The sequence below is a fragment of the Rhinolophus ferrumequinum genome, chromosome 27 (genome assembly GCF_004115265.2).
Source record: "Rhinolophus ferrumequinum isolate MPI-CBG mRhiFer1 chromosome 27, mRhiFer1_v1.p, whole genome shotgun sequence".
NCBI classification, from domain to species: domain Eukaryota; kingdom Metazoa; phylum Chordata; class Mammalia; order Chiroptera; family Rhinolophidae; genus Rhinolophus; species Rhinolophus ferrumequinum.
The window spans coordinates 26,741,598-26,863,493 of NC_046310.1; the positions used below are offsets into that span (position 1 = coordinate 26,741,598).

The 121,896-nt window shown below is 46.0% G+C and overlaps 2 protein-coding genes across 8 annotated transcripts; one reads left to right on the forward strand and one right to left on the reverse strand.

The window, feature by feature from the left end:
• Window positions 1-61,558: 61,558 nt before the first annotated feature.
• On the reverse strand, window positions 61,559-84,104 carry URB2 (URB2 ribosome biogenesis homolog). Of its 4 annotated transcripts, XM_033099680.1 has the most exons (11): window positions 83,969-84,078; window positions 83,601-83,633; window positions 82,078-82,216; window positions 80,516-80,692; window positions 74,940-78,237; window positions 72,243-72,403; window positions 70,513-70,623; window positions 68,763-69,005; window positions 66,273-66,360; window positions 63,583-63,722; window positions 61,559-61,787 (listed from the first exon to the last, which is right to left on the reverse strand). In XM_033099680.1, exons 3-11 carry the CDS (start codon window positions 82,201-82,203, stop codon window positions 61,590-61,592), a joined length of 4,542 nt encoding a protein of 1,513 aa, XP_032955571.1. In that variant the 5' UTR covers window positions 82,204-82,216; window positions 83,601-83,633; window positions 83,969-84,078; the 3' UTR covers window positions 61,559-61,589. The 4 variants fall into 4 exon arrangements, with proteins under 4 accessions (XP_032955571.1, XP_032955569.1, XP_032955572.1 ...); XM_033099678.1 differs by lacking the exon at window positions 83,601-83,633 and having other exon boundaries at window positions 83,969-84,104; XM_033099681.1 differs by lacking the exon at window positions 83,601-83,633 and having other exon boundaries at window positions 83,913-84,076.
• A 90-nt stretch (window positions 84,105-84,194) lies between these two features.
• Window positions 84,195-114,073, forward strand: TAF5L (TATA-box binding protein associated factor 5 like). 4 transcript variants are annotated; one of them, XM_033099613.1, is made up of 6 exons: window positions 84,195-84,396; window positions 85,069-85,175; window positions 93,647-93,791; window positions 96,188-96,292; window positions 103,637-104,361; window positions 110,442-114,073. In XM_033099613.1, exons 3-6 carry the CDS (start codon window positions 93,650-93,652, stop codon window positions 111,237-111,239), a joined length of 1,770 nt encoding a protein of 589 aa, XP_032955504.1. In that variant the 5' UTR covers window positions 84,195-84,396; window positions 85,069-85,175; window positions 93,647-93,649; the 3' UTR covers window positions 111,240-114,073. The 4 variants fall into 4 exon arrangements, with proteins under 4 accessions (XP_032955504.1, XP_032955502.1, XP_032955503.1 ...); XM_033099611.1 differs by lacking the exon at window positions 85,069-85,175; XM_033099612.1 differs by lacking the exon at window positions 84,195-84,396 and having other exon boundaries at window positions 84,631-85,175.
• The last annotated feature ends 7,823 nt before the right edge of the window (window positions 114,074-121,896 follow it).

Here is a 121,896-nt window from a genome sequence, read left to right on the forward strand (position 1 = left end):
TCAGTAGGGAAATATGAGTCATAACCATGATGAGATTATCACTTCACACCCATTAGGATGACTACTATAAAAAATAAAAATAAAAATTTAAAAAACCCAGAAAACAACAAGTGTTGGTAAAGATGTGGAGAAATTAGAACACTTATACCCTGTTGATAAGAATGTAAAATAGGAGAGACATCATCAAAATGGCAGCGTGAGGTGAGCCTCTGTAAAGCTCCCCTGGAATTTACAACTAATCAAACAACAATAACTCCACAAAAGACTCCCTGCACAGCAGACAGGCAAGACGAAGAGGCCCACTACTGAATTCACCTAAAAGTGGGCGAATCGCACGAGCAGGGGAGGATGGAAGGGAGAAGCGCGGAGATGGAGCCGCGCGCGGGAGCAGGACGCAGACCTGGCTCAGTGCTCCGAGCTCGCTGCATCCCGGAACTACCGCAGCTGCGGGAGAGGGAAGGACTCGGACTGCGAGGGCTCCGCTTATGGCCCACAGGGCTCAGGGGGCAGCATATAACACGGCTGAACCCAACGCTCACGGCAGAGACCTCAGAGCAAAGACTGAGGGAAGAAGGCTGAAAACGGTGGTTTAAGCCCTCACTGCTGAGCAGAGAACAGAAGCCTTAGGCACTGAGACTAGCAGCCCCTCCCTACCCTCCCAGAGCTCGCCCTGCCCCCACTTACCCAGTGCTAGAAGAGGAACAGTAGCAGTGTCAGATCAAAAGAACAGAATATTTGCTGTTCTGAGAACTGTGGACCGCAGACACAGATTCGCAACCCACCTAATTCCAGCAAAGGGGAGGGAGCTGTGGAAGCAGGACCGGCTGTGCTGTTGGTCACCGCCATTGCTCTGGGCCACCTCTCACAACTCATCCCGCCCTGGCCCCACCTATCTGGGAAGATCCCTGCAGGAGTAAACAGAACTGCTGAAACACACGGGCTCTGAATCTGGTGCAGGAAGAGCTTTGGAATGTCAAAAGCTCTCCGCATACCCGCACGGACACTACGCCCTGTGATCCAGGTGAACTATAAACAGAGGAGAAGCCCGTCTCCCAGGGAATTCCCCCATTGTGTGAGAAGCTGGAATAGTGCAGAGAAAATATAGCACTACCGTGTGAGAGAGAAAAAAAAGGGTGCAGTCGGAGAGAAAATAAAACATTCTACCAACAAGTACTGGAAAACAAAAGAAAGACCTCTTCCTATCAACCTGTTGCAGAAGCCACTCCTATAGATGTCTAGGAAGAGAAATAATAAATCAGTAATTGCCATGAATAACCAAGGCAACAAGACAGCTCAGAAAGAAAGTGAAAAGTCTCCAGAAAAGGAACTTAAGATATGGAAATATGTGACTTAAATGACAGAGAATTCAAGATTGCAGTTCTGAAAAAACTCAACGAGATGCAAGAAAACACAGAAAGGCAGTTTAATGAACTCAGAAACACAATCAAAGAACAACATGAGCATTTTACGAAAGAGATTGAAATTTTAAAAAAGAACCAAATAGAATTCCTGGAGATTAAGAACTCAATAGAAGAAATCAAGAATGAAATAACCAGCTTAGGTAGTAGAGTTGACCAGATGGAGGAAAGAATCAGTGACATCGAAGGTAGAAACCTGGAAATGACACAGATGGAAGAAGAAAGAGACTTGAGACTTAAAAGAAATGAAAGAACTCTACAAGAACTTTCTGACTCCATCAGAAAGAGCAATACAAGTATAATGGGCATACCAGAAGGAGAAGAAAGAGAGAAGGGAACAGAGAATATATTCAAACAAATTGTTGATGAGAACTTCCCAAACTTGTGGACAGAACTGGATCCTCAAATCCAAGAAGCAAAAAGAACACCTAATTACCTCAATCCCAACAGGCCTTCTCCAAGGCACATTGTATTGAAGCTATCTAAAATCAATGACAAACAAAGAATCCTCAAGGCGCCAGGGAAAAGAAGACGATAACCTACAAAGGAAAGCCCATTAGATTATCGTCAGATTTTTCAGCAGAAACTCTACAAGCCTGGAGGGTGGAACCAAATATTCGAACTATTGAAAGAGAGAAATTATGAGCCAAGAATAATGTATCCAGCAAAGATATCCTTTAGATATGAAGGAGGAATAAAGACCTTTCCAGACATACAGAAGCTGAGAGAATTTTCTAATACACGACCTGCACTACGAGAAATACTAAAGGAAGCTATTCGACTACCATCAACAGGGACAATTTGTGGCAACCAAAACATAAAAAGGGGGAGAGTAAAGGCCTGAACCGGAATATGGGAATGGAGAAAGTAAGTGTGCTGAAGAAAATGGAATACTCTAAATATCAAACTTTCTTTACATAAACATAAGGGTAACCACTCAAAAAAAATCCAGAACTGAAATATATACTGTAATAAAAGAAGAAACAGAGGGAAACATCATAGACTACCACCACACAGAAATAACAGACAACAAAAAAAAGGCAAAGAAACAATGAAGACACAGCCTTACCAGAAAACTAAAGATAGAATGACAGGAAATCCTCACATATCAATAATCACCCTAAATGTAAATGGACTGAACTCACCAATAAAAGGCACAGAGTAGCAGATTGGATCAAAAAACTAAACCCAACCATATGCTGTCTCCAAGAGACACGTCTCAGCTACAAGGACAAGCATAGACTCAAAGTGAAAGGGTGGAAATTGACACGCCAAGCAAATGGTACCCAGAGAAAATCAGGTGTATCCATACTGATATCAGATGAAACAGACTTCAGAGTGAAAAAGATAACAAGAGACAAAGATGGACATTTCATAATGGTAAAGGGTACTATACAACAAGAAGACATAAGAGTCATCAATATTTATGCCCCCAATCAGGGAGCACTGAAATATACCAAGCAACTACTAACAGAACTAAAGAGAGAAATTGACCAAAACACAATTATACTAGGGGACTTAACTACATCATTGACAGCTATGGATAGATCATCCAAGCAGAAAATAAATAACGAAATAGCAGCCCTATATGACACATTAGATGAAATGGACATAACTGACATATATAGAGCACTTCATCCTAAAACATCAGACTATACATTCTTTTCTAGTGTACATGGAACATTCTCAAGGATAGACCATATATTGGGACATAAAATCAGCCTCAGCAAATTTAAGAAGATTGAAATCATACCAAGCATATTCTCTGATCACAAGGCTTTGAAATTGGATGTTAACTGCAAAACAAAAGCAGGAAAAAACACAAATACATGGAGATTAAACAACAGACTTTTAAAGAACGACCGGGTCAAAGAAGAAATTAGAGGAGAGATCAAAAGATACATAGAAACAAATGACAATGAAAATACATCCTACCAAAATTTTTGGGATGCAGCAAAAGCAGTTTTAAGAGGGAAATTTATATCATTACAGACCTATCTCAAGAAACAAGAAAAATCCCAAATGAATAACCTCATGTTACACCTTAAAGAACTAGAAAAAGAAGAACAAGTGAAACCCAAGGTTGGCAGAAAAAAGGAAATAACAAAAATCAGAGCAGAACTAAATGAAATAGAGAACAAAAAGACAATAGAAAAAAATTAAAGTGACAAAGAGCTGGTTCTTTGAAAAGATTAACAAAATTGACAAGCCTCCCTAAGATAAAAAGAGAGAAGAAACTAATTAACAAAATCAGAAATGAAAAAGGGGAAGTTATCACGGGTGCCACAGAAATACAAAGGATCATGCAAGAATACTATGAAGGACTATATGCCACCAAATTCAATAACCTAGAAGATATGCACAAGTTCTTAGAAACATATAGCCTTCCTAGGCTGAACCATGAAGAACTGGAAAATCTAAACAGACCGATCACCAGTAACGAAATTCAATCAGTCATCCAAAACCTTCCCAAAAGCAAAAGTCCGGGACCAGATGGCTTCACTAGTGAATTCTACCAAACCTTCAAAGAGGATCTAATACCAACCCTGCTCAAACTCTTCCAAAAAATTGAAGGAGACAGTACTCCCTAACTCATTTTATGAGGCCAACATTACCCTGATACCAAAACCTGGTAAGGACAACCCAAGAAAAGAAAACTACTGACCAATATCTCTGCTGAATACAGATGCAAAAATCCTAAACAAAATTCTAGCAAATCGAATACAACAAAGCATTAAAAAGATTATTCCTCACGACCAAGTGGGGTTCATCCCCGGGGCCCAAGGATGATTCAAGATCCGCAAATCCATCAATGTAATACATCATATAAACAAAATAAAGGACAAAAATCATATGATTATATCAATTGATGCAGAAAAAGCCTTTGACAAGATACAACATCCATTTATGATTAAAACACTTAATAAAATAGGTATAGAAGGAAAATACGTTCACATAATAAAGGCCATATATGACAAACCCTCAGCTAATCTCATAATTGATGATGAAACACTGAAGCTCTACGTTCAGGAACATGACAGGGCTGTCCCCTATCACCTCTGCTTTTCAACATAGTGTTGGAAGTCCTTGCCAGAGCAATCAGGCAAGAAAAAGAAATAAAAGGCATCCAAATTGGAAATGAAGAAGTTAAATTATCACTCTTTGCAGATGACATGATGCTATATCTAGAAAACCATAAAGACTCCACCAAAAAGCTATTAGAAACAATCAATGAATACAGTAAAGTTGCTGGCTACAAAATCAACGTACAAAAGTCCATTGCATTCCTATATACTAACAATGAAATCTCAGAAAAAGAAATACAAAAAGCAATTCCTTTTGCAATTGCAGCAAAAAGAATAGAATACCTAGGAATAAACTTAACCAAGGATGTGAAGGACCTATACGCTGAAAACTATAAGACATTTTTTAAAGAAATTGAAGAAGACACAAAGAAATTGAAAGACATTCCGTGCTCATGGGTTGGAAGAATCAACATAGTTAAAATGGCCATATTACCCAAAGACATATACAGATTTAATGCAATCCCCATCAAAATCCCAATGGCATTTTTTAAAGAAATAGAACAAAAAATCATCAGATTTGTTTGGAACCACAAAAGACCCCGAATAGCCAAAGCAATCCTAAGAAAAAAGAACAATACTGGAGGTATCACACTCCCTGACTTTAGCAGTACTACAGGGCTACAATAATCAAAACAGCATGGTATTAGCAGAAAAACAGACACATAGACCAATGGAATAGAATTGAGAACCCAGAAATAAAACCACATAAATATGGACAGGTAATTTTTGACAAAGAAGCTAAAAACATACAATGGAGGAAAGACAGCCTCTTCAATAAATGGTGCTGGGAGAATTGGATAGCCACCTGCAAAAGAATGAAACTGGACTGCTATCTGTCACCATGTACCAAAATTAATTCAAAATGGATCAAAGACTTAAGCATAAGACCTGACACAATAAACTGCACAGAAGAAAATATAGGTACTAAACTTATGGACCTTGGGTTCAAAGAGCATTTTATGAATTTGACTCCAAAGGCAATGGAAGTAAAAGCTAAAATAAACGAATGGGACTATATGAAACTTAAAAACTTCTGCACAGCAAAAGAAACCATCAACAAAATAAAGAAGCAACCAATTGAATGGGAGAAGATTTTTGCAAACAGTGCCTCCAATAAGGGGCTAATATCCAAAATATACAAGGAACTCATGAAACTCAACAACATAAAAACAAACAACCCAATTGAAAAATGGGCAGAGGACCTGAAGAGACATTTCTCCAAAGAGGACATACAAATGGCAAATAGACATATGAAAAAATGCTCAACATCACAAATCACCAGAGAAATGCAAATAAAAACCACAATGAGATATCACCTCACTCCAGTCAGAATGGCTATCATCAACAAGACAAATAGTAACAAGTGTTGGAGAGGCTGTGGAGAAAAAGGAACCCTCATACACTGTTGGTGGGAATGCAGACTGGTGCAGCCGTTATGGAAGGCAGTGTGGAGGTTCCTCAAAAAATTATGAATAGAATTACCATATGACCCAGCAATCCCTCTCCTGGGTATTTACCCCAAAAAACTGAAAACATTTATACATAAAGACATGTGTGCTCCAATGTTCATTGCAGCTTTGTTTACGGTGGCCAAGACATGGAAACAACCAAAATGTTCTTTGATAGATGAATGAATAAAGAAGTTGTGGTATATATACACAATGGAATACTATTCGGCGGTAAGAAAAGATGATATAGGAACATTTGTGACAACATGGATGGATCTTGAGAGTATGATGCTAAGCGAAATAAGTCAGACAGAAAAAGCAGAGAACCATATGATTTCACTGATATGAGGTATATAAACCAAAAACAACAAAAGAACAAGACAAACAAATGAGAAACAAGAACTCATAGACACAGACAATAGTTTAGTGGTTACCAGAGGGTAAGGGGGGTGGGGGGTGGGAGATGAGGGTAAAGGGGATCAAATATATGGTGATGGAAGGAGAACTGACTCTGGGTGATGAACACACAATGGGATTTATAGATGATGTAATGCAGAATTGTACACCTGAAATCTATGTAATTTTACTAACAATTGTCATCCCAATAAATTTAAAAAAATAAAAAATATATAACCATAAAAAAAAAAAAGAATGTAAAATGGTGCAGCCATTGCAGAAAACAGTTTGGTGGCTCCTCAAAAAGTTAAATAGAATTAACATATGATCCAGCAATTCCACATTTGGGTATATAACCAAAAAAAATGAAAGCAAGACCTCGAACAGATATTTGTACACACATATTCACAGCAGCATTATTCACAACAGCCAAAATGTGGAAGCAAACCTAGTATCCATCAGTGGATGAATGGATACACAAAATGCTGTATGTGCACACAACGGAATATTACTCAGTCTTAAAAAAAAAGGAAACTCTGTCACACGCTGCAAAATGGATAAACCTTTACATTATGCTGAGTAAAATAAGCCAGTCATAAAAGGACAAGCACTGTATGATTCCACTTACATGAGGTATTTAGAATTGTCACATTCATGGAGAGAGAAAATAGAATGGTGGTTGGGGGATGGGGAAATGGGGAGCTATTGTCTAATGGTTACAGAGTTTCAGTTTGAGATGATAACGTTCTCAAAATAGATAGTAGTAATAGTTACACAGCATTGTGAGTACACTTAATGCCAATGAATTATACACTTAAAAATGGTAAATTTTATGTTACATGTATTTTACCCCAATTTTTAAAAAATTAATGAACATTTAGGTGTGAATCTAACAAAACATGTATGTTGTATGCTGAAAACTACACAACGCTGATGAAAGAAATTTTTTAAAAAGATCTAAATAAATGGAGATAAATACTGTACGTATGGATTGGAAGAATCAACATAGTAAAATTGTCAGTTCTCCCCACATTGATATACATATTTATCGTAATTCCTATAAAAATCCCAGCAGATTTTTTGAAGGTATAGACAAAGTTGTTCTAAACTTTATATGGAAATGCAAACAAACTTGAATAACTAACACAGGTTTGAAAAGGAAAAATAAAGCTGCAGGAATGAGTCTGCCCAATTTCAAGAATTATAATACACAGCTACAGTAATGGAGACTTGGTGTTTTCAGAAAGACAGACTTCCAGGTCAATGGAAGAGAACAGAGTCCAGAAATAGACCCACACAAATATGCCGAACTGTTTGACAAAGGAGCAAAAGCAATTCAATGAGGAAGGATAGGCTTTCAACAAAGGGTGCTGGGGCATGTGGACAAATAAGCATTTGGGCTGTAAGCAAAACAATGAACCTTACACAGAAATGAACTCAAAATGGATCACAGACTGAAATGTAAAACTACAAAACTTTTAGAAAAGAATAGAAGAAAATCTTCAGAATCTAGGGCTAGGCAAAGAGTTCTTGATTCTAAAAGTATGACTCAGAAAAGGAAAAAAAATTGATAAATTTTTCATCAAAATTAAAAACTTGCTCTGTGCAAGACCCCGTTAAGAGGATGAAACGACAAGCTACAGCACGGGTAAAAATATTTACAAACCACTCATCTGACAAACAACTAGTATCTAGAATATATAAAGAATTCTCAAATTCAACAGTAAAAAATAAACAAATCAATTTAAAAATGGCCAAAAAATATGAAGACATATTTCATCGAAGAGGATATATATAGTAGATGGCAAATAAGCACATCAAAAGATATTCAACACTGTTAGCAATTAGGGAGGTGCAAACTAAAACTACAGTGTGATGTCACTCCATGTCTAAAAAACTAATGGTGACAGCAAGGAGAAGCTGAGTCACTCACGCGCGGCTGGTGGGAATGTAACATGGCCTTGCTGTCTGGAAGACAGCCTGGACACCTCCCAGCATCCCAGCGAGAGAACTTAAGTCCTAACTAGATATTCTGCTAGTGGATTGGCGAGGTTATGCTACAGTAACAAACCACACAAAAATGTCAGTGGCTTAAGCAACAAAATATCTTTCCTTCATGGGAGCAATTTAGGGACGGAGGCTGACAGAGGTTCTGTGACACCATGTGCTTTCTCAGTCACCAAGGCAGGACAAAGAGCACTCTGCAAACTATATCAGCTCCTGAAGTGTCTGCCCCAAGGTGGGCACGTGGCTCCTGCTGACATTTCACTGGCCAGGCAGGCAAGGTACACATTATGGGGAGGGGCACAGAGAGTCTGGGATCAGAATTCAGGTTCCCACTGTGGTGTCAGGCACAGTTGTTGCAGCTCTGAAGGAGGGGAGCCGGTCCAGAAGTGCCCATTGCTTCATGTCCTCAGCTAAAACCTAGACCACCTTCTCATTGAAACCCATCTGACCACAGGGAGGGTCTCCACCATTCAGGTGCTTGAGTCAGAAGAAAGAACACAAAAAAGGAGAAGGAGAAGGAGAAGGAAGAACACTGCCCGCAAAGGGCTGAAGAAACTGATGGCCTAATATCTGGTTATTACTCAAACTTATCTTGAGTAGGAATTAAAAGGGAGCTGGGAGAATTTTTTCACTTAGTGCTCCTCCTATACTCTGAGCTTTTGGCTCCTGCTTTATAAGCAACCAATAAACCAATTAGGGCCCAGCAAAGGGAAGGCATCTTTTCCCTGTTCTCAGGACAGTCTGCACTCACACAAAGGCCTTCGCTCTCGTGGCTCCACGTGCAATCAGATGCTTAAAAAGCACTTTCAGATGAAGCCAATGGTCAGGAAATTGTGCCTGAGGGTCTGACTGTTTGACTGCACACAAAAGGACTAGCTAGTTCCCAAACAATGGAATTGGGACAACAGAATGCTAGTTTCAGCACAGCCAGATGCTGCAAATAGCAGCCATGGGGACTGCTCATGCCCTCGCAGGGCACCAGCCCTGCCTGTAACCACAGCTAAAGGAGCACCCCTCAGGAGCCCCGCTTCCCCCTGTGGCCCTGTCACCCTGTTAGCCATTGCTGGGAGGTCCAATGGGCACCCACCAAATGACAGCCATTCTTTAGGCTGGCCTTTGACCCATGGCCTAATTAAAAGATAAGCTGGCTCCATCCAACCACACTTGTCCAGAGTCTGAATGAAGAAATGCTTTTAGGAAAAGAAGCAATTAGCAGGAGAAAGCCAAAATGTCACGATAACAACAGAGGCCGGGCAGACACAGTGGGCCACAAGCTAGCTGAGTTGGTCGGAGAATACAACTCAGGCTGAGCAGAGGGAGAAAGAGGGAGAGGAAGAGAGAGGCAGAGGTGTCGAGAGAGGCACTGGGGTCCCCAAAGGAAACCCAGAGCAGCCTAGGAGAGCCTGATCCAAACCCACAGACTCGGGCCCTCTCCCGCCTCTAGCGGCTGCTCATCGGTCTTCACGGCTCTTCACGGAGTCACATCACATGTTCCTGAACCGTCTTGTTTCGCTCATCTCAGATCTTTGCCCCCTGGGACCCTCATTAACTTCAACACCACACACCCCAGCAAGGACCAGACAAGCCTGCGCCAGCTCTGTCCAGGTCACACCAGCCCTGGACCTTGGGGTTCTCATGTGCACAACAGGGTTGGGCCAGAATGGCTGATCCAAACAAGATAACAGGGAGCCCAGTAACTCTGGGGAGGGAGGGAGCAGGACTGGGCTGCCGGCCCTCCACCCCCGAGGAGCCCCGTCTTTCACAGAAGCCGCTCCACTTTGACCCCTTCCTCAGACTGGGCTTCGTGTTCAGAATGCAAATAAAGGAAATGCTCCCATTGCTGAAAATGCCTGAAAACCGTTGGCCGAGCTGTTCGCTACACCCCTTCAGCAGCTTCTCTTTGTCCACAGCCAAGCACTTGTCATTCTAGGAGCAGCTGTTCCTGCGACGCTCCGCGGGGCCCCTATGACTTCAAGCCGAAATTTACATCCAGGGGGTCTGATCCTGGGTGTGGGGGGGAAATGATTGCACACTGTGGCAATGCACATCCAGTCACTGCAGCCTGGGCCCCGGGGGTCCTTCTGCTAAAAGCTGGCCGCGCCTGTAACGGGGAGGGCGTAGGCTGGCTGGGGGCTGGCCTTCTGCCCTAGACTGAGACGGAGTTGCTTCTCAATATTTATTCTCTTCTTCTCCAATAATAGAATCCTATTATGTAGCTCTGCTACAGGCCTACTAAGCAGACTATTATGTAGCTCAGCACACGCCACCCAGAACAAAAAACATTTCCCAGCCCCCTTGCAGCCACATGTGGCCGAGTGACTAAATTCCAGACAATGAGACGTCCGCAGAAGTGTTGTCTGGGACTTCTGGGGAAGGCGTTTCAACAAGGAGACAGGGTCTGGTGCTCAGTAGCCTCTTACACCAGGAAGACCCAGGCTAGTGTGAGAACAAGAGACGGGAGCCTGGGTCTCTCGTGACCCTGGAACCATCCTATCAGCCTGGACTGCATGTCTAGATTCTCTGTGTGAAAGAAACAAACTTTACTCTTGTTTAAACCACTGTCCTTCTCAGTTTGAGGTTCCGTTCAGTTTGACCCAACCTGGAAAATAATTAATACCCTGAAGTGGCACAAGGAACAGAGCCTAAAATGTAACAATTATTGGAGGAGCTCAGATGGCAGGTGAGAAGGACACTGAATATAAGCTGAAAAGTGGACGAGCCTTCTTATGCAGTGGCAAACATTTGGTAAAACTGTCACCTATTGTCCCTTGGACAAGCGACTGCAGACTGAGAGCTGGGCATAAAAGGACTGGTGGGGAGAATTCGGAATGTACGCAGGTGGTGACTGAGAGGGCTTTGTGATGGGCCAAGCAGCCCAGGCCCCACTGCGTTTTTCCAGAATGCCCTTCCCTGCAGGTTTCTACTCCAGTGGCCAGCAGGGAAGTTCCCGGGGGACTGGGAGGGAGGCAGGGGCAGCGTGTTGTGGCTTACACGTCACCAGGTCCTCAGTGTGACACAGCGGGGTCCGGAACTGCCACAGGTCCCCTCGGCCCTCCTTCGAATGTGAGTGTGTAGCTTCACAGGCAGCCGTCCACACAGGACCGCACCCAGGAGCCCGCTCCTGATGAACGCTCTGCTGCCACCACCTGGATATGTTTCATTTCCAACAAGGAGCTCTGCCTTTGCCCGACCTGCTTGGAGACAGAGAGGGCAGAGGGCGGGGCGGGGCTCAGCATAGAGTGATCCAGCCAGGGGCACAGAAGGAACCAGGACAGCAAAGCTGAGGGAGGTGCCATCTGCCTGCAGCCCCAAGAGAAGCATGACACGTGGCAGCCAGAAAACTGCCATTCAGAGGACATGAGACGGTGCTGTCCACATAAAAGGACGAGCCCGCTGCCAGGGACGTTGACCTGCACGCCAAGGCCCACTGTTCCAACGGCCTCAAACCTGAGGCAGTAAGGCGGAGGGCAAAACAAAACGGAAAAGAGTCTTCAGGCTTAGAAACTTATTCAACAGCTATCTGTAAATGACCCACTAGGTGCCAGGCCCTGGGCAGGTCTCTGGGGCACAATGCGGAAGAAGATGGAAGGGTTCCCCTCCCAGAACTTGCATTCGAGTGGGAGCACTAGAAAGGCCACCACTGCTGTCGTGGCAGGTCAGTGACATTCCTGGACAATGTGTCACAGTCCTGCCGTTAAGAAAGTCAGGACCTCTGGGTTACATAAAGTTTATCCCATCCCCATGGCCCTGGGTGCCCATCAGACGCTGACCAGTAACGGCCACCTGGCTCCTATGGCCATCTTTAATGTCACCTTCTTTGCCTGAATGGAAATATGGACGCCTCCTCCAAGGTGCTCCCGTGGCCTGGTGTGAGGGAGCTGGCCTGTCACAGTCCCGTGTGCTTCTCCTTCCCCTCGATGCCTGCTCAGTGAGAAATGCCTCTTCTTCTGAAAAGGAGAAATCGACATGGTCTGAGACCTGTCTGCACCCTGTCGGATGCACCACTGTTTCCTTTTCCTCATTCTCCTCCTTTCCAACAGGCACACTCCTGCGGTGTCCACACACCCGAGGTTGTGTCCATTGCAGGCCACATAAGCCACTGGACTGGAGGAAACCATGAGGAAGCAGGCCTACTAGGCAGAAAAGGGCTTTTGAACTGTCAGAGCCAAGCAAAGCTGGAACCGGTGGGTGACAACTGCAATGGGTGACATGGTGGTCTGAGTGACCAAAACCATACTGACAATTTAGCCGAGAAGTGACGATGAGGAGGCCAGTGTCAGAATGGAAGTCAACATGGATGGACTTTACGGCCCCTTAACCCTGAGATTCTGACCTGCGGACTTCGGATAGCAGGTGTGGGGAGGGGCAGATCCCCACAGAGCCAATCTGGAAAGTACAAGTGGTAGAAGCTAAAGGCTCAATGATGCTTTGCTTTGGGAAACTACATACTGTGCTGATCCCTCCCCCCATAGATCACCAGTTAACTGCCCACCCTCAAGGGTGACCTGTGTTTCTTAGCCCACGGCAGTCATCGTGCAGGACAGCCCACATCACCCATCCAAGTCCCGGAACTCTTGGCATCTCCCCTTTCCAGCTGTACCGTCAGTGCTACTAAGTACCCTCTGCTGTGATAACTGAGCATGTGTGTAACATGGACAAACTGACCCTGAGTCATTAAATGATTCAGAATCTTTAAGGAGCTGTCTCCTTCCGTTCTGAATTCCCACACTGAGCAGAGTGCTTCCACCATGTTGCTACTGCATAAACGTTGAGCCCCAGGGTGGCGGCCTATTGTGCCAAACGCCACATCTACGCCTCTCTCTTGCCGGTGGGGGTGGGGTGGCCGGGTTCTGGCGGCTTGCAGGGCCTGCCCACCGCGGGGAGGGTCAGGCTGCCTGGACGAGGCCTGAGGACCCTCCTGTCCCCGCCAGAGCTTATCAGCGGCAGCCAGGCCGTCTGGGGCTGCTTCCCAGGCAGGAGAACTGCAGCTGGGAGGCAGTCACACTTCCTGTCATTCAGACATCACAGTTGTGCCTGCATTTAAATTACTGCATTATAAGCAACTTGCATCATCTTGCGAGGACTTAAAACCTCCAAACTTCAACTAATTAAAAAAGCAGTCCCGTGAGCTGAGGGACAAAGTGTTGTCACATGGCTCACATTTGTGTAGTGACCCCAAATTGAGGATTTCTCGGTGAAGCTTGTGAGTCTGTGCTGTCCCAGAGTCCAGAGGAGCAGTTAGGAACCATCTCGGGTCACTGATGGGTAGTTCATGTGAGGAAGACGAAGGGCTTTTCCTTAATCACCGAGCAACCCCTCGCCTTGTCTGTCGTGACCAAGCATAGCTTACTGAGATGTGGGCCTTTCTCTGAAGGGACTTCTAGACAAACTGAAGACAAAGCAAACACAGGTACAGTTAATACGGGGTAGGGGCACGGGATGATTTCTGCTGAAGCAGGAGCTGAGGGGTTGGATTCCGAGCCTGCTGCCTAGGAGCTCAAACACAGCGCCCAGGCAGATGCTGATCAGTGACAACAGAGCCATCTCTCAGGAGACCAGAGATTCCACTGGGACCGCCCTGTAGTGAAGGCCAGGGAAAGAAAGCACAGGACGTGCTTTGCAAGAGTTAAAAGCCAACCTGCCCCTATTGTTCTTGCATCTTACTGAAGTTAGAGATAAACTTACCATTGTTCTATCCTCCTTGCCCCCACACCAATGAATTTTCCATGGAAGCAGAAGACACATATGAACCCCAGACAGGGAAGGAGGAGATCTGTCTTCCACTGGCGATAAGAGACGGCCACTCTGCCTGTGGGGTGGACTTCGTTTCCTTATTTACTCTCTGCTAAATGAACTTACCTTTACTTTAAACTACATCGGCTCACGTTTGAATTCTTTCCTACGTGCAGTCAAGGACTCTCTTTTCTCTTCCTGTAACCCAGTGATGTAAGTCAAGTACTGGTAATGACAATAAATACAGCAAGCGCTGAAAACAAGGCTTCGTGAAGAGATGTGACAGGGGAGTGTTTGTCCCCATCACACCATTCTTAGTGGCAGAGGTATTTTTCTGACTCATATCTACTTGGCAAGAGGGAAATACAAGTTCGATATCAAACGAAGGTCACTGAGGTCCAGGGCTTCCACTAAGGTAAGGTCCTTCCACTACACCACACTTCACAGGCATGTTAGAAATTTAAATACTAGTTGCTCTTCATGCTGGTTTCTTCATGGAAAAATCAAAACACGAGTTTCAGCCTTCTTTGACAGTGTGGTTAGATTTATGGAATCCTCATTTATCGACCAAAAGAGGACAAAGCTAATGTGCCGGCTTAGGTGAGCCAACATCTTGGTCCACTCTGCCGGTCACCCCCTCCACCCTCGGGGGTCCTGCGGAAGCAGCCCCTTTGCACGCTAGCCCTTCTCCGCAAAGTTCCTCACCCCAGAGCAAAGTTGCATGGCTTGGGGTGAGCAGTCTGGGGTCCGTCCTGTGTGTCCCGGCTAGCCGGCGACCGTATTTCAGAACTCTTCCTCTGTTCTGATGGCTATTCTGTTCCCCCACCCCCCAAATGCTGTTGGATGAGCAACAGGAAGCACGCACTCAGCAGCGAATGGGAATCAGACGCTGGCTGATTCATTTGGGTCTGATTGAAAACGGTGTTATTCTGTTTCCAAAATCTATGTTTGGGGGTGCCCTATTTTTTCCCCTAATATTATCCCCCGTGTGACAGCTAGAATCCTTCCTTGCATTCAGGGTTAACACAGGGACTCTAATCAAAACTGTTCTCTCTGCACAGTCAGCCTTTCAGCTGATTAACTTTTACAAAACTTATGTCCAAGGGGCAATTCAAGATGTGTGTTGGCACCAGCTGAGTGTCTGAGACTGTCTTCTTTCCCCTGTGTGTGCAATAAAAACTTCAATACTGCGTGTTCAAAGGGTAAAAGATAAATTACCCCTAGTAGGAAATGAAGAGGAATTACCGTCATAAATTAGAAAGGCTGTCAAGAAAACATGGCAGAATGGGTTCCTATGGAAAGGCTTATTTCTCTGAGCACATTTATTTTTCACAAGTTTTTATTATGCAGTAGCTTTAGATTCAATCGATCTGCCTCCATCTGTCATAGATGGCCAGGGTCTTCTCTGGGGAGAAGACGGGAGGCCCCCCATGCACACTTGGCCTGAAACCATGCAAGGATCTGTAGAGGAATGTTTTAAGAAACAAAGATAGCACTTGCCTCCCAGGAGCTGGTTGCAAAGGCCTTTTAATGAACCTACCGATGAGCCAAGAGGGTATTGGGAAATGTACTGAGACAGCAAGACTGTCAACACAATAACTTTCCTTAGAACTTTTCACCCAAGATGTTCCAGGTACTTCAGACTTCCAGGTTATTCCGGGCACGTTTCTCTAGATTATTTTTTTAAGATTATTCCAGGTACTTTCGACTTTAAACACCACAAAGTGGTAAGCCAGGATCTGAAAAACTTCTGCCAAGCCAAATAAATATCTCTGAGAGAAGCATGCTCCCCTGGGCAGCTCTAGCCTCGTGCCAAGAAGCCTGGAGAAGGAAGGGACTGGGGGGCCTTCACTCTCTGGTCTTGGCCAGGTTCCTCTCATGCGTTCCTGTCTCTGAGACAGTTTGTGCTGCCTTGGGGGCCGGGGCCACCGTTGCAGTTCTCAGTAAGAGGCCCCCTCCTGGGCTGGGGGTCCCATACTCAGAATGGCTTCGTCACCCTTCTTTCAGAAGATCTGTCATTCCTGAGTGGGAGAGACTGAGAGCGGAAGGCTAAAGATGGGAAGTGAGTCATCAGACCATGGCAGCACTTTCTACTCTTATGAAACATGTCGGAATTACTGAGCTCCCAGGAAAGGATGTTCTCAAGTGACCTAACACCCTGATTTTCATAGACCATTTTTTGTTTTACAGGGCATTCATTGTTCTTGGTGTTATGGGGACAAAAATGATAATGTTGTCACTGCCTTATAAAAGGTCTTTCGTACAAGGGAAATTTTTAGATAAAATTGCAGGGTTTAATAAAATAGGAAACGAGCACCAAAAACACCCATCTTGCCATTCTCCCTACACACTCCTCGCTTCTCACTCCTCTCTAAGCCGTTCCTGGCCCTATCGTTAAAGCCTGGAAGAGTTATTTGATGACACGAGACAGAGTAACAGAGCAGAAAGACTGCACTTAGGGGACAGGAGGCTTGGGACCTGCTTCCCACTGTGCCCATTCAGGCTCCCTGGCCCTGGCAAGACATCCAGGAACCATAGGCCTGGTTCAGAAGTGGCCCATCCTGCAGTTCTGGGATAAGTTTGCTGAGGTTTGACTGTTTCCTGTACATAAATGTCAAACCCACCTTCGTGTTGTGTCCTGTGTAACAAAAGGAGTAACAGACTTAACCCTTCATTCATTCATTCATTCAACAAATATTTATTAAGCACCTATTATAATGTTTTAAATGGAAAAGAAAAATAAGGGAACGAAAGCCCACAGCTATTATAATCATGTAAGGATAACAGGAGTATCAGTCAGAATTCACGGTTGCAAAGAAAAGTATCCACTAACTCTTGTTTAAAAAGAAAGGGGTTTATTACAGGATGTGAGGGGCTTGCAGACAGACCCTCTGTAGCCAGGAGCAGGCCCACCTACCCGGCAAGGCCCTACCACCCCCGAAACACCCACCCAGGGGTGACCCCAGGCCACAGCTCATGCTGACGGGCACGAGGCGCTGCCTTGGAACGGGCAGATTTGCCACTGACCCCTAACCCCACGGTGGTGCACCCCCACGCCCTCTGTCTCCTGAGGCCCCTGACTCTCCTGTCCCCCACCCTCCATGGGCCTGCTGGATGGCATAGCCCAGGGCACAGGCCAGCTCACCAGCTGCAAACGAGGCCGGGGTGCTGGGAGCCAGCTTTGACTTTGGAACAGCAGGATCCCTAATGTGGGGTTTTTCTTAAAATAGAAAAGATGCAGATCCACAAATACAGAGGACAAGCCGATGGCTGCCTAGGGGAGGGAGGATGGGTGGAAAGAAAAGGAAGTGGAGGCGATTTAGAGTCAGGAATTAACAGCCTCGGACGTTCACATCTTTGATTCAATAATAACATACCTAGGAATTTATAACTCAAAAGTCTGACATGAGGTCCCAAATTCCCAGCAATGATAAAACAAAAAATAGAAAAGAATTTTCTAGAAATTCTGGCCAATAATAAGACAGTAAATAAGACAAATGTGCATGAAAATGTCTTTGGAAAAATCTATTACCAAAAGCTGGTCACCACTTTTATTTGGAATTCAATTAGGAATATAGGGAACTTGTGACACAGTCTATTACTTTTTTAAATTACTATTAAAAATGTTCATTGTTGAGAAAAATAATAAACAGAACAGAATTGTATGAAGTAAAAAAAAAACAAAACTATTTTCCATTCCAAACATTGCCAATCCCCATCTTCTCAATTTTGTATTTTTATGCATATATATGTATATAATATAAATACACTTTTTTTACTCAAATAGATTCATGCCATACTATTTTACAACTTATTTTATTCATATAATGACATATTATGAAAATACTTTTATGCCAGTAAGTACTCATACAGTTTACCTTATTTTTTAAATATTTTATTGTGAAAATTTTCAAAACTACATAAGTAGAGAGAATAGTATAATGAACCAAAATTGTAACCCCAGATTCAACACGGCCAATTCTGATTCGTCTATTCCACCAGTTATTCTCCCGTCCCTGGAATATTTTGAAGCAAACACGAGGCATCACATCATCCATCTGTAACTGTTTCAGTAAGTAAGTCCAAAGCAGGGGTGGGTGGGCCGAGCGCGGGGAGCTGTCCGTCATCTCTCCTTATAGCCACCAGAGCAGCGTGGAGGCAGCCACGGACACCACACAAACACGGGTGGCTGTGCTCCTAGAAACTTTATTTACACAGCAGCTCTGGGCCACATTTGGCCCACAAGCCACAGTTTGACAACTTCTGCTCCAGAAGATAAGCACCAAAAAAAACAGTTAATAAAGAGTTCTTTAATATCACCAAACCTTAAAATGTTAATAATTCCTTAATATTATCAAATCTAGTCAGTGTCCACTTTTCCATGATCGTGTTATCATCTTGTTCATAGTCTATTTAAATCAGAATCAAAATAAGATGCACATATTCCAGCAGCTCCTTATGTCCTCAAGTCTCTTTCAACCGATAGTTTATTCTCCATCTTTGTTCCCCTCTTAAAATCTATGTTGAAGAAACAGGGTTTCATTTGTGCTGGAAAGTTTTCCACAGGCTGGGTTTTGTTGATTATTATCTGTGTGGTATCGTTTAGCTTGCTCCTTCATCACTTGTACTTCCTGTAAACCAGTAATAAGATCTAGAGTGTTGATCAAATGAAGGTGAATTGTTTTCCTTTTAGGCAGGACCGCTTCATCAGGAGGTGTACGATGCCTGATGGTCTCTGTGCGATGTCATCATCCAGGGACAGTCATTGCCTGATGATATCTTAAGTTTGCTGTTTCTCCTTCATTTATTAGTCAATTCCTGTAAAGATAATTTTTTCTTTATCGACTGTTTGGTTACTCTGAGATGCAGATCTAACAAGAAAGCCAAAATAGACTCAAGATTTTTTCTTTTAATTTACTTGTTAATCATGAGATGGTTCTCTGAAACCCTCCAACGATATCCAATAGAGGTTTTATCTTTTTGCTATTATTATGAACCTATAAAATTAAACATCTCAGTTACTATCCTTAGGACAAGGGATGTACAGTTAAGTCATTCAGTTTTAAAGTCAGTAGGAATATTTCCTTTTTAGAACTATGTGCCACCTAGGAACAGATTCATTTATTTCATTTTACTTTCAATTTTTAGCAATTGCTTTTTAAATTTATTTAGCTTTGTTTTAGAATTCTCCATAATATTTACATGATTCCAAAGTTAAATGTACAAAATAAAGTACGTTCAAAGAAGCCTAGTTTCTATCTGTGTTCTCTTCACCCTATTGCCTCCCTTCCCTATAGATAACCATTTATAATGTTTTATCCCTCCATCGTTTTTAATATAAGCCAACATGTAAATATGATGTATTTCTCCTTTTCTTGGTTGAATAGCCTTCTGCATATGTCCACAGGGAAGATGTAGTAGACAATGCTCCCCCAAAGTTTGACCATGAAACTTTTCCTGTGGGGCATCCCAAGGGTTGAATATTGCGCAAAACTCATTTGGGAAATGCTGCTGTTAGGTTGGTACAAAAGTAATTGTGGTTTTGGACCGTGAATTTTAAATCATTATAACTAGGCCCAAACATATCTTTATTAAGGAACCATTACAATCAACACATTTTTGCCAATGAAAAAATAAGTTTGTTTATTCCTATAGCATAAAAATCCATGCTTCGGGATTCAACGAAATCTTGGAAAGCATTTTCTGCATCCTGCTGGTTGTGGAAGCATTTCCCCTGTAAAAAGTTGTTGAGGTGCTTGAAGAAGTGGCAAGAGGTCGGTGAATATGGCAGACGAAGCAAAACTTCATAGCCCAGTTCAACTTTTGAAGCATTGGTTGTGTGACGTGTGGTCGGGTGTTGTCATGGAGAAGAATGAAACCCTTTCTGTGGACCAATGCCAGCTGCAGGCGTTGCAGTTTTCATGCATCTCATCGATTTGCTGAGCATACTTCTCAGATGTAATGGTTTCGCCAGGATTCAGAAAGCTGTAGTGGATCAGACCGACAGCAGACCACCAAAGAGTGACCATGACCCTTATTTGGTGCAAGTTTGGCTTTGGTAAGTGCTTTGGAGCTTCCTCTCGGTCCAACCACTGAGCTGGTCATTGCCGGTTGTCATATAAATTCCACTTTTCATTGCACGTCACAATCCGATTGAGAAATGGTTCATTGTTGTTGGGTAGCATAAGAGAAGATGACACTTCAAAATGATGATTTTTTAACTTTGCGGTCAGCTCAGGAGGCATCCACTTATTGAGCTTTTTCACCTTTCTAATTTGTTTCAAATGCCGAACGACCGTAGAATGGTCGATGTTGAGTTCTTCGGCAACTTCTCGTGTAGTTGTAAGAGGATCAGCTTCGATAACTGCTCTCAATTGGTCGTTGTGAACTTCCGATGGCCAGCCACTACACTTCTCGTCTTCAAGGCTCTCGTCTCCTTTGCAAAACTTCTTGAACCACTAGTGCACTGTACGTTCGTTAGCAGTTCCTGGGCCAAATGTGTGGATGTTGTGAGTTGTCTCTGCTGCTTTATGACCCATTTTGAACTCGAATAAGAAAATCACTCGAATTTGCTTTTTGTCTAATATCATTTCCATAGTCTAAAATAAATATTAAATAAACAGCAAGTAATAAGTCATTAGCAAAAAAAGTATAAAGCGAGAAATGTGCATTAAAGTGATGTATAACATAACCATATGTATTTAAGAATGTATTCCAATATTAAATGGCAAATTTCAACAATGCAAAAACTGCAATTATGTTTGCACCAACATAATACAATGCATAAAAAGAAGAATGGTAAGCTATGGATGCTCAATAAGCATACATTAGCTGAAAACAGTTTTTCTTATCTACAAAGTGAAAGGATCTCCTTGTTTTTCATTTAGTAAGGTCTCCTCCTTAAGTCATGAGACCTCTCCAAGAATAAAATTTCTGTGACTCTTCTTGTGAGAAAAGCCCACCATGGAACTGTGGTTGACAGTTTGCAACTATGATTGCAAAGTATGACGACATTGCAATTTCTTGACTCTTCGCCCCAATATGATATTTTCTTCCTTCAATGCCAGTCCCCTCTGAACAGGGTAACTTCCTGGCATTGTGAGATGTCCTGAGTCACCAAAGATCAGAAAATAACCCAGAAAGACATTTCCCCATCGTTAACCTCTGTTCTCCATCTTCCTTAGTGTCCCTACTTCACATGACAGGCCAATGTCCTCACCTTGCTCACGGGTCCCAGTGCACATCCTGCTCTGAGGAATCCAGGCCTGTTTGTCAGTTTGCTTTCTTTCTCCCCCAGGACTCCTCTGGTGTAGTTCCTTTGTCTGTAGCTGAAAGTCTTCTCTCTCTGCTCTAAGCGCTAGTGGGGTGAGCAGGTCTGGACAGAGGTAGGAAGATTTGAGTCCTCACTGCCAATACATCAAGAGAAAATAAGTAAAGGATTCTGAGCAGCTCTCAGTCAGCCTGAACTCTTTAATTCTTGCTGCAATGGGGCTTTTAGGCAACCTGATGAAGAGATCAACCCCACTCTCTCTGTTCCTACTGAGCTCTTCAATACAGCAGCCAGGCAATTGGGCCAGTGTAACAACCCAGCATGAATTTCCTCAAAGCTAAAATTGTGTCCCTAGAGAGCTCACTGAGAGGGAGATGAGTATTTCATGAAAAAGGCCAGATCCCTGCAGAGAGAAAGGGTTCGTCTAAATCAGTGTTTGTCGTTGCCAGTGTGTCCGCCAGCAGAGCACGCTTTCATTCTGCGTTGACACTTGCTGTTTTCCTTCAGGACTGCTCTTGCTTATATATCTGAACCTCTCCCTGTCGGAAGCCTTCAGCCATTGAATCCGAGGTACCCTTGTGTCCAGTCTAGGCAGCCCGCCAAGGGGAGCACAGCTTGTACCAAATGCCCATCACCTCCTGCTCACACGATCCTTATGCCTTGATCTTCCATCTGGTCCCTCGTCACCTCATTCTTTCTCCCCTTCTTTTATCCATGTACAGATGGAATTAAATAGGTTTACATTAGGATACCCAACTGGGATCCTTAGCTGCTGTTTCTCCAAGAATGGTCCACAGACTACCTGCCTCCAAATCACCTTACAGTACCTGTTAAAAATACAAAAAAGGTCCCACCCTAGACTTTCTAATCAGTATTTTTTGTAAGAGGCCTAGACTCAGCCCTTTGAAAAAATACCCAAATGCTTTCTCTTTGCATTAGAGGCTAAGGACCACCGACCAGCCCTTCTTACTTATAGACCTGGCTGCTTGGCATCACCTCAGCCAATTTGTTTCTCTAGAAAGCCCTTTATATATAGCAGAGTGGGAAACTGTCTGATATATATAAGCTCATACTGTTAAACACATTGTTGTAATTTGCTTTATCCCACACTCACAAAGTCCCAGAAATCCAACACATTACATCTTTATAGTCTTTTTTAGTTCTCATCAAAAGAGACTTCCACTTAGAGGCATGAGAAAACAAAGGAGTCCAAAACTACCTTCTACCATCGAAAGGAAGGAAGGAAGGAAAGAAGGAAGGAAGGAAGGAAGGAAGGAAGGAAGGAAGGAAGGAAGGAAGGAAGGAAAGAAGGAAGGAAGGGAGGAATAACTAAAGAAAGAAAGAAAGAAAGAAAGAAAGAAAGGAAGGAAGGAAGGAAGGAAGGAAGGAAGGAAGGAAGGAAGGAAGGAAGGAAGGAAGGAAGGAAAGAAAGAAAGAAACAAAGAAAGAAAGAAACAAAGAAAGAAAGAAACAAAGAAAGAAAGAAAGAAAGAAAGAAAGAAAGAAAGAAAGAAAGAAAGAAAGAAAGAAAGAAAGAAAGGGGGAGGAAACTGAACAAACTGGCTGCAGACAATGGACAACAGACAGCACAGGGCTGGGCTGTGATTCCTGAGAGAAGGAAAACACTTGAAGTGAGTCATAAACTCTCTGGGCTTCCTGCCTAGAGGCAATTTCTGAACTGCAGCTCAGGGAGAGCAAGAACTCAAACAGATCTGGGCAGTCTCATCAAACTGAGATGACAGAGGTCAGAGTTCAGGGGACCAAGGAAGCTAGAATTTAGGGCAGAGTACAGATAGGACGAGCCACACAGAGAAAGAGTTCCAGAAATCTGAATGCGGTCCTTTGAGTTTTTGGCTGAAAATCCAACGTGCACATGCTGAGGATAAAACTCCACAAGGGAAGGCAAGAAACAATTACGACTTCCAAGAAAAGAACAATTACCAGGAGCTTTAAACCAAACAATTCCCAGAGCTCACACGGGCTGGGAATCACTCGAGCACCCACCAGCCAGAGTGGAGAGGCCTCCTCAGATACATGGGGCGTTTCAGCATAGACCCCAGGAAGGGTCACACCTTAGAAATGGCACTAAATTAGCCCTAGATTAAAGGCTACTTTGTAAACGCTTAAAAACAAGCTTTGAAAGGGCCAAATTGATCCACAAGTAATTTAGTTCCCTGTTAGAATAAAGTCTAACACACTTAAAAAAAATAAAATATTTAGCACTCAATAATGAAAAAAATTACAATGTCCTACATACCATAAAAAAATTATTAGACTTCCACGAAACAGAAAAATGTGACATTTTTATTGTTATCCAGTAGAAAACTCCGTCAATAGAAAAAGACCCAGAAATAGTAGAGAAATGGAATTATCAACAAAAACATCAAACAGATATTATCAATGTGGAATAGCTCAAAGACACTCAAAGAACATGAGCATAAGGAAAGCAGTGAAAGGTATAAAAATGAAGCAAATGAGAAATACAATATCTAAAATGAAATTTTTACTGAGTGGAGATTACGGATTAGACATCCCAGAAGAAAAGATCACTGAATTTGAATTCAAAATGAAATACAAAGAGAAAAAAATGATTGGGGAAAAAAAAAAAAGAAAAGAACCTCAGTAATCTGTGGGACATTAGCAAGTAGTAAATCATAAACAGAATTCAAGTATAAAGAAGAAAGAAGACGGTAGAAAAAAATACCTGAAGAAATAATGCATGAACTTTTCCAAAATTGATGAAAACTATAAACCCACAGATCCAAGAAGCTTAACAAACCCCAATCAGCGCAATAAACACGATGAAAACTATACCAAGGCACATTAAAATCAAATTAATGGAAATGTGTGATAACAGAGAAAAATCTTGAAACTAGCCCAAGAAATAAGTCACTTAACTTACAAAAGAATAAAGTTATGAATTACTACAAACTTCTTGGCAGAAATGATGTAAGCCTGGAGACAATGGAGTGATACCTTTTAAGTGCTGAACCTAGAATTTTATGCCCAGTGCAGAATTAAAGGTGAAAAACTTCCAGAAAAGCAAAAGCTAAAAGAATTTCTCAACAGGAAAGCCAGATGGCTCAGTTGGTTAGAGCGCAAGTTCTCAGCAACAAGGTTGCCGGTTCAATTCCTCCATGGGATAGTGGGCTGTGCCCCCTGCAACTAAAGATTGAAAACGGCGACTGGACTTGGAGGTGAGCTGCGCCCTCCACAACTAGACTGAAGGACAACGACCTGGAGCTGATGGACCCTGGAGAAACACACTGTTTCCCAGTATTCCCCAATAGAATTATAAAAGAAAAAAAAGAATTTCTCAACAGCAGGTAAAATACAAGAAATGTAATTCTTCATGAACTTCTTCAGGCAGAAGGAAACCAGATGGAACTTGGATCTACACAAAGAAATGAAAAATGCCAATAATCAAACAAACAAATAAATAGTGATAATGTTGGTAAATATAAGATGTGTTTCTTGTTTTTAATTTCCTTAAAAGATAATGGCTATTTAAAGCAAAATAACAATGAATTATGAAAGTTCAACATATGTAAAAGTAAAATCTATTAAAACAATAGCATAAAGGATAGGAAGGGGGTAATGGAAATGAACTGTTCTAGGTCTCTTATACTACTTGAAGTAGTATAATATTTTTTGAAAGTAAACTTTCAAAAGTTAAAAATGCATATTTTAATCCTTAAAGCAACAATTGAAAATAAAACAGAGGAAAAACTAATAAGAGATAAAATGGAATCCTAAAAATTTTATCCAGTTAATCCAAAGAAAGCAGGAAAAGCAGAAAAAGAATGATATGGGATAAAAAGAAAACAAATAGCAACATGGTAGACTTACTCCCAACCATGTCAAAAATTATATCACAGAATCTAAACACTGCTATCAAAAGGCAGATATTGTCAGACTAGATTTAAAAATCAAAACTGAGTTATATGCAGTCTACAAGATATTCACAAGTAGGTTAGAAGTAAAAGAATATACACATAAACACGACCCCCCAAAAGCTGGAGTGGCTATATTAATATCAGAAAAGTAGATCTCAGAGGGATGGCCACATGGCTCAGTTGGTTAGAGCAAGAGCTTTTAACAACAAGGTTGCCAGTTAGACCGGTTGGTTCAGTGGTTACAGCATGGTGCTCATAACACCAAGGTCACCAGTTCGAATCCCACATGGGCCAGTGAGCTGTACCCTCCTACAACTAGATTGAACAACAATAACAACGACTTGACTTGGAGCTGAGCTGCACCCCCCACCCCCAACTAGATTAAAAAAAACAACAACTTGACATCCTGGAAAAACACACTGTTCCCCAATATTCCTCAGTAATTAAAAAAAAAAAGTAGATCTCAGAACAACCAGGAAGAAAGAAGGACTCATTTTGATAGTGGAGTCAATTCTTCAGGAAGACATAACACTTCTAAATATAGAAGCACCTAAAAACAAAGCTTCAAACAACATAGAATAAAACTGATATAACTAAAAGAAGAGACAGAAAACCCACAGTTATAGTTGGAGGTCCCTTCTCTCAGTAATTGCTAAAACAAGGATACAGAACCTCAGCAGAAACATGAGAGCTGAACAACATATGAAACAAGATGGTCAGTGGAAGTATTGTCCCAGAATTGCGCTGAAACCCACAGCTATAAACAACAGGCTCTACGCATTCCATATTCTAAAGAAAGCTGTCAAAAATTGGAGCCAGCACCCCCTTAATAAGAGACAGCCAAGTTCACCCTGCCCCTCACCACTCCCGCTGACACCACCTGTCCCATCACCTGCCACATGAGGAAACAATTGTCAAGGGGGAGAATGGAGTGAGAATAGAGAAGCCATGGTCATCATGAAGCAGCTCCTGGCACAAAGCCCAGTTTGGGGAGGGGGACCTTGCAGAGCCACCACGTCCCTGGCTGCAGCCTTGCTGAGCTGTGAACCAGCAGGCCCACCAGGATGTGGTTCACCAGGATGGAGAACAACCAGAGCATTCTTGGAAGAGCTGGGCCTGTTGCTCTGGGAGCTGCGTGGCACTTTCTTCTCCTCTGGAAATCTGTAGAGGCAAAAAGCTTACAGGAGCAGCTAAAGGCACAGGGAAAGGACTGTGATTGTGGCTGGGGGTGGGGGGATGGGGGGGAAGTCTTAGCACCCTCTCCCAGCTCCTAAGGCAACTGGGTGTCGGGAGGGAGAGACCCAGTCATGCAGGAGCCCGGAGGTGCAAGGAGGCAAGGAGACAAGATGAAGCCAGCAGCCACCTGCCACCCAAGGCCACTCCCAGTCAGGACCACAGATCTCTGCCGCTCTCCCTCCTCCAACACCACAGGAGCTGGGCCTTGAAAATGGGTGGAAGCTGATAATCCCAAAGTCAAACCTCCACTGCACCTGTTCCTCAGACGCTGAGAATTTGCATTTCCGGGAAGTTCCCAGGTGATGCTGACGGTGCTGGCCGGCCGCTCATTGCGAACCCCTGATCTAGAAAGAGCAGTCATCACACTGAAGCACCGGGCCCTGTTCACATTTCTGTGCAAATATATAAACCTCTAGATTCTTTAAAGAGTCCTGGGCTGAGGAGCCCAAAACATGACTGATCAAATTTCTTGCCACACTGCGTGGGGGATGCTCAAAACCAGGTTTAATGAGATTTAAAATAAGAAAGCAACGTGGCTTTTCTTGTATATAGTTGTTAAAATAGGTGAAGAAACTCAGTCCTCAGTGAGACCCCATATAGACAAAAGCAGGTGTGTTAAAACCCCCAGTGTCCCTCTCACTGACCTCCCAGTGAGGCACGCGGCCTCTGGACTTCGAACACTGGACCTGTTGAACAGAGATGCCAATAGCAGACTCACTGGGTTTCATAAGGATTAGATGACAGTAAGTAATTTCTACTGACCAACATGGCAGTTTAACCATGTCTCTCTCTTCCTGACCTAAGCCCACGGCCAAAGCCAGCTGCAGCTTCTCAGCCACAGGCCCTTCCCTCCACGTCCGCTCACACCCACGGAGACAAAGACAGGCCAAAATCAGGTGCATCTATTATCAACCCTGTTTTGTAGTTGTACTTTATATTGCAGTTTTGTGATTTAACTAAACAGTACTTAAATATGAGTGCAAAAGAAAAGGACATTAGTGTTTCTATGAAAAATAACTTGAATGCTTTGGAAAGTCTCCACAGAGGCAAGCTGTTAAAATTAATTCCCATCAGACTACATGAGCCACCTATAAAAGAGTGGGGGGACTAAAAATCCCAAAGCTCTTCACACGATTGCTCCCCTTACCTTTAAGTCCTTGTTCCATGTTAAAGGATCCTAAACTGGAAATCTTAGATGATGGATCACAGATGTGGTTTACGCAAGAATAATAATTTGGAGCGTTGGTCAGGCACTATCTTCAAAGAAGAGGTCTTGGCCTCAAATCAAGAGATCAGCAAGGAAATGTTCAGATTCGTGTTTGAAGTTAAAGTAAAATGCTTAAGGTCTGACTAAATATCACTTTGCATGATTCTCCACTTCAAGTGACTTTTTAACAGACCAGAATCCCCGTCCTGCTCACACTCGCGGAGAACAGCTCACAGCACTTGGCACTCACTAAATGTTACTTCCTTCCCCCACCAGCACCGCCACCGCCACCACCTTGCAGGTTCCACATGGCCTCACTCCCAAATGCCATTCCTGTTCTTTAACATTTCACCAATAGACATGTGCTGCTGAAGTGTCTGCACGTGCCACCAAACCAGTGCTATTTGCAGAGAACATTTGAGGCCCGGGACATTTCCATTTTACACATCCCAGAAGCCTGACCCCACAACTCAGCAGAATCCAGGGTGGCCTGGGGAAGATGGCTGTGCCGAGAGCCCTCACAAATAGTCATCCAGCCTTTAATAAAAATAAGCCTGCCTCGCCCGCCTAGACTTTCCATGGCGCTTGAACGATGATAAGGCTTTGAAGACAGAGGTGGACTTCCCGGCACCACTCTGTTCTCCCCCAGTCTTTCTGCAGTCACTGATAACTCATCTTGCAAAGAAGCAACAGGTGCCAGGGCCCTGCAAACACCTTACCAGGTAACTCACAGCGATGGGAAAAGCCGGAGGGGACAGCCCGGTCTGGGTGAAGGGCAACAGCTCAGATAGACACTTGCAAGGAGACCAGGCCACTCTTGCCCTCAGCAGTGGCTGGACATATGTGTGAATGGACCCCTGGGTGCCCACCCTCCCCCTTGCCACAGTTAGAATGCTCAGAGAGGTTGGCCATAAATTGTGAGAGTGACATGGCATGAGTTGTTTTTTGGAGGAAAACTTACGCAAACATCAGCTCAGTCTGAAGAGCAAATTCAGGCTGGCCACAAACAGGATATACCTGGGAGGATTGATAAGCCCCTGTCGTCATGTCCAGAGCCAACCCCGAGAGCCCTGGGACCGACATTCTCTCACCCACAAATGTCTACCAAGCAACCACTGTGCACCCAGTCCTGATGGAGGCTCTGGGTGCCAGCCCTCAGGGAGAGACCCCAGTAACTGGAGGAAGCACGAAGAAGGGTGGGAACACACTGGCGGTGGCTGAAGGTGACACACAGGCTTGGGACATTTTCTGTGGCTGCCTCATGTTGGCTGCTGTGCCAGGACTCCACCCACGGTCCAGTGCCACCCCTCCTGCCCTGCGCTTCCTGCTTCCCTCTCCAGACAGTAGAGGCCACCGAGTGGTGACCATCTTGCCCCACAAGGAAGGCGGAAGTCTGTCACATAGAACCAGCAGGAACATATGAAGCTCCTCTTTCTGGTTTTGGTGGCAGGAAGTTGGGAATAAACCTCAACTACTTTGTTTCTCGATTGTCTCTGATTTTCTAGGCCACACGTGGGCCTAGAAGTCCCTGAAGTGGTCATTCTCTACTTGTAGCTCAAGATGGATTTCAAGTTAGCCATACCACTCTCATCACAAAGACAAGAGATACAAATGCTGGTGAGGATGTGGGCAAAAGGGACCCCTGCGCACTGTTGATGGGGATGTAAGTTAGTGCAGCTGCAATGGAAAAGGGTATGGCGGGGCCACAAAAATTACACGTAGGACCACCATTCCACTTCTGGGCATTTGTCCAAAGGAAATGAAGACTCAAAGAGATGTCTGCACCCCGATATTCACTGTAGCGTTATTAACAACAGCCAAGACATGGAAGCAACCCAAGTGGATAAAGAAAATGCCTCTCTCTCTCTTTCTCTCTCTCTCTCTCACACGCACACACACACGAATATTGTTCAGCCATAAAAAAATCCTGCCATCTGCAACCACATGAATAGACCTTGCAGAAATTGTGGGAAATGAAATACGTCAGACAGAGAAAGACAAATACTTTATGACCTCACTTATATGTGGAATCTAAACAAGCCAAATTCAAAAACAGAGTAGAACGGCGATTGCCAGGAGCTTGGGGGTGAGGGGAATGGGAGACGCTGGTCAAAGGGTCCAAATTTCCAGATAGAAGACGAGTGAGTCCTGGGATCTGAGGTACGTACAGCATGGCGACTACAGTCAACACTGTGTCATACACCTGAGAGTCGCTAAGAGTAGATCTTAAATATTCTCACCACACACACACACACACACACACACACACACATAAATTACGTGAAGTTATGTTAACTAACATAATGGAAATAATTTCACAATATATACATGCACCAAATTATCACACTGTACCCCTTAAACTTACACAACGTTATATGCCAATTATATCTCAATAAAGCTGGGGAAAGCAGACTAAACGACATCATAGGAAAGCTAACATTTATAAATTTCTCCTCCTTTACTCTTTAAAAAATCACATATTTTGAAGGCAGCTTGTGAAGTTGAAGAAATACTGTGTTCTTAGGAATCGTAGCTCTGTTACAAATTAGTTCTGCGCAGTTGCTTCATGACACTCAACTGCATCCGTTTAGTCATTCCATGCTCATAACAGAGGGTGTGTTTCAGAGGGTGCGTCGAGCCCATTGTTTCTGGGTCGCAGCTTCTGAGGAGCCCCGGGCGCAGTTCCTCCAACCCCACCTCTGTGAAAGAGTGACCTTGGAATCGCTGCATTTGCTTCATTATGTCGCCAGAGCCATTTTCTAAATTCTGCTCCAGACAGAAAGTGGCTGATAAGGTGGCAAAGTGATTGCCCAAATTCACTTCTATCCCATTTTTTTAAAGGGAGCAAGCCAGAGATGGAGGCCATGGCATCCCTGGGCCCACCTTTGGGGCCAAGGCTTCATGAGGCTGGCTGCTGAGAAGCCCACCTGGAAATTGCCAAGGCATCTGGTGATGACACCTGCTCCCTGGGGACAGATCATCCTATGGGGTTCAAAGGCCCAGACCCTGGCCTCCTTTTAAGAAAACTCAGGGGCTGTGAGATGAGCTGAGGCCTTTGTTAGAACTGCACCCCAGTTACCCTCCTGCTCACAGTGTCCATCTCTGAGAACCTAGACAGCTGCTCACCCACACCCACACCCACACCCACACGCAGGCCACCAGCCTAGCTTGGTCCAGACGTTTCAGAGCCACAGCAAGAACGGTTCTTCCCTTCCACACCTTTCAAAGAAAGGGTAACTAGTCACTTTCCACGCTCAGGTTGGGCGGAGGCGTGGTGTGTGCATGTGCATGTGTTTTAATCCCTCGCAGAGGAACTGAAAACAAACCAGACGATGTCCTACACAACTGACTACGACGTTAGGTCAGGCTGGCTAATTGAGACTCATCCTCTGCCATCTCCTCAGGTGGAAGCTGCTGTGGGGCTGGCATAGAAAACAATTAACCCTACTTGAGTTCAAACAGCGCATGTGAGCTGAGAGACCCCATTTTCCCTTCATTAATTAGTGAGTCTGTTTCTTCCCCCATCCCTCACTCCCATTATAACTTCTTTCAATTGTCATTCTGTGCAGTTCCCCAGCTGACAGCACAAATGCAAATTTGGAGAGAATCACAGGGAGAGGGCACACCATGCCCGGGATGTTAACATCTGTTTTGGTGGAGACGCTCCTTTTGCTTGGAAGCATATCACAGCCTAACAAGGAGCAACAGGCTTCAGAGACCCCAGCAGGGAACCCATGGCACTGAAAATCCTCACTAATACAAATGTGTGGCAGGGTGAGGGGAATGGCCTGTTTTTACATGAGATGATCTGAAGTGTTGTGGGTAAAATGAGAGGGCTCCCTTCGCAGGTATGCATACCTACTGCTCAGATCCTGCTGCTGGATGCTAGGGGCTTGTAATTACCCACATCAACAGCTCCTCTGACCTGGTGACTTGCAAACAAGGTTATTGACTTGCACTATTGCCAAAAGAGATGCTGCTTTCTCATAGTGCCTTCTCTCTTTATGCCTGTGGTTGTGGTCTTGGATTTCTCCAGTGTTGAAATGGAGAGCAGAGAGAAGTGGGAAGGCTAGTTCAGCTGGACGTTTCTAGGGATTCTGCAGATCTCAGACCAGTGTCCAGGGTGGCTAAGCCACACCAACCAAGGACGCAGGAGACTGAGAGGGGGCACTAATGTACAGCTAGGGAGAAAGGGACGGAGGAGGAAGGAGGCAGCTAGGTATGTGTACAGACAGAAACACTGACATCCACTGTGCAGGACATTTCCTCACCAGCAAGTTATCTGAAATAGTAATTAGAAGATTGGGCAGGGACTCAGAGCAATGGGCGTTGTACAGTTTACAGTATCCAGTAGAGGGAAGACCAGGGAGCATGATCTCAGTGCTGTCCTAGAGTTTACTGTTACAGTAACTAAACTGATTACCTCTTTTAAATTCAGCATCCCTTTCTCTCTCCGTCAGACAGTACTAGATAAACACAAACTCTTTGCTTCTGAACGCTTCTTTTTCTAGACTCCATGTAAACTGGCACCTTACAGTTGACATTTACCATAAAAATGTTACAATTACCAAGATTACTGTTTTTCATATAATAACTAATAAATTCACTTTGAATGGTGACATTACCTGTCCTTGTTCTAAACTATAACATTTGGGCCCACATGTTGGTCTTTAGAATTAGAAAGTACTATTAGAACTCAAATTAAGGAGCTAAGACACAGAAAGAAACAGCATAGTTAACAATAGGAAAGGATGGTGGAGGAAGGATGCATGAAGAGATACATTGTTGAGAAAATGAACCAGGATTCACAGTCACATGTTAAAGGAATTTAGAAGACAGACTAAAGAGTGAAAAGTGAGGAAAATCTTAGTTTGGGACAAAGGTGGCCACATGCTAGCTGTAATTAGTAAGCCCAGAGTCTCTGAACACAGAATGCCACCTACTGTCTTGATAGATTCCCAGAGGTTCCTTCAGAAGGCAGTTCAGACCCATGTATACTTTGGCCACTAATTCCTATCTTGTTTCTTATCCTAGAGAACGAGGTTATAAAAACTCCTTTGGCCCCTCTAGATTAGTAACTAATTTTGCTTCCATATATCCTTTCCCAGGGAAGAGCCCTTATTTGCACAAGGCTTTCTGAAGATGACGGAAGAGAGGAAACACTCCTGGAATGGCAGGATAAGGACTTCCAAATTCTGATCCTCCATAAAAGCAACTAGGACACTGGCAAAAATTACTGAGATCAATGTTTCAGAACTCTGGAAATCAACTGAAGGATTGCAACAATCCAATGAATACCTATTCAAGTAAAACAGCTAAATATCAGTAAGAACAATGAACACTAACATTTAAGTATCCTAACTCCACTCCCCTCCACAATAGCTTTCCAGCTCCATAATAGCTTTGAAAGTCAATAGCTTTACAATACAGTAGCTGTGAAAATCAGCAACCTAACAGCCACTGGAAGGAGCAGAATGGATTTGAAACTCCCCCAAACCCCTATCCCCAGAGAATTACCACTATTTAAATAATCTGACAACTCAGTAAAAGCTCCACTCTCCAGACTTGTCTTCATTTGACCTGATTCAGAGATTACTCAGTGCAAGCAGTCCCATCCCCCAGGCATTTGTCAAAACTAGTCATCAGCAATTGTTTAACATCTCAGCTGCCTGAGGAAGCATTACAGTTGGGGCTGACAATAGGCCGACCAGAAAATTTAAAAGGAAAAACTGGAGAATGAAACATCTACAGGAGGCATTGAAAATTTCCAATATAATCCTGGGAATCTAGAAGGCCACACACACATGTGCAGAGCAATGTAAATGTACAGGAAGTACCTGAGAAGGCCCCAATTACTCCCCCCTGGCTGACCTTCATGCTTTGCACAGCAAAATATGAAGACTAAGGAAGAGTTGTAAACTGCTAGTACCATCGATGGCATAACACACACACACACACACACACACACACACACACACACACACAGCCATTTGGAAAAGGGTGGGAGGCACACAGGTTCAAAACATTTAAAGAAATTTCTGTCCAGTCACTATCTGACCACTAAGTTAACCAAGCACCACAGACTTCAATGGGTGCATATAACAAAGAATACAGATTTTTCAGATTTAGTTCAGGGAAATCACTAAACAAACAGCAGCAACAGAAACACCAAACTCTGGGGAATAGGGGAATCTTATTTCCAGAGTTACCACATTATATTATTTAATGTCCAGTTTTAAGAAAAAATTACAAGACATGCAGAGAAACAGGAAAGTAGGACCCAATATAGTTAAAATAAGCGGTCACTATAAACTGTCCCTAAGGAAGCTCAAATATTAAACTTATTAGAAAAGGATTTTAGGTAAACTATTATAAATATATTCAAAGAACTAAAGGAAAATATGTCTAAGAATGAAAGAAAATAGTAAAAATGATGTCTCACCAAATAGAGAACATCTATAAATAGATAGAAATTATTCTTTTATAAAACGAAAATTCTTGAGCTGAAAAGTACAAATGTTGAAATGAAAAATTTAGTAGAGGGGCTTAACAGAAGATTTGAATTGGCAGAAGATAGAATCAGTGGACTTTAATACAGGCCAATTGAGAATGTCTAGTCTGAGGAACTGAAAGAAAAAAGAATGAAGAAAAATGAATAGCTCCTATGAGACATCATCAAACATACTAACATACACATGAGAGAAGAGAAAGACTATTGGGAGAGATAATGGCCAAATACTTCTCAAATTTGATGAAAGCGTTAATTAAGAAGCATAACTCAGATGCATACCTAAGAAGCTCAATAAGCTCCAAATAGTGTACATCAAAGAGATCCACACCTAGACACTCCTTAGTCAAACTGTCAAAAGACAAGATAAAGAGAGAAGCTCAAAAGCAGCAAGAGAGAAGCAACTCATCACATTCAAGGTATTGGCAACGGTTAACAGCTGAACTCTCGTCAGAAAACATGGAGGTCAGAAGATTGTAGGATGACATATACAAAGTGCTGAAAGAAAAAGACTATCAATCAAGGATTCTATATCCAGTAAAACTAATCCTTAAAAAAACAAAGACGAAATTAAGATATTTCCAGAAAAACAAAAACTGAGAGACTTATCACTAGCAGACTGGCCTTACAAGAAATACAAAAGGGAGTCCTTCCGGTAGAAATGAAAGGATACTAGACAGTAACTTGAATTTACATGAGGAAATAAAGAGCACTAATAATAGTAACCATACAGGTAAATCTGACAATATGAATGTATCTGTTTGTAACTGTTTTCTATCTGATTTAAAAGACAACTGCATAAAGCAATAGTTATGAAACTGTGTTGATAGGCTTATAATGTATAAGGTTGTATTTTGTATTACAATAAGTCAATTTTAATCTGAACCATATTGTTTTATGTTAAGATGTTAATTGTAATCCCCAGGGAAACCACTAAGAAAATAACTGAAAATATAGTAAAAGAAACAACAAGAGAATAAGAATGATATATTAGAAAATATCTAACTAAAAAGAAGGCAGTAATAAATGAACATAACAACAAAAAATACATAAGTCAGACCAAAAACAAATAGCAAAATGACAAATATAAATCCTACCTCATCAGTAATCCTTTAAATGTAAATGAGCTAAAATACTACAATTAAAAGCAGAGATGATTGGCAACATGATTTAAAAGAAAAAAACTACAGTCCAATTATATGCTATCTACAAGAGACACACTTTAGATTCAAGATATAAAAGATAGAAAGCAAAAGGATGGAGATATACTATGCAGATGGTACCCAAAAGAGAACAGGAGTAGCTATACAGACAAAATAATCTAAGACAAAAATTGTTACTAGAAGCAAAGAAAAACATTTTATAATGATAAGAGGAACAATCTATCAGGAATTTATAACAGTTATAAACCTGTATGCACTTAATAAGAGAGCCCCAAAATACACGAAGCAGAACTGACAGAATTTAAAGGAGAAATAGACAATTCAACAATAATAGAAGAAACACAAATTAGTAATTACAAAGCAGTCATGGGGATGTAAAGTACAGCATAGAGAATATAGTCAATTATGTTGTGATAACTATGTATGGTGCCAGGTGGGTACTAAGCAGAGAGGATCACTGCATAAATTCTATAAATGTCTAATCACTATGCTGTACAACTGCAACTAATATAAAATAATACTGAATGTCAACTGTAACTGAAAAAAAAATTTAAAAAACAATAATAGTACCCTACATGCAATAATGGATGGAATAACTTGGTGGGAGACCAACAAAGAAATAAAGAGGATGAGAAGAGATATTTCTTCCCTGGTTAGAAGACATCCCAGGCATACTTATCACCTATGTTCCATCAGAGGGAAGAGAAGGAAGTATTCCAAAGCAGAAAAGGGATTCAGGAACACCAAGAGAAGGGTGTTCCAAAAAGAGTGCCTTCCTCTAAAGCAGGGGTGTCAAAACTTTTTTCAACGGTTTTCACCAAGGGCCGTATGCGGTAAAATACACACACAGCCGGGCCACTCACTCGAGGTGAAGTACGTATTGCCTCACCTGGTTTATTTAAGTAAACTAAATATATTTTTGGAATTTGCTGCGGGCCAATTAACAATGGATTGTGGACCGCAGTTGGCCCCGCGGGGCCGCAGTTTTGACACCCCTGCTCTAAAGGAACAAAAGCTTTTAACCTCTTTGTTTCTCCTGGAGATGTCTGCCCACACCGGGCAATTGATCCATTTGCTGGTCCTTAATCTATATCATGAGTAGGGTGGGGTGGGAGTGGGGTCCTGGAACTTCCCTTATAAATTAGAGTGTCCTGTCCTCATCTTTCTAAACAAGGTTAACTACCTGTTATTTAGAGATTAAAGAATTAATTTAAAATTAATTTAATTTAAAGAATAATAATTTTATTAATGAATAAAAATTAAAGAATTTTTGTCTCATTTGAAGAGGGCTAGATTTTTTCTATCCATAAACACCTGAAAAAAATCTGTTGCTTTCTCTCCCCTCAAAGATTACAAATATTTTGCTACTTAAATGAGCAAGCAATAATGGATTGATAAATTCAACACTCCATGGGGGAGCTGCATGAAGGCTGAGCTTCTGTTACCTAATAATTTATTGACTAATTCCTCCAATCAAGTCCATTTAAGGGCTCTAATAATTTTCTAGTGTAGTTTAATGACTTTTTGCTTGTGCCCTCCTAGAATAGTACTTTTTAGCATTATTAAACAATTTTATAATCTTTAATTAGTTAATCTCCACAATACTGCAATGAGGTTGTATGAGAATTATTCCATTTTTATAGACTGAGTGGAGTGATTCTCACTTAGGAGTCTGCATCAGAATCATCAAGTTCACTTGTCAAATGTGAAGATTCTTGGGCTCCATCTCCCAGAAAAGTTTGATTCAATAGGTCTGATTGAGCCTTAGTACTTGGTACTTTAAATAAGCAGTCCTGAGGAGGATAGTAAAGATCCACATTTTGAAGCACATTATCTTGATCCACAGATCTCTAGACAGAGAAAGCTTTTGGTCTGAAAACACAGCATGTTATCCACGGTGACTTAAACCCTATAAGATTACTTTCCTGTTACATTATAGAATAGCTTCAGTTTTCCAAAATTCATAAGACAACTTGAAACACAATAAATACAGGGAGACATTAAGGAATACCTAAAGGACAACACTCAAGAAAATGAGAACTAAAGAGATAGGTGACAAACTGAAGCCAGTTTTCACCTTGAAATCGTTTGCTAGAGCAGCAAACATTAGTCTCAGTTTTAACACGCTCAGGAAACCACAAGACACAGGAGACAAAGACCAGGGCCTGCCGGGGTGGGGAATGTACAGGAGATCCCCTCACTGTGCTCAGATCCCAAAGGGCCAGAACCTCAGTGCAAGGGCTAACCAGCAGTAAACCCGTCCTCAGCCACAGCGGACAAGGAAAATTGCTGACTCACACTGGCCCCCGGAGGTACAGGGAGGAAAAAAACGGTCCTGAGACTCAGCCACAAAGCGCTTTTCACATGGGTTTGCAGCCCAAATTCATACCATCTGCACAGTTTGAAAAACATCGAACTGAGTTTTTTAAAAAACCAGATATTGGGTCAATCCAACAAGAGAATATAATATTTCTAAACATTTATGCACCCAACATAGACACACCTGAATATATAAAGGAAATATTAACCAACCTAAAGGGACAAATGGGCAGCAATAATAGAATAGCAGAGGACTTCAACACCCCACTTTCAACAATGGATGGATCATCCAGACAGAAAATTTGCTTCATGACAAATTGCCCCAAAACAACAAACACTTATGATGTCACAGTTTCTGAGAATCGGGAATCTGGGCGTGGCTTATCTAGGTAGTCTGGTGTCTTTTGCGAACTTCCAGTTAAGCTGTTGCCTAGAGCTGCGTTCTCTGAAGACGTGACAGGAGATGAAGGATCCGTCTCTAAAGTCTGTCACATGGCTGTTGGCAGCAGCCTCCATCCATTTGTTGACACACAGGCCTCTCTAGAGGGCTGTTCGTGTCCTGGCCTTCCAGACTGAGTAATCCGAGAGAGGTAACGAAACCATGCAAGACGGAGCCACAGCCTCCAATAACCTAATCTGTGAAGGGCCACACCGTCTGCCACACATAGGTAAGTCAGATCAACCCTGTGCAATGTGGAGGGTCTGCACGTAGGCACAAATACCAGGCAGTGGGGACCAGATCCCACAATCATGTTGTCCAACTTTCTAGATACTTACAGGTTTTGTTTGGTCTGCTTGTCCTATCAATTACTGAGAGGGAATGTTGACATTTCCCACTGTAACTGAGAATATGTCTATTTCTCCTCTCAGCTCTGCCATTTTTTGCTGTATGTATTTTGGAGTTGTATGTTTTTAGATGCATACATGTTTAGGACTGTTACAACTTCTGAAGGTATTGACCCCTTTATCATTATGGAAAGTCCTTCCTTATCCCTGTGAAACTCCTGACTTATAAATTGACTTTGATATTAATATAACCATTTCTGCTTTCTTTTACTTGTCTTATCCATTTACTTTTACTCTATATATGTCTTGATATTTAAAGTAGTCACCCACATTCCTTGGCTTGTGATCCCCTCCTCCATTTTCAAAGCTAATGACAGTGAGCAGTCTTCCTCGTGCTGCCATCTTTCCAGTTCTCTGCAGCCAGAAAAGGTTGTCCACCTTTAAGGCTCCTGCGGTTGTGTCGGGCCCACCTACACAACCCAGAATAAATCTTCCCATCTCGAGGCCCTTAATTCTGAAAACCTGCATTTGTTCCAAGAGATTTTTGTGTGACTGACACACTCAGTTTTTATCTCTCTGAGGTATTAGCAAAAGGTTGTACAGGACACCCTCAGTTTACCTGCATTCAGAATTCAACAACCTCAGCTCTAGGAGGGCCTTAAAAAAGTTAACTTTTGCAGACTGTCTGGTTTTTCTCATCAGGATAGGAGCAACGTGCTCTTGCAGCTTTCTGCATCCTAAGCAGCAGTGGAAACTCTACTTAATATTTAATAAACCATTTTTTTAAAGAAGCAAGAGGTGGTGAGCACACGAAGCAATACACAGATGATGTGTTATAGAATTGTGCACTTGGAACCGATATAATGTTATTAACCAATGTCAACCCAAGAAATTTAATTTTAAAAAAAACAAGAAACAAGAAAGGAAATGAGATTATTGACTGCGAGCTAAGCCAGGGTAAATGTTAATCACATGACTGAAAAGTTGTTTACAAGACATCTAAATAACGAAAAAAGAAAAGTAACAAAAAAAGAAAAGAACTGTGGTAGGCTGTTTTACTTTTGATTTTTTTTAAAGCTAATATACAGAGATACAATTCCCAGTTAAACCATCCCTATGCCCTCACAAGGACTGGCATGTTCGATACCATCTGACAAGCAAGGTAAATGGTGTCTGGACTATTCTAGCTCCATGGACCTGCGTTACCGTAACTGGCACAATATAACCATCCATTAACACATAGGACATCCTTCTCCCTCCCTCATTATGGACACGTCCCCTGTCCCTAGGTTGGGAGCAACGTAGCTCCAGCATTTACAATAAAGGACAACATACGTTGGCAGTTAGCAAAAATCTGTCCTAAGACACCAAAGAAGATTTCTTCACTAAACCCGGAGTCTTGCCCCTACAAGGAGATGAAACATAACTCCCTAGCCCAGTACTCTCAAGGGCAGTGTGTGCTTCTGTCACAGAAATAGTCAGAGGAGCTTGGCTTGAGGTGAGGAGCTCCCTCTGGGAGCCAACGTGAACTGGGTTATAGGGCGTCTATCCAGACCAGGGACAGCGCTGCACACACAGCTGTAAGAGCCTCATTTGTCCTCCTCTCGAGTCTGGGCTGAGGCCACGTGAGCCCCATTTTTATGGCAGCTTTTTCTGTTATGTTTTTCCCACATATTTAATGGAAACAACTAAAACTTGCGTAAAGGATTATAGTTGTTACACGACCTCAAGCTATTTTTACAAGGCGGGGACTTTTTTCTTTCAGAACATCCCAGACACTGTTGAGTCAAGTCAAGGAACAAATAATCAGCATCAAAACTGAAGTGGGAATTTGAGCTCTGCCGAGTCCACTGCCATCCTACACGTCCCGCTAGCCCCTCTGGCCTGAAGCCAGCACGTGGCTCTCTCAGCATTGATGCTTCTGGGAACTCCACCTCGCAGGGTCCCCAAGGATACACAATGGGGTCAGCCACGGGTGTGGGGACGTGAGCTCACTCGGGTCTGTGAACGGCAATAATTTGGAGGATGTGTCTGGTTCCATGATTGTGCCAGTTTAAGGTCTTGCGTGGAATCCCAGAGGAGCTTAAAAAAAAAAAGCAGGAAGAAGAAAAAGCAAAAAAATAACATCAGATCTCTGTCCACCATGAAGGGTTTGCCAGCTGCTGCCCTGAGCATGTCAGTTCAGCTATTCAAGTGTCTGTGACAGATCGTGTGGCCAATGCCACAGAAAGGACATATCTTGTGTTGATGCGGAAAGTGGGGTGCCGGGCTGCCTGCTGTGTGCCAGGCACTGTGCCAAGTCCAGATGTGTATGAACATCTTCTGACACAATGCAGCAAGCTTCACTATGTCCCACTGCACCGATGCAGAAAGCTGCTCACAGAGGTTAAGTAACTGTACAGGTCACACAGCTCGAGAGCAGCAAACCCAGGATTCAACTGCATTAAAGCCTGACCTCCTCTCAGGGCACCACCCGCCTCTGGCCTGAGGAAGTGCATCTCACCCTCACCCCAGGCAGCAGCTCTGTCTGACGGAGAGAAAAGCAGCTTGTAATCCCGAACCAGCCTCACTGGGCGGGGCAGGCTGTGCCTGGGGTGTTTAGGGTCTCCAATTACACAGGCTTCATCTGTATGCGTGGGACACTCTGTCAAATGTTGATGTTTCTTCAGAAGATGTGAAATGCTAGCTTTGTCCAACCCTCAACTAAGAAGAGAACTTAGAACACTTTGCCCGAGGTCGCCATGATTTAGGGAGAGCACCCACGGCTCCCGGGCTCTCCTGCATGTGCAACCTGGTCTGAGAACACAGCCCGGGATCTCAAGCTTTGGGCCGACTCCTGCAGGACATCAGATGTCTACACCAGACTGAGTTAGAAAACTTCCTTCAGACTGGAGACGTTGCCGGTCCCAGCTTTGCAGTTCTTGGCTGTAGTAGAACTGCCCGAGAGCCCTGAGGGGACTCAGTGCCTGATAATCAGAATTCCGCCTTCCTCCCGTGGGGCGAGGAAGGCGTGTTAGCAGGCACCCACTTTCATGGCACCGCCCAGAATCCAGGTGGTGACTTGAGGAATGACCCTCCCAGTTTCTCTGCCTGTCTGAATCCCACCCACTCTTCAGGACCTACATCAAGTTCTTCCCAGTCCTGACGTCTGCCCTGACCAGCTGGGCTTTTCTGGTGATTCTGTCCTCTGAAATGACATACCCTCATTGCAGCTCTCACCTCCTTGGCCCTGACACTGTTGTGATAGCTCGTTTCTTGTTGCCTGGAGCTATTATTTGGTCACACACATAACGTTCTGAGTGAGGGGCACGTTTTACACGCCTGGTCCCTTGCACACAGCCCCTCCGGTGGAAGCCTGCTTGTTAGAGCCTCACCATTCTGCTTGGGCGACTATTCCAATTCAGTCTCCCAAGTGGCAGGTGTAAGAAGAGGCCAATAGCTCAGTAAGGCTTTGGCATGGCTCCCACCATCCATGGCACCTGTTACAGCCTCAGGGCCGGTGGCTTGGCAAGGTCTTGGCAGGTGCATCATGGTGAAGGGTACGGGGAGGACACTCGTCAGCTGCTCCAGGGTCACTCTGGCTCTGCCAGTCCGGCTGCACAGCTCTGGACGAGGCCTCACTTTCATCTCCTTGTGTGTCGGTTGTCCATACGAACAGTTCCCACCTACACCTTTCGGGATGGCCAGTGGCGATGCCGCACGGACATGGCCTGCAGAGCAGTGCCCAGTAAATGTCAGCTATTTGGTTCTTCTTTCTCGCACTGAGCACTGTTTGCTGTTGCACATTCAACTGTGAGGTTATTTAACTAGTGACCATCTCATCTACTAGCAGACATGCTTGGTGACAACAGCAGCTCTGTCTGGTTTCTTCATCTTTGTGACTCCCGCACGCTGTCCGCACACCGTAACTGATAACTAGTTGGTGGGTGTGTGAATGCATGAGTGAGCAGAAGGCACTTTCTAAATTTGGTTGGTTGATAAAGAACAAGGTCTGCAGATCTCCTTGTGCTGTTTGACCCGGGTGCGGGTTACATGGCAGGACAATATACACACGTTCTAGACATAGTAAGTGTTGTTATTACTCAGGTGTGGCAAGTGCAGCAGGTCAGGAGACAAGTGCCATTGAAAAGAGTTTGGTGCGGCCGGCCCGGTGGCTCAGGCGGTAGGAGCTCCGGGCTCCTAACTCCGAAGGCTGCCGTTTCGATTCCCACATGGGCCAGTGGGCTCTCAACCACAAAGTTGCCGGTTCAACTCCCCGAGTCCTGCAAGGGATGGTGGCCCATGCAACTAAGATTGAACACAGAACCTTGAGCTGAGCTGCCGCTGAGCTCCCGGATGGCTCAGTTGGTTGGAGCGCGTCCTCTCAACCACAAGGGTGCCGGTTCGACTCCCACAAGGGATGGTGGGCTGCGCCCCCTGCAACTAACAACTGGCAACTGGACCTGGAGCTGAGCTGCACCCTCCACAACTAAGATTGAAAGGACAACAACTTGACTTGGAAAAGTCCTGGAAGTACACACAGTTCCCCAGTAAAGTCCTGTTCCCCTTCCCCAATAAAATCTTTAAAAAAAAAAAAAAAAAAAAGAGTCTGTTACTCATGGTTCCCAAGAGGAGGGGGCACGCCACATCACAGGGTGGGGGGACATGGGGAAGCACAGGGTCTGTCAGGATGCAGTGGGAGAGGGAGGAATGACACGAGCCTTTATCGTCACGTTCATGGGAAGGAACAGACAAGGCACAACAAGCAGGCCGAGGACCGGCTGGTGTGAATACTTCAGGGCTCTGGGCCACAGGGCTGCCCCTGGTTGTCTGGGACCTGCCCTGCGTGACTGGGGTGGGGGGAGAATGGCCCCAAGCGTGAGGACCATAGTGGAGGTGGTGGGGTGTGGGCTCTGGATTGATAGGTTTGTGTATGAAGGTGGGCCAGCAGGTGGGTTGTTTCCTATCTCTAGGAATTGGCTGACCCTGGGAGGGGTCATCAGCAGGACCCAAGATATCAAAGTGACAGAAATACAGACAATAAAAAGGCATGATTATTGCAACATATCATCTGGGCACCTTCTTGCATGCATGTTACATGTCAATAAAAACTGCCCTGTACACCTGAAGCTGAAGTTGAACAATAATGAATGTCAACTACAATTTTATATATATATACACACACACACACACACACACACACACACACACACACACATACTTACAAGAAGCGGAGTACCGCATTAGGAATAGAGATAGTGGAAATGTAATGGCTGTGTGCGATGTCAGAAGGGTAGTGGATGGAGGGAGGGGGTTGTCACTGTGTGAGGGATATAAATGATAAATGTCTAACTATTACACTGTTTTGTGCACCTGTAACTAATAAAAAAAGGAAAAAATAATTTTAAAAAAAGGTGAAAACAAACAAACAAAACTACACAACAAATAAGTACATAAGTCAATGTTTTAAAGCCATTCCAACATTCTGAGATGCTTGGTTTCTCAGGACCCCAGATGGGCAGACAAGGGCTGGCAGGGTTGGCAATTCCAAGAGGCAAGACTGAGCTCTCCACGGGCTGGTGACTGAGGCCAGCACGGCCCCCATAGAGAGCTGCTCACTCCTTATTGTGAGAACCAGCACACTCTGTCGACTTTCTGAAGCTCTGTTCTCCGGAGCCCAGCCCCCACACATCTGTGCCCTGCCTCTGTGATCTTCCCAAGCTTCCCATTTGGAAGAGCCTCACCTGGAGGGGAGCGCTGTCTGAAAGCTGTGCTGCCTTCTCTGAAGGGCGTCTTCCTGTCTGCCCACCTGTGTTCTCCAGAGGTCCGAGCGAGAGTGGCCTTCTTTCATGTGGAGGGGACTTGGGCTCGAGTGCAGCAAGTGCTCTGCCACATAGCGCTTCGGGGCATGTTCACAGCCAAGGCTGAAGTCCTGGTCCCACTGCATGATTTTAGATCAGTTACCCACGCCATGCCTCAGTCCCCCATTTGTAAAATGCAAGTTATGATATTAAAACTGTTAAGGCCAGCCTCACAGCGTACTGTTAAAGGAGTTATTAAACCTAGAACATGTTGAGAACGTAAGTTTTATGTAACTGCTTATGTTTGTATACATTATTGGACTGCCAACAGTGATTCTTTCTGTTTACTTGTAAACAGGAAAACATTTGAATGATCTAAAGACAAGGACCAGTGTCTGCAGTCAGATTATAGATAGAGACAAATGAGGCAGTGCCCTTTAAAACCTAGCTTTGATCATGCAAGACAGAACTGCTGAAAGATTTCCCCTTCTTCTTTATAATGAAAATAAAGTACCTCATAAATGAAGGTTTTATTAGGTATTGAAAGAAAGCAATGAGAATAAAAAGAACTTGGAATGAGGTGGAATTGGTGAGGCAGAAGTATTAGTAAAAGGTACATCAAAATATATGAAGATGTCAAATAAAATATTACTTGGAATGTCAGCCAGGTAGTAGTCAGCACACAGCTTAAAACCAGAACAAAACATTCGGATGTTTCCACTGAAGTCAGGAATAAAATGGAAAACTAATACGCCTACTGCCGTGAAGTGAAGAATTTACACTTGGGCTCATCAAAAAGTACGCCTGCATTTTAACATAAAAGTAAAACTATTAAAGTCATTTGAGAATTATCTATGATAGTTTCTGCTCATGAATTGGTTTCAGAATACATATTGAAACTCATGGTGGCTGAGGTCCGAGGGCTGTGCAAACGTGGAAGGACTGAGTGCAAATTTTCATGAAAAAAAAAATGGGCTGATGTGTTTATAAAACTAATTACAGAAACCAGAGGAAGTCACTCAAGAAAAATGTGAACCTGTATTAACTTTTTGAAAACACTTCTACTGCTGAGAAATAAAGAAATTTTACATTAATGTTTAGTTATGATGCTGATTTTAGACAAATTCTTCAATGTCAGCATTAACTAGAATTAAAATAATTTGGTTAAAATACCTTTTCTCATAGCCTCATTCACATACACCTTTGCAATCACAGCTGAATGGTACATGGCTGCCCACTGCGTCACTGCAGGGAAAGTCAGAGGGCAGACTTCACTGCTTACCCCCAGCACCCGGAAGAGCATGGGACATGACTGCTACTCAAGAAGTATTTCTTGAATAAATGAATGAATGAATTCTTGTGAATGCATGAATGTCGTTTAAGTGCAAAAGTAAATACCTCCCAAAACTTGGAAATAAGGTTATTCTCTGAGAATAAAACTAATAAGATATATTAAAAGACCATAACTATCTGTAAAAATAACCCAAAAAATTGAGAATGAGGATATTTTGGACTCAAATATAATCAAGATATGGAGTATATGAGGCTGACAATTAAGTTCATGAACTCATCCTAGAGAAAGTGCTACACACCTCATTGCTGAATATCACTGCAGTCACCTTGGAAGTCCTCCCCTTGGGAAGCTGTGCACAGACGCCGGCGCCTAGTCCACCCTTCAAAGCAATGTTGGAACTCTTTTTCTGGAATGGCCATCAGAGCTGTGTTGTATTACCTTTGATGTCCTGAATGTCATCAAAATGTCTTCCTTTCAATATTTCCCTTAAATTCAGGTAAAGAAAAAAGTCATTGGGGGCCAGATCAGGTGAGTAGGGAGGGTGTTCCAATACAGTTATTGGTTTACTGGATAAAAACCCTCACAGACAGTGCCGTGTGAGCTGGTGCATTGTCATGATGCAAGGGCCATGAATTGTTGGCGAAAAGTTCAGGTCATCTAACTTTTTCATGCAGCCTTTTCAGCACTTCCAAATAGTAAACTTGGTTAACTGTTTGTCCAGTTGGTACAAATCCATAATGAATAATCCTTCTGATATCAAAAACGGTTGGCAACATTGTTTTGACTCTTGATTTGGACTGACGGAACTTATTTGGTCGTGGAGAATTGGCTGACTTCCATTGTGCACTTTGACGCTTTGTTTCAGGGTCATATTGGTACACCCATGTTTCATCACCAATGATAACACGGCCCAAAACATCTTCTTGCCTCTCCAAAAGGTCTTGGCAAACTTCGACTCTCCTTTGCTTTTGTTCATCAGTGAGCTCCTTCAGGATCATTTTTGCACACACCTTTTTCATGCTAAGATTTTCAGCTAAGATTTTCCTAACTGTTTCTCTATCGATGTTTACCTGGTCTGCTAGGCTTCTCATAGTCAGCCGATGATTTTGACGCACAATTCGAATTTTTGCAATGTTTTAGTTAGTTCTGCTCGTTACTGGCCGCCCTGAACTCTCTTCATCAGTGACGCGTTCTCTCCCCTCAGAAAAACGTTTTATCCCTTTGTACACTGCCATTTTCTTCATGGCATTATCCCCGTAAACTGGGACTAACATGTCCCTGATTTCACTTCCACTCTTGCCAAGTTTAACAAGAAATTTAATGTTTGTTTGTTGCTCTAATTCAAGTTCGACATTCTCACAATAGCACACAAAAAAGCACGCAATAATAATGAACACCACTCAGCAAGACACCGCCACATGTCAACATGAACACAGTGAGACACTGATACACCAAGGTTATGAAACCTTCTCAAGCTGTTTGTATAGTGCTGCCAATGTGAGCGCACGGTGGCAAGTTCGCGAACTTCATTGTCAGACCTTGTGGTTTCAGAGAGTTGTGGTATAAATGTAATTACAACCAAGAAAATGGAAGATTAATTTTTTATATGTTGCTGGAAAAACTATATAATAGGATGGGATTTGGGAAATAAGGGATCAGAGATTAAGATTTTAAAATTTTCCTCTGACTCTCCTACTAGTAAGAAAATAAGCTGCATGAGGGCGCAGATTTCCTTTCTGTTTGGATGGATGGACGGATGGACGGATGGATGGAGGGATGGATGGATGGACGGATAGACAGATGGACAGATGGACAGGTGGGTGGGTGAGTGAAGGGAGGGTGAACAGATCATTCATTCATTCCTTTATTCATGTATTGAAAAATTTGTCCACGATCCAGGAAAGAGAATCATTGAATCTGGGCACCAGAATGATAGACTATTTTGGGACAGAGATGGGTGACCCAGCTTTCCCTCAGCTCAGTTAATGAACATAGATGACCACTAACTACTGAATCCATCTTAAATGGGATGTCAGGGCTCGTGGGTGCCCACTGGGGTGCAGGACGTGTTGGCTGTGACAGAAAGCAGTGACAGAGGCCTGCAGAGGACTGGCTTACCTTTGGGTCTCACACAGACGTCTGGACGGCAGGGGCCCCTGAGGCATCAGTGTCACCTGAGGTTACGCTGCACTGTGGGAAAAATCACCCGGTGTGTTTGGATTCTTCCCCCGCTCACTGGACCCTGCTGTGCATCTCTCTGCTCTTGGGGAAAGCTTCCTCCCGGCAGTGGTGCAGGACCCAGGACCCAGACAAAGGCCAGGCCCTGGGCCTGGCATTCCTGCCGGTAGAGCCAGACAGAGGCCTGTGTGGATTTAGACAGTTTACCACTCACATTGGGTCTCCCCAAGCTCCTTGCCCCACACACGGAAAGGATGACCCAGCAACCAAGGAGGCAGGTGCCTGCAGCACACGCTGGGGACACCCAGTGGCTTTGCTCCCCAGCTTTATCCTGAGGGCCTGTGGCAGAAAGCCGCAGCCCTTGGAACCCAGAGCAGTGGGAAGCCACCTCACAACCTGGCGGTGTCTCAGGCAGGGGCCTCCGCGGGCTCCACGCAAATCTCCCATTCTCTCTTATTCCAGAAGGATTGAAGGCATGCTGGCAAGACTCAGAGTCACTGTATGTCAGCCTTACGGGGCGCTATTCCCTACACCTGCATTGCCACCATCTCCATGCACTGGAGGGGAGGGACAGAGACAGGAAGGCAGAAGTCATCACGTCACAGCTGAACATGGCTCTTCTGCAGGGGAAAGTGGGGAGCACGAGGTGCTGGTGAACTTGGTGAACCTCCCTGCCTCAGCAGGTGCAGTGCTCAAGCACAGGACCCAGGCTCTTTCCCCTGGTCATCCACTGTCCTCAGGGTACTTGCTTAGTCCACATGTCCCAAGGGGGCGGCTCCCCAGGCAGCAGGAAAAAGACCCCCTTCCCCTTCCCTTTAAGGGCATGACCCTGAGATGCCCACACTGCTTTGGCTCACATCCCACTAGCCGCACGGCCACACGAGGAGCCTAGGAAGGCAGCCTTCATTTCAGTGACCACATACCTGCTAAAACTGTTACTATGGAAGGCGAGGACAGATACCGGGACCAGAGGGCGGAATCCACCCAGGTGTGTTGGGACCCTTTGTAAGGTGGTTTCTGGGTAATCTGGTACCAATCAAAGTTAAAATATTAAAGTTTGTGAATGTTTTCTGGCAATTTGCAAATGATATCTCTCATTTTCTTTCATTTCGACACGATTCTGAGTGGAGAGCTGCAGCGAGCACATCTGGGCAAAGGAGCACAGCTTGAGTGGACCCATGGACTTGTCAGAGCGGGGGGAGGAGGAGGGAGGAAAGCACAGAACACTCTGGAATAGGGACACCGAGCGTGCACCTGTGTCTGGGCACAGGCAGAGATGTGGGTTGGCAAGCATGTGTGCTGAGCCCAAGCAGGTCGCATTGCCAGCACTTAGAGCAAGAGGGGCGGTGAGGAAAGACCGTTGTGAGACGCCCTTTAGGGCCATGCAGCCGCCTTTACAGACATCATTCCCACCAAGCAAACACCAGATGATGAACCAGCTTCCCAAGGACTCAAACTGGGCAGAGGGCGGTGCCCGTTAATATGTTAATACGTAAATGAAATGCAGTAGTCACTGTCCGTGGGTCTTGTCCATTGAAAACCTCTTGCAAGTCTGGGGACCATGACATTGTGAGTTAGCTCTGATGCTGGGCTCACTGATACAGTGAAGTTTCTGAAACTGCCAAGTGAATACATGTCACCAGAGCACAGGGACCCTCCTGTGTTAGGGGCCTGTCCCACTGTGAGCCCTGCCCTTGTGGGTAGCCTCCTCGTTTCTCTCAGGCATGGCAACAGGAGGTTAGCCCGGCACTAGGCAGAAATATGCATGTGTACACCACAATGACTGCCTGCCAGCGAGAAGGCGCAACACGATGCAGAACGCGCCCAGACAGCCATGAGTTTGCCATAGGAGGCGCTAGTGACGTCACCAAGAACCACAGAAACTCTTAGGGCAAATAGCACAGAAATCCCCAAAGCCTTTCTCTAGCACGGAAAAATAATACTATTCCAGTATTTGAGTTAATATCTCTGATTTGAGATTCATATATTAGGAAGAAAAAAGGGACAGATCTCTTGCTACAATGGAAATAAAATAATGAACCTTTACAAAACACACAAATCAGAAATACATTAAAATATTAATATAATCAAAGGTACCCAGTGCCCCGCCTGTCAATTTTCTTAAGTGATCCTTTCATGTTCTGTGGAAAAGTATAGACACAGCTATTCTCAATAAATGTGCAATTTGGATGGAGAAAAGCCCAGAGCTGGCATAAAATACGTCTCTACTCGTTGGTTTTTAGATGTTTCTAAAATGAAACAGAGCAGAAACTATTTCAAAGCTCTGCGAAAGTGAGCTGTTTCAAAGAGGCAACAAATAAAAATGAAACTTGCAGAACCCACACACAGGCTGCTGTAGGTGTGTCAGCCTGCAGTACGTCCCAGCACAGTCGGATTCCAGCAGGACCGTGTGCACCTCAGGACCCAAAGGTCTTTTTTGTTCTGTGATAAAACACCCTTCGCTGCCTAGAGCCAGGGCCGTCACCTCAAGTCTCTCTCCATGCCATGTCCTTCTTGTGCCACTGTCCCAAGGGGATGAAAGGGATGTCCTCTGATCGCCCAGATACTCTCAAACCTTGACATGTTCAAACACCAGCACCCCGTGGGCCCCTCCACAAGGGCCACAGGTAACAACAAAGCCCTCCCAGGTGGCCCGATGGCCTCGCCGAATGTCCAGCTGCCCCTCGCTGTCTGCTTCTCACCCGTCAGGAACCAGCTCCTACCCATGTCTCTCATGACTGCCGTGTGGTGACGGAGCAGGCACATTGGACAACTACTCTGTAGTCACGTAATGCAGAAGGAGCCCTTCGTATTTTTCTTTCTTTCATGACATTGACGGTTTGGATTTATAGAATGTTCCAAATTCTGGTTTTATCGGGTTGCTTCTCTGTAATGTCGTTTATGTTGTTCCTTCATTTCTTGCTTTCTGAAAGTGAGGCCTCGGGTGGTGCTACCCCACAGAATCGCGATGTGTGCCACACACATCATTTGAAATTTTTCAGTAGCCACATTTTTAAAAGTTTAAAAACAGGTGAGGTTAATTGTAATAGTATACTTTGTTTCACTCACCATATCTAAAATCTTATGATTTAACACAATTGATTTTTTTAAATTATTAATGAACAATTTTACACTATTTCCTCAACACTAAGTCTTCAAAATGCAGGACCTATTTCATGCCTAGAGCACATCTCATTGGGACTAGCTGCATTTCAAGGGCTCAGTAGCCACCTACATATCGAATATCACAAATCTAGAGGCCTGACTGGATTACAGGTAAGTTCTGGAGGCAGTGTTTCTAGGTGATGGCATGTGAGCAAACCACAGAGGTGTTACGCTTATGTTAAGGCCAGCACCTCCCTGCTTCGTGGGACTCAGTAAGGAATCCTCAGGGTGACACTTTGGCACCATACAAATAGTCTTCTTGGGACAATTGGAAAATTTGAAAGAGACAGGACATTAGATGGTTTTATGGAATTATTTTGATTTTTCTTAGGTGAGATAAGAGCTCTGTAGGTGCATAGGAGAATGTCCTTATTACTAGGAGCAGAATGACATTTTCAGGAGTGAAACATCATGATGTCAGCAACTTTTTTTCACACTCTATTAGCAAAAATGTCATACAGATATAGATATACTAATAGAGTGATAGGCTGAGCAAATACGTCAAATATTTATAATTTTTGAATCTAGGTGCCAAGTATATGGTTGTTTATTGTGCTATATTTTCAACCTTTGTATAATTTTGAAATTTTTTATAATAAAAAGTTGAGGACAGATTTTTTTTAAATAAGAGTAATTGCAGCAACTACACTAAAAGTCTCTTGTGTGTTACCATACTTAATCCCTAAAGTGACCACGCAACAGGGAAACCAAGGAACAGAGAGGTCAGGTGATTTGCACAGAGCCACACAGATAGCTCATGAAAGATGAGTAAGATTCGAAGCCAGGTTCTGAATCACAAAAGCATGTTGCTTCCTCAGCACTCAAAAGAATTACAGTTCAGAAAGGCCATTTTTTCCAGATCTTTACTAGCTCAGTCTTTATTCTAAAGACCCAGCAGCAGTGGGATGTGAATTTAGGAAAACAAAAGCCTTAATTCAGGACCCTGCCGGTGAGCCCACCCACGGGATGGCAGCCAGGGGCGCTCCTTGCAGGCCCAGACCTGTGAGTCTCCCTACTTCACATCCCAGGACCTTGCACGTGCTGTAACCAGTAACTAGGAGGCTTTTCTCCAACCACCCGCAGGCTAAGGGCAGCTCAGTCATCTCAGATACCACTGGCGCTCAAGCAAGGTTCAATTTCAACTCACTTCTCTCTCATTGGTTCTAGAACAATAATGGTGATGATGATGACAGCTGGTCTTTATTGAACACTTGCTACGTGCCAGATGCTGTTCTGAGTGTTCTTTATATACTACCTAATAATTCTCCCAACAAATCTGTGAGGCGGGCTCTAGAAGGAAAATGAGGCACAGATGCATAGGTGGTAAATAAAACCTGGGCAGCATAATTCCAGAGCAAGCCCGCTCCACCATCACGTGGCAAGACGGGAGGTACCATCCCAGAGTTTGGGGAAGGGGAAAACACACATTTGTGGAACACCTTCTCTGTGCTGCTATTGGGTGGAGCCTTTAAAACCCAGTATCTTGTTTAAGGTGCAGGACCACTCCGGGGTACATAATTATCTGCATTTCACAGATGAGAAAATGAAACTTGGGAAATTAAGTCACTTTCCTGAGTCTCACAATTAGGGAGCGGTTCCTGCTATATAGTAAAAGTTAATAAATGTTTGTTAAGTGAAAGCACAAATACATAGTTTCCTAAGTTAAGAAGCAAGAACACAGAGCTGTCATATATTCCGTAAGCTAGATGTACTGTTTCCCAAAAGGAACCATGGCCCAATGCCCAAGGGTCCTGTCCCAACAGAGCAGCCCTGACCCTGGGGTTGGCGGGGGTGCCTGGGGGACAAAGGGACCTGGGGCTGCATCCTTATGTTTGCGCACAAGAAACCCAAGGCAACACCACCTGCTTCCGAGGAACAGGGTCTGGAACGAAACTCAGGGCAGGTGGGGAGGGCAGGGACCCCATGAGGATGTGTCTGAGCTATTCTTCCAGGTGCCCCAACTGGGTCACATGACGCAGCAGCATAAGTGGCATGCGTGACCCCACTGGTCACATTGGAAAAGCAAGTCAACAGAACCCCCGAGAGCTCGCAGAAGAAAGCACCCGCCCTGGGTAGGCACAGGTCCCTGGTCACCAGGCCCTGCAAAAAGCCCAGGCCCCACGTGCCCTCTGCCAGGAACTTACGGGCGGTGTGCAAACTGAACAACTGTACACAGCAACCCTGCAGCTGTGGGGTTGCTGGAGAACCTGCCTCAGACCCTGCTGCCCACTGCAGGGCCTCTGGAACTCGCCTCCAGCTGTGTGGGTTTTGACACCTAGAGATCCGACCTGGAGGTCTCGGGGAGCCTGCAGCCCCTGCCCAATGCCCACAATGCACATGCAGCCCCAGGGAGGGGCACACCCTCACCGCCCACCTCCCTCACTCCCGCTCCTTGGGATTGGACCCCATGATAAAAGACAACCGTGTCCTGTCTCACACTGCTTTCTGGGGCGCCCAGGCTAAGACAGAAGGATGGAGTCCACAGACTCACGCCTCGTTAAACTGAGCATAGGAAGGAGCTGAGGCGTGGTCTCAGCAGGTTTGGGGCTCTCCTGAAGGCTGGTTTACAGACCTCAGCCTTGATTACAAAGGTAGAAACTACGGTTTCTAAGTAGAAGCACATTTCCTTTTTCTAATCCTTGGACACACCCCAGGATGGCTGACTCAATATAGCACAGAGAAGCCTCAAAGCCTCACGGGAGCTAAACCGAGCACCCTGAGGCAGCTTCAGGCTGCTCAAGAGCTGGGTGAGCACTTTGCATGAATATGGAGATGGGAGGGGTGTCTTTCCCACACCTCAGCCCTGAGCAGCTATCCCACCTGGGCTTGTATCATTTGTTCCCAAAACACCCTTTGCATCTCAGCAGGAGGCACCAAAATTGTCCAAAAAAGTCAGAGGTTCATTGTAAAATCTTCTGTACTTGGGGAGCCCACAGCAGGAAGGGCTTTTCCCAGGACTACAGCTCCTCCCCCTGCTGCAGGAGCCATCTGAGTCACCACACCTGCTCCCCTCCCCATACGGGGCAGGGAAATACTGCGGGATCTTGGCGTGTCCTACAAGCACCTCCAGCCTGGCTGTCCTGAAGGGGAAAACGGTTGACTTTTTGGAGACCGTGAAAGGAACCTTACAGCCCCCGTCCTCTGCTGTAAGGAGGAAGGGGCCCCCTGGCTGCACACCTGCAGCTGGGACAAGCACGCCTTTGAGGGAGGAAACTCTTAGCACCTGCTGAGTGCACCAGTAATTCACCCGCCTTGCGCATGTGTGGTCACCATTTTGACAACCTGTCAACTGGAAGCCAACAGCGGCATCCAAACGCAACCCTGAGAACTTGAGAGGCAAGGAGGCATTAGGTCTGCCTGGTGCCCCTGGTCCATGAGCAGGCGCCAGGGATGGACAGACAGACAGCTCTTCGGAGCCCTTTCCCTCTCCTCTCGGCCCCCCGGGGAAGGGGGCCACCAGTCCCTACAGCCAGCATGAGCAGCACGAGGCGTGGCTAGGCTGCAGCAGAATGCCCATCTGCCTGTCTCAAGTCCAAATGAGGACCCAACGCAGGTGTATAGCAGACGGTTTCTGGAGAACGCAGCCTCTGGGGCTCAGCGCAGCCCTCCCACATGTGCTGGGTTGGGTTGATGGATCTGGAAACTGTGACAATCAGGAAGCTAATAAAAATAATGCTAGCATCCCTTTCCAGATTTTATTAAAACGTCAGATGTGGGCGTTAAGTGGGAGAGACGGTTTGCCCCTGCAGCGACACCCCCGGGGGATGAGGGGCGGGCCCTGGCAGACCCGGCCGCCCGCACACAGGGGGAGCACAGCAGCCCACTCACCCACTCATGCGCTCGCTCCTGTACTTATCCCACAGACCACTGCGCTCACTGACCATTTATGGAGGTGGGACGGGTGGGGCACAGGTGCTCAAACTGCTCTGCGGACAGCCCAGAGTTCCCGGGGGGGTGTCATTCAACAAATAGCAGTCGAGACCTACTATGTGTCAGGCACTGTCCTGGGTGCTGAGATCCAGGTGGTCTCTGTGGAGTTTAACTTCTACTGGGAGAGAGGACAAAATTAGTAAGTAAAAGCCATAGCAAATTGAGTGATAAATGCTGAGGAAAAAGTAACAAAGCAGGGGCCGCGGACAGGATAGTTAGCATCGGAGGCTGTGGTTTCTAGGGAAGGCTGGCTCCTGGGAGAGACGGCCAAGTAAAGCTCTGAGGGAAAAGGAGACCCTGAGGCTGAGAGGGGAGGGGGAGGGGCAGAGCCTAGGGGGAGGGGCAGAGCTGGAGGGGGGGGTCAGAGCCTGGGGGGAGGGGCAGAGCTGGGGGGGCAGAGCCTGGGGGGAGGGGCAGAGCCTGAGGGGAGGGGCAGAGCTGGAGGGGAGGGGCAGAGCCTGGGGGGAGGGGCAGAGCTGGAGGGGAGGGGCAGAGCCTGGGGGAGAGGCAGAGCCTGGGGGGAGGGGCAGAGCCTGGGGGAGAGGCAGAGCCTGGGGGGAGGGGCCGAGTTGGAGGGGACGGAGGGGCAGAGCTGGAGGGGAGGGGCAGAGCCTGGGGGGAGGGGCAAAGTTGGAGGGGGGGCAGAGCCTGGGGGGAGGGGCAGAGCTGGAGGGGAGGGGCAGAGCCTGGGGGAAGGGGGTAGAGCCTGCAGGGAGGGGAAGAGCTGAGAGGGGAGAGCAGAGCTGGAAAGGGAGGGGAGGGATATGCAGGGCAGAGCCTGGGAAGTGGGGATGCAGAGCCAAAAAGGGGGGAGGGGAGGGACAAAAGGCAGATGGAGGGAACAGAGCCTGGTTGGGGTGGGATAGGGGTGGAATGGGCTGTGCCAGGCTGACCAGGCACTTCGGCTATGGCAGCCCTATTTCCATGTGTCTAAAACACTGTCCCACACTCACTGTCCATGGGGCATGGGGAGCCTTAGAGCACTTGGCCTCGAGTTTGAAACCTGCCAAAGCCCAGTGCACGTGGCCGTGCCTGTAGTTGTGCTTGAGAGAAACGCAGACGTGGGACACACATGTGGGCAGGCCGGCCACATGCCCGGTGAGATGGAGCCTACTGTTTTCAGCTCCAGGGACCCTGGCATGAGGCCAAGGAGTGTTTTAACACAGGAGGTGGATTCGGGAGGGCAGTGCAGTGCAGTGAGGGAGGCGTGGACGAGCTGCAGATTTCACAAGGACGGCAGGGAGGTCCATCCTTGACCGCTGGAAACAGTAGTTAGCACAGAAAGCCTCCAGCTCTGGGATGATGGCTTTGGTTGAAGGTGAAACAAGATGGGGGACAAGCATTAGGACTACTTATAAATAACATGTGGGGTGGATGACCAGAAGCGCAAGAAAAAGGAGGGAAGGCGGGCTGGGGCAGCAACGTGGACGCTGTGAGAGGTCAAACCGAAGGAGAGGGTGAGCCGCTGGAAGCCCCACGGTGAGAGACTGTCCTCTCAGGTTGTCAGCTGAGACGAGCGAGTCCATGAGTAGAACTGGGCAGTCTGAGGGGACGTGCAGGGCTTGTGGTAACGTCAGAGGAGTGGAGGGGTGGAGAGGAGAGGTCAAGAGAACAACAGGGACTGACCCTGGGGACAGCAGCGCTTTTGGGGAGAGAAAGGGGAGCCAGTGAAGGCAAGAAGGAGCACGGGAGATCCCCAGGGCTTTAGAGACGTAGGAAAAGCCGGGGGTGAGCCAACAAGCCAAGGGGTCTAGAGGTGAAGATCAAGGGCCAAGCCAACCACACAGCCGTGAAGCTGGCCGGTAATACTGATGCCATTATATCTCAGAGTGCAGCTTCCAGGGGAGGATCCCCAAGGTAAGGGGAGGGGGCGAAGTGTGAGCACAAGCGAGCCCCCGCCTTGTCAAGATAAGGGGCTGCTGGAAATTTGGGAGGATAACAGGACTAACAGAGTTTCTAAGTTAAGGGTCATCTGTGTATGTCTGCCGGCGGCAAAGTGATGGAGACAGAAGCAGTGTGGTCAGAAGGTTGGAAGAAAGATGGACTCGTTTGTGACAAGCGCGCAGAGGGCTCGAGAACACCCCAGCGCACACTGAGGTCATCAGCACACGGGCGCCGAGGCTGTGGGCAGCCACGCTCGGACACTGGCAATCGTCTCGGTCTTTCAAGTGGCCCGTTGGTAAAACGGAGTGGCATGTCCCTCAGGACGAGGCCAGGCGAGTGCCTGCACGTGTTTGTGTGGTCTTCCTCAGTGCCCTGTCTCTGGGGGCTCGACCCCAGTGTGGCCCCCGGCCAGGCATTCACTGCTAGGATCTTCCATGGTCCTGTTTTCCTGAATGTTTCTCATCCCAGACACCTGGCCCTGCTGCCGGTAGCATGTTGGGTACCCACCTCTGCTAAGTCACATCCCTCGGTCCCTTTGTGTGATGAAAACCCTTTCCCATTTGTAGCAGCTGTGCTCATTATGGAGCATTTCACAAACCTTCCTTTCTCTCACCCACAACATTCATGTTCTCGTCACCCTGAACTTCATACTACACATTATAACCCATCAGCTCCAATGACATCTCAAAGCGACGCTGCCTCATGAATGCCTCTTCCTCCCATGAAAATACCTTTTCCTCCCAATGGGGGGGCCCAGCCGAGGACAGGAACAGGGTGGTGTGCAGTCATCACCATGACTCCTTCTCCAGGAACAGAGCTCCCCCCGAGTGGGGGAGGGGTACGACAACCAGAGGAACCGACAGGCAAAGGTGGGAGCTGTTAGACTCCAGGGATGGTCTAACATCCCCTTGAGGGCATGGTGGGCGTGATGGCAAACAGAGGCCAGGCCGGGGACAGGGGTAACAGGACAGGCAGAGGCCAGTAGGAGGCCCCGCTGGGAGGCCTGCTGCCAGAGCCTGACGGCTGAAAGAGGGCAGAGGGGGCGATGCCCGGAAACACAGACGCTGAGGCTGCACAGGAGGCCAGCAGGAAATAAGAGGGCCAGCTGGGTACAGAGCGGAAGTCGCCAGCACACAGGAGCGGGCTAGACCTGCAGACACGGATGCGGCCGGAGGGACAGCTTGGGAGCAGACGCTGCTGCGTGACGATTGATGACAGTAGTGTCTGGAGCAACAGGACACAAAAGGCCCAGGGCAACAGAAGGAACCCGCTGGAGAGACGACTGTGACACATAGAGCAAGGAGGAGAGGCAAAACTGAAAGAGGAAGAGAAACGAGAGAAACTGAGAGCCTTAGAAGGGTGAAATGGAACAGAACGGAAGAGCGTTCAGACACATGTGGGATGAAGACTCAAAGGTGGCACAGGTGCTGCCATACAAGGGATTTTCTGAGACTCAAAGCATAAAGATGTGAGCTGTTAGACAAGAGCGGCAGAGCGGTAGCCTGGCAATAAATCAAAGCAATTTCTACAAATTCCTCTGAAGATCAAAACAAGAAAACAGGCAAAAACAAAACTTTTAATTCGAATCCCTTCCAAGCCCACCCTCAATGTTTTCTTAAGCCTTCACACCATTCCTTAGCACCAGGCAGTTTCCACAAGTAAGAAGCAGGGAGGGTGTGATGAGAAAGGAGGTGAGATGAGTCCATGATCCGGGACGCTGTACAGAAGACGGTGTGGAGCCCCACCTACTGCAGCCCACGGGTAACCATCAAGGTCAGGGCCGGGAATGGGGCAGTTTGCTGTGTCCTCTTCGGGGCCACCTGATGTAGTGCTACCCAGTCCCTCCCACCGCAGGCCCCCGCAAAGTCACAACCCAGGCACAGCCCCCCACAGTAAGCCTTCTCTCCTCCCAACTTCTGTTGCATCTGTCGCTCCCCGTCAGGCACCAGCTCTGGGTCAGAAACAGTGTGACCAGTGACTCAGTGCCAGCCTTCTGCAAGCCCCTGGCCCTCCAATGGCTGGCCCCTTAGCATTCAGGCAGGTCTCAGCTCAAGTGTCACCTCCCACAACAGCCCCCACCCCCAACCGCACACTTGTTCTCATTGCTTCCCATCCCTTGTCACCTCCTTCTGGAATGACCATGCTTGTTTGGTGTGCCTCCTGCAAGAAAGAGGCTCCATGAGGCCTGGGAGCGCAGCCCGGAGCCTGGCACAGTGCACAGGAAAGTGGTGCTTCCGTGTCAAATGAATGACCAACACGGCCCTCCAGTGTACAGGGTGTGCTGCCACGCAGGGCGGTGGGGTCTCGCTCAGAACCTGTCTTCCACTGTCATCCCGCTTGTTCCCCACTCTACCATGTGCATAGTGGCATGTGCCAACTCTCTTTGCCCATGAGGTCTACTTTAATAAAATAAAAACGAACACAGCACAGCTTCCATTGTAACACTAAGAAAAATGTTTCCTCTTCTTCATTAATCAGCAAAATAGAGTTGCAAACTGTTCTTTCCTGAGGCAGGTTTAGAGTTCAAACAGGACGGTGACATTGTAGAGACAGCAGTCAGGACTGTGCAGCAGGCCTTTGCGTCCTGGGTCCACCCGAGGCTGCCAGCTCTTCCTTGAAGACACCTCTGAGCTTCCGGTCCCAGCCGCAGAGCCTTCAGGTTGTGGCTCTGCAGTGCCACCATCAGGACGCCTGGGGAACTGCCCCATGTTTGTCTGCAGGCCAGGACCAGTCCAAAAGCGGGGGGAAAAACCTGCCACCCTCACCTTTGCTACCCTTGCCGTTATGCACTTGGAGCAGAGAGAAAAAGCGGCCCACTTCCACGAGGGTCTCAGAGCACATCACCCTCCTGCCTGGGCACTGGACCAACCGGGTAAAACCAAGAATGCGGTTTTGATTCCAGCTGTTTACAGCTTGTGGCCTTGAAAGGCCACCATATCCAAGTGTGAACAAGAAATTCCGTCACAGCCTCTCTCAGGCGGTGCCATGGGGAATTCAGCACAGAGGCGGAAGCCCATGGCTACAGAGACCTAAGTGAAAAGATGCCAGACCTCTGGTTACCAGAGCTTAGAAAGCCGCTCCACACGCTGTGTAGACAGAGGAGGAGACGTAAGACAGGCAGCAGGTACGAACCACCTCCCAGCTCAGTCGGCCAGCGCGAGAAATACAAATTTGGGGCACGAAAAACAGGCTACTTCTCTCAGGTAACCCAAAAAATCCATTTTATATTATCTGCTCCAATTACACATGCTTGAAAAAGTAGTATTTAAAAAAACTTCTTGTTTAGAAATGATCCTTCAAATAATTAAGTCTACATATTCACTGAAAAAGGGATATGAGGGGAATTCCAACATGAACTCTACAGATGGTAAATTTATTAAAGACAAATAAATAAATATCCCAACTGAGAAACAGGCTAGCATTACATAAGAAACATAACTACAGAAACATAATTTATATAAGATACAAAAATGGCTAAATATGAAAAACATATAATTGATTAGTAATTAAAGACATTCAAAACAAAATAACATTTTGCATCAAGGCAGTATAAAACAAAGAAAATCAATAATATTAAAGTTGATTCACTACTGGGAAAATATACTAGTATACTTTCTGGAGGGCAATTTGGCAATATTTATGTAAATCCTTAAAAACTGATAGGATTTTCTGACAGGCAATACAACTTATGGGAATCCATCTGATGGAAATAAAGGCAGAAGGAAAGATTCAGCTGCATGCACCACCTGTAAAAGGATACCTGCAAAGATCCTGATATGTAACCGTGGGGATTTATGAAATAAAACAGCTATATTACTCAATGGATGGCTATGCAGCCACTAAAAAGTATGTGAAATGTCTTTATAGACCCAAAGAGATATTACTGAAATATTACACAGGAATAAAAGTTAGGTACTAAAAAACCCTGCACTTGTGATGCCAGTTGGCCACACACATATATATAAGTAAATATATGTATATATGACGTACAAAGCAAAGGGAGGAAACCAAGGACAGCATAGAGGCCGTGTGGGGAACGGAAACTAAATGGTTTTAATTTTTTCCCTCCCATTGTCATTTCCTGGGGTTACTACAATGAAATATATTGCTTAGGTAAAAACTAAAAGTGATTAAGAGTATTTCTCAGACTGAATAGAAAGAAACCTTTGAAGAGGAAAAGCAGACTGGAGCAGGAAGAGCGGGCGGGAGGACGACCCCACCTCCGCCGTGGGGCGCGCCACCCAGAGCAGGTGGGTGCAGCGCCTTCCCTGCGAGCGCACCACGAGGCCCTGGGTCCCCAGCAACTAGGAAAAGGGGCGGTCCACTCCGCAGGAGAGGGGGGACAGGGAGGCTCCCCAGCTCCATGGGGGGTGGGTCCACTCCGCCGAGGGGAGGGGGCAGGCCCTGGCTCCCCAGCTCCATCAGGGGTCTACTCTGAGGAAGGTGGGGTGGTGGGGAGCGCAGAAAAGCAGCCTTTCAAAATGACTGCCCGTACTGCTTGAAGAATGGAAAAGGCAAAGGCATTTAAACAGGACTTAATTACATCGCCACGTATCTGCAGTAATAGACAAGTTCTGCACAGCGCCCAGCGGCGAGGGGCAGCAAAGCATGGCACCGCGACAACGACCACACCTGGACCAGCACGGAGCCCCCGCAGCTCTTTCTGACCTCGCCCAGCCCAGGGCGCGTTTCAGGGTGCTACTGCAGTACTTGCCCCGTGAAAGACGTGATAAAAAGTACTCGGTATGAAAAACATGGCTGCGAGACAAACACTGGTAAACGCAGAGGACACCACACCCTGCCCCGCGCCTCCGAGCACCCCGCGTCCGTCCGCGGTCCTCCCGGCCGGCGGCCTCCGGGCGGCGGCGCTCTGCGCGGCCGCAGCTCAGACGGCGTACCTGCGCTCGCCCTCGCGGCTGGTCTTGTGGTACTTCACATAGTCACTGTGCAGCTCCTTGAACGCGTCCCTGACCCCTGGGGGCAGCGAGGCCCGCAGGAACTGGACGTCGGGTTCGATGCACAGGTCCATGATGAGGTAGATGCCCTCCTGCAGGAGGCGCTTCACTGCCGGGTACAAGGTGACCTGGGGGCGAGGGGGGAGCAAGCAGACACCTGGCAAGGAGCTTCAACCTCTGCCTCCAACTCGAGAAAAGGCATTTCTTTTAAAATCTTTCACACGTAACTTAAATAATCAAATATTCATATGGTAAAAGTTTACATTTGGGGAATATAGAAGCCAATTTAACTGAACAAAAACCTGGAATAAAACATCACAAAGTCACAGGGGTACTTTGCTGTTCCATAAATGATGCCTGTGTGTTTACCAGCAGCATTTAAAAACTGGAATCTGTTAAATTGAAAAATCGTGGAGCAGTCAGTCACCTGCATGTGGCGTCCAGGTCCTCAGCACATGGATGGCTTTGGAAACCACACACCCTTGGGGTCATGGCAGCAGCTCTCACTGCGGGGCTACCCCACCTCCCCAGAGCTGGGGGCCTGCGGATCTGACGCTCTCCAAACAGATCCCTGGCAGGCCTGTACTGGTAAGGACACCACCTCACCCCCAACATGAGGTGTGACTTAGGATTACCACTTAGTGGATATTCTGATTTCCATCAACAATAATAGCACAATGGGCCCTAAGTTTCTAACTGCCTCAGAATAGCTGCATTGGTCCCTGAGCCTAAAGATGCGCTTCTTTCCAGAAATTCTGGCTTCACTAAAATCGCGAGTGCAGCAGGGGCATGGGCAGCCTGGCTCCAATTGGCTGTGTGAGTATCACAGACTTTCAGATCAGAGATTGGGACAAATACAGGTAACCCCCGCATAACACGGCACTTCTATAACACGGTTAGAGAATTGGGGGGAACCCTCGTACAACACAGCATCCTAGAATACAGTTTCACTCTAACACGGTTTGAGAATTAGAGAAATCCCCAAACAACACGGAACGTAGTAAGAGGCTTTTAAGAGCAAAAAATATCTCATTCGAAATTAGGGAAATCGCCGAACAACACGGAACAGTAATAAGAGCTTTTAAGAGCAAAAGATACCTCATTTGAAATTTTTCATTCGAGCATGGATGTCATATCAGATTTGAGTGCACAATTTTAAAATTTATTAGAATTTTAAATCCATTTTGTTCGTGAAGTATTAAGTTCAGAGGATGAAGATATCTTGTCAAAAAGAAATCACCTCGGTTAATGGTGCTTAGTAGTGATGATGAAGAAAACATTATTTAATACATATTAATATGTTATACTTTTGGTGAAAATTGCTTTAATAAAGATATTTCTCTTAATTATAAAAATATAATAGTACTTTTTAAAATTTTTGGAACCTAACCCCTTTTGTACTAGTTCTTTGTTTCGTATAACACAGACTCATATAACACAGCATTTTTAGGAACCGAACAACCGTGTTATACGGGTGTTGCCTGTATCTAGACAAAGGGCCGAGAGCAGGTTCTACTGGCATTTTCAGACTGAGCACCGCAGAAGCTGAAACTGTAAAGCAGTCGCAAGGTCCCAGCCAAGTGCCTGCATGCGGCGGATTCCTCACTAATGTCCTGATGACCTACCAGTGAGGACAGAGCTTATGCACTAAAAGTTTGAGGCACCACGGCAACCACTGGGGGGCAAGTTCCCAGAGGCGATTGGTTCTGTCACTAAGATGATGCTATTCTTCAAAGTCATGATCATTTGCACATGATAGTTCAGATGATCTGTTAAATCATATTGTCTTACAGATGTCTGACAGGACAGCACATCACAGCGGAGGACGGGGACGTGCAGGACAGTCCGTCACAGCGGAGGACGGGGACGTGCAGGACAGTCCGTCACAGCGGAGGACGGGGACGTGAAGGCTGCTGGGCTTACCTTCTGTGCCTCTGTCACATACTGGGCCACCATGAAGGGGGAGAAGACCGTGACGTCTTCGGCCCGTGCAGCGATGTGGCTGTACATCCTTTCCACCAGGCGGGCGCACTCGACAACCACTGGCAGGTCGTCTGTGCTTCCTACAGAAGCCAAGTATTGCCAAACCGATTAGTTCAAAAACCATGTGTGTTAACTCTTCTAATTTTATAGTTTGTGGCCCCAAATTATTCAAACCTTCCATTTTTTTCCCATTCTTTAACTGGTTTATTTTGCTGACAGAATGAGGGAGAGACAGCCTGTCCAAATATTTATCTATACTACGTGGAAGAACACTTAAAATACTTACAAGTACATGGGGGTTTTTTGTTGTTTTTTTTTGTTTTTTGGGGGGTATTTTTTTAGTCTAATGAGAATAATCAAGATTTTCAGAATGAAATCTAGAATTGCTATTGTATTTAAAAGGAGATGGATCTCTACAAGGAAGGTTTAAAATGAGAAAAATGGAAAATTCTCTTTAAAAAAGTTTTTTACATCGTGATTTTAAAGATAAGATGGCCTAATTGTGTCTTTGCCTCCTTGAGTTTCCAAAACTATTTGTGTAGGATTTTTCTTTTACAGCCAGATATATACAACTCAATTATCATTACTGTCTTCCCAGATTATTTCTGACTCTTAGTTCTTTCCACTTTAAGGTGCCAGGGCCACCCAGGCCCATCTTAACAAACTGCTCTCAAGAAGTCGAGCAGCTCAAAGATCTAAAATGCTAGCCCAGGCTGTCCACCCCCGCCAGGCCTTTCCAGCAGAGCCCAGGTGGGGAGCCCAGCACATGCCAGTGCCCGTCCCCACTTCCATTCTCCAGTGACATACCCACTACTATAAATTCTAGAAAATGAAAACAGATCTACAGTGACAAAGAGCAAATCAGCAGCCGCTGGGGGCTGGTACCAGAGGGGGAGCAGACCGCAAGAAGGCTGTTTGGGGCAAGGCACACATTCTGTATTTTAATTGTGCTAGTGGTTTCCCAAATATGCTTTAATATTTCATTAAATTGTGTCTTTTAAATGGATGCAGTTTGTTATGCATATATTATGCCTTAACAAACTTGATTTTTAGAATGTATGCCTTTTTTAAGACCCTGAATATACATACAAACATCCTACATCTATGTAGTTTTTCTAGAGTTAATTTTATGAATTATGTAAATGAACATTCACTGGGCACTTCGACAGGCCACATAGTTTAGTGGGGCACCTGAATTTCTAACACACGCCACATCTTCTCTCATTTCACCCTGCTCAACACACACACCAGCTCACAGCACGAATGCCTGGCATTTGCCAGAGATCCAACATGTGATCATTAAAGAGTGTGTCAGTGCCAACAAAAAGGGAGCAAACAGTCAAAGCTCTAGTCGGTTACGCCGTGAACACATCAGAGAACCGGTGGCAGACTGGAGGTGACTCAGCTGCACCTGCAGGGACATAGCTCAGAGCCATGCATGCGTCCGCGGCCCCACATCCTGCCAGAACAAAGGGCACGGTGACAACTACACGTGGGACACGCCTGTGGCAACATGTGACCATGTCTGCTCCACTGCTCGGCAAAGCTGGGAACAGGGCCCCTATGCAGCCACTTCACACGTCCTGTCCAGGCTGACTGCACAAGACCAACAGGGATTCTTTCTTGCTGAGCTCAGACATGACCGTGGCCTTGACACGGAACTAGATAGCCACCATCGGCTCCTGAGTATACTCAGTGTCACACTGAGGCGTCCTCTGCATGGGACATGGCACATACCTAATTGTGCCAAACCAGGCCAAATACGTGGGGAGGAATTACAGTGCAGTGTGAACATTTTTGTCCTTTCTCACAAGTTACTTGGTATAACTAGTTATCATTACGTCTGTAAGTGCAAACCTATTCACTGACTCCCACTGGCCGGGGCCGGGGAGCTGAGCAGTACTCAGGGGTTTCTAGTCCAGAACCACTGCCCAGGGTCGTCCCTGGCGCCCTCCAAGTTCCCTGCCTGTGGTCCCAGCGCTCCCTCCAGACATCCTATCTTCGTACTTAGCACACCAACGGGTATGAGGCCCGTCCATGCAAGTCTGAAATACAATCTCACTTACAAGCAAATTGTTAATTAATGAGAATCTCCCCAAACTTAAAAATTTAGCAGGAATGAACAAACTTCAAGGGTAAAAAATAAGCTGTACACATAATTTCTGCTATTGCCATATGGCGCTTTGCTTCACGACTTTGCCGAGACGGGGCTGGAACTGTGAGTTGCAATAAGCTTCCCCTTTTACAGAACAGCACAGCTCTACCTGCTGTCTCTTCTCCATCTCCCCATTAAACTGGGGAGTCCCTACGGCCAACAATGGGATTGTAGTTGCTTTTATATCCCCTTTACTCAACAATAAATATTTCCTGAATCTAAATACTGTTTTTTCTAGAAAAAGAACTACTTCAATTAGGAGATATTAAATGCATTCACTGTTCTAGGTATAGTAAAAAATTGTGACAGCTTGAAATTTTTTAAAAAATTGTTTTGCACACTCACTTGACGATCTGAACATTCCTCTTACTTAAACTCAACTGGGTGTTTTTATTTTCAGTAACATATGTGGCCAAAGACACCGCAATATAAACACAATTGAAACTGTGCAGCTGATATCATGACTGGGAATTACCTTTGTCCTTCTGCCGCCCTTCGTGCATAACTGAAAACAACAACCTATTGAAACAGTTCAAGAAAGAAGGGATGGCTTTCAGCATTACCTGTAATAAAAATAGACAAAAGAATATAAAAACATGCACGTAATTGTTTTCTTCTCAACTTCTTCTCTTCAAAGGAGCTCATCATCTTTATGTCCTTCTTAACTGAATCTATCAGGACACTCCGAATAGTCACGCCGACTTCTTTTTGCTCTGACTTTTTAGGGAACTGCTCAGGCACCTCACTTGACTCTTTAACACTTGTCCTAATGGTCTGAGGTAGGGCTTCCACGCTGTGGAACGTCAGGAATTGCAGCGGGGCCATCCGAGCTTAGAATTTGCTGAACCTGTATCTTTTATTGTAAGTTGTTACTAGTGTGTTCTGGAAATGGGTCGAAAAAAATAATAAAAGGAACAATAGCCAAGGTATTTAAACATAACCAGCACTAGAAATAAGGTTACGTAAAGCAAATCTATTTAAAATAAGGATCAAAAATTCTCATTTTTCAGTGATGAATGACAAGAGCTGGCTGGGACTTTATCTTGAAAAATGATATGAAAATTATAAAGCATGCTTTTTTTATACTCAGCCATCCTTAGATGATGATCAAAACACATAGTGTCCAATAAACCAGCCGCAGGCCACTTGTGGCTACTTAAATGTAAATTAATAAAAATTAAAATTCAGTTCCTAATCATATGGCTCCTAGAGCACATTTCAGTTGGTCAGGACAGTGCATACAGGACGTGCCCATCATGGTCGGAAGCCCTACGGGACAACATTGCTCTAATTCTTAGAACAAACAAGGACCAAATCAATCGGACTTCTTTGCTTTGGCCTAAATTATCCAACCAAATTCTTGATAGCGTAACATCACATTCTTTCCTTCAAACCATCAACTTCTGCAACGTGTTCAGAAAGAGGTCGTTTTTGCAGAAGCATTCCAGAGCTTCATCAGATCTTCCAGATCTCTCTCAATCCTCTGCTATCAAGGTAATTAAAAGCACACAAATCCAAGCCAGCCTCTGAGTTCACACCTGGCCTAGTACGTGACCCTGGGCAGGCCACCCAATCGTTCTGTGCCTGTTTCCTCATCTGCAAAATGACGGTAATCATGGGTCATGAGAATTAAATGAGTTAAAACATGTAAGGTGTTTGGAACAGCTCGAGCTGCTGACCACCCCGCTGGGAGCTCAGACCGGGCTCACTCTGTGGACTCCTTAGATTTATTTACCTAAGCAGATTCTGCCTGCTGCTCTCATCAACTGGACCACTGTGCACACTGCAAGCAACGCTCACGTGCCACAGGGCCCCTTGTCCCCACCTCGCCCCACAGGCCGTGTGAGTGTGACATGCTGTCACATCATCTCTCACGCACACTGTGTCACTGTGCTCATCAGTGCTCTCAGTAACTGGCTACTTCTGCTAACAGCTCACTAGTTACCAGTTCTGCAGGTTTATACAGCTAACGTCACTCCATCACCTGTATGAAATCCTGTATCTTCTGCAACCTCGGCAATTTCAGTTTGTAATCGATTGCCACTGCGTTTATATTGTACGGTCACATAAAACACCTAGCAATCAGCAGAGAGATTTAATAACAAAGATGCAGATGAGACAGGCAGGCCAAAGGCAATTGTTTAGCAAGGAAAGCACTGGAGTGAGGCCCAGTGTCATGAGTGTTTAGCTTGCCAGGGAATAAATTTTTTAAAAACTGCACTGTTGGCAGGTCTTCTAACCTTAGAACATTAAAACACTTAATAACCTATGCACGTGCCTGTGGGTGACATGTGGATCCATCCTTATTTATGAGCACCCATGCATCCCACATATAGAGGTGGCACAGTGAAAAGGACATTGGCCAAAGAAGTCTGGCCCTGATTCTAAGACTCAGCTGGATGACACTAGTCAAATCACTTAGCGGCTCTGAGCCTCAGTTTCTTTATCAACAAAATGGGATTACCACCTACTTCTTAAATTTGCTTTAGGGGTGAAGTGAGATGCAGTAAACGCTCACTAAATATTGGCTGAGCTGGCACCTCATCTAGGGGGCATCTGTTTCTAGTGTCGGCTTAATTTGAAAGGCAGCAACCTATAAATTGGGACTCAGGGTGCCTCAATCTCCATACCCATTTGAATTAACCCAAGGAGAGAGCTAATCAAGTGAGTGACATTTAAACATGGGGCCTGCAAAACCAGAATAATTTCTAATGAGCTTCCTGAAATAGCTAGAACACAACATGGCTCAGAGTGTCAGATCCAACAAAGTTTGAGTTTTCAAACCGCCCGAGGTGAAGGTCTAGCAATGCTGTGCTGGAAAGCCACCCTGGCCCCGAGGACTGCTGGAACCACACTTTTACTTAGCAGATCACTATTTTTATTATTCTGCACTAAGCGGCTTTACTGCTGCTTTTCAGCCAGCTGACACCAGCCTGCTGGCAGCGAGCGAGCCGCCCCGCCTCACCTGCGGATGACACTGCAGGACTGAGAAGAGCACACTGTGCATGCTCCGGAAGATGCTGCCGTACTCCGCGGGCTTCAGGTGGTCCAGCGGGACGGTCAGCAGGATGCTGAAGGCCAGGCCGACGTGGTGCGGGTTGCTGATGCTCTCCTCCCCACGCCGCAGCAAGGCAGCCAGGACGTCCAACACACGCCTGATCACCCCTAGGGGCACCGGATGCTCCTGACATGCCTCTCGGTTTTGCAGCTACAGGACCAGAAGGAATAAAGGGAAGAAAATGAAGGTGATTCTCAAAGAAAGTAACACAAAACCTGAAGCAGACTGAGGGGAGAACTGAAGTGACAGGCATAAGCATGTCCAAAATGAACTGATGGTCAGTGGGCAGTTTGAAGTGACAAGACGGCCGGTGTGCAGCCTCCAAGGGCACCCATGATGAGTGCGGCCGTCTCGGTCCACACTTACCGCATTCATTTACCAGGAGGAGAGTAATTTCTTAGGAAAGAGTTGATTCATCCTATTTCTCTAAACAAGAGACTTCCTATCAGACATACACAATTACATTTCCCCAAAAAGGTCCCGAGTGCTCGGTGTCTATAAGTAAACTAAACGTCAGCTCTAAAGGCGTTCAGTTATTGTTCTAGGACATAAAGAAAACACACGCGAGAGGAAGGACAGCTCAGCCTCCTTACCTGCGCGGCCTCCCCTCATGGCCATCTGTGAACAGCGGCCTGGCCCGAACTCCCATGCCAACCTTGCACACGCTCGTCTTTTCCTGGGCGCTCTGGCTGTGCGACTCTGTGCTATGCCCTGGAGATGTAGCGGAGCCATTTCCAGCCCAGTGTTTGTATCAATGCAGACCTACTATGCCAACACTGACCACCAGCCACATGGCCCCTCTCCTCCGACTCTACCCCGGTCCCTCCCTGATGCCACTACACACACCAGGTAGAGATCTGGTCACTGCAGATCCCAGGAAAACAACAGGGAACAGTGCGTCCACTCTGAAGACCCTGTGCATCTGCCGACTGAGCAAGTCACTCAGGCAGCACAAACCGCGATCAGGGCTGACCTCGTACATAAGAAGGTGTTGCTGTTTTGATTTGAGCAGAACACTGATGCCAGACTCTTCATAGAACAGAACGCTGAGACAGACCCAATCTAAAGTAGGCTTCTGTCCTAGTGAAACACAGTCTTATGACCACAGTGTATAGTCAGTCACCAGGTACCAAAATGTCATGTTTGGCGGGATTATGGCAACCTTACTATCCCATTCTACAAAGCCATTTCCCGCTCACTGTGTCAGACTTTAAACACACACCCCCTATAATGAATGAATACACGAAACAGAGCACAAAGTTCTGGGGCGACAAAGGCAGCCACAGAATCCTTCTCAAGTCACCTGTTAGCACATTCCTTCTGCTGTTTCCTGTCGGGGGGGGTCATAGCCCCTCCCCTGGGAAAAGTCCCCCACTACAAGTGACGTGTGACTCCTGGAGATGAATGCCATTGAAACCAACACTGGCGCCCAGAGAAAATGAAAGCTCACTCTTCCTAATGCTCCCCGTGGCCCTGCACCACCTCTCTGCACCCTGGACCAACGATACCGCTGTGGCGACAGACCAGACAGGTCACGCTAAAAGTACAGTGTTCTGCTCACAACCACGTGCAGGACGTCGGCCCTGGAACGCCCTGCAGAGAAGCGAGCACACGGCCCGTCTGCACAGGAAGAGGGGTGACAAGGAGCAGTACTCACCGTCAGAGCCGTCACTATCTGGGGACACGCTCGCCAGAACAGACTTGCCTTCTCTCCACCGAACGGGCAGGCCAGCAGCAGCTTGGTCAGCGAAAGAGCCGACAAAATGGCCTAAGGTGAGAGAGAAAACCTTAGCAGAAATAGCCAACTCTCTCTTAAGAAGTCCATCTGGGAAAGAAGCCGGTCACCAGTGCTGACGTCACAGAGCAGAGCCCGTCAGAGCACAGGTGTCACGGTCACAGGCAACCTGGTTTGGTGAAGTGCTGAGGGTGATGGCCTTTGCATCACCAAACGGTCGGGGAATGAGCAGGATGAGCAGAGCTGGGCAACGCGGGGGCCTTTTCAGTAGCATCTCACTAACGCAACATGTTGGTGTGCCAGGGCAGTGACACAAAAGGCACAGTGATGGAAAGAGGTCCCGTCTCGTCAGGGCAGTGTTGCAAGCGGCGGCTGGCTGCACGCTGAGGGCTTGTGGATAAAAGGAGGGCCAGAAGGAAATGTGGGCAAACAAAGCAGCTGGATGAGGTGCTGAGGGCAGTGCCAGCTTTGAGCCCCGAGGAGGAGGCTGACCTCACCGCGTGCCTCACCGCGACGTCCGCCCCCGTGCCCGCCATCGATTTCAACCCCACACCGGCGTCTTCTTCCGCCCCCAACAACCCACTTGGCTCCCACCTTCCCTCTCACTCCCCGCCAGGCAGCCCGTGCACATCCTCCCCTCGGCGGGACGCGTCCACACCAAGGGCCTGCCGCCCGCCCTTACACGCACGCACCTCGGCTCCTGGCAGACCCACGGGCACTGCGCTGTGCCCACACCACCCTGTCTTCATAGCAGCGTCCCCGCACCCAAGCCCCCAAAACACCTCCTCCGTGAACTTTCTCTACCTGACTGGTCTGAACAGAAACAGTCTGTTTTGTTTTATCTGGAAGCCCAGAGGCCTCTCAGAGCCAGGGCCTAACCATGCTGAGATACGTACACCGGAAACTTCCAGAGAGCTGGGCAGGTGCTGCGGAGGACACGGAGAAGCCAGCCCTGGTCCAGCGCAGGCCTCGGGCTCACGACAGAGACGGGGGATCCTCTCCGGGGCCCCACTGACCTGAAGGGCCCTCTCCAGCTCTCCGCCCCCCAAACCAACACCCAGCCCTGTGCTGATCACAATCGAGAGTCAAGAGGCCATCGTGAGGCAGAGAAAGCCAGAAGACCTGGCCAGAATCCTGGCCCCGCGATACTTTGCTCTGCGGCTTCTCCCTCCCGTGCAAGAGGGGACATGCAGCCAGAGCAGTGCACGGGCGTTTAGAGGACCACGTGGGCTGCATGCAGAGGCTGAACGCAATGAGCGCGTCACAGCAAATGAACGAAGGCACAAAGGACGGACAGGCAGCTTGCTAAACTAAGGGATTCTCAAATAGGATCCGGGCTGTGTGACCAAATCAAGTTTCCAACAAGGGTAACGGGAGAGGTCTAAGCAAAGGATCAGCAGAACTTAACCTCTTTGTGTTTCAATACTACAAGTAATATATAGTAGTTCACACAAGGAGAACACAGCTGTCATTCGGAAGGTTCCCCTTGGAAATGTGAGGCCTGGGCTCCCTCCGTCAGCACCTCCTCTGCCTGGAGTCTCTACGGGTGCGACTTTGTGCTTGGTTCTTGGAGTGACACCGCACCGTAGGTTTTCCCATTCGAGGTGACACCATTTGTGTGCCGCCATGCAAGGCAGAGACGGGCGACCCACCGGCAGGTCTGCTGTCCACACGTTCCTGACGTCCAGTCCCTGCAGGATACACCGCATCACTGTCCTGAAGTCCTCTGTCGTCCCAACCTCTAACATTTGGGTGAACAAGGCTCCGAAATGAGACTCGATATCCTGACTTACTTGAACAGGAACGGCAGTATCTGTGTGGGAAAGAAACCAAACTGTCAGGATGTCCTGGACGAGGAGCAGTGGAATGAATCAGAGCAGCCACGTGATGACACGGTGCACAGCCACTGAAAGTCACCACTTCAGGGGCATGGAAAGCACTCGCAGTGAGACGCCTCTCGCACTCTGCGGGCAGAGAAGAGCCTGAGGGGGGTGACAAAAATGCTTAGCCACCAGAGACAGGTGGCAGTCACCTTCTTTACACTATTTCTCCTTTCCTTGTATTCTTTTATAACCTCAGCAGGAGCACGGGGGTGGGCTGGCACTTTTAAACAGATGGGAGCATTGACACGATCAGAAGAGCCCTCAGCTTCGGGGGTGCCTGCTGAAGTCACCCCCAGCTGTCACTCAGTGCAGGAAAGCCTCCCACCGCCCCTGGGTCCTCCGACCATGGCTTTGTAACACGTCTCAGAGAGGACATTCGCAGCCCTGTGATCTGACACCAGCTTTTCCTTGCAGCCACATTCCAGCCATCAGACTGGCCCATATTGCCAGGGGCCCTTCCTGAGTCCCAGTCTTTACCTACGACGCACAGCATCGAGGGCACGGGGACCAAAGGCTTTGAGAGACCTGGGCCCAAGTCTCCTACAAGCTGTCAGACCCTGGACACGAGACTCTCTGAGCGTCAGTTCCCTCCTCAGTGAACGGGCTAACAGACCACGCCTTGCGGCTGGCACTGCACTGCCCAGCAGAGCGTCAGCTCGCCCACGTCTCCGCCTGCCCTACCTGGCCTGCAGAGGCCACTGCTGACTAGTGGGCTGCCTGAGGCAGTGTCTCCGCCCGTACCCCACAGCTCTGGTTCAGTCACAGCACCCCACCACCTGTGATTTGTGTACATGTCTGCTGACTTAAAGGAGGTCTAAATCAGTGCTTCGTTCATCTCCAAGTAGGGTCAAGTTCCACGTGTACGTGAAGCATTTTTCGAAAGTGATGGTTTGTATAATTGAATGGAGATGGTCTCTTTCACCGTTGGAAAGCATTCCTAATAAACGCTTGTTTTCATGAGAGAAACGCTGGAATCACCCGAGGATGCAGGTGGCCGCCCCTCTGTTATTTGCAGCCACCGTAATCCTCCCTCTCCCTGCGCAAAGCCTTGGGCCTCTCCTCACTTGGCATTTCTTCCAGACCTCTCAGCACTCTGGTCCCTTCTCTAGACACAGTGTAGCAGCTCAGGTTTGAGGCCTGCATCACAGGTAGCGCCGGGCCTGTGGTCTGAGGGCTGGGAGGTGGCGGGTCTCACCCCGCACCAGACTGAGCTCCGTCCCTGAGGTCGGAGGACACACCGTCAGGATGGAGGCCCTGCACCTCCTGAGGCGGGAGGGATGAAGGAGACACAGATCCTGCTTAGCAAAGGGGAGAGGCCGGGACTTCCAACCCCCAGCTGCCACTGCTCGGGGCGTTCACTTAAAACGCCACAACTAGTGTCCACAGAAGACCAAATTTTAGCCTCCATGAAGAAGGTGAACACCACTCCCCAAAATAGTGGCTGACAAGACAGAACAAGTGACACCAAAGCCTTTCAGTCAGTTACAATCAAGGCAGAGGTAGAAAGGCCGCGAAAGGGGCCCATGCAGTGCTGTCCAGGCCCCAGCACCCTGGCTCTGGCGTCGGCCCCGGTTGCATGTCCTGCAGGCCCCTGAATACTCCGTGGCCGAGCGCGCCTGGGCCTCGTCAGCCAGCACAGCTTCTCCACTAGGAAACAGAGGTGGGGCTGTGCTGACGACTCCCCAACCTCACCTCAAGAGACTGTCCTGACTCGCCACAACCCCTCAGTGACATGCAAAAGAAGAAAACAAAGCCACGCCAGCCGTGGTATGTGACATGTGCAACCTTGGAACAGGGATGAAATGTTGCCCGGTAACCTCTGACCTAGGGGACAGCAGGTATGGAATCCTCATGCATGAAGACCCTGGCTGGCTCGGCGGTCCTGTGACGTCCGACTAGAACACCACGATGAAGTGACAGGCTAAGCCAATCAGCATGCGTGGCCCCAGCGACGGCTGGTACCACACCAAAAGCTAGGCAGGGGGAGTCTTGCCCCCAAGGAATTTTATGAGGTTCCCTATAAATTAAGTCATTTGCACTTTTCCAAAGTTGGCAGATTTTATGTCCTTCTTCAGTCAGTTGATGGAACTCATGATCTGACACAGAAGCCTGCTGGTAAGGGTGGAATTATCTATGCTGACCGTCCAGAGCAGGACAAGTGGAAGCTGGAAGAGAGCAGTGATTTCAAAGCTACACACTAGAACAATCTCCAAAATGAGTGAACTAAGGTGCTAAACAACACACCCAGAGGCTGTGTGTGAGACGCAGGGACCACCATGAGGGTGGCAGCCGTCAGAGGCCAGGCCCTGGGTGGGCACTCCAGGGACAGCCCTGGGAGGGAGACGCCGAGTTTTACCTTTAAAATGAACATCTATTCCCAAAACAGGAGGGACAGCAACTCACCCCTCAGCCAGCTTCTCCCAGAAGTGCTGGAGCACAGAATTAGCTCAAAAGAAAACATCTTACCTGCAAGAACTTTCCTCACAGAATGTAACGTGGAAGTAAAAACAGACTCCTCCTTGGGATGTAGTTCTGGGGCCAAAAGGAACAGCGTTAAAAATCGCACGGCTGCCGGGAAAGCCTGGGGACTTCCTGCAAGAGCGGGCAAGTCCGAGAGGACCTGGGAGAAAACGCTGCGGCAGAAGGCAGCGTGGGAGAGCTGCACGCTCTCTGTTCCCCTGCAGCCGCAGTGTTGGCCCACGTCAGCCTCCAGCAGCACACTGACCGCCGACAGGAAAGCAGCATGTGGGGGCCGCCCCCAGGGCCCGCCCGCTGCACAGAGATGGAGTGCAGCCCCCGCCTGGAGCAGGAGCCCCGGCAGCACGTCTGGGGCCTCGTGACGCTTCCGCCCTTGGACAAAAGGCCCCAAGACTTGGCACAACTTGGTTAAAGACACCAGAAGGACCTGCCGGCCGAGAGGGTGCTGGGCTCCCAGCTGTCCACATGCAGTCGCTGCACTGCACTCCTGGCACCGCGAGAGGAAGGCAATGATTTTCCCAAAATTGAGCGCCATGCTGAGCTTTCCCTGGACGAGCACCTGCAGCAGCTGCTCTAACAGTGTCCCTATCACCTGGAGGAGTTCCAGCCAAGAGGAGTCATCACTGTCAATCAGAAGTCCACTACTGGCTTTGAACAGCGAGGTCAGGATGATTTCAAAAATGTCACTGATGTACATAACCTTGAGCACGGAGCGAGCACTCTTCCCTCTTTGCAGGCAACCAAGAAGCCGATAGCAAGTCATCAAGAACTGGAGGGTCAGCGAGAGGGAGCACGAGTCCCCCAGCTTGGCGACGGCCATGGACAGTAACAGAAGGAAGTAGTGCATGTGGCAGGGGGACAAGAGGCTGTCCAGCTCCAGAGCAGCAATGACTTCCAAAAGCCCCAGGAGGCTCTCCAACTGCTCCGCCTCCAGCTGAATGGGGAAGTCACCCCTGACCAAGGCCAGGAAGTTCTGGGCGAGTTCTCCTCTTGCTTCTACACCATCGGGTCCGACTTTTGTAAACGTGTTTTCCCAATGAGCTACATCTATGGAGTCCTTTTCAAAAAGCCAGGGCAGCTGCTGCTGGAGAATCCCTGGGTGGCTCCGGGCGCCTGCACACAGAATGCTAGTACACTGCGTGCTCAGGCACAGTAAGAACGCAGAATGAAGCGACTGCATTTCTGGAAAGAGAGGGTTGTGCAGCAAGGCCTCGGATACTTTTCCTAGCGTGATGTTTGGCTCTTCGTCTGCTGAGCCTTCCTGGCCTTTGTGCATTTGCACAGTTCTCAGCAGGACACCAGCCAGGTATCTCACATCACCTGGACAAAGATAGGGCAGTAAGATTGTGAGATTTGACACAATCAAGTGCCAGTGTGCCACAGGGTACGTGAGCATGCTCACTGTGGTCACTTGGCCGTCCCAGGAGGCTGCTGTACTCTGAGCCAAGCTTTCTCTGCCAGAACCAAGAATGTAGGCAGCATCACTTCCCAGCGTGCGCAGGGCTTCTTCCGATTGGAAACCGGTTTGCATTAAAGTCCTCTTCATTTTCTGCAGGTAGAGCTGTTCTAAGCAGTACCTGCCAAGGGACTTGACCTGACCTGTAGCCTTTTCTATCTTCTTCCACTGGTATGTTTCTATACCTGGGAGCAACGAAGGGCGGTTCGGGCTCTCCAGAGCAACACCTGTAGGAGCCTCAGACACAGCGTGGTACCAGCTACAGTTTAAACTGAGCATGGTGTCGACCTGGGCCCAGGTGCAAGAGAGCAGCAGCACACAATCACAGGCCTTCTGCAGCCACAGCTCAGGCTCTGGGCCTGAGGGATCCGGCAGAAGGTCCAGCAGGGGCTGCAGCAGCACTCGGAGCATCCTCTCCATCACACACTGCATCCGTCTGACGACCGGCAGAGGTGTGCCACTGTCCAAGGTTCTCATGTTGCACATGACGCAGTGCAGCAGTGAGCTCAGGGACAGTGCCTTCAGGGCCACGTCGGTGTCACCCCGCAAGTCAGGCAGGACCGAAGACTGGAACTTGTCCAGCAAGAGGGACCACGTGTCCAAGACCTGACTCGGAGGCAACTCCAGGAGGCACTCTCGGAGCACCGCAGAGGGGCCCAAGGCCAGCACCAGCGGCGTCCGCACCTCAGCAGCTGGACGACAGATCACCCCCAAAACCTCCTCAAACAGCCGCGGCACTTGCCGCAGTTTGACATACGTCTGGAAGAGTGTGTGAAGAAGGGCTTCCTGGGCCTTTCTGGTTCGAGAGTCTGTTACTTCCGCACCAATCCACGCCGAGGCCAGCAGATCGCCCAGGTCCGGCTCCAGGACCAAATGATTCAGAGACACCAGGACCTGGAGGCAGCGGAACCAGGCTGGCACGGGCGCCTGTGAGCACTTCAGCAGCAGCTCGGCCAGGCGGCGGTAAAAGCGGAACTGGGCCTCACCATGCCGGATCCTGTCGGCAGCCACGTTGTACACACCAGTGCTCGCCACCGTGGTGAGCAGCTGCTCCACAGCCAGGAGTTCTGCCGTCCAGTCTGGCATGGGCAGGGCCCCTGGCTGCTCCTCCTGCAGGTGTGACATCCTCAAGCAGTCGAACAGCCTGGGGAGCACCTGGAAGCACAGCAGCTGACTCCCCTCGCAGAAGTAGGAGTCCAGAAAGAGCTTGTACAGCAAGGGCACAGAGCCAGCCACCACGGCAGCATGAAGGCCTGGTTGGCAGTAGCCAGGATCCACCAGCTTGCCAATCACAGTGCCCAGGGGAGCCAGGACAGTCTTGATGGCCCCCATCTTCGTGTTGGCCTGCTGCTGCTCCAAGAGCTCCTCTTTGTAGGACGGAAGCAGCTCGGGCTGGAAAGCTCCGCCTCGAAGCATGGCCTCGATCTGACCCCTAAGGTCCCGGCCCAGAGCCTGCCGTGGCTGGCCGTGGCCAGCTCGCGCCCAGGCACCTCCTGAGAGCAGGTGCCTCAGGACCAGGCAAGGCTGGAGCAGGTGCCCGGTCATCTCCCCGAAGGCACGTCTTGGGTTGACCTGCTGCTGCTGAATCAAGAGGTAATGGCCAAGGGCCAGGTGAATGACCTCAAATAACGGGGCCACCACGGCTCCTTCCGGCTGCCTGCAGGCTGCCCAGCACAGCTGACTCAGCAAGGCCACCATCAGCTCCTGTCTGGCCGTGTAGACGACAGCAAGGCTGGGTGTCGAGAGGATGCCCTGGCAGCAGCTGAGCACAGCACAGACGTTTCTCTGGGGTCCCAAAGGGGAGAACTCGGCTATTCTCTCATTTATGATCTGAACATTAAGAAAGAAAGAAAAACTCATCACTGACTCTCAACCCACACATACACACAAAAAATACAACAGAATCAATCAACTCACTCCTTACCCTCATCTTGGTAAGAAAGAAATGCCAGATGATCACATCTGTGAACCTGAACCCGATTTAATTCCTGCACATGCCCATCTCCTACCAATATAAACTCAGAAAAGGGAGCAGTGCCTTTGTAAATCTGCCGTCCCTTTTGAAGCTGGGTTTTACAAGGCTTAGGCTCCCAAGAGCCTAAACCTGCAGTTCCGCTCAGATGCTACAGGTGACAGACAGGAGCCTTCGGTGATGATACTGCAGCCCAATTACATTTTATAGTCAATTACACTGTTTCTATTTTAAAAGCCAAAGCAAAAAAAATAGGAAAGCAAATGTTAACAGTTACTGCATATTATACAGCAAACCTACAGTCTACTGCTTCCAAAATTCTGAAATCCACAAATACCAGAAATCACGAGAGCCAGGCAGATTCCAAAATTCACTCATAGGCTAAGTGACTGGCTCCTGGCCTTAGGGCATCTGAAACCAAATTCATCCTGGGTGCTAAGGCAGTGTGTCAGTAGCCCAATGACACAAGTGTGATTATCTCCAAGTAACTGCTGGCTCTGGAAAAGCTGAAACAAATATGTCAAATACTTGAAAGCCAATGCACCACTACAGTGATCTCCAAATATCTTTCCTTTTCTTTTTTTTTTTCCCCTTAAAGATTTTATTGGGGAAGGGGAACAGGACTTTTACTGGGGAACAGTGTGTACTTCCAGGCCTTTTTTCCAAGTCAAGTTGTTGTCCTTTCAGTCTTAGTTGTGGAGGGCGCAGATCAGCTCCAGGTCCAGTTGCTGTTTTCTAGTTGCAGGGGGCGCAGCACACCATCCCTTGTGGGACTCGAGGAGTTGAACCGGCAACCTTGTGTTGAGAGCCCACTGGCCCATGTGGGAATTGAACCGGCAGCTTTCGGAGTTAGGAGCATGGAGCTCCAACCGCCTGAGCCACCGGGCCAGCCCTCCAAATATTTCTGATCACACAGCTCATCCGTACAACTTTCCCCACATCTGTACCCACTGCGTGCATATACTATAGTGCTCACATTTTATTTAATTAAAAAGCATCCATAAATATTAAACTGTGACTTTAAAAAAAACATATAGAGACACTGTAAGATTTTCTTTCCATTCTCCCAAAGGACCATTCAGAATAACCCTCTTTGGTGGCCACCAGTCTATTATTTTAAAAAGTGACATACAGGGCAGCCAAATGTCTCAGTTGGTTAGAGCACCAGCTCTGAACAACAGGGTCGCCGGTTCGATTCCCACATGGCCCAGTGAGCTGCGCCCTCCACAACTAGATTGAAGGACAATGACTTGGAGCTGATAGGCCCTGGAGAAACACATTGTTCTCCAATAAAATCTTTTAAAAAAATTAAAAAAATAAATAAAGTAAAAAGTGACATACAAGCTATTACGTTGGTGCAAAAGTAATTGCGGTTTTTGCAATTATTTTTAACCTTTTAAACCGCAATTACTTTTGCACCAACCTAATAGAATATAATTTCGAGAACCACTACAGTCTATGAACAATCAGGCAGCTCAGCTATTTAATTCTTCTTTACTGATTTCCTTCTGCCTGCACTCCCATGGGCGAGGCAGTGTGGTGGTGAAGAGCACAGGCTCTACAATCAGGCAGGCGGCAGGTGCTGTGCCACGGACCAGCTGTGTGCCTTTCAGGTTACTTTACCTCTTTGATCCTGGCACACACTAAGTGCTCATTATTAACGCTTTTTATTGTCACCAGCTATTCTCACAGCATTTCAGAATATTGTTTTGACAATGAAGTGCATAATTCAAAATCACTTTGGGTCAAAAATCTTTGAGGAAATTCCTACCAGATTTTGGCCTTTGACTTCCTTCCCTTCAGGCCAACAGAAAGGGGGCGGGGAGGAAGCAGAGTACCATAATTTGTTGGCTATCTTTTCCAATTAAGGTAATCAACAACCACGCTGTGAAACAGTTCTAAGCTTTTCTTGAGTATTAAGTAACAAAATACTTAGCATAGTGTAGAGTATACAATACTCGTTCAATAAATACCAGTCATTATTATAATTCTAATAACATTATTTCCTTCTCCCCTACCTTGGTATTTCCTGCATCTTCGTATAATTAACCCTAAAACAAATAAGCCTCCAGCAACAATAGGAAATCAACAGAAATGCATGTAACACACACACAACACTACAAGACGATCAATTACCTTGACCAGGGAAAGCTGAAGATTAACGGTCTTTCCATTCTTGAGGACATTTTGTAATTTTTTGCTACGTAGAATGCCATCTATATAGATCCAAAGCCTTTCAACAACATCTTCCTTCAGTTCAAGTTTTTTCTTATAAAATGCAACTAACGACTGTCCTGCCCAATCAAGTAATACCTAAATTTGAAAGAAATATACTCTGAAAATAAATGAATTTATTTATTAAGAAATAAAAGCACTGGACATTTACAGGGACAATCCATGTATAACCAAATGCAATTGCCAGGGGGAAAACCTCTCCTTTAAAACTTACCTCTGGTAATGTTGTATTACATAAATGTTTTAGTATCTTAAAATGTTATATTATTAACGAATTAATAAAAAGAGAACAGAACTTATTTTGTCTTCATCTGAGGCCAATAAAAAGTTTCGAGTGAAACTCTCTAACAGTTTCTTCTAACTAACTCCTCCATACAGTTACACTAAATTTCGGAAGTTAGAAGTACAACAATTGCTCAGAATGGCCACGGAATAATGACACACAGAAGCAGAGATGTAGAGTTACAAGGCAGGGTGCCTTCTGCTTCCCATGTCCGCCGAATGTGTTACCTCATCTAGAAGACAGACAGATTTCTGTAAAGTGATGCACAGTCCTTTCTGACAAGGAGGGTTGCACAGACAGATTTTCCATTACCGTGACATGTTTCCTTGTGCAGAAACACAAGGAAAGGTGGTGAGGTCTCAGCTCGCAATACAGAACTGTCATAACAGTGACAGATGCTAAAAGGAAAAAACATCCCAGGATAAGGAGAGTGGTGATCTGATCAAACTGACTGCCATCACTTCCCTTCCATCTCATCCTGGGTAGCACTGGCCAGGAGACTGTCAAGCTGCCAAGATGATTCTCAGGTGCAGCCAGGTTTGGAAACTGCTCGATATGCTAGTACTCCTCACACTGTGTGGCATCGTCATTTTCATAGTTGTAATCCCCCTGACACACTTTGTGCTGTCTTCCTCAACACCAGCATATGGGTGTATATGAATCCAATTCCATGAGCTCATCCAAACATGCTTAGCCAAATGAGACTGAGAAATGTTAACAAAGAGCAATGTCTTTCTTGGTCCCTAATCTATTTCTAGAATGGCTTAATACAAATACTAAAGCTTCTCTACTTTCCAACTTTCAAATCATCAAATTCCAAAGATGTTTAACAAAGCTCCAACAAGCAGCTGCTTCTGGAGTATCACTTTGCGTTTACGAGCAAATGGAGCTACCGACTACTCAGAACCTAACTTCTGTAACCTAAATTCCCAATTTGTTCACCGATGGATATACTTAACTCAGAATGTAAGAAATGCTAACTAAGGTTTTGCAACAGCAAGTTTGTTAATGAAATACCTGACTTACTACCTTTTTTCACAGACATTACTTTAACTTTCAAGTGTGTTTCCTTCCCCAACCTTTTCTCTAATCTTTCAAAATTTTAACTAAATGTCAATATGCAATCTACATAAAAAATTGTTTTAGGTTATAAAAATGTTAAGTTTCTCATTAAACTTACTTGTTCTTTATTTGGAAGAACGCACTGGTGGGAAATCCAAGCAAAGTGAGCTAGCTTTAGTTTATCTTCCCAGGAAGTTGTCTTGCTTTTAAGCTTAAGGGAAATGCCAGAATACACAGCAGCCATTGCTACACTTTATCTACAATTTAAAACAATGGAAAGAAATTATATTAAGGTCAAGCTCAACAGAACATTGTGTATCTTATTGCTACATGATATATATTATATTGAATATATATATATATATATATATATATATATATATATATATATATATAAATTCCTTTAACGAATTGTTGGGCATAAATCTACATGTAAGTTGCTTGAGCCCAAGAAATTTTCTGGGGGAAATTGAAACAGAAACAGGAAGAAGATGGATTACACGCACAGGTACAAATATTCTGCTGTGATGGAACACCACATCCTCAGAGTTGAGTGTGCCAGAATTCAACTGGGCAAAACCCAAAGTGTTCAAATTACTTGTGAAAGGAGACTCATTTGCCCATGGCTTTAGACTGAAGAAGCTAAGTTTCTGTATAAATCTCCTGAATTATACTATGTGTTATATATTAGGCACAGCCCCATTAAGTAGTTCAAACACCTAAATAAGTAGTATTTAGAGAAAGTAACATTTCTCCATGCAAAATGAAGTACAGTATAAACCCAGTCCCGACAGAAGTAATTTCAGCTGCAACAGTAACTTCACACTATAACTTTATTCCTTAATGTATAAATTTACAAAGACACACTACTTCCTCAAAGACTCGACAAAATATCATTATACAATTAAAACTGTAAATATAGACTACAATAAAATCATGAATAAAGAGGGAAAGCAAACATTATCAACCACCTGTAACTCTATATAACTGAAGTAAGTGTAGCTTTGAGTTTCCTAAAAGTCATAGTAAAAAGGGGAAACATATCTAGTCAAGCCATTTTCATTATATGAAAGTGCACAAGTCAGTTCTTCAAAAGAGAAAATTTTTTAGGATACTTAATACTGAAATAAAATTATTGTAAATAAAAACACAAACAGGACAACGGAAATACAACGAAGGATCGCAGTACCACGAAACTTACATAAAACTATCAAACCAAAAGAATTCGATATACTGAGGGAGGGATCACTTGCACTTTTTAATTAGAACCTCTGGGGCCTGAACTCCTACAGCCCAACCTTCAGAACTCTGGCAACTCTGGGGAATGCGCCACGACCGGGTGAAGGACACACATTCGGCACAGCATCCTTCAGTTACAGAGGACAGTCGAGCGCTGTCATTTTCCTATTTTGTCAAATTGTCCCATACCTATTTAACAACTGCTTACTTAACTTCTAAGTTCACCGTTTGTAGCCATCGCCGCAGCTACAAAGTACTTAAAAAGTGTCAGCAGGATTGGCTACAAAGACGCCCCTGTACCCTCCCGGAGTCTACCGAAGTTCCGCCCTGGGTGCCTCCAGTGGTCTTAGCAACGCGGCGTGAAAAAGCCCAGTGCGGACAGCAAACCCGGTCGGTACTCACGCAAAGGCCGCTTACGCGCGGCGACACTGAATCCTGCGGAGCAGAAAGAAACCAAGTAACAAGAATCAGCAGAGCAGCGAGGGGCCATGTGAGAAGCCGCCGAAGGGGCGAGCGCAGAGGGCTCTCGCCCAGCGCTTGAGAACCCAGGGAAGCGCGGGGCCCCGGGCGGAGGGTCGCCCCAGAGAAGCAGCTCACCTCGAGGCCGACCCCAGGTCGGGGCTAACCTATTGGTGGTCCCCAGGTAAGGGGCTCACTCGGAGGCGGACCCCAGGTTGGGGTTCACCTGGAGTAGGTCCCCAGGTAAGGGCTCACCTCCAGGCGGACCCTGGGCCGGGGCAACCTGGAGGCGGTCCCGGTAAGGTGCTCACCTCCAGGACTGGCCGGGCTAGGGACCGCAGGCGGGCGGGCAGGCGAGGAGGTGGAAGCGCAGCAGCTGGTCCCGGCTCCCCGCCGCCCCAGCACGTGGGACCGGCCCCCGCTCTTCCGCCCGACGGCGGCGACGCGGGGGCGGGGCGGCGCGCACGCCAGGCATCGCCAGCAGAGCGCCGAGGCGCCTCGCCCATTGGCGGAGACGGTTGCGCGTCGGAGGCCGGGCCGGCCCAGCCCGCGGCCCGCTCCGTGTCAGTCAGTCATGGAGCGGCCGCCCAGAGCCGCGGCTGGGGCGGCGGGGCGCGGGGCGCGGGGGCCCGGCTGAGCCGGCCGTGGGAGCGAGACCCTGCCGCAGAGACGACGGAGGCGGAAGCGACCCGATCCCGGGGGCGGCGGCGGGGGACGCCGGAGCCGCCTGGGATGTTCAGTGAGTGCGGGGCGCGCGGGCACGGAGGGCCGGGAGGGGGTCGCGAGCCGAGCGCGCGCGGGCGGCGGTGCCGGGACGGCGGGGGCGCGCGGGCGGCGGCGCGCGGCGAGGCCTAGGCGGGGCGCGCGCCCCAGCTCCCGCCGGCGGGCGGTGGGGGCGGGGCGGGCGGGGCCGGCCGTGCGCGGGCGCGCCTCCCCCTCGGCCTGCGAGTCCCGGGCGGCCGCGGGCGGCGTGGCCTGCAGTCGGCGGCTGCACCCCGAGGTGCTCCGCGTTCCCGCGCGGGGTGGGTCCGCCCGGCGGCTTCGGGCCCGGGCGGGAGGGCTCCTGAGCGCTGGGCAGCCGGGCGGGGGCACAGCTCCAAATCTTTTTCATTGAAGGAAAAAGGAAATGTCTTCTGGCCGAACTCAAGATTAAACTTCGCACATGGTGATTGTGGGTGGCTGGGTGTGAAATCGAGCTCTGCGTGTGACAGGGGGCAGGAGATCTCGACTTGAGTAGTTGTGCTGCAGGGCACCGACCTGCCAGGCTGCCTGCGAGGGGCTTTAACCCTTGACAGCGGAGAGAGAGTTGCGCGCTTCGGCGGCACTCGGCAGGCTCCAGGGCTTTGAAAATGGACTAGAGGAGGCGTTGGTCTGAAGTGACTTGACGATTAGAATAGTGGTGTCGTTTTAGATTTAGCGGAAGCGGAGTGCAGGAAAGCTTTCTGCGGTTCTCCCATCAGTTGCGAAAGTGTCCTTATAACGCGGATCTCGCGGCACGTATGGTTCTAGGATCAAAAGGTAAGTGCGATCCCATGCGGCACTCGTCTTAAATTAACTAAACTCTGACCGTGAGGATTGAAATCTTGGACTGGCAACTCTGGCTAACAAGACTTTGGGTGCTGTGTTGGGAAGAACAGTAAGGGCAGAGCTTGTCTTCTGTTAGGTGATACAAGTGTGTCATATACCTGAGTTGTGGGGTGAGGGGAGGACGCCGCCGTGATCCCCCACCGTGGTCACAGCCCTGCTTGAAAATGGGAGCAGGAAAGGGAGCTAGTGGCACTCCTTTAAACTAGAGAAAGTTAGTGTAGCGCGTGGGTTTTGGTAACTACAGAGACCTGAGGTTGAAACCTTGTAACTATTTGTAACCTCTGGGAGCCTTCGTTTCCTCCTCTGTAAAATGGAGTAATGGCCGATAAAAGTGGAGCTTTTAAAGGCTATGTGAAAATACCTGACATATAGAAAGCATTCTGTAAATATTAACTACTAGATACTGTAGCTTCCTTTTTGTTAAAATGTTTTCTAGGTTCTTTGTAGGCCTAAACTTTTTGTATTAGATTTTCTTTACGAATTACAAATTCGTCCTACCTTGAAAATCAGTGTTCAACTAGAAAACCAAAATGTGGGCTTGCCCTGAGCATTTTTCTTTCTGATTAGTGTGTGTTGGAATAGTTTTGTTGTTCCTGCCTCTAAACGTGAGGTTTCTGTGTGCTTCTGGCGTACTGAAACTCAGTAAGGGCCTTACTTAGCTGCTCAGTAACTGGTTCTTGGTTTTTAGTTTTGCAAACATATGACAGATACCTCTGGAGAAAGGGACAGGATTTTGTTCTTACTATTTGCTTTAGCTGGAATGGAGCCCTGGGGATCCTCTGTTGAAGCAGCATTACTCAGTGGACAGTACTGGAAGTCAAGTTTGCAGCCTCTCTTCGTGTGACAGCTTCTCAGGTAGTGACTGTTCTGATTACTCTCTCTCCAAGCATCTGGTAAGCCTTCACTTGTGTGCCTAGGGAGCCCTGATCTCATGGAGTACCCTTAGAGCAGCAGGACACCACAGGGTGAGAGCTCAGACCCTGCGGTGAGGTACAAACTTGAGATGGTTCCTTACCAGTGGTACACACTCATAAGTGTTAGGTATTGATCATGGTAACGGAGGAAACAAATAGTGTGGTGAGTGCTGTGATAGAAGTTTGGCCCTGGGTTCAGTGGGTGGAGAGGCCGAATTCAGTGAAGCTTCTGGAGGAGAGAGATGGCTCAGGTGAGCTGAACTGGGAAGCATGAGTAGTATTTAGCTGAACCAGTGTGGGGATGCCGTCAGTTACGGAGCCCCTGGAGTGAGAAGACGGGCGGCACCCAGCAGGTAGGTGAACAAAGGCCGCTCAGAGGAACCTTGACATTACCCTCCATGCTGGTGGAAGCAATAGGAAGTTTTTAAGCTGAGCACAGATGACATCACATTAGCTTTCTGGAAAGATAATGCCTGCGGAGTGTGAGATTGGAGTGAAAGTAGGGGAGACCCATCCACTTGTCCTGGCAGCTTCGTGGCTACCTGTGACTCCAAAAGGATAGGCATTTTAATCCCAAACTGGAAGCTCAGGGAGCACTTAGAGAAGTCATGAAGAAACCCTTAGATAATTCCAGGCAGCCTTAACTCTTAAAAATTATCTTCAAGTGTATACTGGATATGCCTGATTATAAGACAAGTGTCCCTCTGAAAAGAAGGCGTCACCACATGTTGAAGCCTCTCAATGACTCTATTTCGAACAAGACACTGTTTGGTAAATACATATTGGGCTAAAAACCACCTCAGTCAATGCCGCTTTGGGATGTTTATACAATCAATACAGTCAGTGATGAATGAAAAAAGTTGTGCCTGCCTGAATGGGTATTGATGGCATGGGTTGAGATTTCCAGTGAGAGTATCACATGTGGATTCAAGAAATGCTCTGTTGTAGCTGATTTGGTAGATGCAAGGGTGGTGTGCTCTGGAAAATGGAATTTGACGATTCAGAGGGCCTCAGGGGACCAGAGAGACACTGATGTTGGAAGTAAATAGTTGGAGTAAATTTGTTTCATGAATTGATATACATAGTGCCTTATATGATCTATTTTAAATACATATATGTAAATTAATAAATTAAAGATTATAAACAGACATTTGACTATTTTGTCTACAATCATAAACGTGGTTTTTTTTAAGTTAAACAAATTGTCTTTTTCTTTCTTTTTTTTAAAAAAAGATTTATTGGGGAATATTGGGGAACAGTGTTTCTCCAGGGCCCATCAGCTCCAAGTCGTTGTCCTTCAATCTAGTTGTGGAGGGCGCAGCTCAGCTCCTACTCCACTCACCGTTCTCAATCTTCAGTTGCAGGCGGCACAGCCCACCCTCCCATGGATGGAACCAGCAGCCTTGTTGTTGAGAGCTCGCACTCTAACCAACTGAGCCACCCCAAACAAATTTTCTTTTTGATTTTCTCATTGCAAGGGTAAAGTTGTCGTAGGTTTGAACTTACCTTTTCTTGGACATTTTACAGAAATTAACTGCTGCTCTGTTGCTCTGCTGAAGCAAATTCCCTTTCCTGTGTCATTTTTTAACCTTGAGACGGTTTAAAGAATGTGTACTGGCAAGGTTTAGAAAACCCTATAGAGAACCTCCATTCATAATACTTTGTTTGGGAATCTAATAAGATGTCCTTCTGGGAAGATTTATTGAAACGTATCTGTGTACTATTATAGTAACCTTACAATGTTTGTTAATAAAGGTAGCTCTGTTTTTACTAACAAAGTACTAACATTTGGAGATTTGGTAATTTAGTAATCAGAAGTGTTTTGTGAAACTTTGTGAGTTAACATTGTTAAGCTAAGGTGCTGATGCTTTCACAAGTCATGCTGTGCTCTAGAGCTGTTGTCCAGACAGTAACCATCAGACACATGTAGTTTTTTCATTTAATTAAAATTAAGAGCTCAGTTCCTTGGTTACAGTAGCTCTTTGGTGGCCACCATACTGGACAGTGTAGACCTGGAACGTTTCTGTCATTGCAGAAAGGTCTGTCAGATAGCACTATTGTAGAATGAAAAATTGAACGTCATTCCTCTCTCTCTCTCTCTCTCTCTTTCTCTCTCTCTCTCTCTCTCTCTGTTTCTCTTTCTCTCTCTCTCCCTCCCTGCTTCCCTCCCTCCCTCTCTCACTTTAATGTCATTAAAGCATCTCTGAATCCTCACTTGCATTCTGAATTCAGAATGATAAATATAGGAAAACATATTCTCCCTTATTCTCTGAGAGCAAAACGTCCTGTTCCTTCTGTCTCCCGTGGTGTTTGCAAATAGAGCAAACGTGGAGGTTTTCTTCATGGAGTCGAAACACAGTAAATGTAGATTTCCGTTCTGTAGATCGCGCTGTACTCTTCCAGGTTAACGAGGTTTTGTACAGAAATAATTTGTGCCGTCAAACAGTATTAAAATAGGAATCAGGTATTTCTGGCTTTTTCAGTTCATAAAAAATCCAGAGAAGTATGACCTTAAAGTAAGTTGTCAATTCCAAACGAAGATAAACAGCACTCGCTTTATTTTTAATGTGGGTTTCAGAGATGGGAAAGTCCCTGTCCCAGGGAACTCTCCATCTGTCAGGGGACTGCGGCGCGGTGATGGCAGGAGTGGTCGGCCTGCACCACGGGTGGAGGGCAGATTTTAAGCCTGGGAGCAGCGTAATCAGATTTGCCTTTTACTCTGGTTGCATTTAAAGCATGGTTTGAAGTGGGGCTAGAGGTGGGAGGATATTGGAATAGCCCGGTTCCGAAGTGATTTGTGCTGTCAGACAGCAGCAATGAGGAGGGTAGCAGCAGTGGCTCCAACAGGGAAGAGAAGAGTCTTCTGTGGAATAGACGGCGCTGGTGGCCACTTAGAGAAGTGAGAGGAAGATGAGGAATCGTAAGACGGTGACTGGGAATTTTGCTTTCATGGTGGCTGATGACACCATAGGACAACTACAAGGAAGAGGCTTTGAAGGAACATAAATTTGAGCACTTTGAATTTCCGATATTTGCAACATCCTGCTAGCAAAGTCTTATTAGTCTTGAGCTCAGGAAGGTGACCTGGAGACTGCATCCTTCTTGAGGTCACAGGGCACTGAGGTAGGCAGGGAATATGAAGAGTGAGAGGCAGACCAGGAACAGAAGAGAGGGAGCCAGAGGCACGCTTACAGGGGGGAGCCACCGAGAGAGGGCGTTTCAAGGAAAGAGGCATGGAGAATAGTGTGGGAAAGTGACTGCCAGATTTGGCCAGTGTTGAGGAATCCCACGTCCTACTTAATAGCCCAGTGAGTCGGAAGCAGGTCTCGGGCTGGGTGAGGTGACTGCGGGTTTGGAATGCTGCAGGTGGGAAGCTGCAGGGGAGAAAAGACTTCTGGGATATCACAGAGGTCCTGGGTGATGCTGGAGAAAATCAATTTCTATGGCATCTGTCTGCCTGGTTGTATGATTTCTGCTTCCCAAAAAACCCCCAGGTTCTACTTTGAATGTTGAGCCCCAGCTGCGAGCCACACTCATGTGCCAGGGCACCGTGAGGGAAAGCGGGACTCCTGGAGCACATGTGTGCAGGGCAGTGTGTGCTTGAGCAGACCGACTGTGGATTGCCACCATAGTGTTACAATTCCGTGAGGTATGACTGACACTGAGAAGGACGGCTCATTTAGTTTCTTCTTTGGTTTATATTTTCTCAAAGCTAATTGAATACACGTTATCAGGATGATTCGTGAAAAGGCTTACATTTTTAGGTCCTACTTAGAATGACCTTTTGATAGCTATTTCAACCATTTAGACTACTGAAAGTAAAAAGAAGAGACGCAATATTTGAGTGCCTACTAGGCACTTTACATGCCATCTCATTTAACAAAAATATAAAATAATTTTTAATGTTTTAAAGCACAAATTTACAATTGGAAAAAAATGCATTTACTTTTAAAAAAAAAACCCACCTAGCTACCTGTCAGTATAGTCAGTGGGGGAGCTGATTTTGAGCAAGGTGGCGGTGAGTTTGCTGAATCTGTTTTGAAGTCACCCATACTCAAAGCTGCCACCTCCGGTCCGGGGGGCACTGTCTATACAGTGCTCTATGGCATTTCTCGGACTTGCCTGGTGTACAGCGTGAAGTGTTGGACTGGAGTGTCTCTCCAAGCACCCCTCACCCACCGTATACATTCGAATACGGACGCGTGGGCCTAGGAGCCGTGAAGAGGGAGGAGACTTAATCAGCTGCAGCCCCTTGTTACAGTCATCTTAGGACTGTGCCTGGTTTCCGTGTCTATGCAGCCCCCAATTTCTGTAGTTAAATATTAGGAGTGTGGCTGTGGTTTTGCCTGCACGGTTGTTACTTTGAAACAGGAAAATAATCATGTCCTGATATTATATAGCAACTTGTTGCAGTATTAGTTAAACAGTAGGCCACCATTGGTACATGAGAGATACATTGTGTCAGAACCTGCATTTTAAATTCCAGAAATACTACTAATGTGACATAAAGAAAAAGGTATGTGATCATATATTTTTACCTTTAAAAGTTAAGATAGTGTATATAAATTGAAAATTAAGAGAAATCCTAAAATTTTAACAAAGATGTAATTGTATCCAAACTCAATTTAAGTTTAAAAGATTTTTATAATTGTGGGAAAAGCTCAGCAGGTAATCTGAAATTGTGCAGGCCGGTCTCATGTCTGAGTCGCTCAGGAGACAGGTGTATTACTATAGGAAGTTTCTGTTTTTCATGTGTCCATTTATGAGTGTTAGGGCTATGGAAGTCAGCCAGGAGGGGGACTGACTTCTCTGCAAAACTCTTTCCATTAACTATTTATTTCACTTGAAATATGTGTGCTTTGGAATCAAATCCAGTTAAGTGGATTGGATCATGTCTCTGGTATTTCAGCTGCGTGTGGCTGTGAAAGAGAGTTAATGCCAGCATTCCTGCCCTGAAGGTCCTGGGCCCTACAGCTGGTTCACTGCCTCCCCCAGGGAAGCTCCTTTGTCATAAATGCTGGTTTGGACCCAAAGAGACCGCCTGTGGGGCAACTAGTTGGGGCAAACTTGTTAGAATTAGTATTTACAAACTAGTTTCTAGCAATCCCAAACGTGGCCAGTATTTACTGTTGTTCATCGCCCTCCTTTCTGTTTGCTCCTTCATGACTTTCCTCTTCCACTGTGATTGCAGGGCCCCTTCTCTCTTTGTCAGTTATCCTGTGTCTTTCACATGCCTGGTTTTTCCCGTTAGAGAGGTGATCTCGTACTCCCATCTTATTTGGAACACTAAGGGACACACATTGATACAAGCATGCATTCCCATGGCAACAGGAGATTGGCAGTAGGAAATCTGGAAAAGTTTTAGTCTCAGCTAAAATACAAGGAATCAGGCTGCTTTGGAAGAGTTTGGAGACTAAGAGCTCTTGAAGTTCGATTAAAAGCAGCTTTAGCAAGGAGTGGGGGTTGGGGGAAGCAGAGCTGGTTGGATTGACTAGTCCTGACTTTGAGCCAAATTGGGAAAGGGCAGTACTGTCGCAGTCTCTGTATGCATTTCATTCTTTTTCTCTAAATATAACATTGAATCAGAATCTCCAGGGCTGCAATTATTTACACACACACACATACGCGCGCGCGCGCTCACATACAAGATTCTTATGTGTAGCCAGGTTAGAACCATGGAGGGTCACTGATACAACCTGATATAGGAATGCTTATTAACAACCACAAAGAAGCAATTATCTGTCTTCATGATGGACAGAAATGCTTAGGGCAGGGATCCCCACAATCAATGTATCAGAATCCTTATATTATCAATTTAAAAATCTGTATTCAAACATAATCTAAGTTGTCAGTACAGTGAAAGACTAGAACACCATAACGAAGTGGGGCAAGTTCCACAGTGAAAAGATGGTTAAGTATTGGGAAATTCATGAGTGTTTCATTGTATCATGGAATCTCAACATCTCAGCCCAGGTACCCCTCTTTTTAAAGAAATAATTTATACTCTCTTTGGTAATCCAGAAATGAAATGCATAGATAATATAGTCTTTATATACATAGCTTAAAATAACATGTTTATGATGTACTAATATTTTACATTTGCATATATTTGTGGGTGTCTCCAGCCTTCACTATTTGCTCTGTTGTATGACTTTTAGGGACTTGAAAGTAGATTTCAGAGGATATTTTAGAGGGGCTACCACAAATCAGTTCAGAAAGATTATTTGCAAATGACGTTGGAACAATTTGTTTGCTACAGTTTCTGGGTAAAACGTTTGGTTCTTCACCACATATCCTACACTAAAAAGAAATGGTGGATGACTAAAAATTAGATAAAAACATATATCATTAAAGTTTAAAGAAAATAACAGATTTATGGAAAGGGGGGATTTAAGATCTTAAAAAAGAGTGGAGGAAATCACAGAGGAGGCCAGTGCATGTAATTGATACTGAAAACTTAAATACACCCAAATAAATTATCAAAAGCAGATCATCCCCTCCCCCCAAAAAAAGGGGAACCCTTGATTCAAGAATGTTCTCTTGCTGGGGACAATCACATGTATGGGTAGCATTGCGTGCATTTCCAAATGGTCACCATGTTTTGATCTTGAAGGGGAAAATATATTTTACATGACAGAAATGAACCAAGAAAATTCACCCCTCTGTCACTGGTCTTTCCTTCTGACAAAATAGTGTTTGAGGTCCATGGCAATATCAGGGGTCCTGTCATTTTGAGAATAAGTTTAGTAGTCAAGGAAAATAGTCATTTGCAGGGGGAACCCTCAAATTAGCTTGAATTATCAAAAGGAATTTATCCCTGTTGAATACATCCTACCACTTTCCTCTCCTTTCTTACAAGAAGTCATGAGACATGTTCTAACACATACACATACCCTCTTACCATGTTGATACTTTTCTGTACTTGTGGTTACAAATAAAGAGTGAAAGAGGTAAATAATACGAGCAAAATGAAAACACATTGCTCAAATCCTTGACTTAGTGCTGGCAGCCTTTTCCAGACTATTAAGAAAAAAAACACAGCATTCCTTTCCCCGTGATTAACTTCTCACTTTCTCAACCTCTATTTGTCCAGTTTCTGAATTTTCAGGTCTTTGATTTTCTGCTGCCTCCTGCCTGCTTTTTTGGCTGGCTCGCTGCTATTAACACCTCTTTCTGCCAGTGGGCAGGAGAAATGGAAGGCCCTGACATTCCACTGGCCTTGTGGGCTTTGTTTGCATCTCTACTGAGAAGGCCCACTAACCTAAATGAAGTTTGGGGGTGATCTGTAAGGTTTATTACCTATGATATTCCTACTTTCCATAATTGACGTTGGCTGTATTGTCATTGGGAAAATAGCTAAGGAACTTAGTTCTGCGTCTTAACTACGCCACTTAACTCGCCGCGTGGCTGGCCTCTATTATTTTGCCGTCTGTGGACCTGCTCTGGTCGCATGTGCTCCTGACCCTTACAGCTCTGTGGTCCCCCCAGGTCATGAAACGAGTACGCGCCGAGCACATTCAGATGGCAGTGTCCTGCTACCTCAAACGTCGGCAGTACGTAGACTCAGATGGGCCCCTGAAGCAAGGACTGCGGCTGTCACAGACTGCTGAGGAGATGGCCACCAACCTCACAGGTAACTGGCGTGGGGACCGCTCCCAGGGCGAGCGGCAGCATTCGTGTCGAGGCCCAGGCGAAAGGGCTTGTCTCTGGAGGTGGCGTGTACAGAGCAGTCTCCGGGCCCGTGTGCCCCGATACCGGCTGGCTTCAGAGCCAGGCACAGGTGCCACTTGTGGAGCGCCCTCGTCACAGCGCTGAGTGACTTCATCTGTACCTGGGAGTGTGCGGCCTTTTCCTCTGTAAACCATTCCGTGTAGTTCCCCTCTTACACACGCCCCGTCCTGCCCGGAGCCTCGCACACTGGGGACTGACAGGCTGGGATTGGTGGCTGCAGATATTGTAACATAGATGCGGTCCTGAGATTTTTTTACATTTTTGGTTTTTGTTCTTTCTTTTGAAATTGAATTTTTTTAAAACTCTGTTTTGAATCCATTTGGAATAACAAATCATTGTTACTTGGCTATTTTGTGGGTTCAGGTTTTTATGTGATAGTTTTCTTATATTGAATTTGCGTGCTGGAGATGTTGAAAAATTTCACTGCCATGTTTTTGGGGTGATTATGAACCTCTTCAGAGGGTATGTGTGGAGTCCCCAGCTCAGCCCTGGTTCCTCTTATCTGCTCACTCTGGACCCTTCTCTCTGTTCGCGTAAGTGCTGCTGCTTTTCCCAGTGTCTCCCACCACTCCCTCCACCCTCAGTAGCTCCGGCTTTCGCACTGGTAGCAGCAGCTCCCTGGTGTCTTATCGCCTTCAAAGCCAAGGCCCAGGCCCTTGTGCTCAAAGGAGGCATTGCCATCGCCATAGAAAAGAGTGATGGGACAGTAAAAACCTGAGCGTGGCCTCAAAAGAGTGTTCCCAACCCCTCTGAGACCGTAAAAGAAGCTCAGTCACGCATCTGCCTTCTTATCCTTCAGCTTTGAAGCCACTCCATTCTTCCTTCAGAAAATAGGGCCAGCGGAGGGACTGGGACTAGAGTCACAGATGCCTCATTGTTCCTCCTCGGCGAGGCTTCCTCGGGGCCAGGAAAATGCCTTCCAGACTGGCCACCGTGGCCTTAGTGTGTAATAATCTCCTATTGTCCTGCGTTCATTAGGACCTGGGGACAGTAATTCTGTGCTGATGTTGACAGAAAACAGGGCAAACCCTATTGAACAGACTTCCACGCTCCCCTCTTTTGAGCTGTCTTAGCTTAGATGGCTTCTTAGAGCCACTGCTGTTCCTGGAAACCCAGCAGGAAGTGTGAGTGTGCTTAGACTCCGTCCTAGGCCCTCTTAGTTAGCCCAGGAATCTGATAATTATGTCTTCGTTCAGCAGACAGTTACTGCACATCTGCTGTAGACCAGGTGCTGGAAAGTTCCAGGTAGCTAAGGTGTGATCCTAGCTCCTAAGGAGCTCTGACCTTGAAATAGTGCAAGTGCCAGCAAGAGAACGTAGGACAGAATCAACACTGTGATTCAAGAAAATGTTCAGAACTGAAGGATATGAATTTCCAGATTGAAAGGGCCCATGGAATGCCCAGCATAGTAGTAGAAAATAGACCCACAGCAAGACACATCTTTGGAAAATGGTGGAACATGGGGTCAGCCGCTTCCAGAGAAGTCTCGTGAATTTACCATATTTTGCCGTGTATAATGCGCTCCTGTGTATAATGTGCACCCACGTTTTTTTGTCCAAACTTTCGGGAAAAACAATCTTTCGTTTTAATTCTTTAATTCAAATTTTTATTTGTTTATATTTAGGTACTTTTTTTTGTATTATAAAGGAATTTTAATATTTATTTTTTTAACATATTATGGTACAAGAAACTTTACGTAGCAAATAATTGCAAAATACAAGAACAGATGCAAGGTACAAGAAATTTTATGTACCGGTAACAAATTTACAATATTTACGCATCTTAGAAGGCCAAGAACTCTTCATCGTTGCAAGTTTGTCATAAGTTCAACAGAACCGATTATCATATTCCAGGGTATTATTTTGCATATCAATATCATTATTGATTTCTAGAGTTACACTTTTAACTCATAAGCATAAATAAAAGAATTAAAAACATTTATATCGATATGGAATTAGTACTACCATGTATAATATGCATCCTTATTTTTCCTTCACAAATTTGGGTAAAAAAGTGTGCATTATACATGGCAAAATACAGTATGTATTTTGTGATTTTCAACTAATGTATTTTGTGATTTATACCTTTTCCTTTCTCTGCTATCATTTTTTTGGGTATCATGAGGGAGAGGAAATAGATGTGTGTCATCAGCCTGGCAAATTGAACCAGAAGCCCAACACGCTTTGCAGACCTGCTACCATGTCCCTCGCTCTGGACGCACGCTCACGTCGCTCCATCCTGCCCCCACACCGCGCTAATAATGCTCTTTCATCCTGTCTGTGTACTTTTCCTCCTTAGTCCAATCAGAGTCTGGTTGTGCCAACGTGGTGTCCGCAGCTCCTTGCCAGGCAGAGCCCCAGCAATACGAAGTGCAGTTTGGACGACTGCGGAATTTTCTCACCGGTAAGTACTCAGCACGGGGGACTTTTTCTTCCTGAGCAGGAGTGGTGCACGTTTCCTCACGTCCAGCTGTGTCCCAGGGGTAGTGTCAGGGATGGGTTCTTGCCGCCACACTTACGGTGTGCTGGAATTTCTGAGAGAGCTAAGCTACGAGGTTACTGTTAGCAAGGGCTCAGGCTCTGGGTGTTTTAGTCAGTGTCTTACCCGTCCTTTGCGGTGACTGCAACTCGTGTGAAAGCTAAACAGCCACGTAGAGAAATACCCTTAATACAGAGTGTTTGAAATGTACAGTGATATCACTAATAATAATATACTACACCTCAACATGGTCTTTCCCCTTTATTTCCAAAAGTGCAAGACAGTAGTCCTCATGAACCAGCAAGACAAAAAAATTAGAAGTTGTAATTTAGACCAGTTTATGGGCGGTGAAATGACCGCTGAAAGCTCAGTTGACATGAGTTCTAATCACTTCTTCTGACTCACTGTGTGACTTTTAAAATGGAGTCCCTCGACCTCTTTGGGGTCTTTATATCCTCGTATGTGACATGAAGAAGGCAATTCAAAGGAGAAACCAAGTGAACTCACCCAGCCCTAAGATGACTGATTGTAATTTTAATGTTGGAAAGATGATTGCAGGAAGAAAGACCGCATAGATTCTAGTTATTATTAATCAGTGTTGTTGAGTATTTTCTTTATATAAAACAACTTGAGGTGTAGGAAATATGAAACTTTCTCTGCCCTCAAAGGACTGAGAGTAATCAGCATGTATTGGTTAGTGGGACACTATAGTTAAAATACTTTGAAGTTGTTTTATTTACTTTCCTTATTTGAACAATCCTTGGATTAATAATTTTTGATGGTAAAGGTATATATAGGTGTCATTATGTAAACAAAATAATATACCTAGTTTTACACACTCTTAAATTGTCCTAATTTTACTTGATCCTATAATTGTTAATATTTTAAAGAAAAGAATCCATATTTCCTATATTCTGTGGTTGGGGAAAAATGACCAAAGTATTATAGGAAATAAAGTTTAAAAAATAAAACCCTAGAGAGTGGTTATCTTATCAGTGTCACAGTTGTTAAGTGATGAAATTGCTAAGTAGAGACTAGTCTGTTAAATAGTTACAAAAATGAAAAAAAAAATCATTAAAATTAAGTGTTTAATAAAAAGATTCTATTATGTTTAAACTGGAAAGAAAGAAATTCCATTTAGATCCTCATATCATATGAATGTTAAATATCTCAGAACGGTGGTCAGCTGCTTTCTATCTCCACTAAGGTTAAAAAAAGAAAAGTTTAATTTATAAGAAGGATTTCATTCAGAGATAAGCAAGAACTTGGAGATAATGAGTTATTTTTAATAAGTAAAAATAGTTGGTTAACTTTGGTTTTTGAGGCTTTAAGCAGTTTTTAAAATTTTTAAATCAGTTCTTAGAGAGTTATTTTCCTCAGTTTTCTAAACACGATTATTATTTCTCCATGATAGATCTCCCACCGTTGTGGTGGTGGGGAAGCTGGTGTTTCATTCATTCAGCCGACAGTTGTATCTTGCACTGAGTACCTGCCGGGCTAGGTAACACAACCAAGTGTATTGCTCACTACCTGATTCAAACTTTTCTGACCATATTTATTTCTTTTGGGCTCCTGATGTTTTTCTTACATATATGCCAGAGCTCTTACAATAGAATAGCTGTCTACCCCTTGTATTTGATGGTGCTGAGGCTTTTTCCGTAATATGCAGTACCCTCTTTATTTTATCTCTTAATGTTCTTTGCCCAGAATTTTACATTTCAATAAATTGTAATCTATCAACTTTTTCCTTTGCAAGTTTGTGTCTTGTTTCAAAACTGAGTAAGTTGTCTGTTATATTGTCTATAATTTAATTTTTTAATCCATTGGTCACAGATTATTTGGAAGAGGTGAGTATGTGTTTTTCCTTACAGACTGCTTTTCCTGGAACATTTTTCTCTACCCTCAGTCTCTGAAGAACAGTCAACCAAGTCAATGAACCGTATTTCCTGAGCACCAAGATAAAGTATAACATGTAGTCATTCATCTAAATTGGGAGCTAATCCGAACATAAAAAGGCTAAAAGTAAAAGTTTTTAAATAAAAGTTGAACTTGAATATAGTAGAAGTGTTTTCCCAGACCATTGTGGACTCGGCTGTTGAACGCTGTACACAGAAATTGCACTTGGAATGAAAGGGGCAGGTGCTTAGATGGGTGTCAGAGAAGGCCCGGCTGTTGCAGGTAGGGCTCGTAAGGTGGGCTGGGTGTCGGTCAATTGTGGAGAGGGAGTAGGAGGAAAGACATGAGCAAAAGTGCGAGATGGCAGAGGTGGCTCTTTGTGCAGGAACAGTGAATGAACTGGCTTTGTTGAGAATGGGCTTTGAGCTTGGAGATAAAGCCAGACGCACTAGGGCCAGATGGAGGAGAGAGATGACACCAGGCCTAGAGGTGTGCACCTCATCCTATATGATGGAGACGACCACTGGTGTGAAGCTAGTCTGAAAGCAGTTTAGGAAAGGCTTTGTAAGACGGGTGACCAGCAGCCCCCGAGAAGTGAGGTGAATGTGGACCAGGACTCGAGAGTGTGGCGGGAAGTGGGGGCAGGGTCTCGATTCCACAGCCAGACTCCCAGGGCAGGCTGGCCAAGGCAGGGAGGAGCTGAGCCTGTCTCGGGCTGTGTGCTGCTGGGGGGTGAACAGAGGAGACACGGTTATGGATGGAGCGCGTCTGGCTCATAGGAGGCACACACTCACTGTTCATTCTTTACTGTGATATGGGCACTAGAGCAGTGAGAGGGTGAGGAGCCCAAAAGGGGGGGTACAGGGGGTTGAAGAGTCACGCCAGGTGGTGTGGCGGGCATTTCAAAACAAAGGACAGGTGTCATGGTCAGTGGGGCCCAGCCCTACAGAGAAGCGAGGAGAAAGCAGCTGACAAGCGCAGTGTGTTTCACTTAGTGTCCTTTTCACTGCTCATCTCTGCAAACTCCGTGAAACTCCACGTTTCTTTTGTTTACCACCAGCAGAGTGGAGCAGCAGGTCTCGTTCGTTCCGTGTTCAGTGGGTGGACTGACGGAAGGAGGGAAAAGCACACTTTTCAGAGGATATGTTCCTTTGTAATTTGAAATGTTTTAAGCAAGTCCACTTGCAGTAAAATATATAAACTATATGTAATGATTGCAAGGGAACAAGAGTAAAAGAGTTAAGACATGTGTGAGTTTCACCTTGTTCCACGAACAGAATGTGTTGATTGAAATTTATTATATTTTTTACCCAACATACTGTTCTCTTCAGAGAAGGAAGAAAAGTAAGCAGTTTTGAAACTATGAGCTGAAACAACAGTGAATTTCAGTAAGTTTTAAAGCGTGTGTCCCTGTTTCTCGATGGCTAGGTTTTTCTTAAACTTACTAAATTAAAATGTTTCTCATTTGGAATATAATCCTGAAACTAAAATTTTTAAGGACTTGAAAACAACCCTTCATCCCCATAGAATACAAGAAGTCTAATGAGTAAGGATTGAGTCTTTTTTATTAGTAGTAGTAGTATTTTGGCAAAGAAATTTTCCAGAGGTCTTTTAAAGAATTACAGTATTTAAAGAAATACCAAAGTCTGTGTTAATCAGCATTCTCCAGAGAAATAGAATGTTGACGTAAGAAATATCTAAACCTGCAGAGAATTATAAGAGTTTATTTGAGCCAAACTGACGACATGCTGGGGAGCAAGATCTCAGATGCTCCCGAGAGTGACAGTTCACAGCTACTTTTATGCACTTGGAATTAAGGAGGGGACGTGAGGAAGATGACATGGGAGAGCGAGGCGGGGACGGCTCACAGCGCGGGTAACAAATATGCGCTCTTAGGAGTTAATACCCCTTCTGTTCAGGGGTATTACTTTGGTCACTTCAAAGGTTGTGGACCGAGATACATGACAGCAGTGGACAGGGCTGGCTTACACCTCTCACAAAAGACATCACAGGCCTGGGCCGTGACAACCCACCGTGACCTGCCCACCTAGGAATTCAGGATCGGATCACCCTGTGACGTTCCTTTCCATACAAACCCTTTTTTCGTCCACCAGAACCAACAGGATATACATAGAGAGAGGTTTGTTTTAAGGAATTGGTTTACGTGCTTGTGGACACTGGCAGGTCATAAATCTACAGGGCGGGCCAGCAGCTGGCAAGCCAGGGAGGAGTTGCGTTCAAGTCCAAGGGCGATCTTGGCAGGATTCGCTGTTCTTCAGGGGGCTCAGCCTCTGTCCTCTGAGGCCTTCGACTGACCAGAGGAGGCCCCGCATCTCACGGGGGGTCTGCTTCCCTCACAGTCGGCTAATGTCGATGCTAATCTCGTCTCAAGGATTCCTTCACAGCACACCCAGGATGGTGTTTGACCAAATGTCCGGGTATCGAGGCCCAGCCAAGTGAACGTAAAATGAACCCTCCCAGGTCTACCCCGTCAGCTTGGCACCCATATTCATCTCCTTAAACCACACTTAATCGCCATGTAAAGACAATAAGGCCGTAATTCTACTTGCCATAACACAGCTCTCCTGAGCACAACCAAAACCCAGTAACCCCTGCCCCAGAAGAGGAAGCGAAGTCTTTGAGTGATGTTTACTCTTCTCCTGATATCCCCTTCCTTAAATACTATAATATGAAGTCAGTATAACTTACGGGACGTGATAAGGGGATAGGAGAGGGAAGAAAACAGAGCACGTATGCACACAAACTTAACAAAGTAAGGAGGACGACACGACAGCCGCAGTCCTCAGGCCTGCGCCTGGTCACGTGGTCATAGCTAATATTTAACTACCTTCTTCCACTACTCGTCTGCGTTCCTTTTGTCTTCAGCAAGCGCCTCACCTGGTCCTGCTCCTTACCGGGTGGGTGACCCAAACCTTCATTCCTGAGAGGTCTGGGCCACTGCTAGTCCTGCCTGGATTAGGTTGCTGTAATTTCCATTGGCCTTAACCACAGGAGATGGTGACACTGAGTGACACCTGGATTCCACTAAGACGTTGGCATGTCCTAATGCTACGATGACAACATTCAGGGGCGGCCAGATGGCTCAGTTGGTTAGAATGCGAACTCTCAACAACAGGGTTGCCAGTTCGATTCCCACATGGGATGGTGGGCTGCGCCCTCCACAACTAGATTGAAGACAACGAGCTGCCGCTGAGCTTCCGAAGGGGTGGCCGGATGGCTCAGTTGGTTTAGAGTGTGAGCTCTCAACAACAAGGTTGCTGGTTCAATTCCCACATGGGATGGTGGGCTGCGCCCCTACAACTAAAAATTGAAACGGATTCCACTAAGTCTCCTGGATTCTAGACTCTTCCTGCCTCCGTTGTGGGATTAGCAGTCCAGTTTCCCCTCAGGAGTCAGGACCCGTCACCCCAGCCAGCACAGTAACTCCTTTCTTTGCCTGTTGACTCAGACGCGTAAGGAGCCCAGAGTAGCCGGTAAGCCTTACCTTCCAGATCAATGGAATTATTGTAATTTAAGTTTATCTTCTACATATGTATTTAAGTAGGGACACTTTTATTCTAAAATGCACATATACAGTTAATTCACCTGTGCTGAAGAAAATAAGGTACTAAGCAGAGATATCATCATCAAATTAGTAGGTGTTCTAAGGACTAGAGCCATATATGGATTTCTCTTCATGAAAAAACTAAATGCTAGCGGAAGGGCAAATGCTGACCTAAACCATTTTTTATTTAAATGTTATCAACATGATACTATAATAGACGGAAATAATATGAAACCTAAACTCATTTACAAGTAAAGTACAAGCAAAAACTACAAAAGCAATAAAGTTCAAATTAACAGTGAGTGAGTAATGGAGTGATGGATGGATTTGGCCAGACCAGTCTGCTGCCTGCGTGGGCACAGGGATGGCACTGATGGCCGTGGCACAGGCTGGTTTTCAGTCGTCTCCCAAAGGTGCTGTGCCTGCAATGGTCCTGCTCCCACCACTGGGCTCTGAATGACTGGGAAGCCTTGGCTCCCTCACAGCTCGCTGTCTACCCCCCCACACACTTATTTACGTGTCACACACACCTGAGCCTTTCTCATTAGCCCATGTCAAAGCTGTACACTTTTTTGAACATTCTTTGTCACATAGTTTCATGTTGTTAAAGTCTCAAACTAGTAAAAGGTTTAGGCTTAATAACATAAAAATGTCTTGTTTGTAACTTAACACTGCAAAAGAGAAGTTTTACTCTTTAATCAACAAAATCAAAATGAATGCACTGACAGATATGGGCAAATTATGAATGAATGTTGTCATTTTTTTTTTTAAGTTAAGGTTTTTTGTGGGTTTTTTTTGTTTTTTGTTTTTTAAATTTTATTGGGGAATATTGGGGAACAGTGTGTTTCTCCAGGGCCCATCAGTCCTTCAGTCTAGTTGTGGAGGGTGCAGCTCAGCTCCAAGTCCAATCACCGTTTTCAATCTTTAGTTGTAGGGGGCGCAGCCCACCATCCCATGTGGGAATTGAACCAGCAACCTTGTTGTTGAGAGCTCACACTCTAAACCAACTGAGCCATCTGACCACCCCTTCGGAAGCTCAGCGGCAGCTCGTTGTCTTCAATCTAGTTGTGGAGGGTGCAGCCCACCATCCCATGTGGGAATCGAACTGGCAACCCTGTTGTTGAGAGTTCGTGCTCTAACCACCTGAGCCATCTGGCCGCCCCTGAATGTTGTCATCTTAGCATTAGGACATGCCAACCTGGGTAGCCAGACGTGTTAATGACCCCATAAAATAAGTGCTTTGACATTTCTGTAGGTGATGAATGCCAAAAGTCATCACAAAACAAGATAGAGCGGTAAAACCATGTCAGTACTTACTTGCTAAATGGCATTCCACATAATTCTTAATATACTTGTGTTCATTGTTTTTTAAATGATCGTCAAGTTAAAATGTTTCTGTGAAGAACTCTGAGTCCCCTGAAAATATAACTGCAGACATTCAGAGGTCTAAGGTACCCAATGCGAGAAGCACTGATATATTGGGGAAAATACTAAACCTTGAGGACCTGGGTACATGCTACTGAATTGTGGAGGCTTAGGCAAGTCCCTTAACTCTCTGGGCATCAAGTGCCTTCTTTATGGCCAAGTTCACAGCCAAGTTTGCTGGACTTCAGAGTACATGCTCTTCCTTGTTCAGTCAAAAGACATGGAGTCTGAGTTTCCAGAGTTCTTTGTTGGACTTAGAGTTCAACCGCTAGCCTCAGGGAACGGGGTCCTGACAAGTGTGATGTGATGGTGGGCCCCCCAGGAGGGTCATGTTGTCCTTTGAGGTTCTGCTGATGGTAAAGCCCTCACGCTTTTCATTTCAGATTCTGACTCCCAGCATAGCCACGAAGTGATGCCCCTCCTGTACCCTCTCTTCGTCTACCTCCATCTCACCCTGGTCCAGAACAGTCCGAAGAGCACGGTGGAGAGTTTCTACAGCCGCTTCCACGGGATGTTTCTGCACAACGCCAGCCAGAAGGACGTCATCGAGCAGCTGCAAACCACACAGAGCATCCAGGACGTACTGTCCAACTTCAAGCTCCGCGCCTTCCTAGATAACAAGTACGTGGTCCGCCTCCAAGAAGACAGCTACAACTACCTTGTCCGCTACCTCCAGAGTGACAACAACGCCGCGCTCTGCAAAGTGCTCACCTTGCATATCCACCTGGATGTGCAGCCTGCCAAGAGGACAGATTACCAGCTCTATGCCAGCGGCAGCGCCGCGCGAGGCGAGGGCAGCAGCCTGGAGCCGGCCGACATGCCCGCGCCTGTCCTGCATGACGAGGCCGCCCTGGCTGTCCTGCAGGACAGCATAAGGCGCGTCAAGGACGGCCCTCCGTCCCTCACCACCATCTGTTTCTACGCCTTCTACAACACCGAGCAGCTGCTGAACACAGCCGAGATCTCCCCGGACAGCAAGCTGCTCGCCGCGGGCTTCGACAACTCCTGTATCAAGCTGTGGAGCCTGCGATCCAAGAAGTTAAAGCCGGGGCCTCATCGAGTCGACGTGTCCCGCGTCCACTTGGCTTGTGATGTCCTGGAAGAGGAGGTATGGGTATCATTTTTTTTTTTGCCTACATCTGCCTTACTAATTTGCTTAGAATGTCCTTACCAAACAGGACAGACCTGTGGAGAACGGACCCCCTTGTGTCCCCCATGTGGCTAAGGGCAGACTAATGGCAGGTGCCCGCTACCAGTGAGTTCCTGCTCAGGCCTAGCCTTGGAAAAGATGAACACTGCTTTTAACAACAGCAACTCAGCACTGTTAATGAGCGCTCAGGATCGACCACTATCTGAAACGTGCATAGCATTGCTAAGCCTGATTAAAGACCTTTAGCTAACATTGAGATTTGCAGTGTGTGTGGGTGTGTGGTGTGTGTGTGTGTGTGTGTTGTGCAAATATACACACTTACAAGTAAGCTTCCTGGATCAGAGGGTCTGCACTTTCAATTGTGATAAATATTGTGCCCTTGTCCAGTCTCGTCGACAGTAGACGAGAGCCCTGCTTTCTGTGGACCCACCATCACCCGGCCGTGCAAGTCCTCTGGCTTCATGTGCCCAGGCTGTTCTAAACCCCATTCTGAAAAGCACGCAGAGAGTTGACGTTTCCTCCATCAGTCAGTGTAATGATCTTATTGCTTTGATTGGGAATGGTCGTTGAAAAGGGCAGGCCCAGTGGCCTCAGTGTCAGGTCACTGAGAATCACTGCCTTAGGAAAAATGTGCACGAAGGGAAATAAAAGTTGAACTTCACGGAGTTACCTGTCCCTGGGAGTGGCCACACAAAAGCTGAGAGCTGGGATATTTTGTCACATCACCTCTGAAATGCAGTTAGTTGTGCCTCAGCCTACTTTGGGTGGAAAATTCTTTGCACCGAGGTGAAAAATTAAGGAATGAAACAAAAATCACTCAAGTTAATTTCCAGTTGCTGATAGGATATCAAGAATATTGGATGCACAAATTAAGCTCCTTTTTTCCCTGTTCCTGTTTTCTTGGTTACCTTCTAGTTTGTATGTCCTTTGAATTTTTGCTTCTTGCAACTGAGACAATATGATTAGAGGAAGAAAGAGTCCAAATTGTAATGTACAAACTATGATTTCTAGAATTTTACAGTACCCTCTAAAATACCTTTCATTGCACATGTATTTGAATTGTCAAATTTTTCTTTGGAGATAGTTCTAGCCTCTTCATGCAACTGGTGGACACTGCCCTAATGTACTTTCAAGTCTGTAAATACAAAAACAATTATTTCTAGGACCTTATTAGCTGTGATGATACTGAGTTTCAGGATTATTCTAGGCATTAAAATTTAATATAAAGGAAGAAAGACACAACAATGGAAAAAACATTAGACTAAAATTGAAAATGTTAAGATTTTTCCCTGGCTATGACTGAAAACTAGCTCTATGACTTGTTCTGTGAAGGCTCCCAGGCTTCCGCAGACAAGTGTTTGAAGACCTGGAAGTGAAGAATCACGTGATGAATTCCAGGAACCGAAAGAAATTAAGTATGGCTGGAGTTGGGAGGGGTGAGACAGGAAGCAGTTCGGATCCACTGTCTATTCGGGAGACCGTGGTAGCCCAGGGGTCGTGCCGATGGACAGGTTAGACAAGAGCTCAGTCACTGGGTGGATGGAGGGGCTGAGGAAGAACGAGTCCAGGAAGACATCAGTGTCTCCGGCTGAGCAGGCAGTGGGGGTGCTGCCCACCTCAGAGAGAACGAAGGATGTCAGAGCAGCGGCGGTTTGAAGCGTCTTTCTGCTTATTCATTATTATCTGCATTGAAAGTCCCCCAGTGATTCCAGCCTCTGCTTTCCTTAAGAACAAACTGGGTTTTTTGTGGTGGTGGTGGTTGTTTTTAATTTTAGAACTGAACTTGAGATCCTCCTAGTCTGTTTTTGAGGGGTTTTCTGTTTGGAATTTCTACACCCCCACCCGTTTTGTCACAGCAGTTCTGGGAAGTTTTCTTTTTTATTTCTGACAAGGAACATTTTGGAGGAAAGCAAAGTATAAATTAGTTCTGATAGTTGGTATTTAATGTTTCTTCAACGAAAATTTGTACTTCCTTCCTTGTAAAATTCACAATTAAAATCAAGACCCTTAATGCAAAGATCACAAACCCACATGCTTGTAAAAGCCAAACAGGTTAAAGTAAATTGGACCAAAGAGGTGCTAGGAAGTTAGAAAGCACCATCAAACCAAATTAAAAAGCTGATTTGCAATCTGGGCTTTAATTTCTGTGAAGCAGTAACTGCTGCATAAGTTACTGGCTAAAATACTTTGACTGCGGGCACTTAAAGCACTGATCAGACCCAGCAATCCCATTTCTAGCTATGTAACCAAGAGAAACGAAAATGTATGTCCACGCAAAAACCTGTCCAAGAATGTTCATAGAAGCATATTCATAAGAGTCCAAAATGGAAACAGCCCAAATGTCCATCAGCCGATGAATAGATAAACAAACTGTGGTCTGTCCATACAATGGAATATTATTCAACCACAAAAAGGAATTGAAATACGTAGTGAGAGTGCTATAACACGGATGAACCTTGTAAACATTGTGCTGGGTAAAAGGAGCCAGTCACAAAGGACTGACTATTGCATTTTCTAGGAAATTTCCAGAACAGGCATATCCAAAGAGACAGCAAGTAAGTCAGTTCTCGCCAGGGGTTTGGGGACTGACTGCTCATGGGCGCAGGGTTTCTTTTTCAGGTGATGGAATGTTCTCCACCCTGATAGTGGTGATGGCGGAACAACTCTGTGAATGTACAAAAAAAACATCGAATTGTACACTTTAAAAGAGTGAATTTGATAGTATGTGAATTATCTCAGTTTTTAAAAAACCGAGCACAGTAACCAAAAGGTCCTATGTAAGCGTATTATTTTCTCTGTTAAGTGTGCCAAATAAAACTGGATTGACAGCACTGGCCCATAGCTTCTGTTATGTCCACCTTAAAGATAATCTAGAGTAAGCTTTGGAATCTGTTACCTGGCGTTGCAGGGCCCCGTCTCACCCTGTGCCAGTGGCCCCTTCTTCAGACACTGCACGTGGAGAGTGGGACCTGCTCGCTCCACACTATTCCACACGAGACGGAGATAGAAATGAGATCCAGCTTTTACCCTTGTTGATTGGCAGCTATGTGTTTTTAATATGTGAACAACTTGGCCGAACCACAGATAGCAAAGCAGGGGTTTGCTCTTTCTGCTGTGTGTACACGCCTTGCACCTGCTGAGCCCAGCGACAACACCTGGGTTCACTTCACTTAGTGTCTCGTGATCCTTCCCCCAGTCTGGTAGTCTTTACGTTTGAAAAGGAAAGCATGCAGTTTTGTCATTAATATTCAGTTCTGTAATTTGTATATAAAACTGTCGTTTAGATCTATGCTGCCCCATAGAACTATAATATGAGCCATATGTAATTTAGATTTTTCTAATAGCCACATTAAAAACATAAATAGTCAAAATTAATTTTAATAATGTATTTAGTCCAGTATGGCAAAAATATTATTTAACATGTAAACAACCTAAAAAATTATTGAGACCCATTACATTCTCCTTCTTGGAAATCCAGTGGGAATTTTACACTCAGAGCACGCATGTCCATCCATGCTAGCCATAGCTGGCATTTCTGTCCTAGGTCAGGCTACCGTCGTCTCATGTAGATGGCAGCGCCTGCCTTGCAAGTCTTAACCCACTCCCAAAGCCGGCCACATTTCATTTCTTTCAGTCCCCCAGCAACTAATTCGAGAAGTGCCCAATGGCAGATCCAAGGCCCCAGGTACCCCTGATCTGAGGAAGACGGGCATGTGAGCTGAGGTCCTGGGACCCCCCTGTCCAGGGGCAGCCTGCGGTGTGTAGGGACTCCATGGTCTACATCAGGGTCCGCAAACTACGGTATAGGGGTGCGTCAGACAGTAGTTGAAGATCTGTTAATACTTTTTATTCCTCTTCAATTTCTATGTTATGCAAGCCTCATAATGTACATGATACGGTTTAGTATTACACGAATATACATATAACAACTCCTGTTTGGGATGCATGCCCACTTACTGTGGAGGGCTCAGCCATTGTAGCGAGTTGGGGAGTTTTGTCCCATTAGCATGAGAGGAAAGACAGATCTTTGGAGACGGACATGTGTGCCCAGCTGCTTGTACCGGGCTCTCAGCTCCACGGTGCTGAGGCCCTTGGGGGACTGAGCCAAGCCACCTAGACGAAGACGTGGCTGGGTCATTTCAAGCTGTGTTCCCGGCAAAGGGCTGATAGTGATAGCCAGCAGGAACGTCTGATTCCCCCATTTCTTGATCTGGAGAGTCAACCAGGCGCCTTTCCACAGGCTCGGGACAACTGTCAAGACTCTGGGGAAGTGCCAGCTTGCCCTCCTCTTCCACCCATGAGCACGCTAGTCAGGTCCCCACTCAGACGAAGACGCTGTCCCGGCGCTTCCTGCTCTCCGCGAAGACCACGCAGGGCTCAGAGGAACGTGCCCTCTGACCCGCCACTACCTTGCAAAGGATCTTTGTGGAATCCACTGGGTCCTTTTTTCCTCCCACATTTCTCACATCAACTTTCTGATGTAGAGTAACGAGTCAGTCTTGAAATTTTAAAGTATCGTGACCTCTTTGGAAAGGAAAATTGCTAATAATCTTGGTAACACTCAGTAGAACCTTAAGCTCCCAAATACTTATGTATCTTTAATGTTGAATGTCTAGAATAGCCTTTAAAAAAAAAAAACAAACAAACTTTTATTTAAGTGTTTTTTTCAGGACCCATCAGCTCCAAGTCGAGTAGTTGTTTCAATCTAGTTGTGGAGGGCGCAGCTCACAGTGGCCCATGTGGGGATCAAACCGGCAACCTTGTTGTTAAGAGCACTGCGCTCTAACCAACTCAGCTAACCGGCCACCCCTGGAATAACCATTTTTGAATTATCATGGAAATCCATGTTTATTTTCCCTTAACTTTCTAATAGGTACACATTGGAAGTGTTTGTTTTATTTTAAATTTAATGGTTTTCAAATAGAGGTTAAAAGGATGCCCTTTTGCTATACAAGAACCTAAGGCTCTCATTTCTATCCCAACAAAGCCGATTGGTTTAAGAGACTTCATCTTACTCTTCCTTCTTCTAGTGTTTCATTAAAACCATTTTAATTTATGAATTCCATGATGGAGACAGTTATGGTTTTAAGGAGGTTGCCTGTGAGAGAATGAAGGGAAAAGGGATTTTGAACACAGATAGTGGACTGGTGAGACTTTCTCCCTAGGACTGTGAGTGGCTGGCTTCTCTCGTGTCCTCACACATAAGAATTATTTCCAAGAATCACATGAGTCACTTGGCGTGTTTAAAGCAATTCTGAGTCCATGCCTTGTTTTGTAACTTTAGGAAAATGTTTGAGACCCTCCAGAAGGTCACAGTTTTAAAACTTCATCTTCATTTCTTTTTGGACACCAGCAGTTTATTCCTGGTCATGGGGCATGAGTGTAATTTACTGATAACTGCAACTTCCTGCTCACTCGTAATTCTGATACATCCAGGTTTTATTTTGGCTAAACTCCTACAATGGTTCCGTATTCATCTTGAACTGAGACCACATCTGCCTTTGTCATTGATCCCAGTCATGGGAGTAATGAATGTGCCAGGATTTTTTTAGTGGATTGAAAATGGGGAGCAAAGTGGCTTTTGAAGCAGCTAAACCTGACATACCTATAGAATAAAAGAATCTAAGAACTGAACATAAATAGTTTCGAACAGCAGATATCAGAATTAACCATGAAAGTTCCCATAAGCTGCTTTTTAATCGGCTTTTGAAATCTGTTATCCTCAGCCTAAGAGTAAGACCCCAGTCATTACTCAATAATAATAGCCTGGCATTTCCAGATCTTTGCTTTGATATAGTCTTGGCTGCACGATGAAGTTAAGGAAAGCAGAGTGTCAGCTGTAGACTTTTTGTTCAGTTAGGTTCTTATGAGCCGTTTGCCTGGGGTCACCCTTATCGGCAAGACGACTGTCGTTTACTGAGTAGATGCTGTTTCCCAAGCAGTGCCTTTTTTTGCCCTGAAGTTTTTGTTTTCCATGGCAGACCACTAAACGTTTCTTTCTTGTGTGTCTCCTTTGCCACCGTCACCGGACGTCCCAGGACGATGAGGATGAAACTGTGGGCACAGAGATGAAGACCCTGCGAGGACACTGTGGGCCAGTGTACAGCACGCGGTTCCTCGCCGACAGCTCAGGGTTGCTGTCTTGTTCTGAAGACATGTCCATCAGGTACTGGGACCTGGGGAGCTTCACCAACACTGTGTTGTACCAGGGACATGCCTACCCTGTGTGGGACCTGGACATTAGCCCGTACAGCCTGTACTTTGCCAGCGGGTCCCATGACCGCACAGCGAGGCTGTGGTCATTTGATCGGACGTACCCGCTGAGAATATATGCAGGACACCTGGCGGACGTGGACTGCGTCAAGTTCCACCCCAACTCGAACTACTTGGCCACGGGCTCCGCCGACAAGACGGTCCGGCTGTGGAGCGCCCAGCAGGGCGGCTCGGTGAGGCTCTTCACGGGCCACCGCGGCCCCGTGCTGTCCCTCGCCTTTTCTCCCAACGGCAAGTACTTGGCGTCGGCCGGCGAGGACCAGCGCCTGAAGCTGTGGGACCTGGCGTCCGGGACCCTTTACAAGGAGCTCAGAGGCCACTCGGACAACATCACCAGCCTGACGTTCAGCCCGGACAGCAGCCTCATCGCCTCGGCCTCCATGGACAACTCGGTGCGCGTGTGGGACGTCCGGGGCGCGCACGGGGGCGCCCCGGCCGACGGCTCCTCGGGCGAGCTGGTGGGCGTGTACAGCGGCCCGGTGAGCAGCGTCCTGAGCGTGCGCTTCATGGCCTGCAACCTCCTGCTGGTGACCGGGATCTCGCAGGAGAGCCCGGACCATTGACCGTCGCCTTCGCTGTGGCGGGCTGGGGCGGCGCTGGCCTCCACATGGCAAGTCTCGCGACAGACTGATGGAATCACTGACTGACTGTGAAAGACTCCGCATTGATTTCCCCTCCCCTGCGCAGACGTCCTGAGCACGGCACCCCTTCACTCGGCTCCCCACGTCGCAGGACTGGGGTGGGGGGACAGGTGGTGACAAGCGGACATGAGATCAAGAACTGAGATGCTCGCGAGGTCAGATTGCAAGTCCCACCGAGAGCGCTCCGCGTCGCGGTGCGAGCGCCCGCACGTCCGACTCTTTCCCGTTTGTGAAACCGACATGAGCTGCTGATGCCGGCGCTGCGCCGGCTCCGGGGGGCCTGGCGTGGCCTGGGCGCCGAGCGCTGTCCCGAGGAGCAAGGCCGCAGGGTCGCCTGGCGTTAGGCACCGGGGAAGGGGATCTTTACTGATGTGGGAATGCGGGGCTGGGGACAGGTGAAGGGGGCAGGGTTGTCCCCGCAAAAAGACTTTCCATAATTACAGAGAACAGAATTTTTTATTATTGTTATTGTAATTATATTATTATTATTATTATTATTGAGAGGGGAACCATAGCACTGGCAGAGGCCTTCTCTGCGCTCATCCTTCAGGTCGTACCCCTGGCACTGGCCATGACACTTGGAATTTTGAGGTTCAGGGAATTCAGAGAATTTGGTAGCACAGTGTTTGGGAAGAAAGGGGAACTTTCTGGGTAACAGATCGGCTACTCCCGCTGACATGTTTCTAGAAGTGGGTGGATTTGATTGAGAAAGTCTTGGGCTCTTGCAGTGATGGTGGGAAAGAAAGGTTCTTTTCTTGGCTGCACATCTATTAGCAATCCTCTCTCCTGAAAGGACAGATTGTGGTAAACAAATGAGAATAATTTGAAGCGAAAAGTCAAAAGGTAGAATTATTAAGTGTTGAATTTCCAAATGAGTATTTACTCAGAGGTGTGGCTTTTTCAACGTCTTTTTCTCCTTAGGACCATCCACTCCCACCTCCTGCATTGCAATAGCAGTTTAATAGAAAACACTTTGTGAAACAAATTGTAAGTACGTATGCACGCATATAAAACTATGTTTTGAGGATAAAGCAAGTTCTAATTTGTGGAAAAAGGATTAAATATTTCTGTTTTCTGAAAAGAGTTTTTTGTATTTTGTTTTCTATTAAAATGTATTTAGTTTCCAAAAAAAGTGTTGGCATCTCATTTAAACTGTGAGGGCCCGTGGGCGTGTGGTCTGCCTTGCAGTGACATGCAGCTCACTTCTCTTTAGGGTAGTAGCCAGTTACGTAGGCCAGACCAGCCCCAAAGGAGGGGTGTTCCTATCCACTCTTGTATCCTGTTCTGCTTACTTTGAGTCATGCTCTTGGCACTCGCGTGGATTATTGCTAGCATTCAGTACTGTTCATACATCCAAGACTGCCGATTGCTGACCTGGGACAATATATATTTTGCCATCTAGAGTTATTTGGTAAGATCCTATTTCAATTTTTAAAAACCCCATTATAAAATCTCGAAGGGGCATAAGAACTGTTAGTTAATTAACTCAGACTGTTTATTGAGCAATTCCAGATAAAGGACTCATCCAAAGATTTAAATGATACCAGAATTTTAAAAATGTACTTTGTTACATAATTTCCTGGCAAGGACACCAGAATTATCAGGAAATTAAATAGGAAGACTCTAGAATTCTATGCCAAAATGTTTTTTTTCACTTAAGCCTCAGGTGCTAAATAATAGGAAATGTTTCTTATTCACAAAAATCTACATATTTGAGACACTGTAAGAAGGATCCTTTGACAACTTAGCCAGACGGCATCACCTTCCACGTGGTCTGTGGGTAAAGCCTAGAATCCAAATGTGTTCTTACTGTAGTAAGTGAATTCTAAGTTAGCGTGCATGATACATTGCTAGAAATCATGAAATCCACGAATTGGGCTCAATCATTCTGAGAAGTGAAAATATCACTGACTTGGGATGATTTGGAAGTTTTGTGTTTGTTTTGTGATACAGAATTTCTTTGATTAAACACAGAAATGTCCTGCGTTGGTCAGTCTTCACATCACCGATTGTGTATCTGCTCTGTGATTTCAGTTCAAGGTCTTAATGGTCTGCATATTTGGCCTTTTTTTCTTTTGTGAACTAATTTTAAAGTGGGGTAATTGAACTTTCTAGAATCACCTCACAACGTCCCCCAAATCTTACAAATATGGTATGTGTGTGTCCACAAGGTGCGCAAAGAACATGGTCACCCTCTTCAGGCTGCTCTCTGCATTGTTTCATTTTATCTTCAGGATATCCCATGACGTGGACAGGACTGGAGGCATTACCATTTTGTATTGAAATACCTAAAGCCCAGAAAAGCTGTATTGTGTATCCACACCCAACAAGGAATAAAGAAACTTGAGAATTCTCAGCTGTTTTGAACCACTGTGATAAGTGTCCGCAGTGTGTATAAGGTGGGGAAAAACAGCTGAAATTTCTGAGACTGACAGGCTCAGAAGATCTGACTGTAATTTTAATTTAGCAATAGACGACGAAAGAGAAAGTCAGGATAAAGGAAAATAATGAATAGAGACAAAACAGTTTAAAGTTTTTATATTTAAGATCCAGAATCTAAGGACATGATTACTGGCTTTTCATTTGTTTAATCATGTGTTAAAAATGTCTTGGTTGTATAAACAAAGAGTTGGGTATGTAGGCTTCTAATTTTGCTACTGCCCAGATTGGTATTTAAGTATATGGATTAAAAACTTAGTCTGTACTTCAACTTGTCTTTCAGTTGCATGTTTTATAAAAGTGTCCATTAAATCTATGCCCAGCTCAGACCACAAATTCGTATTATTGACACCTACATAGCAGCCAAATGACTCTGAAACTACTTTGTGGTAAAAAGAAAATCTTCATTCAAGAATTCAAGGAATGCAAATGTTCCTTGTCAATTTGACCATGAAAGCCCAACTTCAATACTTTCCTATGACTGACTAAATTCCTAAAGTATTTTATATTAAATATGTGAGTATTATGCACATCAGATGTTGTGTTAGTAGGTGGAGATAGTGATAAGCGAAGCTGATAGGGTCCCTGGATTGAGGTTATAGATTAGAGAGGGAGGCAGACATTAACCAGACAATCCCGTGTATATGGAATTCCTAACTGTAGTGGGTGCTGTACTGGGCACTGTGGAAGAACATACCCAATGGTCCAACTTAGAGCAGGCATTCAAAGTCCTCCCTGAAGAAGTAATAATTAAGTGGAGACCTGGAGGGTAAGCAGGAGTTAGCCAGACAGAGGTCAGGAAAGAATGGTCCGGACCCCCAAGCGGGAAGAACCTGTACACTCAGGGCATGCAGTGGGCAAGCAGCGTGAGGAACCGAACAGCATGCGTTGGTGTAACTGCAGGGCTCTGGCACTGTCTGGAGTTTGGCTTTTATCTCAGGGGGATGGAAGCCATTGAAGGTTGTAGAACGGAAGCCACAACATAGTCCAATTTCTACCTTCAAATCACTAGCAATAGGAGGACATAGACTTATTTACAAGTGGAATTCCACTTCAACATCAGGGTCACGAAGCAACATTTACTGAACCCAGTCTGTGCCAAGCACTGCCAGGCACAGCCGAATGGCAAGCACTGCCATGTGGTGAGCTGCCCTGTGGAGTGGCCCCTGGGGCCATGAACTAGAAATGGCCTCCAGCCAAGAGCCCGCGAGGCCTAGAATCCTGCCAGCAGCCAAACAAATGAGCCTGGATGCAGGTCCTGCCCTGGTCAGGCCTTCAGATGAGAATGCAGCCCTGGCTGGCGGATGGCAGTCTCCTGGTCGACCTGGAGACAGAGGCAGCAGCGAAGTCTGCCTGGTTCCCAGCTCACAAAATGAGATTCCAAATCGTGTTTTAAGCCATTAAAGTTTGGGGAGATTCGGTGCATAGCAGTAGATAATTAGCCTGTGTGCCCCATTCCACAGTCCCTTCTTTTAACTGCTACACTGTAGAAAATGAAATAACTACTGAGGTTTTAAAAACCTCAGTGGCTGCTGTAAGGAACATGGATTAAGTGTGAGACGGAGTAAGGAGGCCAATCATTGCCACGGCAGTTGTCCAGGGGACAGATGAGGGTGACACGGACTAGACGAGCCACAGTGGAAATGGAGAGAAGTGGACAAATCTGAGACTGTCGAGATGGCGTTGGCTGGATCGGGAGGAGAGAAGGCAGGAATCATGGACGACCTATGTGTTTCTGGCATGAATGATTTGGTGGATAGGTGGCTACTTACTGTGATGAAAATACTAGAGGAAGAGGATTCGGGGGGAAATATCAAGAGTTCAGTCTTGGACCTGTAAAGCTTGAGGTGCTTATGAAAGAACCAAATGAAAATGCCCAAGGGCGCCTGGAACTCACAGGAGAGGTCTACGCTGATGTGCTGATTTGGGACAGAAATCTGACTCCAAGTGGTTTTTAAAATAAGGGATTTTGGGGCGGCCAGGTGGCTCAGGTGGTTGGAGTTCTGTGCTCCTAACACCAAGGTCACCGGTTTGCTTCCCACTTGGGCCAGTGAGCTGCACCCTCTACAGCTAAGATGGTGAACCATGGCTCTCCCTGGAGCTGGGCTGCCATGGGCTGCCATGGGCCGCAGTGAGCAGCCAGCAGCAGCTAGCGCGAGTGGCAACTGCTGGCAGCCGGCGAGCGCTGCAGTGAGCTACTGTGAGCAGCCGACCGACGGCCGGCGACCGACTGACTGCCTCAGCCAGGTAGAACTCAATGCTCATAATACCAGCATGAGCAAGGGAGCTGTGTCCTCCACAACTAGACTGAGAACAACGGCTTGAACGGGAGGGGAAGGGGGGGAAACGGACAGGGGAGATGGGGCAGTGCAACTATTGTCTATGACACTGTAATGATGGTGTCATTATACATTTGTGCAAACCGACAGAATGTACACCAGCAAGGGGGACCCGGAGGCAATCTATGGGCTTTGAACAATGGCGTGTCAATGCAGGTTCATTGATTGTAACAAATGTCCCCTCCGGTGGGGACGTTGACGGGGGAGAAGCTGTGCCTGTGTCGTGCAGGGGCATATGGGAAATCTGTTACCCTCCTCTCAGTTTTGTGAACCTGCAATTGCTCTAAAAAATAAAGTTTATTTTAAAAAATCCTAGAAGTAATACTGCAGGATCAAGGAATGTATGCATTCACAGTTTTAGCAGATGTAACAAGTGCTTCCCATAAAGACTGCCGCAATTTCCATTCCTGTCAGCATCGCCGGGTCGAGCTCATCCTCATCGATGCAATGGCGTCAAACTTTCTGACCTTCCATAAACTGAAAAACGGAAGAGGGTGCTGCCTGTCATTTTAATTTCCGTGTCTCCCATTATAAATTAGACAGAACCTCTCTCTCGCGCTCGCTCTCTCTCTCTGTCTCTCTCTCTCTCTGTCTCTCTCTCTCGCTCTCTCTCTCTCTCGCTCTCGCTCTCGCTCTCTCTCTCCCTCTCTCCTTCCCTCCCTCCCGCTCATATATTTGAGCCATTTGAATTTCCTTTTGAGTGAACTGCCTGTTTTCTTTGCACATTTTTCTTTTAGGTCTGCACAGCATTTTATAGTTAGAAATTCACAAATTAGGGTAGGAATGATGGTGTTTAAATGTCATGTTTTGGACGAAATATGTAGTTATCATATACCTCACGGCAACCTTGCATTTGTGAGCAGGAGGTGAAAGTAAGCCGGGTCAGAACTGATAGGACATGGGTAATTTTTCTGTCTGGGTACAACCTCAGACTCTTAACCTAAGAAAAAATACTGTACCTAAGTATTACGAAAAGCACAAAAGCAGGCTCACTGTCTAGTTTCCTCTGTTGCTTTCTGCAGAATAGTCTCATTTATTGTCTCATGGTTCTGGAGGCTGGAAGTCTGAAATGAAGGCGTCAGCAGGACGACGCACCCTCTGAAATCTGCAGGGGAACCCTTCATGGCCCCTTGGTCGCCTCAGGCGCGTTGTTGGCAATCTGCGGCATTCCTTGGCTCGCGGCAATATTCCTTGGTATATTCCTGGGGCGCCCGCAGCCCAGCCGTCTGTCTCCATCACCACATGGCACGGCCCTGTGTCGTCTTCACATGGCCATCTTCTCACTAGGAAGACTCCTCCTCCTCCTACACGCCTGTGTCTTAAGGGAACATATCCACCACAAGTCTATTTTCAAATAAGGTCACATTCTGAGGTACTGGGGATTAGGATTTCAACACAATTCAAATCATAACAACTTTTCCGTAGAATCTTTTGGGAGAAGGTGAGAGAGAGAGAATGGAAAAGCCAAAGGCGCCGAACCGTCCACACGCACTGCGCCCAGCCTGCCCGAGTCATGTTGCCAAGAGACCGTTACAAGTTCGGCACTCCCCATGAGCACCCTGCAGGTGAGCCACCTGGAGCCTCACGCCCACCCAGGAATTCACAAAGCACCTGTACCCCAGAAGGAGTCTGTACCCCTTCCTGGGTTCATGTATCACTGCCTGCAGGCCCCACCTTCAGCCAGCACCCTACCCCCCTGCCCGGGATGGGGAGACCGCACCGTGAGGTAAGAGAAAAAGGAAAGTACTAGGAAGGCTCACATGACCGCCATCGGGTCCCCGACAGCAGGCCAGGGCGCCGTGCGCTGCTTGTTCTTGTTGTGCTACTCCTCCACGGCCCCCTCCGCCCCCCGCTGTCCACAGGAGCTCTCTTGTCACCCTTTGGGAGGGACAAGAACCCACAGGCGGAACTGGTCTGGAAGTAAGTCCAACTGCTCTCAAGTTTTGGTCAAAAGATGTCCTTTTTGAATTTGACACCATTTAATAGGCCACTAAACCTATTAAAAATCTATGCACTGAGGTCTGATTTTCCCACTTCGTTCACACACATCCAACCAGAGCCCGTTCTGTCTCTCTGTGGACAGGATTCGACCTTTGCTTGTCTCAGAATCAACAGGCAACCTTGCCTTGCTGTGCTGTGGTATATGTTACTATTAATCCACTCACATCTAAATGCTTTGCTTCTTTCTTTCCCAAACACATCTTGGAGCATTTCTGGCCCTTTTTAGTAGCCAAGAAATTTTATCCTAATTTATAAAAAGACAGTGAGAAGTTATCATTATTTTCAAATGGGAATATATATATATGTATATATACATATATATATAATTGTTTTGCAATACTATTACTTTTTCTAATTTGAATATATACTGAATATATGAACATTTAATGTAGGTCAGATAATCCTTCTGCCAATGTTTATTACTTAATCCATTCCTCCACTGTATTTTTTTCAAGAGCCCTGGACATTTTCTTTATATTCTAGGTTTCTAAATAATTCTTGCCTTGTATATCATATGATAGCTGGGTGGGATTTTTTTTAACATGACAATTCTGTTGAGGATAATTCTTTTCAGATGATTATCTGGCTGATTTTTAGAAATGCAAATGCACGGTTTTGTTTTTGAATTAGCTACACTTGAGTTATTTTTCCATTGACTCCGTGCCCTAGAGAGCACTGGCTGAAAAAGGCTGGTGGACATCATTCTGGGGAAGGAAGAAAGAAAAGGTCAGTCCTGCCTTCCCAAGCTGTTGCAGCAGCAATAGTTTTCTGGAAAGTGGCATAGAGAAAGTAAGATTGCATTTGTGTTGAAATTGTCACTTTCTCTCCAACCAGAAAAATTTTCTTCAACATTGCTTCAGTTGGGCTCATCTGGGAAGTGACAGGATACATGATGAGCGGTGTGAGGTACCCCACCTAACAAAAGTTCTGAAAAGAAGGTACCCCTTCTTTTCAGAACTCACGTAACAAAATCTTTCTCAGAACAAACTTGCCTACTCACAAGTCATTGAAGTCGATTTTAATCTACACCCTGCATTCTAGAATTCAGACACTAATGAAAGACTAACCGAAGTTGTGGTTAACTTGGGGGGACTCCATGCCTCCCAGGGTCTAAGAGGCTGGACTTTAGGGGATGGCATGCTTCCTGCTGAGTTCACCAGGACATTTACATCATGATTTAATTCCATACTATATTTCTATTATCGGTAATGCCCCTCAAAAATTCTATACTCATTACTACAGGGCCCCAAATAGAGTGAGGTAAGTGAGGTGTTCTCCTGGGGGTGAAATTTAAGAGTCTCAGCAATCAAGCAAATAATATCTTAAATAAAAACCAAATTGGCAAACTAGGCCAGCTAACTTGCCTACGTTTGTAAATAAAGTTTTCAGGACTGGGATTATAGGAGAAAGGCAGGACCTGCTAATGAGGGGCGGGTCCTGCATTTGAAATTTTGATATATTGCTCATCACGGATTTTTATGTATTAATTTTGATTTTTAAAAATATTGTATTAGAATACTTATCTAGAGAGGGATCCAAGATGGCAGAGTAGATAAACAGTGTGCCTGCTTCCTTCCATGAACACATCAAAATTACAATTAAATTATAATTGTAATTTTATAAACAATCAACCTGGAGAACCATCTGAAATTTAGCTGAACAAAAATTTTATAACCAAGGATATAAAGAAGCCACGTCAAGACTGGTAGGAGGGGTGGAGACAAGAAATGGGCTGGCCCCAAACCTATTTGTGGCAGATGAAAATTGGGAGGGGGGGCTGGCCCAGTGGCTCAGGCGGTTGGAGCTCCATGCTCCTAACTCCGAAGGCTGCCGGTTCGATTCCCACATGGGCCAGCGGGCTCTCAACCACAAGGATGCTGGTTCAACTCCTGCAATGGCAACTCGACCTGGAGCTGAGCTGTGCCCTCCACAACTAAGATTGAAAGGACAACAACTTGAAGCTGAATGGCACCCTCCACAACTAAGATTGAAAGGACAACAACTTGACTTGGAAAAAAGTCCTGGAAGTACACACTGTTCCCCAATAAAGTCCTGTTCCCCTTCCCCAATTAAAAAAAAAAAAACCTTAAAAAAAATTGGGAGGGGTGTGTTGGCCATAGAGGCTCGCCACGTTGGCACAAGGGACCCCTGCCACACACTAGGCTCCCCAGCCCCGAGTATTGGTGCCAGGAAGAAGAGCCCCCACAGCATCTGGCTGTGAAAAACAGTGGGGGTTCCAAGTGGGTGGGACAGAAGTCTTCAGGAAACCCAAACATCCTCTTAGAGGTCCCAAAGAAACTCACTTTCAGACACTAATGCTGGGGTCTGGCAGAGGGACAGTGACTTGGGGGGCATTGCAGACTGAGGTGTGTGGTGTCAGGGTGTGGGCTAGAAGATAGTCTCAATTTTCCATACGTAGGGCCTCCTCCCATGCAGCCAGCAGGTGGGCGCTATCTTTCCTGTGTTGAGCCCACCACACAGGTCAAATCTGAATCTGATTGGTCCAGTGAGCTCTGCTGCTCCACCCTGGTGACTCACTGAGACCCTGCCACACCCAACTCCTTACTGAATGAGGTTTTATCAGTGGCTGAATCTTAGGGGAGGAGGCAACTGGCAGAAGACCTCAGTGTGTCCTGCTGTTTTGCAAAGCTACTCCAGACCTGGTACTGGTGGCAGCCATCCTTGGTTCACTGTGTAGCCTCTCCCACGTGCCTCCAGGTCCAGCACAGGCAGCAAACAACCATGGATTGCTTTGTAGCTCCTAAAACATAATCCCTGACCCGTCACAGTCAGTGGCTGACCTGGGCCTGCACCGGAGCCCCTCCTAAGAGGCCCCACAACATACTTGGAGGTTGGCTGCAGACCACAGCAGAGCACCACCCAGGCAGCCCCACAAGTGGCACACACAAAGGGTGGTCTCAATAGGCACCAGAGCCCAATGAGGCAAATCCCATTCCATGTGGAAAGTCCCCTGCACAGCAGCCCATAAGCTGTGGACATGGGCAAACCCCACAGCCAGTTAGCCTGAGGGTCACTCCCACCTACTGACATGCAAATAGCACTCAAGGTTCAAACATAACAGGAAGGCACACAAGGGACACTCCTGGAGCATCCTGCTCAGGTGACCAGGGAGACTGTGCCACTGTGCCCCAAGACCACCCGACAAGACTGGGAGGCTTAGCAGATCTACCTAATACATAGAAATGAACACAGGGAGGCAGCAAAATGAGGAAACAAAGAAATATGTCCCAAGTGAAATAACAGGAGAAAACTCCAGAAAAAAACTAAACAAAATGGAGGTAAGCAACCTACCAGAGACAGAGTTCAAAACACTGGTTATAAGTCTGCTCAAGAAACTTAGTGAGAACTTCAACAGAGAGATAGCGAGCATAAAAAAGGACATGGAAACCATTAAAAAGAACCAGTCAGAAGAGAAGAACAAAGTAACTGACATGAAGAATGCACTAGGAGGAACCACCAGCAGACTAGAGGAAGCAGAGGATCAAATCAGTGATTTGGAAGTCAAAGTAGCAGAAAACACCCAATTGAAACAGCAAAAGGAAAAAAGAATTTTAAAAAATGAGGATAATTTAAGAGTCCTCTGGGACATCAAGTGTAACAACATTTGCATCATAGGGGTACCAGGAGGAGAAGACAGATCAAGGGATTGAGAACCTATTTGAAGAAATAATGACTGAAAACTTTCCTAACCTGACAAAGAAAATAAACATACAAGTACAGGAAGCACAGAGAGTCCCAAGCAAGATGAACCCAAACAGGACCACACCAAGACACATTAT

Coding starts and splice junctions, on each gene's coding strand:
- URB2 (XM_033099678.1), bottom strand. CDS start 82,203: ATGGCTGCTGTGTATTCTGGCATTTCCCTTAAGCTTAAAAGCAAGACA. Junction 72,404..74,939: donor TGTGAGGAAAGTTCTTGCAG/GTAAGATGTTTT, acceptor TTTCCCACACAG/ATACTGCCGTTCCTGTTCAA. Junction 69,006..70,512: donor AGATAGTGACGGCTCTGACG/GTGAGTACTGCT, acceptor CTGGTCCTGTAG/CTGCAAAACCGAGAGGCATG.
- TAF5L (XM_033099613.1), top strand. CDS start 93,650: ATGAAACGAGTACGCGCCGAGCACATTCAGATGGCAGTGTCCTGCTAC. Junction 93,792..96,187: donor GATGGCCACCAACCTCACAG/GTAACTGGCGTG, acceptor TTTCCTCCTTAG/TCCAATCAGAGTCTGGTTGT. Junction 104,362..110,441: donor GTGATGTCCTGGAAGAGGAG/GTATGGGTATCA, acceptor CGGACGTCCCAG/GACGATGAGGATGAAACTGT.